The 144,179-nt window shown below is 37.7% G+C and overlaps 1 long non-coding RNA gene and 1 pseudogene across 1 annotated transcript; one reads left to right on the top strand and one right to left on the bottom strand.

The window, feature by feature from the left end:
* The first annotated feature begins 13,538 nt into the window (after positions 1-13,538).
* Positions 13,539-14,580, top strand: LOC101713831 (polyadenylate-binding protein 2 pseudogene; annotated as a pseudogene).
* A 30,907-nt stretch (positions 14,581-45,487) lies between these two features.
* On the bottom strand, positions 45,488-143,430 carry LOC147829721 (uncharacterized). The gene is made up of 3 exons (XR_015448585.1): positions 143,326-143,430; positions 52,918-52,990; positions 45,488-46,094 (listed from the first exon to the last, which is right to left on the bottom strand). It is a non-coding gene; the product is annotated as an uncharacterized LOC147829721 (long non-coding RNA).
* Positions 143,431-144,179: the final 749 nt, after the last annotated feature.

Below are 144,179 nucleotides of genomic sequence, written 5' to 3'. Positions count from 1 at the left end.
CTCAGTGGGAGATGGAACTTTCTCCAAAATAGATTAGATACTAGCCAATAAATCATGCTTAGGTAAACATAAAAGAATGAAAATTACCCATGCACATTACCATATTATAGCACAATAAAACTAGAAATATATGGCAAAAAAAACAAATTATGTAAACACATGGGAATTAAATAATAAACTCTTGAATAATCAATGGATCACAGAAGAAATTAGTTCCCAGGATCAAATAATACCAGTACAGCATACTAGAACTTCTTGGACACAATAAAAGCAGTCTTAAGAGAAAAGTTTATAAGAAAAACAGAGTGAACCCAAATAAATAACCTAATGATGTTCCTTATGGTAATAGAAAAACAAGATCCAAATCCAAAGCTAGTAGAAAGGAAGGAAACTATACAGATCAGAGAAGAAATTAATATAATTCAGATTAAAAAATGCAAAGAATCAATGAACCACACAGTTGGTTCTATGAAAGAATAAACAAAATAGAAAAACCCTTAGCTAATCTTTTTTCCCTCAGATAATCTTATCAATAAAAAAGAAAATATTTAAATCAATGTAATTTTTTAAAAAGGTGAAATAAAAATGGACATAATCAAGATCCAGAAGATTATTAACAACTACTTCACAAATCTGTCCTGCAATAAAATGGAGAATTCAGAAGAAAAGGATAAATTCCTAGATATACATCCTGGTGATTGATTGTCAGCTTGAGTGAGAACACCCAGCTGAATTGAGTCGGCATGGTTCTGGGTATGGAAGATCCACTTTAAAGAGAAGTGCATTCCTCACAGGACTAGAGAAAACAATACTAAAATTTACATGAAACCAAAATAGCAAATGGAATTCTAGGTAACAAGAGCAAAGAGACATTACAATCCCAGATTTCAAGTTGTTACAAAACCACGGTGATAACATCATGGTACTGGCACAAAAACAGTCATGTGGATTAATGTAACAGAACAGAGGATGAAGAAACCTCCAGGAAAAATTAGCTGATTTTGGATAAAGGGGCCAACAACATACATCAGAGGAAATATAAGTTGGAAAAACTGGATATCCACATACTGAAGACCAAATCTAGAACCATATATCTCACCATGTGCTAAACTCAAACCAAAATGGATCAAAGACCTAAATGTTAAAACAGAAACACTTAAATCTGCTGGAAGACAAAGTAGGTAAAATTCTTAAAGACACGGGCATAGGTAAGGAAGTTCTGAAAAGCAAATTAAAACAACACAGAGTCCATCTTACTCCAGAAAGAATGGCTATCATCAAGGAATCAAATAGTAACAAATTCTGATGACAGTGTGGGGGAAAAAGAGCCTTTGTACATTGTTGATGGAAACGTAAACTGGTACTACCATTATGGATATCAATATGGAGAGTCCTCAAAAAACTAAAACTAGAAGTTTCATTTGACCGGGTTATTCTACATGTGGGTATCTTCCTGAATGAGTTAAAGACATTATATTAAAGTGAAATATGTATACTTATGTTTATGCCAGCACAATTCAAAATAGCTACCAGATTTCTCTGAAAGTAAGACCTAACCAGAAAACAATCAGCCTTGAAAACTAGAGATCAAAACTCCAGCCCGAATCATTTTGCCTTACCTACTATTACTGAGTAGCCATCAAGCAAGAGAAGAGTGAGGTATAATCTGTATGACAGCAACCTTCACCACATAACAAACAATGCTTATCTTCTGGTTAGGTCTTATATCCAGGGAAACATAGTAAGTCTTAAAAATAGCCTATGTGTCCATTGTGGATAAAGAAAATGTGGCAGTTATGGAGTACTACTCTGCAATAAGAAAGGATAAATGAGAGTAATTTATCCTGGAAAACATAATGCACCTAGAATGCAACTAGAAAACATAATGTTAAGTGAAGTAAGTCAGACACATGAGATTAAATATCGCATAGTTTCTCTTATATGAGAAACCTAAAATATAAATATAGAGTGAAACAAAGATAGGTAATAAGAAATATAGAGCTAGATCTTTTACAAATAGGAAGGAGACCAAGATATGAAGGGAGAAGAGAAAGGTGGAGGAAAGGGGATGAAAAAAGCATTGCAATATGTTATGTAGATGTACCAATCTCCTATGAGAAATGTAATCATCATATATTGCAAATATGTACTAATTTTTTTTTAAAAGTTGAAAAAAAGACAATACTTTCCATTAAGGTCAAGAAAGGAGAAGAATATCTATTCTCACTACTTTTATTTAACTTTGAATTAAATGTGTTAGACAAAACAATTAGCCAAGTAAATGACATAAATTCATCTCGATTAGAAAGGAAGAAGAAAAACTCCCTATTTATAGATGAAATGATTTTGTATATAGAGAACCCTAAAGTATCTACTAAAAAATTAAAAAACAAAAAAAACCAAAAACAGAAATAATGAATGAGCTCAGCAAGATTGCAGAATACATGATCAGTATACAAGATAAATTGTATAATAGTTGTGAACAAACTGAAAATGAAATTAATTAAAATAATTCAATATAAAATAGTATTAAAAAACTAAGGAATAAGTTTAACCAAAGAAGTAAAAAAATATACTGAAAGCTGTAAAATTATTGAAAAACATCAAAGAAAAGCTAAATAAACAGACATCCCATGTTCATAATCATTCAATGCAAAATCGTGAAACAAGGAGAATGGAAGAACAGCAATTGGACTATGACAATTTTGAAATCCCCCTAGGCAGATGTTGAGGAGACCCTCTCTGGGTTATAGAATATTTCTGGATGGAATCCTATTATGTCTGGTGGCTGAGAACTCTTAGATGCCTTGGAGGCATTTTTCTTCCGGGAGGTTCCCCTTCTTCCTTTTGAAGTGCTACTTCCCACAGGGCACCAGAATAGATTTCCTCTTTGGGAGCCATGTCTTGATCATGGATAATTGATGTTCCAAGCTTATTTGAGGTCACAGTCATCTTTAGAAATATAAAAAAAAACTTGGTCAACATACTTCTTATTTGATTCAAGTCAACAGCATATGGCAATAGTCTATTTCACCTCTCTGTCTCTGTCTCTCTTTGATTAATTGCAATGAATTTGCATAGATTTTGGTCCAGGCCCTTGATCCCTGAGTCACAGGTTTAATAATTCCTCCAAACTTACACAGCTATATAGATTTGTCAACTATTACTCACATTCAAGACTGAATAGACTAAGAAAGATTGAGATCATTCCAAATGAAAAAAAGTCTATGAAATAGAATTTGTAATGATTTTCCCATTTGGTGGAAGAATGACTTATGCAATATACTTTTAAATAATTTTCCCTTTGCTATCTTACCAACTGGTATTTATAAAACAGGGTAGATTTAATGAATACTTTAAGGTTAAAGCCTAAGCTGCTTTGAATCTGGGAAAATTTTAAATTAACTTTATAACTGGAAAATTTTTCTAAACCTTTCTAAACATATCTAAGTTTCTTGCAGTCTTTTAATTAAAAGAAAATACCTAAAGTGGTTCAAAAAGCCCTACCTAGCTGAACTCAACATTTTTGTCTTAGTTTAATGTGGGCATTCTGTATTAGTCAGCTTTCCCATTGCTGAAACACAAACCCAACATCCACAACTTAGAAGAGAGATTTAACTTGGCTCATGGTTTGGGGATTCAGTTCATGCTCAGTTGGCTTTGAGGCAGTAACATCATTGCAGAAGAGTGTGACAGACAAAGCTGCTTAGTTCACGGCGGTTGGGAAGCATAACAGGGGAACAGTGCCAGAGAGGAACAGGCAGAGGACCAAGGCCATTCCTCATCACCTACCCAGACACATCTCTTCTAATCTGCTGAGTATTTTTTAATCCAATGAAGTTGACATATCAGAATTAATGCTCACACTTTCTTATACTTTGTTTTGGCAATAGCTAGCCACAAGTTCTGTGAATTGCAAGCATGGCATGTTCCATCTGAATTAATAGTGTGTACATGCTGGTCCTTCTACCTATACATCTCCAACCTCCAAGCTTAAACTGGTTTCCTCACTAACTCCACTTCCTTGAGATGATTTTTAAGTGTCACATTTTCAATGATGTCTTCTCTCCACTGCCTAGTAGAGTCTATTCTCTTCTATGCCTTCATAATATCCAGTTTTGCCTTTCCAGATTATTCATCCATGTAAATTCTGATTTATTTGTGTGACTATTTTTTCATCATCAACTCTGCAATTAGATTCTAAGCTTCATGAAGAATGAGGTAATTCCTGATTTTATATCCCCCAAACTGAGAAAACTTTCTAACTCTTCATAGGCACTCAAATATCTCTTGAAGTAAAGTGTAAATGTAAGTCTGTCTTAGTTTCTCGTTGTTGCGACATACACCTGACACTCACAAATTAAAGAAGGAAAGGTTTATTTTGGCTCATAGTTTGCAGAGGTTTCAGTTGGCTGGCTCTGAGGCAGGGCAGCATGGCAGGGGTGTGTGGCAGAGGAGGCTTGCTTATGGCATGGCACACAGGAAACAGAAAGAGGAATCAAGGAAGGAGGGCAGGAGATAGACCTTCCAGGTCCACCCCCAGTAACTCAACTCCTCCTACCAAGCTTCACCTCCCCGAATCATATTTAGCTGTAAACTCACCACACAACTGATCCACTGGTGAGTATCATGCCTTCATGATCCAATCACCTCCCAATAGCCCCACTTATGAGAGCATGAGGCTTTCAGGGGACACCTAGATATAAAAAGTAACAAGGTCACATCATAACATAAGAAATGGATTCAGTCCTTCACAGTTTAAATATTTGAGCATCCAGGATTATGGAAATAAAGCAAATCAGATAACTTTAAATTAATAGGTAAGTGATTTAGAATTTTATTTTGTTCTTATTGATTGGCCTACATAAAGGTAAATATCTGGCTTTAGATGCACTTACTTAAATTTACAAATATCCTGATGACTATTCTGCCAATAAATGTTTTACTCACTGACAAAGTATTGTGGTGTTTTGATGACTCAAGTTATTATTTTTCAAAAACTCATTCTTCAAGAATATCACAAAGTAGTAAAGCCTTTTAGTTTTTTAGTTTTGACTTGGATTTTTCAGAAATTTTAGTCTTATTTTTTCTTGTACTTCTTTAAAAATGTATATTTTTCCTTTAAAAAAGACATATGTAACAGTCTTCTGAAAAACAGAACTGCTTGTTAGGAAATCAAATGAAAAGGAAAAGGAAAGAAAGTATTTTTATCAGTCAGCTTTCCCTAACATGTACAATTTAAAGGAGGAGAGATTTTTTTTTATTATTAAATTCTTTTATTGGTACATTGTAGGTATACAACACAATTACATTTCTCATTGGGAATTGTACCTTTACATAATGCATCTTGGTTCTTATTTTTTCCCCATTCCTAGCCCTCCCTTCACCCCCTCCACCCTTCCCTATTTACAAAGACTTTATTTCCATTTTTTCCATTTCTCATCATTTTTCCTTTCCCTTCTTTCCTTTCCTCTGCCCCTCCCACTATCCCTACCCCTTTGCACCTTTTCTTCCTATTTTGCATTATCGATTATTCATTCTAATCATTGGTACATGTTAGGTATACAATATAATGACATTCATCATTGGAAATTTGCACCTTTACATAGTCTCTCTTGGTTCTTGTTTTTCACCCTTGCCCAGCCCTCCCTTCAACCCCTCCATTCCTCCCTATTTACAAAGATTTTGTTCCTATTTTTCCATTTTCTCATATTAATCCCATTCCCTTCTATCTTTTCCCCTAGCCCTCCCACTTCCTTCCCCTTTGCCCCTTTTCTTCCTATTTCACATTACCTATTATACATTTAGTCCTTATTTACACTTTCAGTTTCTCACACTAGAGAAACTATTCAGTATTTACACATGTGTGTCCTATTTATTTCACTTAAGAGTGTGGCCTCAATGTGCATCCACTTAGCTATAAATGTCTCTAATTTCTCATTTTTTATGGCTGAGTAGTACTAAAGGAGGAGAGATTTATTGTGGCTCACAGTTTCAGATGTTTTGGTTCATGGTCATCTGGCTCCAAAGCAGAAACATCACGGCAGAAGGGTACGGCAGAGGAAAGTTGCCTACCATTGCATCCAGGAAACAGAGAGCAGGGTAAAACCTGGAAAGGAAGGCCTAGAGATCAGATATAATTACCAACATCATGCCCCCATGACTCATCCACACATACTTAGATGTGTGCTTTGCCAATCTCCTTAAATTATTCAGTCTGACAGTCAAGGTTAAACATCAGAGCATTTAAAGAAAAGTTTAGTACAGCTGTAATATCCATAAATTGGAAGCCAAAATCCTTATTGCTGACTCTTGAAAAATCTAATTTAATCTACCCCAAAAATTACAAGTAGCATTTTATTTTTTATTTTTGTCAACCACTTTTTGGACAATAACCTGCTCACTTTATTGTAGATAGTTGACATAAGATTTCATGAAAAAACTTGATAGAGAAGGCCTATTCCTGTTTGCCAGCTCAACAGTAAGCATCAATAGGCCAGCCAAAGCCCCTAGGTGGGAAAGAATCATAAATCAAGTCTTTGAGTTCAAATGAGAAAAGGTATGTGACAGCATCCTCCAGGTGTCGAAGCATAATTGGCACTCAGATCTGTTCACTCACTTCCTTATTAGTTAAGGAGGTGGCTGAAGCAAATGTATCTCCTGACGTAGAACTACAGCTGGATGCCCCCTGAAGACTTATGCACAGCTCCACCCAGCCATATTCTAAGCCAGGGCTTCATTCCCATCACTACACACTCTACTTCCACATCATATTCATTGGATGCATATGCGTACAATAATATATTTTCATCAATCATCCCTAAATAAAATACTAAACTTTAGTTTTGGGAGACACATCCCCAAAAGTAAACTTTGAGAGAAACATTATTTAAGAAATGTGTATGCTTAATTGTCAGTGTAAACCTTGCCCTAGGTCACTAGCTGTCTTGGTCAAATGGCAGGGAGGACCTGAGATCTAACTATTTCAGTCCTCTAATAAAAAAGATAATAAAATGAATGTTTGGTGAGAAAAATGCTTTTATGGAAACTTGTGTAATCCAAACTTTTTGGTGGTGGTTTTAACATCAGATTTTACAACAGGGTAGTTAAATAGTTGGCTGAATCTTTTAAAGGACTGAGGAATTTAATAGCAGAAAGTATACTCTTTGTAGTTCAGTCAGCTCAGAGAACTGGCAGGTTCAAGTTACCGAGCTGTAGTACTTATGTATTTCTTTATTTGTGTAGTGCTTTACTCTGAAATTTTCTGTATTTTAGACAACAGATGAGGCAAGTGTTATTGTCAGAAAGAGGAGTTGTTTTCCAAGAGAGGAATATGTTAGTCTCCAGTCCTGGGGACCATGGCTAGGTCATTTGAAGTGGTATATTTAAGATAGAAGCTTAAACATCATCTGCAAACAAAATTACCTGGGAACAGAATGAAGCTTATCCTTAAGCCTCAAATCCATAACCCTGGTTATCTAATATCAAAACAGATTGAGCTTCTTGACAACAACCATTTCTTAATGAATGAGCATTTCCAAGGGCTACTTTCTTAGTCCCTACCAGGATCTTCTGGATAATAGGATGGGGAGGCTTAAAGGATGTTTTACTATACTGCCCTCAGAAAAGGGTAAGCATAAAACAATCTAGATAGAAACTCAATATCTACAACTTAGTATCTGAGGGAGTTAGTTCTAGATACCAAAATTATGAATGATCAAATCTGTATAGTATCTGAAATGCTATCATATTTGCATATAATTCATGTACTCCTCTCATGCACTTTAAATCATCTCTAGCTCTCTTATGATACTGAACACAATATAAAGGACAGCGCTTTTTAAAAAGTATTTTCCACCAATGTGAAACCTGTAAATATGAAAGGTGGGAAGGAGCTATTTTTCTGTCCGCTCTCTTGTTTCAGTAAATTGCTGCACACAAAGAATTACTGTTTGAAGCCCTGTGGATTAAGTTGTTCCAGAAAAGAAAGAATGACATAACATCAGTTTCAGACACAATGTAACTTTCTACTTTGAGGCAAGTAGAAGTTATGTTTTAAATTAATTATCCCAAAGGTTTTACTCTTAGATAAGTAGAATTTATACTTTTATAAGTATAAAGTGGAAGGATCTATCTTTTCTTGTTCCTTTGTAATTTTGCTCCTCAAAATGTTTTGTTCAAAAATCAACATTTTCAATAATTTAATGTAAAAACTCTAGAAACCATAGGCTACACCTTCTTCAGAGTTGTTTTATATTGTTCGGTGTTATTTTTTATTTGTTTAGTGATTGTACTGACCTAAACCATAAAGTTTGTATTCTTTGTTGTGTGTGGACATTTAAATCTATGCTTGGTTAGCTTGGTACTCAGGAATTGACTAAACTGGTATTTTCTTTCTTTCTGAAACTGGTTAGTATCCCAGGCTGTCTTAGTTACTTTTCTCATGGCTGAGACAAAATACTCTGCATCCAAAGTTAAAGGAGGAAAGATTTATTTGGCTTGCAGTTCTTAGAGGTTTCAGTCCATAATTAGCTGGCTCCAGGCCAGTGCAGCACAGCAAAGGAGCAACACAGAGGATAAACAGTCCATGGCAAAGCAGGGCAAACTGAAAGCAGCAAGCAGCAAACAAGCAACAAACAATGACTCACAACCAGGGTGGGGCAGCCTTAATCCTAGAATCACACCATAAATCAATCCCAGCATCACATCCTTGATCCCAACAGCACACATCCTAGATCCAGTCACCTCTGAAAAGCCTCACCTGTGACCACGAGGCTTTGGGGGTACATTTAGATACAGGCACAACCTATAACACAGTCTTTGCTGAGAAACATGGTATGATATGTTAGTTTTTAATTATCATTCAATTCAAAATATTTTCTAACATTGTAATTTCTTCTTTAACCCCTGAATTATTTAGATTTACTTAATTCCAAATATTGAGGATTTTTTGCAATACCTTATTATTTCTAATTTAATTCCATCTGGCTCATATAATCAAAATATTTTCATCTCTTGATATTTATTGTGAGCTATTTACAGCCTACCCTGTGAATATTTGTGAATATTCCATGTGCATTGAAAAGAATGGTTTTCATTGCAATTTTGGTGTGTAAAGCTCTGTAAGAGCAAATTCAATATACTGAATTGTCAGTTTTGGCTTTGCCACTTGTTCTATCAGTTACTGAGAATAGAGTGCTAAAATCTACAACTATGACTATTGATTTGAATATTTTCCTTTTAGTTGTGTCACTTTTCACTTCTTGAATTTACTACCATAACATACTGTATATATATATATATATATATATATATATATATATCTTAGCAAATTTCTCCTTTTATCCTAAATTTCCCTCTATCTTTTTGCCTTGAAGTCTGCTTTATCTAACATTAATATGGCCCATTCAACTTTATTAGGCTTAGTGACATTCTAGCGTATCTTCTATTTGCATTTGCCTTTCAACTTATCCATGGCTCCATATTTGAAATTTGCCTCTTGTCAACAAATTCTAGTTTGGTCTTCCTTTCTCATTCATTTGCTCAATATCTGCTTTCACTTATAAGCACTCAGGATATTTATACTTAATGTAGTAATTGATGAAGCTGGAGGAGTTAAGCCTTTCTATTTATTTCCCATTGGTGCCTTCTGTTTTACCCTTTCTGTTTTTGTTTGTAGTTTTTTATTCTTTTCCTATCTTCTTTTGAGTAAAGTAGATAATTTCCAGTTTTAATTTGAAATTTCTGCATAACTTCCATAGATATACCAGTTAGGTAGTATGGATATCATAGAATCAATTTAGAATGAATATTGTATATTTCAGACTTTATTTTTTTATTTTATTTTATTTTATTTTTTTGGTACCGGGGATCGAACTCGGGCCCTTGCGTTTATGCAGCAGGCAGCGAAACCACTGAGCTAAACCCCTGGCCCCAGACTTTATTCTTTTTGAAATTTATTTTATTGGTACATTTCAGATATAAATTGTGATAACACTCATCATAGAAAATTTGTACCAGTGTATGATATACCTTCATTCTTTTTTTTCCCCATTCCCCTTCCCTCCCTGCCTTCAACCTCTTCTCCTCCTTATTTACAAAAACTTAAGTGAAGTAAATTGGACACGTATGTATAAATACCACATTTTCTGGTGTGAGAAACCGAAAAGGTAAATAAGGACCAAACTGTATAAAAGATATTGTGAAATAAGAAGAAAATGTTCAAATGGGAAGGGAAACTAGGGAGAGGGAAGGGGGAAGGAAAGGAAGGGAAAAGAAAAAAAGAGAATAAAAGGAAAAATTAGAAACAAAGTTTTTGTAAACACTTTATATTTTTAACTTTTTTAACCTTAGTTCACACCGGACACTTTCAACAGTTTGCTTTCTGTTCTTATTTCATTAATAAAACATATTTACAACAGTATAGTTCTATGTATTCATTCCTCATTCCTTGAGAATAGTTAACTTCTTTTACTTCTCTCTATATTAAAATTCTCACAGTCTATGTCTAATTTTATCTGCAAGTTATTAAGAAAATTTTTTTAAATGGCATTTTATGTTTTCCTACTTGTGTATATTTTCCAATGCTTTCAACTCTAGACAGAGCCAGTTTCTAATCTAATGTAATCTCCCTTTGGCCTGAAAGACAATTTAGCATCTCTTACATAGCAAGTCTGCCTACAGTAAATTTTGCTTTAACTTATATAAAAATCTCATTTACTGGGACTATATGTGTGTGTGGTGTTTGTACATTTGTTTGTTTGGTTTTGTTTTTTTGGTGCTGGAAATTGAACACGGGGCCCCATGGATGCTAAACATATTCTTACCATTGAGCTGTATCCTTACCCAATTTTCCTCTTTTTTTGAAGTGTATTTTTCTGGGTATGTATATAATTTTAAGTCAATGATTATTTTCTTTCAATGTAGTAATAAATTATAATAATATCTTCCAGCCTCCATTGTTCTTAGTCAATGGCTATTCTTGTCATTGTCCCTTGTGGAGAGAGTGTTCTAGCCTTAATCCCTATTATTTTCTAGGTTTTCTCTTAATTTGATTTTCAGCAATTTGAGTGAGAGTCTAGGTAGTATTCTTTTTATATTTATTGAACTTGTCAAATTCACAAGTTTTAAGTCATTTTTTCTTTACATATTTTTCATTTATTTTTTCTCCCCAAATAACTCTCCTCTCCCCCAAGTTCTCTAACCACATGTAAATCAAATTATACTGTCTGCTTTGTTGAGACTTGTTCATTTATCTTTATTTTTTCTGATTGCGGATCAAATAATTTGTATTGCTTTGCTTTAAAGTTTACTGTGTATTTTTCTCCATCTCCCATGTATTAAGTGCACTCAGTATTTTTTTCTTTTATTTTACAGTGTTTCTAGAACATTTATGTATTTCTGTTTATATATTCCATTTTTTTCTCTCTTAGGATTCTCTATTTGTTAATACTCTGAAATCAAATTTTTTTCTTTACTTCTTTCAATGTATTTGTTTTTATTTCTTTGGACATACTTCCCTGTTCTCTATTTGGCATGGATCATGATTTCTTTGATGAAATAATAACTGGCATTCTAAATAATATGAGCATTGAAAATACCTAGTATAGACTCTAGATTCCACTAGCTCCTTCTGGAGGGCATGCATTTTTGCCCAGGTACACAGGCAAGTGGATGACGCTGCACGTGTAGGCTTTCAAAGAAGCATTAACTTATTAGGACTAGTCATTGGATTGTATCCATTAGGGCTTGCTTGTAGGCTTTATTAGAAGGAGAGCTAGATTAAATTTTATTCTGGAGCATGCCTTTTATACTAAAGCACAGATTTTCTGGCGATTCATCTGGATGTCAAATTACTAATGAATTATTAAGGAGATATTTCTGTTTTGTTAGCGCTGCAGCTCTCACATCCTTTGGCGCGACTGCTCCCTCTGCATTATGTGACTGCCGATAGCTGCTGTTATCTCAGCCCGAAGTCAGATGCTCTGTTTGAGCCCTGGGTGGACTCAGCTTCAAGTGTGTAGCAGACACACAGAGATTCCACTACACACACCTCTGGGCCTGCCTCTCCATACAGCTCCTTCTTTTTGCTGCTGTTGACTCTTCCGGTCGACACTTCCGCTGTCCAGAATTCTTATTTCTTCCTCCTCAACTTAGAAAACTACTAAAGTTCAGCCCAGAACCTATTCTCTGTCAGGACATTATCCCCAAGTAAAGAGCAAAGCAGTATGTACAGGCCTCTAGCAGGTGACCCTTTCCTCAGTGGTGCAGTCTTTTACAGTGCCTGAAAATAGCTGCACCTAAAATGAATGATACGCAAAAAACTGCAACACAAAATAAGTCAAGGACCTTTATGATACTGAAATTTCTCTTTCAATTAATATGATAAATATTAATTCTAAGTATTCTGAAAACTTAATGATATATATTTTAATCCCAGAGCAATCAGTAAAATTGTTAGAAAAAACATTTTAAAATACACAATAGATAAATTAAAAAAGAAGATTTTTAAATGTTCAAATATCATAAAATAAGAAATGAAAAAGTTAAGAGGGGAAGAAAAGCAGGAAATAAACACAAAAAAGTAATAAAAGCAAATACCTACATTCAAATATATCACTGGTTACATTAAATGTAAATAGTCTAAACACACTAATCAAAAACGGGATTGTCAGATGATTTAAAAAATAACACTGCTACATATTCTCTATAAGAAACTCACTTAATATAATGTTTTAAGTACATTAAAATAAAAGAATTGAAAGCACAGTTAAATATAGCCCATGCAAACACAAATCAGAAGCTTGACGTGGCTATGTCAATATTAGAGTATATTCAAGAGCAAAGAATTTTAACAAGGATCAAGAGGGACACTGCATATTAATAAAAAATCAACCCACCAAGAAAACATAAAAAATTTAAATGCATATACACATAGCATCAGATCTTCAAAAAATACATGAAGCAAAATCTGAAAGAAGAAACATAAATCCTTAATTAATACTGGAGACTTCAACGCTTACTAATATGTAGAGCTAGAAGAAAGAAAATCAGCAAGAATATCAAACAAGTGAACGAACAACACTGAAATAAAATGAGTTCTAACTGATGTTGATAGAAATTTCTAATCAATAACAGAATATGCATTCTTTTCTGTGAACACAAAACATATCCCAGATTGACCATATCCTGGGTTTTAATTAGAAATTAATCACAGAAATATAAAAGAAAAATTTCTAAACACTTGGAAATTAAACAGTATACCTACATAATTTATGAGTCAGACAGAAAGGTTTAGGAGAAAATTTAAAAATGTTTTTAAGTGGGAAAAGAGAAAATCTCACTCATGAAAATTTGTAGAATATGGGCGGCAGCGGCAGCAGGGGATGCGGGTGGTTGGGGCTCCGGGCCGCGGCTGAGGCGCCATCCTGTTCCCGGGGCTGGTGGGGAGGCCGGGGAGGGGACCCAGGGGGCGCAGTGGACTACGGGAACGTGGTGGAGTCTGAGGAACTGGAGCCTGGGGAGCTCCTGGCCCTGGGCTTGGCTCGGGAGCCGCTGGTAGCCAAGAGGAGGAGGAAGAGCCGGGGCTTGTGGAGAATGACCCAGGGGACGGCACCACTGAGGACCCGGAGCTGGAAGCGATCAAAGCTCGAGTCAGGGAGAATGGAGGAAGAAGCTGAGAAGCTAAAAGAGCTGCAGAACGAGGTAGAGAAGCAGATGAATATGAGTCCACCTCCAGGCAATGCTGGTCCAGTGATCATTCTATCGAAGAGAGAATGGAGGCTGATGCTCGTTCCATCTATGTTGGCAATGTGGACTATGGTGCAACAGCAGAAGAGCTAGAAGCTCACTTTCATGGCTGTGGTTCAGTCAACCGTGTCACCATACTTTGTGACAAATTTAGTGGCCATCCCAAAGGGTTTGCGTATATAGAGTTATCAGACAAAAGAGTCAGTGAGGACTTCCCTGGCCTTAGGCGAGTCCCTATTTAGAGGAAGACAAATCAAGGTGATCCCGAAACGAACCGATAGACCAGGCATCAGCACAACAGACCGAGGCTTCCCGCGTGCACACTATCGTGCCTGCTGTCGTGCCCGGACCACCAACTACAGTAGTTCCCGCTCTCGATTCTACAGTGGTTTAAACAGCAGGCCCCGCCCTGAGGTCGTGTCTACAGGGGCCGGGCTAGAGCGACATCATGGTATTCCCCTTACTAAAAAAAGTGTGTATTAGGAGGAGAGAGAGGGGAAAAAGGAAAGAAGGAAAAAAAATAAAAGAAAAAAAAAAGAAAAACAGAAGATGACCTTGATGGAAAAAAAATTTTTTTTTAAAAAAGATACACTGTGGAAGGGGGGAGAAACCCATAACTAACTGCTGAGGAGGGACCTGCTTTGGGGAGTAGGGGAAGGCCCAGGGAGTGGGGTAGGGGGCTGCTCATTCACTCTGGGGATTCGCCATGGACACTTCTCAACTGTGCAAGCTGCTGCCCATGTTTCCCTGCCCTGCTTCACCCCTTTGAGGGCTGCTCAAGGGTAGGTGGGCATGGGTGATAGGAGGGGTTTTGTTTACCCAGGGCTCTGGAAGGACACCAAACTGTTCTGGTTGTTACCTTCCCTCCATCTTCTCCCTGCCTTTCACAGTCCCCTCCTGCCTGCTCCTGTCCTGCCAGGCCACCTACCCCAACCGACTTTCGGCTCCCTACCCTCCAGATTGCCTGGTGATCTATTTTGTTTCCTTTTGTGTTTCTTTTTCTGTTTTGAGTCTTTCTTTGCAGGTTTCTGTAGCCTGAAGATCTCCGTTCCGCTCCCAGTGGCTCCAGTGTAAATTCCCCTTCTCCCTGGGGAAAATGCACTACCTTGTTTTGGGGGGGGGGGGGGGGTTTCAGTTTTTTGTTTTGTTGTGTTTTTTTTCTTTGCCTTTTTTTCCCTTTTATTTGGAGGGAATGGGAGGAAGTGGGAACAGGGAGGTAGGAGGTGGATTTTGTTTATTTTTTTAGCTCATTTCCAGGGGTGGGAAATATTTTTTTTTAAATATGTGTCATGAATGAAGTTGTTTTTGAAAATAAAATAAATTAAAAAAGGAAAATTTGTAGACTAAAACAGTGCTTAGATGGATATGATAATACTAGCAGCTATTATTAGAAAAATGAAAAATGGTCTTAAATTAATAATTGAAGTTTTACCTTAACACTCTAAAAACTGAAGTGAAAATTCACACAAAGGAAGCAGAAGGAAGGAAATGGTAGAACAAATAATGTAAAAGATAAATGTTAATTTAAGAGAAAGGAACCACAATAAAGAAGAAGATATAATATTGAAATAATGACAGCCTCCAGAAAACAAAATCAATGCATAAATGTAAAATAAATACTAAAAACCATAACTCAAGAAATCTTTCATGAAATTAAAAAAAACATTTAAGGTACATAATGAGAGAACACACTACATATTTAACAGTATTTACTCAGAATGACTGAAATGAAAAGTCTAATAAAATGATTACATGTTGAAACACAGCCACTTTTCTTTAAAAACTTAAACATTAAATTACTATGTTTTTCATTAAGAATGTAGGAAAACAGAGGGAAAAGGGTAGAGTAATAAAAGAAATAAAAGTAGGTTATCTATTGACAACAGTTAAAAAAAGCAAGAATTATAAAAGAAGAAAAGTAGATTATTTAACTATTGACTGCAAAATTAATGTCACAATAAAATGATATATGGCTAAGAAATGCAAAGAAAAAAATGTGAACCAAAATTCTACATCTAACAAATCTATACCTTTAAGCATACAGAATTAGACAATCTGTTGTTAAATTTCAAAAACTGAAAGAATTTTTTTTTTCCCCATGAGTTCTTTCTAAGGAATAAACAAGAAAGCAGCCTTAGAGAGCCAAAGTGACTCAGGTATTATCAGCATAAGGATTGGTGAAAAGATAAACATGTCATTTCAGATGCCCAGTTTTGGATTGGGTCTTTAAATTTAGGAGGTCTGATCTTTTTAAGTTCTTTACAGATTCGAGATAGTAGACCTTTGTCTGAGGAAGAGCAGGTGAAGATTTTTTCCCACATTGTGGGTTGTCTCTTCACACTGCTGGTGGTTTCTCTTGCTGTGCAGAAGCCTTTTAATAAGAAGAGACCCCATTTGTTGATTGTTTGTGCTAGTTCACGGGCAACTGAGGTTTTGTTCATAAAATCTTTTCCTACACTGATGTCTTCAAGGGTTCTACCTAACCTCTGTTCCAACCGGTTCAGAGTTTCTATTTTAATATTTAGATCTTTAATCCATTTTGATTTTGGTTTAGTGCATGGTGAGAGATACAGGTCTAGTTTTAATCTTTGTCAAGTTGAAGCCCAATTTTTCCAGTACCATTTATTAAAGAGGCTATCTTTCCTCCAGTGAGGGTGTTTGGCTCCTTTATCGAAGATGAGATGGCTGAGTGTGTCTGGCATTGTTTCTGCATCTTCTAATCTGTTCCACTAGTCCTCAAGTCTGTTTCTTTGCCGGTACCATGCTTTTTTTTATGACAGTATCTTTGTAGTAGAGTTGCAGGTTGGGGATTGTGATACCCCCTGCCACGTCTCTGTTACCTAGAATTGCTTTTGCTATTCTGGGCCTCTTCTTGCTCCAAATGAATTTTTGGATTGCTTTCTCAAGGTCTATGAAGTATGCTGCTAGGATCTCAATTGGAATTGCATTAAATCTATATAGCAGTTTTGGAAGTATGGCCATTTTCACTCTATTAATCCTTCCTACCCAGGAGCAGGGGATGTCTGTCCATTTTCTGATATCATCTTCAATCTCTCTTTTCAGAGTGCCATAGTTTTCAGAGGAGAGGTCTTTGATTTCTTTCGTTAGGATGATTCCTAGGTATTTCAGTTTTTTGGATGCTATTGTGAAAGGAATTATTTGCCCTATTTCTCTCTCAGTGAGTCTGTCATTGGTGTAGAGGAAAGCTATTGAATTTGTGTATTGACCTTGTAACCAGTTACTTGACTGAATTTGGTTATGAAGTCTAGAAGACTTTTGGTGGAGTTCTTGGGGTCTTCTATATAGAGTATCATGTCATCTGCAAATAATGACAATTTGACTTCTTCATTACCTATCTTTATTCCTTTTATTTCTTTCTCTTGTCTAATTGCCATGGCTAATGTTTCCAGAACTATACTGAACAAGAGTGGTGATAGTGGACATCCCTGTCTTGTTCTTGATTTTAGTGTGAAGGATTTCAGTTTTTGACCATTTAGTATGATATCGGCTGTTGGTTTTTCATAGATGGCTTCTCTCAGTTTGAGGTAGAGACCATCTATTCCAATTTTTTGTAGAGTTTTTATCATAAATGCATGTTGGATTTTGTCAAATGCTTTTTCTGCGTCTATGGAAATAATCATATGGTTTTTGTCCTTGGCTCTATTGATATAGTGTATTACATTGATTGATTTTCGTGTATTGAACCATCCCTGCATCCCTGGGATGAATCCCACTTGATCAGGGTGTATGATCTTCTTGATGATCTTCTGCATTCTGTTTGCCATTATCTTATTAAGGATTTTTGCATCTATGTTCATTAGTGAGATTGGCCTATAGTTCTCTTTTTTCAGTTGGGTCTTTCTCTGCTTTGGGGATCAAGGTGATGCTTGCTTCCAGGAATGAATTTGGGAGTATTGCTTCCCTTTCAATTTCATTGAAGAGTTTAAACAGTAGTGGCAGCAGTTCCTCTCTAAATGTCTTGTAGAATTCAGCAGTGAAGCCATCAGGGCCCTGGATTTTCTTAGTTGATAAATTTTTTATTACGTTTTCAATTTCATTGGTTGATACTGGGTTGTTCAGAATTTTGAGGTCTTCTTCGTTCAACTTTGATAATTCATATGTGTCTAGCAATCTGTCCATTTCTTCTGTGTTGTCCATCTTATTGGCGTATAGGTTCTGGAAGTAGGTATTGATGATCCTCTGGATTTCTGCGGGGTCTGTTGTAATTTCACCCTTTTCATTCCTAATTGCATGGATTTGGGCCTTTTCTTTCCTTTTTCTGGCAAGGTTGGCTAAAGGTTTGTCAATTTTGTTGATTCTTTCGAAGAACCAACTCTTGGCCTCATTGATTTTTTTGTATCACTCTCTTAGTCTCTATTGCATTGATTTCTCCTCTGATCTTTATAATTTCCTCCCTTGTATGAGTTTAGGGGTTGTCCTGCTCTTCTTTTTCTAGAAGCTTGAGGTTCAGCATCAGGTTGTTTAATTGGGCTCATTCTGTTTTCCTAATATGCGTATTCACTGCTATGAATTTCCCTCATAAGACTGCTTTCATTGTGTCCCATAGATTCCGATATGTTGTATTGTCATTGTCATTTAATTGAAGGAACTGTCTGATTTCTTCTTTAATTTCCTCTATGACCCATTGGTTATTCAGAAGTGTGCTGTTCAATTTCCATGTGTTTATGAAATTTTTTCAGTTTCTTTTGCTATGGATCTCCAATTTCATTGCACTATGGTCTGATAATATACAGGGGATAACTTCAATTCCTTTGCACTTACTTAAACATGTTCTATGTGTGAGTATGTGGTCTATTTTGGAGAATGACCCATGTGCAGCTGAGAAGAATGTGTATTCTGATTTTGTGGTGTGGAAGACTCTGTAAACATCTGTTAAGTTCATTTGTTCAAGAGTTTGATTGAGTTCTTGTATTTCATTAATTATTTTTAGTCTAGTTGATCTATCTATTTGTGACAGTGGGGTGTTGAGGTTCCCCCACTACAATTGTATTAGTGCATATATGACTTTTCATGTCCATTAGTATTTGTTTTATATAGTTGGGTGCACTAGTGTTTGGTGCATAGATATTTATGATTGTCATCTCTTCCTCTTGGATTGTTCCCTTTACAAGGATGTAGTGTCCTTATTTGTCTCTCTTAATCAGTGTTGCTTTGAAATCGACTTGATCTGCCAAGAGGATAGCTACTTCTGCTTTTTTTCAGGTTCCTGTCTCATGGAGTATTGTTTTCCACCCTTTAACTTTCAGTCTATGAGTTTCCTTTTGAATTAAGTGTGTTTCTTGTATGCAGCATATTGTTAGATTTTGCTTCTTGACCCATTCTGCCAGTCTATTTCTTTTGATTGATGAATTGAGACCATTAACATTGATGGTTATAACTGAAACATTTTTACTTGTCATTGCCATGACTTTTTCTTTTTGTTGGGTTCTCTCCCTTTACATTTAGTTTCTTGTCATGCCAGATGGGTTCATTCTGCTTTGCTTCCTGGGGTTGTGATCCTCAATGTCTGTTCCTAGGATATTGTGTAAAATTCTTTGGAGTGATGGTTTGGTATTCACAAAGTTCCTAAGGTGCTCTTTGTCATGAAAGTATCTTATTTCTCCATCCATTTTGAAAGATAGTTTTGCAGGGTACATCAATCTGGGTTGGAGGCTGTTTTCTTTTAGGGCTTGGAATATGTCACTCCAAGCTCTTCTTGCCTTGATGGTTTGTGTTGAGAATTCTGCTGTGATTCTGATGGGCTTTCCTTTGTATGTGATTTGTTTCTTTTCTCTGACTGCTTGGAGAACTTTGTTCTTCTGTTGTGTTTCTGGAATCTTAACAATTATATGCCTATGTGTAGATTTTTTTGATCAAGGCTATTTGGAGTCCTATATGCTTCACTTATCTGTATGTCAACCTCTTTTCCCATGCTTGGGAAGTTTTGTGCCATTATTTCTGTGAAGAGATTTTTTAATGTCACCTCCACTCTCTCCTGTTTCTTCATTGAGCCCAATCAGTCTTATGTTATTCTTCTTTGCATCATCTAGCAGCTGCTGGACTGATTTCTCATGTTCCCTCATGATTTTGAAGCAATTTTTCTTTTCCTGGTCACTAATTGCAATCTTATCTTCTATATCTGAAATTCTGTCCTCACATTGGCTCATTCTGCTGTGTAGACTTTCAGTGGAGTTTTTCATGTCCTGGAAATCTATTTGCATCTGTTTTATGGATTCCATTTGTTTCTTATGTTGGGATTCCATCATGTTCCTCAGCTCCTCTCTAGATTTATTAATCATGTCTTGCACTAGGGGCACAATTTCTCCTGTTATCTGAGAAATTATTTCTGATTTCATTTTTTCCAGATCCCCTTTTGTTGCCAGTTTAGTGGGTCTAGGTGGTTGAGTATCAGAGTGTTCCATGTTATTTCCCTTTGGGGTTGCTGTAGGTGATCTGGAAGTCTGGTTTTGAGACTTATTTATGTGTTTTCTCATTTCAGTTGGGGGGCGGTGGTGCTGTTGGCACCTGCATGGATTACCTCCTCTCGGCTGGGTGAGGTGGGCCAGGGGCCAGGAGCAGCAGTCGGGATGGTGACCGAAAAGCCCTTTCCTGTGGGCTGGGAGCAGCGGCAGGGATGTTGGCCTGGAAGCCCCTTCCTCTGGGCCAGAAGCAGTGGGATGGTGGCTCAGAAGCTCCTCCCTCTGGGCAGGGAGCAGTGGGAAAGGTGGTGACCCAAAAGCCCTTTCCTCTGGTCTGGGAACAGCTGGAGGGATGGTGACCGGGCAGCCCCTTCCTCTGGACCAGGAGCATTTGGATGAAGGCTCAGAAGCCCCTACATCTGGGCTAGGAACAGCGGGACTCAGTACCTTGGTCTGGTGGTCTGGTGTCCTCTGCGTCTTTGTAGTATGGAACCAGGTGGCTGCTTGTCTGCAGCGGGGTGATTCAGTGTTTTCCTCTAGACTCAGGACCTAGATAGGGCGTGCACAGACCTTCCTGTGTGCCGCAGGCTGATTTGGCGTATTCTGCGTGACTGGGTACCTCGGTAGGGCATGTGCAGACCTGTCTGTCTGCAGTGGGCTGATTTGGGGTGTTCTGTGCTACTCAGGACCTCAGTAGGGCGTGCACAGACCTGCCTGTCTGCAGCGGGGTGATTAGGCATCTTCCGCTTGACTCCTCATTATGGAATATTACAACTCCATCTATCACCTTCTGTGTCCTTAAAACTTATTGTTCTCAGTATCAAAAAACATGGTAACATGAACTACAAATGAGTTTTTAAAAACCTGTACTCTTAAGTTTAATTGTAAATGTTGGTATAAATCTATCATATATATATTTTTTCTAGTTTTAGCTATGCAAGAGTTCTGGAGACAATGACCAATGCAGTGACAGAGAACATCCTTTGTGCCCAAATCTTAGTCTTGAAATATTCTTTCCTACCCAAAGAAATCAGCTAATAAATGAAAAATAAAATGATAGTTAGACTTTTGCCATTTTACAACCACAATGAGTTAACAGATCTAAGTATTAAGTATCAGATTTATCAATATAAAAAAGAGATGGAGAGATCATGTCCTTCCCGATACAAGAACCCAGTACCACTTAAAGTCTTGCACAGGAATCAGGTTGATTCAGTCTTTGAGTCCAGGAGACAACATGTAGGACCTGCACAGGGCATAGGGCACACAGAACTGTAGCAGGCAAGGGCAAGAGAATGAATAAGCTACACAACTGGTCCAACAGGCTAGGTCCTTCAACAGATAAACCGTAGAGCAAGATTACTGAACAGGCAACCTGTAAGTGCAAGAAATGTAAAAGGCATATTTTTGATGAACAAGACTAAACTATTTGGTCTAGGGATGAGCACATGGATAGGAAAACTAAAGTAAAACAAGAAAGAAGCCAAAACAAAAATCAAGATAGGAGTAACTTAGTGGGTGACTTAGTCACTTTTTTTCACTGGGACAAAATATCCAATACTAGCAACTTAATGGAAGAGAGATTTATTCTGGCTCATGGTTACAGTTCATGGTTGGCCATCTACAAGACAAAAACAAATGGCAGAGGGCTAAAATGGAGGAAATCTGCATATGTCATCATGGCCTGGAAGCAGAGTAAGAAAGAAGGAGCTGAGAAGGGGCACATATCCTTCCAGGTCACATCCCCAATGACCCGCCTCTCCCAACCAGACCCTATCTCCTAACAGCACCCTCAGTCATGAACTCATCAGTGATGCCACTGCTGAGTTCAACACCCCATTTTCCAATCACCTTCTAGATGCCCCACCTCTGAATACATGAGTGGGGGGAGGGGGCATTCCAGATCTAAACTATAACAGTGGGGAACATGGAGGGGCTTGAGATTAAGGATTTTGTGTTAAGTGGTAAAGTTGCATTTCTATAGTCAGTGATTATTAGGGTGTTCAGCTCACAAAAACTCATTCTGCTATATATTTGTTACTTGGTTTTCAATAAAAATAAGCAAAAATAGCATCATGTTTTCTATTATGAATTTTATCAATTATGGATTACTGTGAAGATTTTCCTAAGATTTTATAAATATTTACCTATATATTCTTCAGCACACTTTAAATGAGTAATTTCATATTTAAATTATTAATCTAACCAAGAATTTATTTCTAGTGGATGATGTGATGTAAGGGTTTTATTTTACTATTCTTTTACTATCCATGAATATTTTCAAATTTGTTTTGACTATTGAAAAGGTAATGTATTCACATAGTGAAAAAAACACAAATGAGACATAAAAGAAAGGGAACCCTTCATCTCATTCAGGATTCCATCTCTCTACCAAAGGCAATGCCATTAATATTTCTTGTGTCATTATGTTGTGTATCTGTAGTAAGTAATTGTGTTTGATGCCAACATCTTTAATAATTTTACCTTGCAGAAGCCATCCCTCAAATTTTATAACTATTTCATTAAAAATTGAACAATAAACCATTATGTGGTCCAAAATTCCTTCAATGAGAAGCTTGGTTAAAAGTTGTTTTTGTTGTTGTTGTTGTTGTTGTTGTTGTTGTTGCTGCTGCTGCTGCTGCTGTTTCCTATATGACATCTATTTTGGGAAATATTTTGCCCATGATATTCAAGGGGATCAAAACCCATTCACATGCTTCCCTGTACTTACTTTCCTCCTGTCCATGGTGAAGCCTAAATACAGCCCATCAATCATGAAATTGGCTGAACATACTGATATTCATTTTCGTTCCACTAGGACTGTCAAACTGGTAACATTAAAGCTCAGGCTGCTTGGTGTCATTTTGTGGCCACATTGAGAGACCCTGTCTGACAAAGACAACAAAGAGCAGAGCACAGAAAGTATTTTACAAAAGTTGATGGAGCCCGGGCTCCAGCTGAATCTGAAGCTAGATGTGCTTCTGTCCTTCTATTTTACAAACCCAATGAATTCCATTTGCTTAAACAAGCTTGATCTTGATTCTTCTCTTTTGCCTCTCAAATTTTTGATTATCATAGAAATTAATTTGCACTCTACAAAAATGAATATGATCAAATATACTCTCAGCAATGAAGTTCAGTGCACTGATTTGTGTGCTGAAGACACAGGCTGCACACAGGAAAAAATAAAGTTTACTCTCTGCTTCTTGAGCTTTTGTTGCCTATGGGGAGGAGAATCTTGCTGATTTTTCTAAGAGTACATGATATTATTAGAATATACATCTTTGATACGGCATATATATATTGGAACAGGAACCCAATTCATAGCAAAGTCAATAGTACCAAGGTTATCAATGTCTCAAATCATTAGGCCTCAGAAATTTCACAGGGGCCCCAGAGCTTTCAGACAAAAAACATCAATCATCCATGCAGTAATGCCAGATTAATTCACACATTCAAAAGCATCTAGTCATGACAAAGTTCTGCCTTTGGAGGATGACTTGTTTGAAGCTCATCCTCCAGCAAGGCTTATTGAGATCAATAAACGTCCCAAAGCACTGAGGACTCACTTGTCTCTTTTATGTTTTCCTTTACATAATGACAAAAATAAATCTAGGGGCATTTGGAGCAGTTGTTCCTACATAGAAACAGCCTTTGGGGCCCACTGGGTAAATGCCTTAAATAGGTAAGCTTTGAATTAAATGGAATTTTCCTGTTCAGAAGAGGAAATAATATACATTTTAAGGCTGAAGTGCAAAAAGTAAGAATCAGGGAAAAAAATCAATTGAACCTTTAAAAAAATGCTAGGCCAAAAATATCTCAGATCATGGAAGCACTGTCATTTCTATCAATGCAGCATGAAGTGTCTTTTCTTTCTTAAAATTATGCAACTAAGAATTTCCATTCCCCAGTCAAAATGCAAAATCCATCAAGCGATTATTTGAAAAAAGTTGTCATTTAACTGAAGGGATCACTTGACTGAACCAGACTCATACTTCTCTGTGTTTGCACATGTGTGTGTTTGCATGCAGGTGTTTGCAGATCAAGACTCTGAAGGTAATTTGTAAAACCTTCAAAAGTTTACAGAAATCTTTGAAACATCCAGTACATTTTTCTTTTATTTTGGAGTAGTTTAGAGGCCTACTTCTCTTTATCCACATCATATTTTTCCTTTCGCACAGATATATCAAGTATTTTTCCCTTAAAGGAAATGAAATACATTTTTTGAGAACTCCAGTCTGTTCACAGTAGTTCACAGGACCAGGAGTAGAAATATGAACTCCTGGAAGTGGGTCTCTCTGCAAAGTATTAAGGAATGATTTCCTCATTTCCTTTTAACCTTAAGCCCTATGCCATAAATTTAATTTTTTGTAATAAGGTCAAAAGGGTGACACGTTAATTGAAGTCCACAAAAATAATCTACAGCCACTGAAAAATCAGTGTGTTTGCAAAATTCCAACTGAGTCAGCCCAGGAATTGATGTTCAGGCGTACAAATCCCAGCACCTTCAGCTCAGTTTTGCTGAGATTCCAGTGTGTAGATCTTACAAGTGCTGAGGAAAAAAGTTGACTCAGACAAACTTGTGGTGGGAATAATCCAGTCACTGTTGTGAATCTTTCAAGGGATTATGTCTTTAAGTCGTTTAGACTTCGAGCTCCATTCTCTAAACTGAAGGGACATCTTTTTGGTTCAAACTCTACTAGTCTTTCATTGTATAAAAAGAAGTATCTGAAATCTTATAGAAGACACACACTATGTGAGAAATATGTTAGCTATCACAACTTCCCCTAAATTTGGATAAAACTGCAAATAAAGGGAAGGGATTTTTGGTTTGTTTGATTTGGAGACTTGGAGAGTTTTATTTGACAAGGTGTTGTTGTTGTTTAGACCTTTGAGTTTTCTGAAGTCCCAACCCCTGCCTGACCCGTGACTGGCAGTGTGCCTCAGAGACTTGCTCATTACGCACTGTGAATAGCAACGTCCTCTGGCTCTTGCAATCAGTGTCCATCAGTTAGAGAACCATGCAGAGGTAATGGCTGATGAATTACATTTTATGATGCAAATGGCCCTGAGAGGAATTGTGTCCTCTGTATCCCAGGTCCTTTCTCCTTTCTTTTTTTAAAAAAAATCTCATTTTCAATGTCTTGCATGTAACATTTCGAAAGTTATTGTTATTGTTCTGATTCCTTTAGAGAAAAGCCTCATTGTAGGTATAAAGAACTTTGCATGACCAAATCACAAAAGAGGTTTAGTTCTTAAAAGTAACAAAATAAAATGAGTGAAACTTTTTATTTATTTATTATTTAGTTTAGTTCCATTTTAGGAAGGAAAATACAAAAGATTTCATTAGATTACACGGTCCCAAAATCTTTAAGGAAAATAGGTTTTTGAAGTCAGTTCACTAAAATGAACATTTTACTTTATTAAAAGCTTATCATGATATCACCTACCACTATTATATATAAGAAACAATTTCTTGTAAGCCTATCAGATGTAAGGGAAATTGATTAACTGAAAATATACAGGGGAGAATGTTATAGTAGAATGATTTCTTTTTTGCTTAAAATACATGAAGAAAAGATTTTCCATTTATTTTTTCAAATTATTTTGATGCTATTGATTCTTGATAAGAACAGATACCTTTTTACGAGGTAAAGTTCATATACAGAAAACACATCTGGCTGAGGATCATTCCTGTAAGTTCTTCCAAAGTTTGTGCATCACAAGGCAGTTTGTGATACCACTTAACGCCAAGCATTTTAATTATTTAAAAATTCTCAGTATCAACTCAAAAGAGTCCTTTTCTCTCGGTTTCTGTCTGTCTGCTTCTAGCACCATTTTATCTTTCAGTCCGTCATTCTCTTTCCCTCTTTTTTTGTCATATTGTTAGTGTATTGGAAACAATTGGTAGATTCCTTTTTCTGAAGTCGTCTGTCTTTATCATCTTAAAAATACATTTGTGAATAACACATCATTAGTAAACTGTTTTCTTCATGATCTCACTTTCTCATTTTTCAATAAACTGAACTTTTATCAATTTTAAGCACCTTTTAATTATGGTAAAATAGGCCACCTTAAAATTTAAAAAGATCTTGCCACTAGCATTTTGACTACTTCAGAAGCTAAGTTTTACCCTCTGCCACCCATACTTTTCCAGAATTTGTTACACAATAGTTATTTCTCTCCATTCTCTCTTTTATCCATAGACAATAGTCTGGTCTTAATTTGTGGTAACTGAGGTTTTCTGAGTATGGTAAAATACAATGTGCTGTTTCCCCCAAGACTCTCTTGTCTCTTACCTGATGTATGATTTCAAAATCTAACACTTCCCAAGACTAACTACAAATCTCCATATCTTCTTAGGACATGGTCCAGCTAATATAGGATTAAGCTTTGATAATATCCACCAGTTTTACAATTAGAAATTGTTTTCTCTGATTTTACTGTCAGTACTATGAGCTAATCCTATCCCAAATTTTCCATAGTTTAGATTCAAAAGGCTAGCAAAGACTAATCCTCACTATACACTTCCAATGTATTAGAAATTGGAGAGCATATACATGACATCAAATAAAGCCATCTGGTGCCAGACTGGCATTACCGCACGGAGACGGTAACTGTGCATGTCACCTAACCTCTGGATTCTGACTCCCAATACCCTCACAAGCTGGCTTCTGGAGGACCGTGTCTGCCTTTCTTCTGCATTTGACTCTTCGTGTGAATCCAGTTTATTTTTAATTTTTCTTAAAATATTGAACTATTTATATTGTCTTTGGGGAGCTTCTTTTATTTCAGAAGGCAGAATTTAACTTTTTAGCCCTACAAATTCCAAATATTAGATACCTAAAATTTTTCTCTGTAAGTATCTTTAACTAAGTATACATATAACAAAGGAAAACAGCAAGTATTACACAGCTTCTTATGTTTTTGGTCCCTAGCACAGTACATTATACACAGTAGGCAATGATACTGTTTGACTAATTTTAAATCAAGGATGTTACTTTTCCTTCATTACTGGCTTCTTCTAGTGGCAGGGCACAGGCCAACAGCCAAAACAGCTCTGTACAGAGGGATGGAGGTTCCCAATTACATAATGTAATAGCAAAAACATTTGAAGGATCCCTCTCCTGCCTTTTTTTGTTTCATTATGCTTGCATGGCTTGGTTTCTTTTAAGATCTACTTTCATGAAACCCCTCCTGAAAGGCACAGATGAACTGGAAAGAGAAAGAGAGTCTTGCTACTTGTCTTCTACCATTTACCTGCCAGCCATCATCAGTATCTGAAAGTCTGGGTATTATTGTGTCTAATAAAGAAATGAGATGTTATTTCAAACAGATTTACGTTGAGTCATCCTCTAGATGGACAAGAAACATACTGAGTAACATGAATACCCTAGATCGGTAGGTGTGGAGATGTTTGAGGAGAAGGAAGAGTGAAGAGCTGCACCAAGAAGGTGAGAAAAGAACAACACAAAGAAGAAAGTTTATAAAATTTTAGCCAGGAGGGAAGAGGACAGAAAAAGAAAAGATTTCCAGACAAGACCCAATCTGGTTTGTGTAATAGAGCTCAAAGCAGCCAAAGATCTCACAAAAGTGGAGAGATCCAAAGTAATAAAACCTAGAAGGATGAAGTCTCAGATGGCTTCAGAGAACTCATTTGTAAATAAATCCAGTGCATCTAGATCCAGTCATTTCCTATATTTCCCCTCTCAAAGACTAGGACATGACAGAAATGTCCAGATGATATAAACCAAGTTCTGAATGAGAAGCAATCTTAGATATTGAGCTGAGCAATGCAGGACTCTAAGTAGGCATAATATCTACAGTTTTTCTCTCTTAATGTGAATTAAATATGAGTTAAGGCAGTGTAGGTATAAAAAATAGTCTATGCTCTGTAAATGGAAAGTGAAGTGTGAAATGGATGAATCAAGAGGTTTTCAAGAGTTTGAAAGTCTACACCATTATTTCACAGTCTAAAAATAAATCTCTCCTTTTTATGCCTTGGGTTTTGCAACAAAAGCTGTAGTAATCTTCCTAGCCAACCTGGATTAAGTGATCAGATTAACCACTTGAATACCAGGAATAGTGCAGAGGTGCATCTTGATGTGAGCTGAAGATAAGAATGAAAAGTCCGACACATAAGTGAACTGAATGAAACAGGATGAGGCGGGTCTGTATTAGGCAGGCTGTGGCTGTGAGATCACATGAGGACACCAGATTCAGGAAAGGGAAGTTCCACAAAAAAGTTCCCTGAAATAGCTCTCATAGAACAAGGTTATATTCTGATTATAAATACTTGAACTCTGTAACTGATTTTGTTGTGTGAGAACAAGTGCTTTTTATCTATGGCACAATTTTGAGAAGATAAATTTTTACCCCCATCAAACCCAGAGCCAAAGGGAAGTAAAACAAGATTCACCCCAACTATTTCCTCAACAAACAGCACGTCTATTGTATGTGTCTTCTTTTACTAGCTCTGAATGGAATTTCACCTTTTGGCATTAAATGAATGTGCTTTTTTTCCCACTGTCTCCACTGGTTTAATATTTACCTCAAGATATGAATACTAAGCTTTGATTGTGAAATAAACAGAACATCAATGTAGACTGATCCAGAAAGAAGACAATTCCTAGATAGTCTATATATTTAAAAAGCTCATTTGACAATTACTCAAATTGTTTGATCTAATGATGGACAGATGAGAATATGTGGACAGCATATTCTTGGAGAGGTTGGTATAATTCTATTACCCTGACATTTTCAATTCAGCCTTACAGATTACTCTTTTAGGTTTTATTGCTTTGGCTTCTGTTGCCAGTAATTGGAAAGGGCCAGGAAAGGCTGTATTTATGTACATTATGTCCAAAATGAATTTCCTGTGATAGCAGATCTCAGAAAAAGGCTATTTTTGGGAAAGCAGAAGGGTTCAGTGTACTTTGTGAGAACAGAATTGTCACAAATGTTATAAATCATGTCCCTGGAAATTCATAATCTATCAACTTCTATAGTTAAAAAGAGTAAGAATCTTACCGCAAACAAAGGATCATGGGCTATATTTCTAGAAAAAATATATTGAGTACATAGAAAAGTTTCTCAATATTTTTCATGACACCATACAGTTCCCTTTCAGTATTTATATCTGGATTGGGGCAGAAATTTGTGCATTTCTTCTGTAAAATTGTCTGGAAAAAATTAAATCTTCCTGTTGCACTTAGCCAGAATACTGACATATTTCCTATTCGGACTACATCCTCACTCCTGAGAAGCTGCAGGACCTCTAAGCTAGTCAAAGAAAACAAAAGTAAAACTAAATATCTCACTGTTCTCCTCTTCCAAACCTCAAAAACTCAAATGAGGTCCTCGTAATTCATAATAGAATCCACCCCAACTTCCAGTAGTGGACAAGCATAGACTGTCCTCTCCAAATGTGAGCAGTCAGACAGTCACCAGACAGAAAGTAACTGAAATGGGTTTAAATCTAAAACATCTTATTAAATTCTCCTTGGAAAAAAAATCTCTAATTTATCTACAATTTATCAAAAGGATACCACATCTCTGATGTTAAAACAAGTTATCTTGGTGTGGCTATAGTCTCATGTGGCACTTATCAAATATCCCATGTAAATCCCATGCTGGGGCCCATGACCAGCCTGGCCAGTGAACAGGACCAACATGCTCAAGTACAGAAGAAAATCAACGTTCTGGGTTCTCTCTTCATCCTCTGCAGCCACCCTGGAAGTCACATGTTAGGACAGTTAAACCACAAAATTGAAGCAATCTTGAAAATCTAAATCATCTCTTGAATACACCAGGCTTTGCTTGAGCAAAATATAAAATTTAAGCCACTGAAATACTGAAGTTTGTGTAACAGCATCATAATTTAGGCATGACAATAAAACAGGTCTTAAATATTATTTATATATTTTATAATATCTATAATTACCAAAATACAGAACATAACAACATAACAAAAAGAGTAATCAGAGAAAGAATTAAAAACTTTCTTGAGGCCAAAATATTCAATAATGTGTAGGTAGAAGTAACAGATGCATAGTAGCCCATATTCCAAATCATTTATTTTTTCTAATTGTAAAGACACAACAGATGGATGGGAATCCAAACTAAAACAGACTGCCTAAAAGGGGGGAAAAGTGGCTTGGCATGAAAACTCTCTTCTCCAATACTAAGCAGAATAATATCTTGTGTTTTGCTTTGCTTTTCTGTACTGGGGATTGAACACAGGACCTTGCGCTTGCCAGGCAGGTGCAGCAACTCTGCGCTACGTGGCTGGCCCTAATATCTAGTGTTGTGAGAAAAAAGAAAGTATGACTAAGAACTTTATCAATACCCTAACTATAATTTGTATGACAACAATAAAATAATCTCAGACATACAACATGTGTTAAATGAAAAAACTTTAGACAATGTAAATTTAGCAACTTTGTTTGAGCAAAGAATAACACGTGAATTGGGCAAGACACAGAAAAGTCAGAGAGCTCTGTATCACAGCATTGTGGGCAGCAAGTTTTCACAGGCTGATGTGAAATTAAGACAAAGAAAATATATCAAGTTGGAAAGAGTGAAAAGACTCTAGTTAAAGAACAGTTGTGGTTTCTGATTAGTTGAAGTCTCTAGTCTTATTTTGTGATTTATGTTGGAATTCAGTTTGCAGACATAGGAGTTTAAGGGCAAGGACCTGCCCAGCATAACGGCCTCACAACTGAAGAAAATTTTTTTACACAAAACACACAGTGCATAGTTTTTATCTTGCCTGAAAACTTTTTGACATGTAAGAGTACTAGGGTTCAAATATGTTCCCTATTCATTCAGTGTGCAATAATCCTGTAGCCAAGCATGATAGTGATGCCTGTAATCCCAACACTGGGAAGCTGAGGCAGGAGAATTGCAAGTCCAAGCACAGCCTGGGCAACTTAGTGGGACCCTGTCTCAAAATAAAGAATAAAAAGGTCTGGAAGTGTAGCTCAGTGGGTTTAATCCACAGTGCCACAAAATTAATTCATTAATTAATAACCATTATGAAGCTAAAATGAATTTTCGCTATTACTATATCTCCAGTGCCTTCCATAAATACTTGCCTTATGTTAAATGTTCAGTAGATATTTGCTTAATTAAATATCAAGGTGATTAAAATTATTGAGAAAACATTGAAACTAAAACTCTACAGATACAACAGTATAAAAGAAGTGATGATGAGCAACAAAATCAGTAAAATCGTTACATCTTCAAAAGGGGATGTCTTAGTTACTTTTCTCTCTCATTGCTGAGACAAAATACCAGACACCAAAGATAAAGAAGGCCACAGTTTGTAGAAATTTCAGTCCATAATTGGCTGACTCCAAGGCAGGATGGCACATGGCAGAGGGGAAACAGTTCATGGTGGCTGAAGACAGCAAAAGCAAGGAGGGAACATTGGCATCATCTTTCTTCCCCTTTTATCTTATGCAGACTACAGGGCTTAGGGTGGTGCCAAACCAATCAGTGTGCTAGTTTAGTAATCTCACACTCTTAATCCCAACATCACACACTTTAGATTTAGCCACCTCTGAAAAAGCCACCTACGCCCACATGTGGCTTTGGGAAGACATCTAGACCCGAACCATAACAGGATATATGATTATAAAATTATGCATATCTATCCTTTTAAAAAATGAAGATCAAATTATGTTATTCCAAGATAAACAATAGCTGAAGGGTCTATATATGCCTTACAAAAAATACTAAAGCGTTTTTTTTAAGGACAAAATAAAAAGACACTAGACAGTAACTCAAAGTCATATAATGAAATAAAGAATTTGTTAAAGATAACTATATGGGTAATATGAAAATAAAAAAATTGAATATAAGTAAATTGAAAATAAATAAGTTGATTTATTAACTTGTAACTCCTCTTTTTGTTTCTTATATATTTAAAAGACAAAGACTTTCAATAGAATATTCAGAGGATTAATTAACATGACCAAGAGAGAGCTATTCCAGGAAAGTTAGTTCAGTGGAGAAAGGGTAGTTCAATAAAGAGAATAAATTGATGGAAAGCATCACATTACTATAACAAAGAAAAGAATTTCAAAACTGATGTAGCAAAAGCATTTAACAAAATCCAACACTTTCATGACAAAAAAAAATGTTTAGAAATCTAGGAATTGAAGAGAACTTCCACAACATGAGAAAGAGTATTTATAAAAGCTCATCACCAGCATCACACTCAATGAAAGACTAAAGTCTTTTCCCTTAAAATGAAGAACAAAAAAATGTTGTCTACTTTCACCACTGCTATTCAACATTGTACTGGAAGTTCTTACCAGAACAATTAAGCAAGAAAAAGAATTATAGAAGTCATCCAAATTAGAAATTAAGAAAAACTATCTCTATTCTCAGATATGATCTCATATAGAGAAAATCCAGAAAAATTCACACACACACACACACACACACACACACACACACACACACTGTAAGAGCTAATAATAAAATTCAGTAAAATTTCAAGCTACAGAATCAACCACAAAAGTAACTTCTGTTTCTATAGACTAGCAATGAACAACACAAAGAGGAAATTAAGAAAACAATCTATAGTAGCATCCAATAGAATAAAATTTTTTAGATTAATTTAACCAATGAAATAAAAGATTTATACAGAGAACTATAAAATGTTGCTGAAAAAAGCAGACAAGACTAAATAAATGGAATGATATCATAAATACATAGATTAAAAGACTAAACACTGTTAAGATGGCAAAACAATCGACAGTTTAAATGAAAACTCTGTCAGCATTCCAGTGGCTTGAGATGGTGTGGAAAAGACAATCTTCAAATTGATAAATTATTGCAAAAGGCCCTGAATATCCAAAATTGTCTTGAAAAATAGCAAAGCTGAACAATTCACACTTCCCAGTTTCACAACTTACTACAAACCTTACAGCAATCAAATAACTGAATACTATGCAGCCTTAAAATTGAAAGAAATTCTGTTGATCATGACAACATAGATGAAGTTTGAAGACACTACTTGGAGGAAAAATAAGCCAGGCATAGAAATACAAATACTGTGTGATCTTATTTATATGTAGCATTTAAAAAGTTAACCTCATAAAAACAGAAGAGAGCAGTTACCAGAGGTTGGGAGTGAGAATAAGAGATAAGAAAAGGGAAGATGTTAGTCAAGTTTAAATTAGACTGGAAGAATAAGTTTTAGTGATTTCAAGCATTATATGGTGAGCACAATTAATAAAAACTTATATTTCAAAATTGCCAAAAGAATTAATCTCTTAGACTCTCATCACAAAAAATGATAAGCTAGTGAGATGATGGATATGTTAATTAGGTTGATCAGATCTTTCTGCAATGTATACATAAATCAAAACATTACATTGTACCCCCAAATATACACAATTATTTGTCAATTAAAAGTAAATTAATAAACATTAATAATTTTTAAATATGATATTAGCATAAAGATAGACATATATACCGATGGAATAGAATTCAGAACCCTGAAATAGTCTCATACAGCTATAGCGAACTGATTTTTGACAAGGATGTTGAGATTACTCAAAGGAGAAAGAACAGTTTCTTCAGCAAATGATGTTAGGACAAGTGGACATCCACATGTAAAGGAATGAAATTAGATTCCATTCTTGAATGGTTTCACAACACATACAAAAATTCATTCAAAATGCAGTAATAATCCATTTATAAGGACTAAAACCATCAGACTCTTAGATGAAAATATAAGTATAAATCGTCACAATTTTGGATTTGGTAATAGATTCTTAAACAAGGTAACAAAAGCATAAGTAGCAAAACAAAAACATAAATTTATCACAGTTCAAAACTTCTGTACAAAAATGAAAAGACAACTCATAAAATGAAAGAGATACTTACAAAACATATCTGATAAAAATCTAATATCCAAAATTCATAAAGAATTCTTATAATACAACAGCAAAATGCCTAACAACCCAATTAAAAATTGGTTAAATGACTTAAATAGGTATTTATCCACAGAAGATATATCAAAAATTACATGAAAATATGTTCAAGGCCATTAGTTACTAAGGAGAAGAAAATAAAAGTTATAATAAGGTGTCCCTAGAATGCACAATACATGGAGGTACCATATCCCTAGATGGCTATAACAAAACAAAACAAAAATGGAAAATAGTAAGTTTTGGTTTAGTTGTGGAAATTGTAACCCTCATGGATTGCTGTGTGAATATAAAATAGTACAGTCACTGTAGAAAAAGTTTGGAAGTTCTCTAAAAATTTAAAAATAAATTATCTTGTAATCCAATAATTTCACTCCTTTTCCTATGTATAGAACAAAAAGAATTTAAAATAAGTGCTTAAGCAAATATGTGTACTACAGTGTTCATAGCATCACTATTCACAATAATAGAAAATAGTAAAAAGTTGGAAAGCCAAATGTTCATCAATACATAAATAGAAACCCAAATTACAGCATAGTGATCCCTTGGTACCCGTGGAGTACTGATTCCAAGACATCTCTCCTCCCAATACCAAACTCTACAGATGCTAAAGCCCCATATATAAAATTGCATAATATTTGTATATAACTTGAGTATATCCTGCTGTATACTTTAAGTCCTCTATAGATTATTATAATACATAATACAATGTAAATGCTAAGTAAATTATTGTTGTAGTATGTTGCTTAGGAAATAATTACAAGAAAAAGTCAATATGTATTCAAGGCAGATGTAATTTATTATTACTATTTTCTATCTGTGGTTGGTTAAATCCATACCTGCAGATATAGATGGCCAACTATATATACATACAATGGGATATTACTTGACTCCATAAAGGAATAAAATACAGATGCATTATACAACATGGGTGAATCTCAAAAACATTGTGCTATGTGAAAAAACTTCAGATACAAAAGGTCAAAGATGGTACAAAAAGTCAGATGTTTGGATTCCATTCAAATGAAATATCTAGTATAGGTGAATCCATAGAAATGTAAGTCAGATTGGTGCCTGGAGTGAGGGAAGGAGTAGGGGAAGATCTTGGAGCAGGAGAAGGAAAAGTGAGGATTAATCATTTAAGAAGTATGGATTTTATTTTAGGATATGAAAATATTTTGGAACTAAATAGTGGTGATGGTTGCATAATATTGCGAATGTATTGTCACTCACTTGTTCTCACTAAAATAATTAAGTTTATGTCCTGTGAATTACCCTTCAATCAAACAAAAATGCAGCAAAATTCTCTGTCAATCAGGATGACTTCAAACTATAATTCATGTCTTCCATAAACTCTCAAAGGTTCCTCACCATTTTTACTACGTATCTTCAGAGCTGATTCCTGGGGTCACAGGGATGTCAAGGCTAAAGCATGGTGAGGGATTAAAATGAATCTGCCATGTCTCAAGTATGAATGCTAATGAAATAAAGCATTTATTGAGCAATTTTTTTCCTCCTTGGGACATGTGGAAAAACACAAATGTACCCTCAGAGTTCCTTATTTACTTTTTTTTTTTTTTTAACTCAGGGGAACGTTCTTATTATATTCAGTTTGAAGAGACAAAACTAACAACAAAGAAAAATAAGAAGAGACTGACCGGGACAGGCTCCTTTCTAAACTACCTCAGCCCATCTCAGTGGTTTAGGCAATCCTCAATCCTGTCGTTGAGTGGCAGAGAATTGGATACTAAAAGGATGAGGAAAAACATAAAACAAAATATTTTTTCTCAACTAATGATGTCATTCTTCCTTGAAATCCTGCCTTTGCAGAACAAAGATAAATAAACAACCTGCGGGAGGGGATGATATAAAATGCATAGTTGAAAGCCAAAAGTATCCTTTTTCCTCCAAAAGCCAGGGCTCTCCATTTGGAATAAAATGTTTTTCTTAAAACTTTCGATAATTACAAATGTAAAGAAGAGCTTTTTTTTCACAGTGGGGCTTCTTATCTGCACTGACCTATAGCTCCTTCAGAAGGGGGCCCCGATTCTCAGGATTTCAGAAAAGAATGCGTTAACAAGAGGGTGGGAGTGGGCGAGAGGAAGCTGAAATGTGTGCAGATGGTTTAACATGCAAATGTCCACACTTTCTTTTAGGTGGAGGATCAAGGTTTGGCTATTTTCAACTTCTTTTCCACTCCCCCTCTCTTCCCATCCCAGTCTAGTTTCAAGAGGATTGTAGATGTGACAAGGGCTTTGTGTAGGGAATTCAGGCGCATGAAAGGGCCAAGGAGACCCAGTTGAGGGAACAAACTTTTGGGGGTCAGTGGGGTCACTTTAGAATAAATGTGTGGCATTGTTGGTATTAAGGACATGCTCTCAGCAGGGCGTCCTGAGCTGGGCACACAACTCCCAGGCCTGTTTATTCAACACTGAAATACCTAAGGACGGGACTTGGGGAGAAAAGGGAAACTACGTCTGCAAAGGCCTGCACCTTCCAGCATCAGAACATTCCCTAGAAGCACAAAGACCTGCTTTTTTTCTAATTATAGAGAAGAAAGTGCCTGTTCATAACCCAAAATTAATTGATTAATTAACGAATGCGTTAAAAAGAAGAGCTTCTCCTAGCATTCTTATTTCTTTCTCTCTCACTCTTACTTTTTCCCCCCTCCACTCATGGACAATCCAGGTCATTGAAAGCCTAAGATAGAAACAGTTTCTTAACAGTGTTTGAAAACAGCCTTTGTTTCCATGGAAGTGGCACAGGCCCTCTGTGGTTTCCTTCCAGAAAACATTTGCCTACGTCAGAGGCATTTTTTGGGGGGTGAGAATTAAATGAGAGAAAGTGTTTAACACAGTCTGAGTACATAGTTAGAGCTCAATAAATATTAGTTATGGTTAGTATGTATTGCTCTTATGTTACTCAGTCATGAAGGGGTCAGGAAGAAAGATGGGAGGCTGTAGGAAGAGGCTGTCCCAGAGGAGGGGGAATCAAATTAGAGGGGAAGGGGAGGGGGTCACTGAGGTCACTGTCAGTGATGTCATCCTTTGGGCAATTGAAAGGTAGAGAGGGGATATTTCCAAAATCAGAGTTAAAGAGAAGCTCAAAAGATGAAAAAAAGGAATGAATTTACCTATAGATGCTCCCGTTCTGAATTTTTAAAAAATCCAGTGAATCTGCCTGGATCTGGCTTAGGGCAACAAGACCAGAATACACAAAACATTAAAGAATGCAAGTGTTAAATGATGTCTTATAGACTGCCAGAACTTTTGGACACCAGTGAAGGAGACAGACAAGATTAATATGCAAAATCCACTTTGAAACATGGAAAAAGAAAATAAAGACATCATGTGAATGGTTCAATAAGAGGAGAAATGAGCATTGGTTGGCACAGTCAGGAGGTCCTCCTGAGATGATGTCTTGTAATAGAAAAAATTGGGAAGGGAGACAATGGTGTGAGGTCATGGTAGAGTTAGAGTGTTTGAGTTTGCAAAAGAAAGGTTTCAGGAAGCGAATTTAGGAGTAAAGTACAGAATGGCTGGGCATGTGAAGAATGTACCAGCAGGGAGATCAGCTAAAAACCTAAGGCCATAATCTAAATATTAGGTGGAGGTCATGATATGGTGTGTGTGTTTATGGACTCGAGAAATTACAGAATTGGTGATGAAAGAGAAAAAACTCAGTGAAAGTTCAAGAAAAAATACCACAAATGACAGACTAAGAGCTATTGATTACTTGCTGTTTCTCTTAGTCTCCCCCCCCCCACACCTAGCAATCCAGATGGGAAGATTGCGTCTCCTGGGTTCAAGTGCTCAGAGACCTGTGTAAGGGATCTAGAAGCATGTTTGGAAAGTCACACTGAGAGAGCAACCTAAATGTCCACCAATAGGGGACTGCTAAGTAAGAGTGGAAGCACATACTGGATTGTGTGAACTACAGCAAGGGTGAGGCTAAACAGGGCTGGGAAACTGTGGCCTTGAGCCTGGTTTGTTTCTGCACATAAAGTTTTTTAGCACTTAAAAGAAAACAAAAAACATGGAGAGTAACTGGAAATGGAAGATACAGAAAAAGGAAAACGGGATAACTTTATTATTGTCATAGCAAATTTCAGAGTAGGAGTATCATTGGAAGGATTATGGAATTTTGGAAACGTTTCTCTATCAAAGGTAAAGATAGTTTTAATTAAACTCATGTGGATTCAGAGGTGATAAATATTGGATAAGTAGTATTGTACAGAACAGGGATCTATTATATTGGAGGAGGAAAATCTTACAAGGTTTGAGTGGTAGGAATACAGTGAACTATTGGTACCGAAAGGGAGCATAGGACAGGTTATTAATAAGACTTCTTGGAAAAAGCAAAATAAATGTTTTCACCCAATCGTGTGATCCTTGGACTGAGATGACCCAAGAAGACTTGTAGTTGAATATTTTTCCTTGGTTTTCTGCCTACTGACTGCTATGCTTGCAGTACTCTGCCATATTCCTTCGTCATGGCTCCCCCTTAAGATGATGGGAAGAGCCACATGCCAAATGTGAAAAGGAATCACAAGAGCAATGAGAGCCCAGCTGGTTTCATCTTGCAGAGAGATTTGAGGGAGGACAAGTTTGTAGCACAAATTAAAGATGAAATTGTGAGGGAGTGAAATTGAAATTTTGTGTATAGAAAGGAATAAACTGGCCCTGCTTGTCCAAATGTATAATGCAGTTTTCAGTCTTGTTATATTACCATTGACTCTGGTTATAATAATAAGCTAATATATTTTTTGGAATCCATATAATCTTATCTAATGCCATCACTTCAATAAAAAAAAAACTAGAAAGGAGGGTGAGCAAGTCAACCCAAAGGCCATCATATAGGTAATTGGAAGTACTACAAGGAAGCCTGAGTCAGACCTTAGGTTTAATGCCCCCTGAGGGTAGAAACTGAGTCTCACCATCATTACATCTCACCTAGCACAGTGCCTAGCATGGAGGAGGTGCTAACTAAATGACTGAGAAGAAATTTAAAAGACTTTACCCCAAAATGAACAAGGTAGGAGGGAAGCATGAATCCAGCCTGCCACTTCTGGAACAACTGAAGAAATTTTACTAAATGATAGTTCCCAGATATCCATGTGGCTAAATAAGAACCCAGAGTTACACAACAACTTTTCCCAGCCATAGAAAGACTGGAAAGTGACCATACACATGCCCTTGGTTGGTGAGGTTGAGGTAGGGTACAGAAGTAAGGAGATATACAACATAAGGCCACCTAGAACCTGATGTTGAAAGTGACCATTGTAACCACCTCTGACAATATGCTGCATCAACAAACGAATTCTCACTGTCAATGGATAAATAAATCTTACATCACTTGTGGTGCTTACCTTGAACTAGCCTGCCTGTACTGCCTTCATATTGTTCAACTATTTCACAAATATTGCTTGTATTTCCATGTCCTAGGAATGAGTGTTAGTGATGCAAGACAAATAAGGTCCAAATGCCTATTGAGAAGCAGAAGTACTTAGATAGGCAGTGTGGAATTGCTCTGGTCTCAGGAATCCCAAGAGGCCATGGAGCCAAAGAGCAAGCAGCTGTGCCAGTCATTGTGGCCCCTACCCCTCCTCCCACTGCTGGTAATGTTGGTGGTGATGCCTGATCCACTGTCAGTGTGGTGACAGAGAGCAATACAAAGGGAATAACAGCTCTGGCATGTGTCTCCATCAGAAGAAAGGTGAAGGCAAAAACCCATGGTGCTATAGAGTCCTCTCCCTCTCTCTCTGTCTTTCTTAAAATCCCCCCAACACATGAAGGCTTGGCTGCAAACCCAGAAAGAAAAGCAGCATCCCAATTTGCAGAGTAATCTTCTGCTAACAGTGTAGCTACCAGGGCTCAGCCAAATCGATGTCCATGGTTAATGATGGTACTGCAAGTGAGAGGACACCTCTACTGAATGGGTGTTGACTTTGAACAAAAATCTTTACTCACCTGAAAACCAACCAGAGGGGTGGCCAAGGTAGAGTGTCCCAAATATCACAACATGGAGTGACAACAGGGAAGCAAAGCAGAATGTCAATTCAGGGTTGTAGGTGGAGGTAGAATTTGATGGGAGAGAAATGACATCATCATTGGGGGAAGTTTCGGGGATTTTCCTTCATTATGGAAAGTACATGGGTAGAGAAGTCTCAATGTTTAGATGCAGAAGACTAAGGCCTGTATAGAAAGGAAAAATTGTTCTTTAACACAGGTAAATTGATGGTAGAACCAGGACTAGATCCAGGTCTCTCTCTTCTATGCACCAGTGTTTTCATATAGGTCAGCATGACCTCATGTCCAGGTAGCAATACTCACTTCCAAAGTCTGAAAACTCCTCAGAGGTATGGGTAACTTTCAGTTTTTGCATTAATCATTGGTTACTGAATTTTTATCAAGTAAGGATTGGTTTTTACTCAAGTAGAAGACACGGGTAGATTACTTTCTAAATTCTTTCATGTTTAAGAATGACTAATTACTGCCTCCATTCTTGAACAATTTAGCTGTATTAAATATTGTTGGACCATGCCTCCTTAGACTTGTAGACATTGCTCCATTTTCTTACAGTAGTGAATGCTATTTGTGGAGAAACCTGAGTACTACTTGATATTTTTTTCCTAGATACATTTTTTCTAGTTTTTCTTCTTTAGCATTGAGTTTTATTAGCATAATTTGAATATGTCTAGTGTTAACTGCATATGTCATTTTTTTTCCTAAAAGTGATTTCTTTAATGTGCAGGTTCAGTTCTTTATTTAATGAAGTTTCTATTTATTTTATTTTTATGTACTTTTTTCTGTTGCTTGAGGTCTTTATTCTGAGAATAACAATGACCCTCCCCAACTTGGGGATCCAGGAAGAATAGTATTACATGGGGGCTTTGTCATCTAAGACTTTGGTGAAGGGTGGGCTGCAGGACAGGGTGAATAATCCACCTGCTTCTTCTGTCACAGGCTGTCCCAAAGTGAAATCTTTTACTGTGAATTTGCATCGAGTGACTGATACCAGAAACGAGTCAAAGAACAGAAGGGCCAGGACTGATGTAAAAACAACAGACGTCACTTTGTAGAAATTCTGCTAAGGATGAGATCATTTTCTGGCAAGTTAAAACAAATATAGACAATGGGGGGTTACAAAATATTTTCTTTTCCATCAATTCTAATAATAAGCTCTCTAAGACAAAGAAGTAATACTGTCATGTTGATCTTATCTACTAGCCTATTACTGTACAAGTGTCCAGCATTGATCTAAACATCCATTCTAAGGGCCTAACATTTGCCAAAAAAAAAACCAGAAGTAGTAAACTTGAACTAAAAAAATAAAGATATGCACTATCTTCTATCTCCATGAAGACTGCATAGCCATTTTAAATACCATGCACTTTAATCTGAATCAGTGTTTTTGTATAAGTAATGGTGAAGCTCTAGTGACCCCTTAAGATTCTTCAGTTTCAGAAAGTCCTAAAAAGTCATTGCTCATAGAGAGAGAGACATTCTGGTGGATCTGGGGAATGCAGAACAGAGGAAGGGTACAGAGTACTAGATGTGCACCAAGTCTTCATTTGCACTGTGGCTTTACCATCTGAATGGCCTTGAACATGTACCATAAACATCTCTGAGTCTTCATGGTCTTACCTGAAGAACTGGAAACTAATAACTCAGAGAGTAACTGTGAGAATTAGGTTGAGCAAGAATGTAACAGACATCTGGTCAATGGTATCTATTATTATTTATGAACTTGAAATACCCACTTCTGTCACCTTCAGCTTATCCAGAGCCTCCAATGCTATCTTTGTCACTTAGTGTGGAATTGGGAAGGGGAGGGCAGTAATCTTCATGACTGAAGAGTTATGTGTACTACAATTTCTTCCCACTTGACCCTCCCAAACTGCTCCTGACACCCAGTTTAGCTACATCAATTGTACCACAAGTGTAAGATATAAAGCAGAGAAAACAGAGTTACTCATTCTACCAAATGATAGAAGGTTGCTTTCTTTTAAGAGACATGGAGGGGACTTTTTAAACTTTTCTTCCCAGAGAATTTAATTACTTCAATGAGTACATACCTCATTACACATCTTGGAGGTCTCATGAGGCTGATTCAGTAAGCTGCCTTCACTCCGCCCTTTAAAACCAATTTCCAGATTTCAACATCTCCAAAGTCCAGCTCCTTGTTCACAATTTGCTTACTCTTTAGAGGTGACTTTGCCCAGAAAGGGCTTTATAATAGAGCACACCTTGGCAAGGGGGTCATTGAGCTCTGAGGGTGTCAGCCAAGGCAGGCGACCTGTGCTCATTAGGCACCCAGACAGCATTATCCCCATGTTCAAGAGGAGGCTGATGAAGCTCACAGACATCTAGCCTTAGGTTAGAACCAATTGCAACTTGAAGCTTGCTTCAAAAACTTCCTAGAGTCATTGCTTATAGAGAGGGAAATTCTCGTGGTTCATAGTAGGTGTGGGTGCAGGATGGTGTCCTCCACTGGCCACAAAGATGTTCAGTTCCTTCTTGCATTCATCACTTTTCCATCACCAAGACAAAATATCCCCAACACTGACAACTTAAAGGAACTCATTTTGGCTCAGAGTTTCAGAGGGTCCATTCTATGGTTGGCTGGCTCAAAAGCAAAAAGGACATGATGGAAAGGCATGATGAAAGAAAGCTGTCTAATCCATGGCAGCCAGGAAGCAGAGAGAGAAGGGAGGAGCTGGGAAAAAAATGTACCATTCCAGATCACACCCACAGTGACTCACCTCAAACCAAGTCCTACTTCTTAGCAGCATATGGAGCTACTGAACCATCAGTATATGAATCCACTGATGAATACAGCACTCCTATCATTCAATCACCTTCCAAATAAATGACACATTCAGGGGACATTTTAGATTTAAACCATATCACCTCTAAAGAGAAAGAAACTTGCATGCTGTGTTCCAAGATTAAGGAAAGGCCCCCAAAGCCCAGACTGTCATTTCCCTGTAGTTTTTCTTGGATATCTGTCATGATTCAGGGATTGTCCAGCAGAATGGGGATGAGAGGATTAATGCCCAAGCCAGAACCATGTTGTTTGGACTTTTAGCCTCCAAACTGTGAGATAAAATAAACCTCTTTTCCTTATAAGCTTGGCCAGCCTCCAGCATTTTGTTAAAGCAATAAACACAGGCTCAAGCAAAGGACAAAGAAATGAATGAGAATCAGAAAAGCAAAGGGGCTACTAGCATTAGAACCAACCTACACTTTAGTTTCAAATTTAATGCAGATGTCTGCATTTTTGTGTCACCAAACCTTCTTAAAAGATCTTCATAAATAGATATACTTGCTGCAATAGATTTTCAGTGGTGACCTGGGTCCCCTGCAGTGCTGGCTACAGAACAGTTTTCTAATCACAAGTGGAAATGGGTGGCTTGGGGGGAGGGGGATAGTTAGCAGCTGGGGTTTGGATCCTGTTCTTCTCTTAATTGGGGTATCTTGGTCAAGGCCTTTGCCTCCTTGGGCATTAATCTTCTCATCTGTTGTGATCAGTGTGTACTATATAATCTCTAGAGTCCCTAACAAGAGTTTGGATTTGTATAATTCATTCATATCACATCTGGCCCAAATTCATACTGCCTGTGTTAAAGAACATTAAGCACGTTTGATATTTTTTACATATACAAGTTTATAAATAGCTCAGAAAGCCACGTGTCCATCTATGAATTGTGATGGATGAAATAGGTAAATATGCCAGAATTAACAACTTCCCATATATAATTAATTCCAAGCATCTGTGTGTAGGAAAAGCCTTAGTTTCCTCTTGCAGTCCCCAAATCCCCACCATCCCAAATCCAGGCAGACGTTCTCATTTTCACAATTCCCAGAAACTGCAAAGTGGAGAGAAAATGGGTTTGCGCATTCTGTTAACTGGCAGCCTGAATATGTATAAAATAATGAAACTCCTGAACCCATTAGGGAAGTTTCAGACTATTGCTGAGCCTTAGGCGCCCTCTACTGGTAGACCTCACAGAGAGCCACCAAAAGCAGGTTTTTATTCTGGGACGCTTGCTTCCTAAGGTCACCTAGAATGCAGGTGTGTGTCTTCAGGGATTTCCTAATAGAAAACAAGTTCAAAAAAGGCCAAATTTCCTTCAAGAGAAATCTTTTCATGCCTCTCGGAGGATATATTAAAAATTTTATAATAGAGGTGAGCACAGAGCACCCTGAAATCAGAGATGAAAAATGTTTATAGAAGTTTTTCAGGTGGAACGTTAACATCTATTTAAAAGTAAAATATGATTAGAATTTAAGAATATGGATTTTAAACACTGTGGAGTTTGGGATAGTATGGAAGAAAAGAAGTGTGGAATTCCCATGATAAAAGTGGGAGTCATTTTAGTGATTCAGGGAACATGTATGCGATGAAGTCTTTGCCACCTGCTTTTTGTCTGTGAACTAAGCCTGAAACCTGGAATTGAGCAGTAAATGATAGCATAGAATTCAGAGTGACATCTAGCTTTGAATTTCAGTTATTTCCTCACTGGAGAAGTTATTAAGGTCCCTACTTTACTTTATATGACAATAAAATTCAGTCTCCCTCTATGAGCATCTTTGTACCTATCCCATAGAGCACAGAAGACATGTAAAAATATTAGAATAAGTTAAAGAATTTATCTTTTCATTTTTCATTTATATTTATTGAGTGGCCACTCATCGGAACTCTGGATGGAGTGCTTAGAACAGTAAATTAGACATAAATTCTGTTCTCAAAAAGCAAAAAGTCCAGGAGAAAGAAAAAATATACTCAGACACATAGCTGTGCAAAGGCAGAAAGGTGTCAGTGATGAGAGAGATACATAAAATTAATGGGAATTCCAAAACAGAAATGACTCCCAGTTCTGAGGAATCAGGAAAAATTTCTCTATCAGTATTATACCATTCCTATGATTTCTGAACTTGTCCAAGCACCTGTCCTTGACCACCAGAAAAAATAAAATTCAATGATTTAAAAATTTTGTTACATAGTTTGGGAATGTTAATAATAATGACATTTTAATATATGACAATTATCAACTTCCAGAGGAGGGGAAGAACATTATATAAGAAAGAAAATAAATTCATAGTACAAACATTACTTGACTCAGTAATCAAAAATATAATAACATAAATGCAAACTATTGAATTACTCAGAAAGTATGATTTTACTACACTGGGAGCAGAAAAAAAGAATGTAAATGCATGTGAATGTAGAAGAGAGTTGAATGTTTTCAATAAAGGTTAACAATGTCTAAAATTATGATGTTAATAAGTATAATAACATAAACATATTACTTGGTAATATGGAAGTTTAAACTTGAAAAATCAGCTAAAAATGGATATGGCAGTAAGGTTTAGAGAAAGGGTAGGACTTGGAAATGTTGATTATATCATGGCTGCTTAACTTTTAAGGCATGTAAATGTATTTAATTAAGTGAATTTTTAATGATAAAGAACAGGTAATAGTGTAGTGAATATTTTATTCATTCCTTGAGTTGGTTTCTTGTTGGTTGGTGGACAGTGTTCTATCTATCCAGCTTCTCCTAATGGTTATTCCAAAAATGTACATTCATTTGTCTCAGAACATTTTATTCTTTTAAACATGTGGAACAGCTTATGTTTTCTTTGATAACATTATTCCTTAGATGAAATCAATCGGTCCAGATTTGGGATGGAAGGAGACAAAAACGGAAAGAAATAATGTCACACAAAGAGGATGAAAAACAAGAATCAGTGATGTTAAAGTGATGCACTCCCAGCCTGAAATGGCATCTGAGTATCAACCGCAGTGTCTCAAATGTCCTCAGGGGACACGTATGGTGGCACAGTGCGCAGCTTGAACTGTGGTCTTTCCTCTGCCTAGCAGACAGTCTCTGAGATAAATTCCTCCACAGGGAATCTTCAATTGTAAGGCAGGTGGAGTTGGACTGAGAAAAGACCTCACAGGTGGAGAAGAGACCCTGCAAAGGAGAGGGACATGTTAGCAGCAACCCAGGATTCCTGCATACCAAAGCCCCAGGCAGCATATGGAGAATACCAAGACTTCCTTTGAGACACCAAGACTGCAGTTCCCCGCCCTTATCTCCTCCAGCCAACCTCACCTCCTGTCTCTCTAAAATTTATTTGGAGCCCATATCTTCATAAATATTGGCCATGAAGTCATGAAGATGACTCGTCACTGCACGTACATTCTAAGATGAAATGCAGAGAAAAGGGATGTCAGATGTGTGAAATAGAGCAGTAGTGCATGAAAATTTGAATATTACTCCTTGGCAAGTGAAAATAAAAGGGGGAGGAAGAAGAGACATAATTGATGCTGTAAAAGGAATGAAATTCATGTTTTAAGATGCAGATGGAAGGAATAAAAGAAAACATTAAGAGAGACAATGACAGATGTGGAAGAGCAGGAGTGAAGATCAAGGGGAAAAAAGACTAGAATAAGTGAAGCATAAGTAATTATCAAAGGAAAAATATACACATCAGTCCCCAATTCTCCAAAGTTTAAAAAATGACCTATATATACAGCTTGCAACTCTTCGTGTTGTTCTAGGTAAAATAGAATATGTTCATTTAGTTCTGGAATAATGTTTAGATTAAAGAAAACAATATGCCATGAAAGCACTTCAGCAAAAAGAAAAGTTTTACATAGGAAAGAGAAGGGGGAAAAAAAAACAAACTGACTTTTAACTTCCTCTCTTGGCCATTTTGTGTTGCTATAACAGAATACCATGCGCTGGGTTCTGGAGGTTGTGAAGCCCAAAACCAAAGTGCCAGCATCTGACAAGATCCTCTGGCTACATCATCATCCCCCGCTGGAAGGCAGAAGACCAATGGAGCATGACAGCAAGTGAGCAAGAAGGAACCAAATTCACTTTTATAGAAAGCCCACTTCATGAGAGCTAACCTACTCTCAAGAGAATGACATTGATCTTTCAAGATGTCCTGATCACCTCTTCCTCACGCTCTGCTTCCCAACATTGAAGATTACGTTTCCAACACATCAACTCTGGGGGCATATTTACACCACAGCATTCCTCACTAATGCCACACTACACTGTTCCAACACTTACAGAGTTTACAGCAAAAACTAGTGAATACAAGTTTTCTTTTATAAATGGAAGCAATAGAAAGATATTCGTATTAAACAAGAACTCAAACAAGATCCATGGAAAATGACTATTTGAAGAGTGACTCCCACCACCTGGGGAATACTGAAATATAACAGGCTCAAAAGTGGGGAAGTCATTGTATTAAATTTGATGGGGTTCAGCAGTAAATTTAAGTAAACAAGGCCCATATTTATCTAGTTCTTTCTAGGAAAAATGTAAATCTAGTTATAAGGATGAATCTAAAATCAAAACATCTGTTCCTTTAAAAATAATGTAAAATTAATGATTTCATGAAAAAACTGTTTAAAATGTCAGCTAATATTAACAAAGACTAAGAAATGAGAGGAGAGGGAGGACTGTGTACTCAAAAGGTGGTTTCCCTCTCGACTCTGTGAATGTCACAGTGAAGCGATAGAGAGCTTTTGAAACTTGAAAAGGTAAACATTGAAAAAGTAAAAGCAAAGAAAACATGGCCCATAAAACAACAGAAATCACACATGAAACAGCATAAGAGTATTTAAAAAGTGTAAAACTATATGTTAGAACATGAAATAGGCCTTTTGTGTTAATAAATGGTAATGTCAAACACCTCTCTTAGAAGCCAAAACCCTCAAATTATTTTCCCAGTATCCAGCCAAGTATTGTCTATAAGGCGACACCTAAAACAAAGGTATCCAGAATGATAAAAGTAAAATATTGAACAATATTTATCAATCAAAACCAAACAAAGGGAAAGAGAGCAGTAAGCATAAATGACAAACATCAAATTCAAGACAAAAATATTGAGGGCAGCAAAAGTTCACATCTTTGGGTAATGATGTAAACATTTATAAGATGAATGAAATAGCCAAATTTTTTAAAAACTTCTCTCAAGTGATCATGCAGTAATACTTGGAGTTGTCTTGCAAACAAGCAAAAATTAAATGCATATAGAGAAAAAACAACATTAATTTAATAAGTTAACACTGATACCTTTATGAATGAAGAATACACCTTAACATTCAATGAAATACAATTTTTAATTGAATGGTTTGGATCACATACAAAAATCTCAAATTCTGGAAAAACAGTAATGCAGCCTCTTCTCATATCACCTTTCCTGACCAGAGTAGAGTAAAACTAAAAAAATATTAAGCCATGGAAATAGTAATTTTAAAAATATTCAACTAAATAGCTCAGGGTAAAAAATATATACTGCAATTATAAAATATTCATAATATAAATGAACTACTACATATTACTGTCCAATATTTTTAAATATGTCCATTCAGTTTGTGTGACTACTCTAAAATGATCTGTAAGAGATGCATCAACATATTAAGAGTAATTTGGTTTGGGTCATGTTTGTGTACATAAATCCCCTTACAGACATGTATTGCTTTTCTATAAGGAATAGGTATTTCAGAGAAGCCGTTTCAACTTTTTTGAAATTGAAAAACATTTTTGGTGTGCTTTCTGCCTTTCATATAATTTTTTTGAAGTAGAAGACAGAAGTTATCATGGGGAAAGATAAATAAATCCCTCTGCCAGAACAGATTTGGAACAAATACATAATCAATATTCTCCATGAGCCAGTGAACTAATCTAAGCATAATTTGTTAAGACTGAGCAATGTTAAGGGATATGTTCAACTGTATAAATTGTGGATATCTTTCAGGGATGAGATTCACCTAGAATAGGAGAATTCTTTCCCTTAATTTGAATTTAAACTACTCTGTGACTAAAATGTGTGGCCGTTCTCTAACAAGACATATACAGCCATTCCTTGGTGTCTGTAGGGGATTGGTTCTGTAATCCCAATGGATACCAAAATCTGCAGATGCTCAAGTCCCTTTGATAAAATGGTGTTATTATTTGTATATAACCTATGCATATCTTCCTGTGTACATTAAATCATTTTTGCCATTACTTGTGATACCTAGCACAATGTAAAAGGCATGTGAATAATTGTTACATTATACTGTTTAGGGGATTATAACAAGAAAAAAGTCTAAACATATTCAATACAGATGCTCATTTTTCTTTCTGTGGTTGGTTGTATACATGGATGCAGAAACCACAGATGCACGGCACTCACTCTATGTTCTTAGCTTAGCCAGACCATTTGTTCAAATGCCAGCCTCTGGGAGGTCAGGGACCTTGGCCACAGCAGAGCTGTTCAGCTCTGGGACGGGGTAGAGGTAGAAGGATATGTCTCTACTTGTGCCCCCTCCTTGACTGAACTCAGGACCCTGTGCTTGTGAGGCAGGCACAGTGCCACTGAGCTAAATCCCTGGCCCCTTCTTGTGTCCTCTCTGTGACAGTTGAGCAGTGAAGGGAAAATGGTAATTGTAAGGACTACGGAATTGGGTAGGTAGGACTGAACACCACTGAAGCTTTGAAGAGAGAAAACGAGAGGATTAGGATAACAATCATTAATTCAAAACAAAATGTGAAAGCCAGAGGACCTTTGGGCACAAAAGAGACTCATTTTTGTAGTTGGAGGACTGGTCCTTCTGAGGATGAGGCTCAGGACCTATTTGTCAGAGTAGCAGCGCTTTAGAAAAGGTTGGATTCTCAGGCTCAGCAAGTTTTCTACACCAGAGTTGAGGCTTTCATAGAGAAAGATTGAGATGCTGAGTCTTTAGAGAGGACAATTAGCTGGCTGACTTGGGGGAGCCCTGAATTGTCTGGGCCTGTGGAAATGGACTGTTCCTCCTTGTTAAAGGACAGCACTTTCCCCTATTAGTCTGGAGCTGTGCAGGGGCCTCAAGTGAGGGAAGAGGAACTGTTGTACTGAAGTAGACTCATTGGAAATGAACTGAATTTGATGGTGGAGGCCCTGATTAACAGTGGCCCTGTCAGGCTGGTCATGTCATACTGCATGAGAACACTGTCGGAGACTGAGACTGGGCTTACTGTGCTGTGGAAGCTAGACCACAGTAAGTGAATAGGGACATTTGCCCTGAATTAAATTTAAATTTAGTAATAGTTTGATCATGCTCTGATAAGTTAAGGAGAACAAGGATCTCCAAATGCTAAGAAAGGGTTAGAATTAGGGGGTCATCAATGGAAGAGAGCGGTTCTTGTCAAAGTTGAAGTCACATTAGCATCAGTAGCAGCTAAAAGAGAAAGAAGAGAGGGATAGTCACAGGTGTGAAACTTTAGCCACAGTGCCTGCGGCCGCCGAGGGATAAATTCTCTGGGTAGTAAAGGGACTCTGGGAGAGGTACTAATAGCATCTACTACAGTTTACCCATTTACCTCTCAGCTCTGTGTCTTTGGGGTGCTAAATTCTCTCCATCTGAATACAGCTTATTTTGGTTTCTGATTGGTCACAATTTCTGGAAAAAACTTGTAAGAACAGTGTGAATCACACCCCTAGTGTACCTGCAGCCATTGGTGTTGTACTTGATCTCAAGACTTAACCTCATGGTATAATTTCCCTTCTCTACTGCCTATTTAGGTACAACTGGATATCCCAGTGGATCAGCTCCCCACCTGCACCATTTAACAGCAATTCTACTTCCTCATGATGATTAAGCCAAAACTCTTCTCAGTGCACATGGCAACTATATTTTTGGCTGGTAGTCTACTGGCATAAGGAACCCAAGGTGACCACATAATAGTTGTGGCTTTAAATTAAACTCAGTAAAACTCTTACTGTCTCATTTGATGGAAACATAAACCTGCTGGAAGCCAGGACTGGAAATTGATAGACTCAGAGGTAATGCTGGGGATCAAACCCAGGACTTTGGACATGCTAAGTAAACACTTTACCACTGAGCTACCTTTCCAGCTCTATGCATATATTCTTTAAGAAGATCACTGGGAATGATAGTTGAAGAGATTTTTTTGTTTTGTTTTGTTTTTTCACTTCTACTGCTTAGCTCCTAGACCCATATGTTTTATCCATTGGGGACATAGCACCAAAGAAATGCCCATTTTTAGAGAGTATCATCTAAAATTTGATGCCTCAGCTGCACTTTGAAGAAGTCATTCTACTGGTCTATTGTGGAAACTTCTGCATTGTACAGCATGTGGAAGGCATGCCTTCTTTTCCAGCACCCTAGACTGAAGAGATGCTACACAAGACCATCTACTGGAAGATCAAGTCCTCTAAAGTAAGCTTTTAAGTAATCATGCTAGCTAAGGGACTGTGGAAAGAAAAGGAAAACTGTTATTCAGTTGAGATACAGATAGATAGATAGATAGATAGATAGATAGATAGATAGATAGATAGATCAATCCTAGTGAAGATGACTCACTCCTTCCTGAGTAGAAGGGGGCCAGGGTAATGGAATAGCCAACTGTAGCTAGTTGATGGGATGGTTCCATACAAAATGCTTTAATTTTTACTAGTACTTCTATGTTAAGCAGTAGAACTTTAGTGTGGCATATGTCAACACACAACCTCCATTTCTATTATCATAGCAACATAATTCATGGGCTCATTATTAGATAATGGAATGGCTAAGGACAGAAGTAGGCTGCCATTAACTAGCTGCACCAATCTATTCAGTTGAGTATTAGTGCCTCTTCTTTAGCGGTTGATCTATGGTAGGCAAAAATGCTATACAAAGATCTTCACACTCAATTCTATCTCCACATGTTCACTTATACACTTCCCCAGACTTTGTCTCATCTTTCAATTTTTCATCTCCCATACCATTAACCAACTACCTAAGCATTTGCCTTGGCCATGAGTCCATATATATTCTAACCTCCAGTCAATTTTCTCTCCACACAAGATGGCTGGTCAAGAACATCTCCTGGAGCTCTGCCCACTTGAAAGATTTCCCCTCATTTCATTTTTCAGAACTTCCCTTAAGTAGGACCAGAATACAAAAGTTAATTTGCAGTTTACACAAACCTATTGAGCCAACTCCGTTTGTATATTTAGTGCAATTTTTCTCCTCTGCTAGCTTCATGTAGGAAATGATCCATAGATGACAGGTATGAGCTGAGGGAGAGGTATTCGTACAACACAAGGAGGTGGTGTGTGGATCTGTTGTCTGGCCCACCTGTGCTCTTGGACCTTTTCCAGCTCAATACAGAATAGAATATACCACTTCTATCTCACCATGTCCTCTTCAATCTTATGACTTGGTGAATCTGATAATCCCTAGTTTATTATGTGCAGTTTTGACTTCATGGCCAATTGATGTCAAATGTTTAGATATTCTATATCTATGTCTAGCAGACAAATATGTGTGTGTGTGTGTGTGTGTGTGTGTGTGTGTGTGTGTTCCTCTAAGCATTTTCTGCTGCAGATGGTATGGTTTTGTTCAGGAAACAGACTTCATAGGAAATTCTGAGTTTTCTGTTGGGCTTGCTAGAGACTCTGCAAAGCATCCTAAGTGGCGGGGCTGCTTGTGCTGAAGCCTGAATTTGCTTCAGAATCCTTTCATGTAATCAACACTATTATAAATTTAGCATTACCAAACAGTCCAGAGTAGTATTCCCAAGTATGTATGGCTGTGTCTAAAATCTGAAGAGACTATTCACATGCTGAGCTGCTCAGTGGTAGGTAGTTTACAGAGCAGTAACCTGTTGTTCACATGAAAAACAATGACCCATTTTGTTCCAGAACACAGAGTTCCTGAACATTTAAGTAATTTATCAATCTAAATCTTTATAGGGTTTATCTTTCTCCTTCTAGAGTACTACATGTGTCTTACCATATCTCACTTACCCAGTTCAGCTCACATGATGTCAGCAATGTGGGCTAATGTGGTCTTCTACAAAATGTCCGGATGGCCCAGATCCTTTCAGACAATATAGTGACATAGAAAAAGAGAATTAACATATCTCTGGGGTAAGACCATAAATGTACACTGGTATTCAACCCTTATGAATGCAAATTGCTTCTGTCTCCCTATTTGATGGGTTTTGAAAAGAATGCATTTGCCAGATCAATAGCTTCATGCCACTTACCAGAGTATCAAATAAAGACACCACTTCCAGCACAGCAGCTGTAATTGGTTGTACTGTTTGGTTAAGTTTGCAGTAGTACACTATTATTTTCCATGGTCGGTCTGGATTTTTCAGGAGTATTGCCACTGAAGCCCTTAAATCATTGTGAGTGGCACAAATCTACCATTTCCCTAAAGATGTGATCATAGTTCTACATTTTACTATCTCAGCTGGAGGTTGGGAGGGTAGTGATTCAGGGGCTTCCATCTGGCCTTTCTTATTAAATGCCGCTGAGTTTATAGGTTAATGAATCTATAAAGATTTTGCCAATAACTTAGTATGTTCATTTCTAGCACATGTTTAGGACCCAGAAAAATGATCATCAGGTATATTGGATGAAATGATTATGGTGGTGGGACCCGCATCAAGTCTCTATCTGATTCCCTCTATTACAGGCTGCCCTTATATGTTTTGGGTTTCTGGGTTCAGCTTCAACTTGAACCTTGTCCTTTTTTCCCCTGACATGGTATTGTCTGAGTAAATGGTCAATGATCTCTTAAGGAAGAACTGAGGAAATCAGTTCATCTTCTATTGCTGTCACAGAGTACCTGAAATGAGAGATTTATGTAAAATAAGCAGCTTAGTTTAGCTCACAGCTCTGAGAGTCCAAACGCATGGTGTCGTCATCTGCCCAGCTTCTGGGGAGGGCCCATGGGTGTTCACTCATGGTGGAAAGCAGAAAAGCAACCAGGCACATGCAGAGAGAAAACCCATGGGCTAACCTGGCTTTATATCAATCACTTTCACAATATGCCACTCTCACGAGAGCTACATTGATCCCTTCTTAAGGTTGGAAGTCTTATTATCTAATGACCTCTTAAAGGCCCCACTCTCAACACCATTGCATCAAGTAATTCAGCCTCAACATGAGTTTTGATGGGCTCAAACCATATTGAAACCACAGCACATATTTTCCATGGGTTCATACAGTCTTTGCTCTTAGAGATCTGGCTTGTCCTTTAGATAGCCACCAATACTCCCTTAAACAGTCCTGATGCCCTGCACAAGTGCTTGCTTTATCACCTCAGTAAACGGCACGTCCTCCAGGCCCTCTTGAGTAGCACAGCCAGGATAGCCAGTATATTTGCTGGCCTTATGTAGTAGAGCTATTCTAGCTCACTCACTTTTCTGGATTTTTGACCCCTTCCTCTAAATTTGCTATGACAGATTGTTTTATTTAATATGAATCACTGCTTTTGCCAAGCTTCCACACATCGCCCAGGCAGAGTGTTAAAACTTGCTCCCAGCATTTGAAGATTCCACTTTTACCTTATTTAGCTTTGTATTCTTCTTCACTTCACTCCAACACTCTTAAAATTCACTACCAGGCATATCTCCCAGGTCCTGTCAGCAACTTATAGCCAGGTCTGACGGTTCCCTTGGTTTCTGAACCCTTCCTACTTTGAAAAGCTAGCACTTCCTCAGTTGAGTCATACTGAGATTGACTTTGGTCATTGATCTGAATATCAGGATAAGAGCCAGCAGTATATTGTGAGAAGAGTCAGCATTAACTTAATTTTCTCATTTGAGACCTCTACATAGCCTTTAGCAGAAGCATTGTTCTTTAACAGGAGGAGAAGTGCACTTCTACAGGCCCAGAAAATTCAAATCTCTCCAGGACACCTGCTGAAATGTTCCCTCCAAATTCTCAGTGTCCCACTCTTTCTCTGTGAAGACCTTGATTCTGGTGTGGAAGACTTTCTAGGGCAGATAATTCAATCTTTTCCAAAGTTCTTCTACTCTTAAAATTGGTCCTGGCCTTGTCCTGCAAAGGACAAATCCTCCAAATACAAGACATGAGAGTCTCTTTCAATGATAGCAAAAGGTGCTCTGGCTTTCACATTTTGTTTTGAATTATTGATGATCATCATAAATCATTTTCTGTCTTCAAAACTTCAACAATGCTCAAGCTTAGATGCCCAATTTCACAAACCTTATAATTAGAATTTTACTGGTACCATTCAACTGTCCAAAACAGTGTACAAGTGGAAACATAACATTTTACCCACATCCCATCCCAGATGACTACAGGAAGGGATCTTAATAACTGACTATAATACTCCAGGGACTGTCAATTCTCTACCTACTACAATTTGAGCAGTAGGTTCTAAGTGACCCAGCTCCAGAATTCTGCCCTTTGACAGAATGCTCTTCTGATACTAAGTGTCTTAGATCAGGTTTCATAGAAGCAGACCAAAGACAGAGATTCATGTAACCTTATTTTACAGAGGGAGTGTGCTAAACACCTGTGAGTGAGGGAAGGGGATAAGACAGCAGAGGGAGCTAAGAAAAATGTGGTATGCAAATATTATTAATTATTAATATATGAGAAAGAAAATTTTTCCTTTGCCTAAAAATGAAAAATAAATATTAGCCCCTGAAAGACCTCTGTGTACCTTTGCCCCTGTACAAAAGCAGAAGCAGATGATAAATGAAGACCGGTGTGATGGTACAACAAAGCCCAGCATAGTGTAGGTGATGTCAAGCCGTGAATTCTAACTGCATCACTTGCTAACTGTGTCACTTTGGAGAGATTATTTCTCTTTTTGCATCAACTGAAAAATTATGGATGAGAAAGATACCTAGCTCAGAAGATTGCTAGGAAATTTTATTAAATAGCACATGTGAAGGGTTTTCTGGTAAGCCATCAGCAGTGTCATCACTATCATCATCACTATTTTTCAAGTCAGTTTAAAAGTGAAAGAAGTTTTCTTTAAGAAGGAGAAAAAGGTCATAGAAATTAACTCTTCTTCCTAATCCTTTACAAATGCAAAAAAATTTCTAAAGAAGGCAGACAAAGGAAATAGATTTATTGAATATGAATCATGTAATCCGGTGGATGAACTCAATTTGACTGATTTATTTCCATGAAAACCAAGTATCGAATACTCTCAAATTTTTCTGTAATCGAATTTCCACAATCTTGTAAGATATGAGTGTCTGAGTCTTGACTCTGAATTTTGACTGACTTTACATTTGCCTGAGGCTCAAGCTGAGATAACCACCAACATATTCGCTGAGGCAAGCTACCTAGCCAAGTGAAAGGGCGAATTGACACCCACTTACTTTGATTAGTCCAAAACTAAGAAAATGGATGTGGATGTAGTAGAGCAGGAAGGCTACTGGGCAGGAATGCAGTAGATACGGGATCTAGTTTCAACTTAACTACATTGAGGTCTTCTAACATGTGTTATGAGGGAGAATATGTTGGAGGGAGAAGAGAAGAATTTTAAGTACCTGGGATTAAATCCCAGCTCCACTTCTTTGCAGCTACATAAATTTGGAAAAGTATTTAGTTCTTCTGTACTTCAGAGACTTCATTTTGAAAATAACAATAGGAGAATTCTCAACCTTGAGTGTACATTAGTCACCAAAAACATTTCTTTTTCCAGGTTTGCTGACCCCACCATAGATCAATTAAATTAGAATCTCTGGATTGATGTCTGGGGATTTGTCTTTTTAACTCTCCCCAAGTGATTCAGATCCATGGTGAAGGTGGAGAACCACAAATGAGATATAAGTTCCAAGGCTATTTTCATTTCTAAAAATCTCAAGTTATTCTCTTTTAAAAATCAGAATGTAAAGAATAGAACTTCAAAACTCTCCTTTGAGGGTTCATGGTTTATATGAAAGCCCCAACTGGATTCTGTCTTGCTGATATTCTTATTCTAATCAATCAAATTGCCTACGTCATTGTTTTACCTCCAGGTTGCTCAGTCTGAACTGACTTGGTTTCTCTCTGGACAAAAAATTTCTTGTAAAGGGCCAAAAGGCAGGTAAAATGTTTTAGGTAGAAAAAGTATGAGCAGAACAGAAAGCTAAAAATAGCCCAATCTAGTTAATATTTAACACTTTGCATTTTCAGGCAGCAGGTTGAAATCCATCATTGGCTAGGAAAACTAACCATCCTTCTTTAATATTTCAGTCCCTGAAACCACTTAGCAGTAAGAGCAAAGCTGCTTGTTATGAAATGTGTTTAGTCATCGAAGACAAGGCCAAATTTCCACTGTTAGAAACACCAGAGCCATTCTGACTATTAACAGGAACACGAGCCAAAACCATCAAGTTCAGGAGGCTTGTGAAGCTTTGGTACTAAGGACTTCCCTTTTCTTTTCCTTCCCAATCTTACTTGCATTAAAAGGGTTTCCCAGTGCTTATAGATGAATCCCTAATGATGTCTGGACCACACCTTTAGGGCCCTGATGACTGTTGATGGATTTTTGAGAGGCCAAGGACTGGTCTTCATCCTGTGTGTCTAGGACCTTGTTCACTACATGCTGTAATTGATGTCACAGCCTGCTTTTCTCAGTGCTGGCACCTATTTGCTGTCTTCCAAACTTCCTCCTAACACCTAATGCCTGGCCCATGTGTACTTAGATCTATAAGTGGAGCTGAATCACTTAGCTCTTAAACCCTCCTAAGTTGTCCATTTTAAACCAGAAATATGGCAACTCTAGAATTTCATGCTACTTTATATTCTACTTCATCCTGTCTTCTCTCAATGTATAATCAATCTAACAGTCAAACAAATAAATTTTGTCTTTGTCCCTGTTCCAGGCACAAATTCATAAAACTCTTGGAATTTCCTGAGTGATAGGAGTATCTTTTGTTATACATAAAGGACCCCTTTGAATCATAACTGGTTTATGCTAATGAGATAACTCTTGCAAAGGTTCTTGGGGGAGTCTAATAGCTCCGACATCAAGACTGGTCACCAGAAAAACCCAACAACCACAATAATTCAAGGGTTAAGACCATCAGTCCCTCGTTCTTCCTTGGGGGAGAAGATTTGGGGATTGAGCTCAGTCATCAATGGCCAATAATTTAATCAATCATGTCTATGCAATTAAACCTCAGAAAACGCAGCTCAGAATGACAAGGTTTAGGGGAGCTTCCTGGTTGGAACAGCTGTCTCTTTCATCCATAAGGAATTTGTTCCAAGATCTCCAGTAGATGCCTAAAACTGAAGATAGTACTGAACTCTAAGTATACTATCTTTTCTATGCATGCATGCCTACATATGATGAAATTTAGCTTAAAAATTAGGCACAGTAAAAGAGTACCAATAAGTAATAATAAAATAGAACAATTGTAACAAATATAATATAATCACAGTTATCCAAATATGGTCACTGTCTCAGAGTATCTTATACTGTAGTCAATCTTCTTTTGGGGATCATGTGAGCTGATATGTAACCACACTTTGGCCTATCTGGATTGCCAACATCTTCACTACTTTTGTGCTTTGGGGACAGTATTAGATAAAATAAGGATAGCTTAGATACAAGCACTGTGATATTATGCAAGTGTATCTGATAACCAAGATGGCTACTAAGTGATTAAGGGGCAGGGAGATATATAGTGGATACTCGTGACAAAGAGATGATTCATGGTCCCAGGATGAATAGAATAGGATGGTGAGCTGTTCAGAATCTCACTATTTAGAATAACAAGGAATTTAAAACTTATACATTATTTATTTCTTGAATTTTCCATTTAATATTTTTTAACTGAGGTTAATATTTTAGATGCAAGTGACTGAAACTGCAAACTGAAACTGAGATAAAGTGGAAAGACTGTAAATATTTTAAAGTGCTGGGAGGGTGGAGTACAAAGACTGTGAGGAGCTCTGCTCCACCTCTCTATATATACCTTTTGTGCATCTCTTCCGTTTGACTCTTCCTACAGCTGTCTGGGATAGAAGAGTGTGTACCCGGGGACCCCATCTGTGGCTGACATCTGAAGTTGGTACAGTCTTGTGCAGTTGAGCCCTTACCCTATGGGTTCTACACTAACTCTGAATAGTATGAGAATTGAATTGAGCAGTAGGATATTCAGTTGATGTCAGAGAATCAAGAAATTGATGTGCAAGGATACATTTCAATTGTTGTAAAACATACTGAAAAAGGAATCATCCTCTCTCATCGTGTGTGTGTGTGTTTGTGTGTGTGTGTGTGTGTGTGTGTGTTTAAGAAGTGTGAGGGCTGAGTTTTCCCCCCTCACTGCCTTTGGACCCTGAATCACTGCTATGGAGAAACAGGATTACTAGACAGCAGCACACTCTATTTTGGCCATCTAAAAGGAAGCACAGTTTAAGTGTGTTGCTTGATCAAATCGTTGCCCCTGGAATATCTACTTTGTGGGAAACCAATGTGAAAACCAAGTCACTGCCACTATGCCCACATTCTTGGCTTTGAGACAAAGAAAAATTATGCCTTGGAACAATGTCTGGCACGTTGAGGCTGAGGTTAACTGAGCTTGGTTATGCCTTGAGGCTCTGTCGCTGCTTTGATGCCGTGACTCATTTATTGATCTTGGTTCCACCACTTATACCCCAGTATTAAAATCTCACAGAGCATAACCACAAGTAGTTTCCAGCCTTCACCTACAAGACAGACTTGGAAGATCAAATAAGACTTTCTGGTGTCTTTGTACATGGAGAGAAAGATACAGGGATGATATATAGGGAATTCATTGGTATGGCCCATATGTCAACTGGGTGCCCCTTACCCATTAGAAAGAGCATGTGATGGGCTTGAAATGCCCCAAATTCTATGATTCATGAAAGCCGATGGTGCTCCCAGCTTCTTCTTTTTCCCAAGGACTTATATATTCCACTCCTGATCCTACTCTGCACATGCAGACCCAGAAATGAGCTTTAGTTTCTGTACAAGGCAGATGAGCAAGAAAGTGTTTTAAAAGTTTTTCTCCAGTTTAATATTTATCTTAGTCTGTTTCTTGTCACCATAATAAAATACTTGATACAGGCCATTTATGAAGTAAAAACTTTGACTCACAGTTTGGAGAGTCATGTTCAGGATTGGGCAGCCCCCTTGATTTGGGCCTCTGGTAAGGATGGTGATGGCCATGGTGGGAGCATGTGGCCGAGTGAATAGTCACATCTCAAGCCAAGAAGCAGAGTAGAGCAGATAGTTGGGGTCACACAATCTCCTTTAAAAACATGCCCACAATTGACCTAAGGTCCTTCCCAGGGTCCTATATCTTTAAGTTCCACAGTACCACCCAGTGGCTCCCAATGGAGCCTCTCTGAAGACCAAGTGTTTATATATGAAACTTCTTGAGGGGCACTCAAATAATACCTAAGCAGAAATGATGAGGTCATGGGCATTGCATCACTCCCCCCATATCACCCTTATCCTTCCTTTGGTCCTCCTTCTCTCCATCCCACCACTGCCATCTGTTCTCCATACACCTTTCCTCCCAACTTGACCTCAGAGACTATTTATATTATTATCACGTAACCTCAAAAACACTATTCAGTGAATAGGAGAAATTTAGAGAAGCGTGTGCATTGTTCTGAAGTTTATCTTTTTATTTATTTGTTTGATTGTTTGTTTAAATTTTATTAGTACCTGTGTGCAGTACATAATGTTTATATTCCTTGTGGGGAGTAGGTACATTTACATAATACATCTAAATTCTTTTTTATCCTTTTTCCTTCCCTCCCCCTCATCCTTTTCTATACATATTTATAGTACATCTTTACATTTCTGATATGTAGTTGGCATATGTACATGACACATCTTAATTTCTTTTTCATCTACTGTCCATCCTTGTCTCTTTTTTAAAAAATAGATATCATTTATTATTAGAACAATGAAAGACTAAACTATAACTTTTTATTAAAATGATTATCTATCTAAAAGGAGAGAATAGGGTGGAGGATCTAAGGTTTATATGAAATTGTCATGTTTTATAGATGTAACTTTAGAGTCATGTAAATACTTTACATAACTATGCACTTAAAATAAAAAGCATTCCTTAAATATCGAAAGTAAAGTGAGATAAATGAATCACAATATATATGTTGGTGACTTAGCCACTCGATGGGCAGATATTCTAAGGGATTTTTTTTTTATTTGTACATGTTTGCAATACATAATGAATAGATTCATTGTGTGGACTTGGTGTATGTATACAGTGCATATTAATTATTTTTACCTTCCCTTCCCCACTCCTTTACCTTCATCCCTAGGTCTACCTCCTTGTTTTCTATAATCTATTTTTATTTTGCTCTTTAAATCATTTATACTTTGCATTTCTCATATACGAGAAACCATATGATATTTAACCTTCTGTGTCTGATTTATATGACTTAGCATTATAGCCCCAAGGTGCATCCATTTTCCTACAAATGATTCAAATTTATTCTTCTTTATATCTAAATAGTATTCCATTGTATATATATATCATATTTTATTTATCCATTAGGTCATAAGTTGCACTGCTATAAAACAGCAATGTATCACTGTAATATGATGTCTAGCTCTTTCCGGGAAATACCTAAAAAAGATAGAGCTGGGCTGGGGATTTAGCTCAGTGGTTCCCCCACCTGCCTCGCAAGTGCAAGGACTCAAGTTCGATCCCTGGTACAAAAAAAAAACAAAGAAAGAAAAGAAAAGATATAGCTGAGTCGAACAGAATTCTATTTTTATTTATTTATTTATTAGCATTTTTTTTCATCACCAGTGATCGAACTTAGGACCTTGCCCTAGTGAGGCAGGCACATTGCCACTGAGCTAAACCCCTGACCCATCTATTTTTTATTTTTTAAGGAATCTAAATATTGATTTCCACAGTGGTTGCAGTATTTTATATTTCCAGTATCTATATAGAAGTGTTGTTTTTCCTCGCAAACTCATCAGCATTTGTTGCTTTTTGTTTTTAGTTCACAATGAAAGCCTTTCTTTCTGGAATGAGCTGGAATCTCAGTGCTGTTTTGATTTTCATTTCTCTAATGCCCAATGATGTTGAACATTTTTTCACATGCCTATTGGCCATTTGTAGTTTTTCTTCAAGGAAGTGTCTATGTATTTTCATTTCAGTCACCTACTGTTTGATTAGGTCTTTTATTTTCATGGGCCTATTTTTTTTTAGTTCATTATATATTCTAGATATTGGTCTTCTGTCCAAGGGTAGTTGACAAAATGTTTTCACATTAAATATGTTGTCTCTTAACTCTTTTGGCTGTTTCCTTTGCTGTACTTTCTTCCTTTGCTGTACATTCCTTGCTGTATATTTAATATAATCCCATTTGTTGATTGTTGGTGTTATTTCTTGGCTAGTTGGGGTTCTATTCATAAAGTCGTTGACTATGCCTTTGTCTTCAAGGATTTTATCTATTTCATCTTCCAGTAGATTGTTTCCATTTTAATATCTAAGTCTTTGATCTATTTTTATTTTATTTTAATATTGGTTGAAAGATGTGAGTCTAGATTCATTCATTTGGATGTGGATAACCAGTTTTCTGACTATTTGTTAAAGAGGTGGTCTTTCCTCTGATATGCTTTTGTCTCACTTTTCCAAGACTAGATAGCCGAATGTACCTGGGATTCTTTCTGCATGCTCTGTTTTGTTCCCCTGATCCAGATGTTGGTTTCTATGGCAGTACCATGCTATTTTTACCACTGTAGCTTTTTAATATAACTTAAAATCCGTGATAAGATGTATATTGCTTTGTTCTTGTTATATAGGATTGCTTTTGCTTTCTGGGACTCTTACTTCCATATGCTTTTTAAGATTGTTTTTTCTAGTTCTTTGAAGAATGCTATTGGTATTTTGATTGTGAGTGCAATGCCATTTTGACAATATTGGTTCTTCCTCACCAGGAACAGGGGATCTCTTTTCATTTCCTCATCTCCTCATTGACCTCCTTTATTGTAGTATTCTATTTCGTATTATAGAGATCTTTCACTTCTTTGGTTAGGTTAATTATTTAGTATTCAAATTTTTTAAGGTACTGTGAATGGGTATGATTTTCTGATTCCTTTCTTGGTGGGTTCATTGTTGCTGTACAGGAATGCTACTGATTTGGAGGTGTTAATTTTGTATGCTTCTACTTTGCTGAATTTATTAGTTCTAGAGGTCCTCTGGTGGAAATCTTTGGGGTCATTCATGTAAAGGATCATGTTGTCTGCAAATAAGGACAGCTTGACTTCTTGTTTTCCTATATGTATCCCCTTTCCTTCTTTCTCTTGCCTGATTGTTGTGGTTAAAGTTTTGAGTACTATATTGAACAGGAGTGGTGAGAATGGACTCTCTTGTCTTGTTCCTGATTTTAGAGAATAAGCTTTCAGATTTTTCCCATTTAGTATGATGTTGTCAGTGAGTTTGTCATAAATGGCTTTTATTAGTTTGAAATAAAGTCATCCTATATCATCCTATACCTATTTTTAACAGGGTTTTAATCATGCATGAATTTTGGGTTTTGTCAAAGGTTTTTTTTGTGTGTCTATTGAAGCAATCATGTGACTTTTGTCTTTGCTTCTGTTTATGTGACGTATTACATTTACTATTTGTGTATGTTGAACCATCTTTGCATCCTTGAGAAGAGGTTAACTTGGTCATGATGTATGATTGTTTTAATAATTAGTTGTATTCTATTTTCTAGTAACATCGAGGATTTTTGCATCTATATTCACTAAGGAGATTGGCCTGTAGTTTCATTTTAAGTACTTTTCTAGTTTTGGAAACAGGGTGATGCTAGTTGTAGTTGTACTGTGGCTTCTGATTCCCAGAGTAGCTCAGTCTGAAGCAATTAACCCCTTTCCACAATGGCACTTGATTAATCACTCCCCAAATGGCTGGCACTCCATTGGATTTCTTCTCCAACTGTAGCTTTCCATGTGGAAAGAGTCACTCTCAAAGAAAAATCACACGTTGTGTTTGTGATTAACAATAATTGTGTGCTTTTCTTGAGGCTAGCACTTCCAGCCCAGTCCATTCTCCATTCTTTCTCAATGGGACAGAGACTCCTTTCTCTGCTTACCTTGTATTTGTGGAGTCAGGTATCAAGTTCCCCTCTCCAGAAGCTGAGGGTGCCATTTGAGGCTCTTTCTCCTCCTCCTCCCTCTCCTCCTCCTTCAAGTCCTTCTCCTTCTTCTTCTCCTTCTTCTTTCTCTTCCTTTTTCTTCTTTCTCTTCTTCTTTTTGAGATAGGGTCTCTTTTTGTAGCCTAGGCTAGCCATGAACCCACAGAGACGCTCTGCCTCAAACTCCCAAGTGCTGGGGTTACAGGCCTGTACCAGCACATTGGGCTCTGTATTCTTTCTTTGCATTGTCTGATTTCTCCAGTTTTCTGTGATTTCTAGTTTTCCTGTTGTCTTTTTCTTTATTCCCAGAGCTTTTCCACCTTTCTTTTTGCTAAGTTGAGGTTTTCTAGATGCACATTCCAGGTCTTAGAGAACTTGTGATATGCAACTGGGCTTTACTCCTGACTTCTAATTGACTTTAAAAGACAGTAATTTAGGTGTGAAAGTCTCCAGTGATGTCACCTAAGGAAAAGAAACTAGAGAAAAAAAGATTTTTAAGAATTATAGTTTTGACAGTAAAATTTGTATTTATTGTCATACTGGGGGGATTTGTCAAATGTATAGTAATTTTGGTATCTTTGGGAATTGAGGATCTTTGTATAATTGAAAAGACAAACAGACATAAGATTAATAAGAAAAACCACATAATTTTTAATTTAAGTAGAAAGTATGGTTCTAAATTCATGATATATTTTAGCTTAATGAATATTCCCTATTTCTGTCCAATGAAAAGGCCCAGAAACAATGAAAACCCTATTAGCAATGAGCACTCAAATCAAGGACTTTAAATATTGTTCCCATTACAAGATCCTCAGACAAATAGCTGATTTCAGGATAGAGGCAGGAAAAATACAAGATTAGCTAGAAATAACAGGCAACCAAGGACAGCACATAAAGCTAGAAAGTTGTGGTTTAGGTCCCAACAGCTAACAAAAACAGTTTGAAAGATAATATTAGCTGGGATGATTTGAAACATTAAATTCATAAATTCATAACCAAAAAATCAAAACAAACAAATAAAATACAGCCACTTTAGACTCCTTTGGAAGATTCTGGGTGTCATGGCTTATATCTATCTTCTTTAACCTTGGATGTCAGATAATTTATCTCAGCAATGAGAAAAGTAACTAAGACACTAGGTAACAGCCTTGTGTTATGTACAGATATCAACTCCCTGTGATAAATTTAATCATTATGTCCTGCAAACCTATATTAATGTAACCAGGTCCTGCTCTCAGGTCCTTGTTTTGGGGCAATGAAGCACGTCAAATGAAGGCGTCAAAACAGCAAGCAGCACTATTGGGGAATGGCCAAATACGTCATCATTAGAAAGAATAAAAGAGAGGCTCTCTGCTGTTGTGTTCAGATAAGGGTGTTCCGTACAAGGACCATAGATGCTTAGGTCCTTTGGGTTTTTATACAGTCTTTGGCACTGGTGTAGGTGACAGAAAGCAGAAATGCTCCTGGTTGCAGGTAGACCTTTGATGTCTGGAAAGCAAGCTGATTCATTTGGATTTTACTTCCTCCAAGGTCTCTCCCATTTTGTTAAAGAGCTATTGTTTGTCCCTTGCCTTTCACTAGGTCCACATTTGTTATGCTAATTCACTTAGGCCTTGACTTCTTGTTTGCTTTAAATTATCTATTCTGGACCTGTGGCCTATCTGCCTAACTTTTCCTATCCCCTGACTTCACTAATAAAAAATTTTTTTAAAAAAAGCTGAATTAAAATTGCCTATTTCTCAAGAGGAGCATTCAGAGATGTTACAAAATTAGCCCCATCTGTGAAAGATGCATACTGCCTCCCCAGTGTTACAGGAAATAATACCAGAGATGAAATATGGAATATTGTATCTCCCAACCTGTTAACTGTAGGATATGCCAAGTTGTTGTTCTCTAGAAATCAAAGAATGAGTCCTAGGAACAATGGAGGTTAAGAGTAGGAAGGTATTTATTGATAGGAAAGCTCCTGAGGGGCAGGAGGGGTCCCGAGTGGGTAGCCTGGGGAACCCCACTTCACAGAAGAATTTTGTAAGGTAAAACCCACATGGGTACAATTTGGCCCACAGCCATGAACATCCGATAAAGGTACAGGTATAGTCACTTAGGTAATGGTGGTTCAACTGGGAAACAAGTGGAGGATGTGTGGATGGAAAGAACAAAGATTCTCATAGGAAGTGGGGGGTCCAGAGGTCTCTGGTCACCCACAGTGGTAGTTGATATCTATCTAGACTTCATTAGATGCAGGATTTGTTCTTTGAAGAAGTATGTAGATCTGGTCATCTTGTCTTTATCTTGAGGCCTGGTTTTCAGCTGATGTGTCTCTGGTATAGCTGTGGTGTGTTTCACCTTTGTCCTGACCCTCTTGAGGACCTAGCCCTATCTGACTGCCTACAATATTTCTACCTAGCTCATCTATCTATAATACCAGGAAGACACTTGTATATATAAGTTTTGATAAGTTTATTTTAAAACCTTAAATACCTCCTTATGTTGTCATTTACAGAAGTTCATCAGAGAAAACATCTCATTTCACACAGGTTAATTTCCCAGATAACTTCAAGCTTACTCTTTTAAGTATTAAAATTTACTTTGAAATTAAAAGAAAAACATTTACAAATGAGCCTGAAATAATCGAATATTTATGCTCTTTCCAACATTTTTCGTCTGCTACATTGTTTAGTAACTAATATTTGACAGAGACTTTTTATAAATAGAAATATTGTAACTAATAGATGAAGAATGAATGACAAGGTTTGAATGTCACCATTTCATGTCTCCATAATTAGTGGATTTAGAACCAGGATTAGTAAACATTTTCTGCCAAGAATGAGGAACAAATACTTTAGGCACATTGTCTCTGTTTTAACTGGTCAGCTCTGTTGTTGTAGTACAACAGCAACAAAAGAAAGAATGTAAACCAATAGGCAGGGCCATGTTCCAATTAAACTTTGTTTACAAAAACAGGAATTGGCCAGATTTGCTTCTTGGGTTCCCCAACCGTTGATCAAGGTAATGATTATCAATGGCTGATAATATCATTTAAAAAAGGAACATTCTGTACCTCCTAATGGAAGCATATACCACCTCCTATGAAGTAGACTCGAGGGGGAAAATAATAAAACCTGAATCTGAGGTCTCTAAGTCTCTAAATCTCAGTTCTTAGAATTAAGTTTCAAGGAATTAAATAGATATCTGTGTTAGTCTGTTTTGTGTTGCTATAGCAAAATACCCAAGGTTGGGTATTTATAAAGAAAAGAGGCTTTATTTCATTCACAGTTCCAGAAATTCAAAGGTATGGTGCCAAGTTACTGACAAGGACTCCCTTGGCTGTGTCACAGTAGGCCAAAGAAATGAAAATGGAAAAGACTGCATGCAGAAAGGAATAGTGCATAGGGTGGCCCATCTTTATAACAACCCACAGTCATAGTGTCACCAGAGAAAGAACTCTCATGAGACAGCATTAATTCATTTATGAGGTGGTGCCCCTTAGCTTAATGACTTCACAACAGACTATCTTTTAAAAGTTTAACCATCTCAACATTACCATATGGGAGACTAAGCTTCCAGCACATGAATCTTTGGGTGGGTAGAGGAGGAAATCATATCCAAACCACAGAAATATCTAACACCACATGGGTACGTTACATCAAATAAAGATTGTGGTAAATTATTCAGGATAAAAGAGCCAGTGTCCTTAACATATGCTTACAAGGGAAAACAAAGAAGGTTAATTTATAGAGTAAGAGATTTAATAGGCATAACATCCAATTAAACTGCACATAAAAACAATTGTTCTCAAAACTAAATTCTTTTTTTTTTGTATTAAATTCTTTTATTCGTACATTGTAGGTATACAAAACAATTACATTTCTCATTGGGAATTGTACCTTTACATAATGCGTCTTGGTTCTTATTTTTGCCCCATTCCTAGCCCTCCCTTCATGCCCTCCACCCTTCCCTATTTACAAAGACTTTATTTCCATTTTTTCCATTTCTCATCATTTTTCTTTTCCCTTCTTTCCTTTCCCCTGCCCCACCCACTACCCCTACCCCTTTGGACCTTTTCTTCCTATTTTACATCATCGATTATTCATTCTAATCATTGGTACATTTTAGGTATACAATATAATGACATTCATCATTGGAAATTTGCACCTTTACCTAGTCTCCCTTGATTCTTATTTTTCATCCTTGCCCAGACCTCCCTTCAACCCCTCCATTCCTCCCTATTTACAAAGATTTTGTTCCTAGTTTTCCATTTTCTCATATTAATCCCATTCCCTTCTATCTTTCCCCCTAGCCCTCCCACTTCCTTCCCCTTTGCCCCTTTTCTTCCTATTTCACATGACCTATTATACATTTAGTCCTTATTTACACTTTCAGTTTCTCACACCAGAGAAACTATTTGGTATTTACACATGTGTGTCCTATTTATTTCACTTAAGAGTATTGCCTCAATGTGCATCCACTTAGCTATAAATGTCTCTAATTTCTCATTTTTTATGGCTGAGTAGTACTCCATTTTATAAAAAAAACACATTTTCTTTATCCAGTCTCCAGTTGTTGGGCATTTGGGCTGTTTCCATTACAAACTGCACTGCTATGAACATGGGTGAACATATATCACTGTGGTATGATTCTTTTAATTCTTTGGGGAAGATACCCAGAAGGGGAATAGCTGGGTCAAATGGGACTTCCAGTCCTAGTTCTTTGAGGTATCTCCATACTGATTTCCACAGTGCTTGCACCAGTCTACACTCCCACCAGCAGTGGAGCAGGGTTCTTCTTTCCCCACAGCCCCACCAACATTGGTTATTGGTTGATTTCATGATAGCAGCCATTCTTTCTGGAGTGAAGTGGAATCTCAGTGTTGTTTTCATTTGCATCACTCGAATGACCAGTGATGTTGAACATTTTTTCATGTATTTATTTGCTATTTCTACTTCTTTGTCTGAGAAATGTCTGTTCATTTCAGATGCCCATTTTTGGATTGAGTCTTTAAATTCAGGAGGTCTGATCTTTTTAAGTTCTTTATAGATTCGAGATAGTAGACCTTTGTCTGAGGAAGAGCAGGTGAAGATTTTTTCCCACATTGTGGATTGTCTCTTCACACTGCTGGTGGTTTCTCTTGCTGTGCCTTTAAGTAAGAAGAGATCCCATTTGTTGATTGTTTGTGCTAGCTCACAGGCAACTGAGGTTTTGTTCATAAAATCTTTTCCTACACCGATGTCTTCAAGGGTTCTACCTAACCTCTGTTCCAACTGGTTCAGAGTTTCTAATTTAATATTTAGATCTTTAATCCATTTTGATTTTAGTTTAGTGCATGGTGAGAGATACAGGTCCAGTTTTAATCTTTGGCAAGTTGAAGCCCAATTTTTCCAGCACCATTTATTAAAGAGGCTATCTTTCCTTCCAGTGAGGATGTTTAGCTCCTTTGTCAAAGATGAGATGGCTGACTGTGTCTGGCGTTGTTTCTGCATCTTCTAATCTATTCCACTGGTCCTCAAGTCTGTTTCTTTGCCAGTACCATGCTGTTTTTTTCACAGCAGCTTTGTAGTATAGTTGCAGGTTGGGGATTGTGATACCCCCTGCCATGTCTCTGTTACCTAGAATTGCTTTTGCTATTCTGGGTCTCTTCCAGTTCCAAATGAATTTTTGGATTGTTTTCTCGAGGTCCATGAAGTATGCTGCTGGGATCTCAATTGGAATTGCATTAAATCTATATAGCAGTTTGGTAGTATGGCCATTTTCACTATATTAATCCTTCCTACCCAGGAGCAGAGGATGTCTGTCCATTTTCTGATATCATCTTCAATCTCTTTTCAGAGTGCCATAGATTTCAGAGAAGAGGTCTTTGATTTCTTTCATTAGGATGTTTCCTAGGTATTTCAGTTTTTTGGATGCTATTGTGAAAGGAATTATTTGCCCTATTTCTCTCTCAGTGAGTCTGTCATTTGGGTAGAGGAAAGCTATTGATTTTTGTGTGTTGAGCTTGTAACCAGCTACTTGACTGAATTTGGTTATTAAGTCTAGAAGACTTTTGGTGGAGTTCTTGGGGTCTTCTATATAGAGTATCATGTCATCTGCAAATAATGACAATTTGACTTCTTCATTACATATCTTTATTCCTTTTATTTCTTTCTCTTGTCTAATTGCCGTGGCTAATGTTTCCAGAACTATACTGAACAAGAGTGGTGATAGCAGACATCCCTGTCTTGTTCTTGATTTTAGTGTGAAGGATTTCAGTTTTTGACCATTTAGTATGATATTGGCTGTTGGTTTTTCATAGATGGCTTCTCTCAGTTTGAGGTAGAGACCATCTAGTCCAATTTTTTGTAGAGTTTTTATCATAAATGCATGTTGGATTTTGTCAAATGCTTTTTCTGCGTCTATGGAGATAATCATATGGTTTTTGTCCTTGGCTCTATTGATATAGTGTATTACATTAATTGATTTTCGTGTATTGAACCATCCCTGCATCCCTGGGATGAACCCCACTTGATCAGGGTGTATGATCTTCTTGATGATCTTCTGCATTCTGTTTGCCATTATCTTATTAAGGATTTTTGCATCTATGTTCATCAGTAAGATTGGCCTATAGTTCTCTTTTTCCATTGGGTCTTTCTCTGCTTTGGGGATCAAGGTGATGCTTGCTTCCAGGAATGAATTTGGGAGTAATGTTTCCCTTTCAATTTCATTGAAGAGTTTAAACAGTAGTGGCAGCAGTTCCTCTCTAAATGTCTTGTAGAATTCAGCAGTGAAGCCATCAGGGCCCAGGATTTTCTTAGTTGATAAGTTTTCAATTACAGTTTCAATTTCATTGGTTGATATTGGGTTGTTCAGAATTTTGAGGTCTTCTTCGTTCAACTTTGGTAATTCATATGTATCTAGGAATCTGTCCATTTCTTCTGTGTTGTCCATCTTATTGGCATATAGGTTCTGGAAGTAGGTATTGATGATCCTCTGGATTTCTGCTGGGTCTGTTGTAATTTCACCCTTTTCATTCCTAATTGCACGGATTTGGGCCTTTTCTTTCCTTTTTTCTGACATGGTTGGCTAAACGTTTGTCAATTTTGTTGATTCTTTCGAAGACCCAACTCTTGGCTTCATTGATTTTTTTGTATCGTTCTCTTAGTCTCCATTGCATTGATTTCTCCTCTGATCTTTATAATTTCCTCCCTTGTATCGGCTTTGAGGTTGTCCTGCTCTTCTTTTTCTAGAAGCTTGAGGTTGAGCATCAGGTTGTTTAATTGGGCTCGTTCTGTTTTCCTAATATGCGTATTCACTGCTATGAATTTCCCTCATAAGACTGCTTTCATTGTGTCCCATAGATTCTGATATGTTGTATTATCATTGTCATTTAATTGAAGGAACTGATTTCTTCTTTAATTTCCTCTATGACCCATTGGTTATTCAGAAGTGTGTTGTTCAATTTCCACGTGTTTATGAAATTTTTTGTTTCTTTTGCTATGGATCTCCAATTTCATCACACTATAGTCTGATAATACACAGGGGATAATTTCAATTCCTTTGCAATTACTTAAACATGTTCTATGTGTGAGTATGTGGTCTATTTTGGAGAATGACCCATGTGCAGCTGAGAAGAATGTGTATTCTGATTTTGTGGGGTGGAAGACTCTGTAAACATCTGTTAAGTTCATTTGTTCAAGAGTTCGATTGAGTTCTTGTATTTCATTAATTATTTTTAGTCTAGTTGATGTATCTATTTGTGACAGTGGGATGTTGAGGTTCCCCCACTACAATTGTATTAGTGCATATATGACTTTTCATGTCCATTAATATTTGTTTTATATAGTTGGGTGCACTAGTGTTTGCTGCATAGATATTTATGATTGTCATCTCTTCCTCTTGGATTGTTCCCTTTACAAGGATGTAGTGTCCTTCTTTGTCTCTCTTAATCAGTGTTGCTTTGAAATCGACTTGATCTTCCAAGAGGATAGCTACTTCTGCTTTTTTTTGGGTTCCTGTCTCATGGAGTATTGTTTTCTACCCTTTAACTTTCAGTCTATGAGTTTCCTTTTGAATTAAGTGTGTTTCTTGTATGCAGCATATTGTTAGATTTTGCTTCTTGACCCATTCTGCCAGTCTATTTCTTTTGATTGATGAATTGAGACCATTAATGTTGATGGTTATAACTGAAACATATTGACTTGTCATTGCCATGACTTTTTCTTTTTGTTGTGTTCTCTCCCTTTACATTTAGTTTCTTGTCATGCCAGATGGGTTCATTCTGCTTTGCTTCCTGGGGTTGTGATCCTCAATGTCTGTTCCTAGGATATTGTGTCAAATTCTTTGGAGTGCTGGTTTGGTATTCACGAAGTTCTTAAGGTGCTCTTTGTCATGAAAGTATCTTATTTCTCCATCCATTTTGAAAGATAGTTTTGCAGGGTACATCAATCTGGGTTGCAGGCTGTTTTCTTTTAGGTCTTGGAATATGTCACTGCAAGCTATTCTTGCCTTGATGGTTTGTGTTGAGAATTCTGCTGTGATTCTGATGGGCTTTCCTTTGTACGTGATTTGTTTCTTTTCTCTGACTGCTTGGAGAACTTTGTTCTTCTATTGTGTTTCTGGAATGTTAACAATTATATGCCTATGTGTAGATTTTTTTGATCAAGGCTATTTGGAGTCCTATATGCTTCACTTATCTGTATGTCAAGCTCTTTTCCCATGCTTGGGAAGTTTTCTGCCATTATTTCTGTTGAGAGATTTTTTAATGTCATCTCCACTCTCTCCTGTTTCTTCATTGAGCCCAATCAGTCTTATGTTATTCTTCTTTGCATCATCTAGCAGCTGCTGGACTGATTTCTCATGTTCCCTTATAATTTTGAAGCAATTTTTCTTTTCCTGGTCACTAATTGCAATCTTATCTTCTATATCTGAAATTCTGTCCTCACATTGGCTCATTCTGCTGTGTAGACTTTCAGTGGAGTTTTTCATCTCCAGGAAATCTATTTGCATCTGTTTTATGGATTCCATTTGTTTCTTATGTTGGGATTCCATCATGTTCCTCAGCTCCTCTCTAGATTTATTAATCATGTCTTGCACTAGGGGCACAATTTCTCCTGTTATCTGAGAAATTATTTCTGATTTCATTTTTTCCAGATCCCCTTTTGTTGCCAGTTCAGTGGATCCAGGTGGTTGAGTGTCAGAGTGTTCCATCTCATTTCCCTTTGGGGTTGCTGTAGGTGATCTGGAAGTCTGGTTTTGAGACTTATTTACATGTTTTCTCATTTTGACTGGGGCAGGGGGCTGTTAGCACCTGTGCGGATTACCTCCTCTGAGCTGGGTGAGGTGGGACAGAAGCTAGGTGAGGTGGGACAGGGGCCGGGAGCAGTGGTAGGGATGGTGACCCAAAAGCCCTTTCCTGTGGGCTGGGAGCAGCGGGGGGGGGGGGTGTTGATGGCTGGGAAGCCCCTTCCTCTGGAGCAGGAGCAGTAGGATGGCAGCTCAGAAGCCCCTCATTCCGGGCCGGGGGTGGTGAGAGGAATGGTGACTTGGAAACCCCTTCCCCTGGGCCAGGAGCAGCGGGACAGAAGGTGGCCCAAAAGCACTTCCCTCTGGTCTGGGAGCAGTGGGAGTGATGGTGACCAGGAAGTCCCTTCTTCTGGACCAGGAGCAGTGGGACAACGGCTCAGAAGCCCTTACCTCTGGGCCGGGAACAGTGGGACTCAGTACCTTGGTCTGGTGGTCTGGTGTCCTCTGCGTCTTTGTAGCATGGGACCAGGTGGCTGCTTGTCTGCAGCGGGGTGATTCGGTGTCTTCCGCGTGACTCAGGACCTCGGTAGGGCATGCACAGACCTGCCTGTCTGCAGCGGGCTTATTCGGCGTGTTCTGTGCGGCCCAGTACCTCAGTAGGGCATTCAAAACTAAGTTCTTAACTAATGCAGCTCTCTACTCCTAGTCTTAAATTCCAAATACCATTCAGGTTCTTCCTCAGTAATGATCCATCCTCTATAGAAGGCAACTGGAAATATTTTATTCAATTCCTGTAGGAAGAAAAAATTTTCCAGGAGACCTCAAAGAGACCTTATTCTCTTATTTCATTAACATCCCACTGTTCATTTTATTTAACACATATTTCCCTAGTAGGAGGTACAAAAATAGTGTTATAGTTAGACAAAATATAAATATTTTAATATTTAATATTTTTTCTGACAACAAATGAGAACACCAGAAATCATTGGAAAATGCTTTATTTTGTGTATACCATTTGGTAAATTGGTTACTTAATGATTACTTTATCTTTCGCTTTATTTTCTCATAAAATAATCATTGCATGGAGAATACATAATCATTTTTTGTAGGATGCACAATTCAGAGGCTATTAACTCCTTGAAAAATGGTTGTTAATATATACATTTTTCTTGTTTAGATTTATTTCTCACCAGAGAAACATAAAGTATACCAATTAACTATGAATCTTAGTCTGTGATAAACTGAAACATCCACAGCCCTTCTCAAGCTTGAACACATTTCAGTCCCCTGCAGGCCAGAACTAAATTACTGTCTCTGTAATGAAAATAAATTTGCTAATTAGTTCATTTAATCAAATCTGACCAAACTCTGTTCCTGAGCATCAAACACCTGGAAGAAGTCTTAAGAAATTGAATTTGTAAAGTGCTTCACCAGAAGGCAACTTTTTCCACTTTTTGCCAGGGAACAATCAGGTTCCTCTTCAAACCTTCCTAGAAGTATAAGACAGTATAGTCCCTTCAGCCCCAACTGGGATAGATACTAGGCTGAGTACAGCAACTAAATAAAAAGTAGCAAAGCAAAACACCAGGGAAGAGAAATTAAGAGATATAAATGTAATATGTTTCCCATGATCTATGAAAAATAGAACCACAAGAATTGCTTGGCTCTGACCAAAATGTTAGCTAAACTCATTTTCATATTCCCCAGTCTGTGACAGATGGCAGAAATTCCATCACTCCAATTTTAGTACAATATGTATCCCTTTTCTCTAATTGTACATTCATCAAATCAAAATTTTGCTAGTTATTTAGGTTTCTAATTATTTGAATGGTACTGCTAGCATCTCCCCCATATACCTGCTCTTTATATGCTGCCACCTCACCTCAGGTGCAATGACTGCTTTGAGTGAGTTTCAGGTGTATTAGCTCCTACACTCTCAGACAAAACCTGACCTTGAGCAGAAAATAATAAAGAGAGATCAAGCATTAGAAAACAATTGTCTCAATATTCAAACTCCAGCACTGCTGCTGAGATCCTTGGTCACTTGCTAAAAGCCTATGTTCTTATCATGCATAATCTGACCTAACTTTGTTTTTGTGTTTCCCAGAACTTCTACCTGATTTCCTACCTTTCTCTTTCCTGGTTTCTAAACATATTTCCAAAGCTCTAATACCTGAGCTCCATGAATTATTGAGCTTTTTCTTACCTAAAATGTGCCTATTTCTTCTTTCCTAAGCCCATTTTGCAGAACTTGATACTTCTTACTTGTCTGGTGCTCTAGTCCCTACCTGACCTTATATAGCTTAATTGGCTTCTTTGGATTTTACATTTACCTCTCTTTATCTACCTATCAATGATTAAGTACCTAGACAAACTTATTAAGAGATGACTAAACACAGCTATTGTCTCAATAACGCATGATATTGTAAATTAAGCATAACAAGCCAGCATGTTGGAGTAGCTCCTGCTGAATAGACATTGTTTTAAAATAAAACAGGCAAGTTTGGAAGACTTAATATTTTTGTCAGTTAATATGAGCATTTCTTTAACAGGCAGAAAGATTATGGCGAGGTGGCTAAGCAAATGAGCTATTAGCTTGACTAGATGATTGTTAAAAGCCTGTTTTGTAGATTTTGCTATCAATCAGCTCAGTGACTTGGGGGAAGGTTATCTAGTCTCTCTGATTTTTAGCTTTCTTATCAATAAAATGAGGATAAAATTAATACCCACCCCTTTTATCAAAAAACAAATAGATAAATTTGGTCTTTGTCCCCAGTGCCTGGCACAGAGGCCCTAAAATGTTTGGAATTTCCTGGGTTATAGGAGCATCTTTTGATCTAATGAGATGATTCTGAGCAGACCCTTAGATAGCAGCAAGATAGTATAGGGGTTAATCTCCAAAAAGACCAAATCTTTATTAGAAGTTTCAAATTTTCACCTCCCAATCTCTGTTGAAGAGAGAGAAAACAGAGATTGTGTTAATCACCAATGGATGATTATTTAACTTATTCTACCTACATAATGAAACATCCATTAGAGCTCCACAACAGAGTCCAGAGAGCTTCTGGATTGATAAACACCTGGCGGGTATGAGAAGGATGATGCACCCAGAGAGGGCAAGGTAGCTCCATGCTGTTTCCCCTTACCTTGCCCTATGCATCTTTTCCATTTGGCTGTTTCTGAGTTCTATACATAAAAATAAACCAATAACAATAAGTAAAAGTGATTCATTGACATAAACAGAACCTGAGTTCTGTGAACCATTTTAGCAAATCATGAGGAGGAGGTTATGGAAACCCCTAAATTGATCACCTATTGGTCAAAAGTACAGGCTACCTGGGACTTGTCACTGGAATCTGAAGTAGTGTTGTCAGATTTTTTTCACTTTTAATTCATAAGATCTGATGCCATTTCCAGGTAAATTATGATAGAATTGAATTGGAGCACAAGACACACAACTGATGCTGGAGAATTGGAGAAGCAGTGTGGGGAAAGACACTACACATTTGGTGTCAAAATGCTGGGAGTAAAAACAGTTTGTTTCTACCATGTAGAGTTATTGTGGAAATGCAAGCAGATCATATTTGTAAATATTTAAAACAGAGCCTGAGTCTTGGTATTTACTCTGTAAATTGTTATTGTTTCTATTAGCATCATTACTGCTATTATTGAATAATATTGGCTGACAGGCCATTACATAGATCCACGGACCTGACCTGAACATAGATGTGAATCCTTAGCAGCCCCTATCTGCATACAAATTTTCTTTAGGACTTTGGAGTCTTGGTTCGTCATTTACCTATATATTGGAATCACAATATTTCTTAAATTATATGCTTAATTTTTATTAAAATATAATTAAATCATGATCTAAGACAGTAGTCAACAAAATTAAGGAAAATGTTTTCAAGCTGGAACCTCTAGTACATGTATTTCTCTTCAAAAATCTTGTAAACATACCTTGTAAATCCCAACACTTAATAGTAGAAATTCATTTCCAAATTATTTAGACACAAGATGGAAAGAAGTTCTACTGGTTTATTTTCTTATCCAAACAGATCATCTAGCATTTGCTCTGAAGGGAGTGAATTCTATTTACACACCACTATTGAAGGACTTATGCCAACAAGAGCTCCCTAGTCAATGCTTTGGGAGGGTGGATAGGTGGGGTCCCTGGATAAGCCTGGCTACAATTACACTATTTGAAGTCCTGGGCCACAAATAGCTCTCAGCCATTGTTGTGAATGAGTTGGTTTGCTTGGAAAGAAGTGATCTGTAAGTAGCTTATTTGCTTTTGGTTACCTGGGAAGAAGTAAGTAAAGTGGAGAGGACAATAGCATGTCTACCTATTACTCTGACTCCAAGAAGCAGATCTTAGCTCCACAGAGAGAAGATTAACAGACAAGCTGAGATTTTTCAATCTCCAATAAGTCCTGGGGGCAATAGGATACTGCTAAATATTGGATACTGTCTTCTCTCTGCTTATGATCTGCTACTGGTACATTGAGAAAAAATGCAGGAATTCATTGGTATCTTAAGGACTAGGAATTTTGGAAACCTTGGCAGACAACACCCAAATAGAGACCTTGTATATCTGAAGGAAATATAAAGGGTGAAATCCCACTAAGTGGGATTGCTCCAGGAGCAATTTCCATGTACAAATATACTGAAAAAAGACTATTGTGAATATATTCACATCAAGCACTGAAAAGAATTCCCAAATAATTGATTTGGAGGGGGCTTTGATTCCCATGATAAATCAATGACAAACAGTAATACAATCAGATTTACATAGTCATTGGTAACCTATCCCAGTACCTCCTTGATTTTATATTTTTGTCCTCTAGACTAGGACCTAGAGCTGGGTCTTCAGGATGTAGTGGACAGTCTATGGCATGGACAAACATAGAAACATCTGGAGTTCAAGGCTGTGGATACCTGGTAGCTGTTCTTCAGCCATCCAGCTTTCAAAGGGCAAGTTTGTAATCCAGAAGGTCACGAACTCAAATAAAAATACCATTTCTTTTGCTAAGGAGAAATATCAGCAGTGATAAGTTTCTTATGTGCCCATACCAGAGGTTGCAAACTGTCCATAGGTGGATGACCATGAGTTGATTAACCTAGAGTTTTAAAATTTTGAATACAAATATAGTAATCCTCCCTTATCTGAGACTCCTAGTGTATGACTACAATTGAGAATAACCTGCAACTTATATACACATTATTTTTCCTACACATATCTGTGCATGATAAAGTTTATGGCTCAGCCACAGTAAAAGATAATAAATAATAATAAACTAGAACAATATTCTGTAATAAAAATGATGTACATGTTGTCTTTGACATGGGACAAATGTGGGTAGCATACAGTGCAGAAAGAATGCACAAACAGATGATAATGTCCCATGTCCCATGTGAGATGCAACAGAACAGTGCAAGATTTTATCATGTTACACAAAGTAGTGTGAAATTTAAAAAGTGAATGGTTTATTTCTGGAATTTCTGATCTCATTTTTTTAGATCACAGTTGACCACAGGTAACTGAAAACATGAAAAGTAAAACTATGGAGAGGGGAGGATGATGAATGCATCTTTAGATGATGAAGGTGCTCTGTCTTTCACCACAACTCAATCTACTTCTCTTATGCTCAGCCCATCTAAGTGGTTTTAAGTGGTATGTTTGTTTCCTGAAATCTCTCGTACTTTCATAACCTTCTTCTTTCTAGACCCCATGTCACCATCCCAATAATGCAAACATGTTGGTCACGAGAAAGTAGCCCAGTTAGGAGACAGAGCTCCAGACTAATAATCCAAAAAACATTCTCTTAAAGTGTTCATTCTTTTATCTGGAAGGAACCACTCTGAACTTGTGAGTCTCAGTATGTTCAAGGGTGAAGTGAGAGAATCAGACGGGCTGTTCTAGAATGACACCCCTCCTTCTTATTCCTAATGTGGTGTCATCTTAGAGTTTTTGATGAAAGTCAGTGCTCTGTTTAGCAAAATGAAAAAGCACTAGTGCAGGAGTCAGGATCATGGCTCTCAGTGACTGCTTTGTGACTCGTTCACACTTCAGCCTTACAAAAAATGCTTTGCCTCTTTGAATCATAAAAAGAAAATTTTAAAATGAGGGCTCTGTGTTGGATTAACTTCAAAGATCTTTCTGTTTCTTTCTATCACTGATTTATCATTTCTACATATGTAAGGAGAAAATATTTTGCTGATGAAGACCTTTGTGTCTGAAGAGAATTATTGTTACATGACCCTGGTATGAAATTTATTCTATTTACAGATCTTGAACAGCTTCTGCCAGATTTATGCAATTTTTTCTGGCTCAAGATTTTCCATGAAAAATAATTTCCTGTGAGATCTTATGCAATCTATTCAGCATGTCTCAGTCTTGGAATATGAGCTCTCCCACAAAGTGAGGGTAGAACTCTTTGAAATAGGAGCTGTCATGGCCAAATAAAAGGATGGTAACTGCAAAGGAGCAATCCTCTACAATGACCACTGCAGAGAGATGTAGTGAGCAAGTGTTAGTTCTCTTGACACAGTATTTCCAGAATGACCTTGCAGAGCTGCTTGTACCCAGCAGGCAACTGTCCACTACAACTTTTGTGAAGGCCATGTTGGCCTGCTAACAGAGAATTTCAATCCTTCTCTCCTCATCAAAATATCTGGTCCCTGAGTAAATACATACAATTTACAAAGCCCTATTATGACAGCATGATATATAAGAAGCATATCCTACACACCTCCACCTCTGTATTTTAAATCATCCCTAAATTACTTATAATATAGTACCTAATACAATTAAATGCTGTGTACATAGTTGTTATTCTGTATTGTTTAAGGAGCAATGACAAAAGAAAACCCTGCATGTGTTCATCACAGATGTAATTTTAAAAATAATTTTGATCCACAACTTTGGATCTGTGGATGGAGGAACTCACACATATTAAGGGCTGTCTCCACTTAGCTGTGTGGGCCTGTAGCTCCCTTTGTAAAATCAGGTTAAGAAATAGTACATATCTCAAAATGTTGATATGCAAGATGAACTAAAATAATACGTGTGCTTAGTAGAGTGACTGGCCCCGCCTCCTCGGCTCTGTACTCCTGCAGTTCCAAGGTAGTCTGACAGCAAGCAGAGGAGTAATTCGTGGCCAGGCTGCCTACCTGAGTCCTGTGCAGATTCCTAACCCACAGAAACTGTAAGAGGAAAGAATCACTGCTTTTTTTAAGGCTTATGGTAATTTGTTACACAGCAACAAATAACTAGGCGAAACTCCTATTACACAGGAAGAGCTTTCCTTTAATTATTTTTCCCTAGAAGAGAAAAACTCTTGCAGAAGAGCTTGTTGACAGCAGAGCCTATTCTAAAATATACTGTGGGGCTAGGAGTGTGGCTCAGTGGCAGAGTGCTTGTCTAGCATGAATGAGGCACTGAGTTTTCTCCACAGCACTGCAAAAATAACAAGATCAATAATAAAATATAATATATTAATAGAAAATATGAGGTGGAGTAAGGAAAGCTAATGAAGACTGCTATTGAAAAGAGAGTTTGTTGCTCAGAGCTCCAAAGAGCAACATGAGACCATGCAAAGGACATCATACCAGAGGTGGCCAAGGGCAGAAGGAGACAGGGAAGCTATGAACAAGGGCCTTTCTTGTTTGTTTCTGCAGGAAGGCACAGGTGAAGCAGGGTAAGCAGGTAAGTACTGACTAATTTGAATAATTTCAGGCATCTCTGGGCATAAAGTCTGTATCTAGTTGTCTGATACCTGGCCTTCGATTAAGTAGGATAAAGGAATGTGGCCTTGTAGGTGAGGGTCCCATAAAGAAAGTGGTTGGTATGTGGGTCTTGGATTGGTTGGTTTGCCTTTGAAAAGTCGACAGTTGAGTATTATAGAAACTGACTAAATGTAAGAGCGACAGTCTCTTCAGGGTTAACAAGCCCTAGCTGTCAAATATGAGAACACAGAAAATAAAAGAAATGGGTGGTTACAGAGCCTACCCACCATTGTAAAGAAAACTGTCTGGCCCTGATGTTCCTGACTTCCTGCGAGGTTAGAGTCTGGTCATGATATATTTGTGGCCTCTGGGACCTGAGGAGGGAGAGAGCTATAGAAAGGAGAGGGAAAAGGGATGAGGGTGAAGAAGAGATTTTGGTTCTGAGAATAATTTTCTTCCCTGATAAAAGAGAGAGAAACTTGCACAAGAAAAAGCTCTCTCCTCCCCTTTCACTTTGACAATTTTCACATGAGGACTCCAAGCATGGGGCTGTAACATTAGCATGTGACCATGAGAGGACAACTAGGAGAATCACAAGGAAGGCAACCTGAGGCCTCACATCAGTGAGCTCCTGAACAACCCTAGACTCCTACAGTTCAAGTCAAATTTCTTCTTTGGGTGTTTGGCTACTTGCATCTACAAGTGTAACTTCCCTACTGTGTTGGCCAGCAATGAATGGCACCATGAGACAGTTGCTTGCTTCTAATTCCTAGTTTTCTCCTCTAACTGCCATTTGGAAAGGTAGGAGTCTAGTTACCTCCTCACAATTCTAAGAAATGCTTTGAAACTTCCTGGTTGAGAACTGTCAATTTGAAAACATGAGGAAGAACTCTGGTGAGTGTGGGTTCACTTAAGCAGAAAGCAGAGAGACAGATGGAGAGTAGTGAGTCCTAGAGACCCTGTCTGCAACATGAGGCCTCAGGCAAGGACTGCCGGCTGGCATCCACACTAGCGCTCACTGTGCTGGACATGTGGGAACAGAAGGAGATATTTCATGCGGTCCATGGATGCATTGCACACAGTTTAGTGGGAACATGTAGGATGCATATGTACACGCTTCTGGGGGTCCCAGCCACATTCACCAGTGGAATGGGGTGGAGTCCAAGTAACATGAAATAAGAGGGGCAGAAGGAGGATGACTTATGTGTCCTTTTAATTGGTGAAATAAGGATGCAGGATGAATTATTTCAATCTACCAAAAATGGGTGGGACATATGTGGTCTCAACCCTCTAGATTTCGTTGAGTGTATGTTTGCATAGAACATCTGTACTCACATGAATTTATTTAAAGCTTGTATTTCATGTGAAATGAAATATTGTACTTAAGGATACAATCTGTTCAGTGAAAAAAAATGTGTAAAGAAAAAGGGAAATAAAAGCAGAATCAGTTGTTTTTTTTTTTAAAAAAAAAAGAAAAAACATCCACTATGACTAGAATGCCCATGTCTAGATCACTGTCGGAATTCTCCCTGAAGTCTTTTATGATTGTGATGGCTTTATGTGAAGATAGTTGGGCTGATGGGATGTGTTTTTATCACATTCTAGAGGATTTTCTTCCCATCCATACTGTTAAAGCTATTGGCTTATTTCATTCTTATCTCTATATGTATCTTGCTTCCTCCCTCTCTCTAGGATACCTCCAGCATCCCTTCATTCTACACACTTATTTCCAATACATGCCAGACACAAGCACCGGGAATATAGCAACAGATAAAACAGGATTGATTGCCACTGGGAAGCTATGCTTCTGGTCCCCTATGACCAGCTGTTTCTTGCCAATGTGTAGATCAACACAAACACAAAAAGACTATCATAACTACTACTTCAATCCTGATTGCTTTGGTAGTGTCATGCAGCCCAAGCCCCTTACCCCTCTTTATCTAGCAGGTCCTGTTTTTTCTCTTTCTAGTTTTTTCTCATTCTAGTTTTTTCTAGTTCTAGTTTTTTCTCTTTCTAGTTTTTTTCTTTCTGGTTTGACTAGAATGTCCCAGGAATAGAAGAGATCATATGGGACAGAAATTCTACTATACTATGTACTATTGAAAAATTGAACAAGATAAAACTTTTAAGTTTTCTTAACTCCCTTTATCCTATTATACATTATGCATCCTTGCAGTTTTTTTTTTTTTGACATGTGACCTTGGAATTTGTGTAGAGTAAATGTCACCTCAATGATGTGTCATAGACTTCCCAGCAAAGAAATGAAGCAAGACCTTCAGAAGGAAAAAGATCTGAACTATAGGGGGGATGAGGGTAAAGATATGAGATTCAATTGTTTTCACTTCTTTCTCTTCTAGTATGTAGCTTTAAGGGATAAGCAATAGTGTCAAAGAAATATCCCTATAAGCAATGTGACGGCCTCAGGAGAAACCACATACTCTGCTAGTTGCCATATTCAATACAGCAGGACTGTGGCAAAGAGGAGCCTGAGAGTAGGGTATGGGCAGAGGGAGGGCCAGAGGTAATAACTGCCATGTCCCTTCAGAGCCCATGTACTTGTTGTGCAGAACTTCTTATAAGGGCATTACCATGGAAATCAGAGGACCCTGTAAATGGCACAAAGATACAGAGTAGAGGAAGATAGAAGGCCTGCAATGGGACCATCATGGCTTGGGGCAAGGTGATTCAAATGAAGAAGCGGAGAGGTGAACAACTCAGACCAAGTTGTGGAGAGAGGAATAGCTGGAAGCCATCAGGGTCCTTGGCTCAGAAGTTTCAAAGACCAGAGATTATATAGATACTGGGAATGGACTGGGAGTGTATCAGCTACTACACCCACAAAAGACATCTTCATAAAGATGGTGACGCAAAATCAGCTCCAGAACCTGGATGTACTTGGAGACTGACCCCCTCAGTACTGTCACTTCGACCACCACATGCCATCTGGGGAAAGAGTACAAAGAGGAAGAAGAAATCTGAAAGACTGGGAACATTTCTGAAAGACAAAGGCATCCTCCAAGGACTATTTAATGCAGAAGCCACTAAAAAGAGAATAAGTACTGAATGTAAGTCTTGTCTTTTTGCCCTTGCTCTCTGCCTTTAATTGGTGGAATGGATTTGGAATATGTCATAAGATTTTTTTTCTTATCTGAGTAGGATGTTAAATTTCAACCATGTTTCATATAGACAGATGATCCTAGATTTATAATAGATCAGCTTAGATTTTTTAACTATATGATAGTGTGAAAGTATTATGCATTTAATAGAAACCATACTTCACATTTTGAGTGTTGATCTTTTCTGGGGCTAGCACTATGCAATGCCATACTTGAAAAGTGTTGGCAAAGGTTAGTGAGTTGAAGCTCCCATATGATCACCAGGGAAAACAATCAATAATCTAATGTACTGTGTTGTTAACTTACGATATCTAATAGTTTAGGTGTATGAAATGATTTTCACTTGCTATAGGTATACCAAGACATAACTTATCTGAAATCAAGGAGCTTCTGTTATCAGTGATTGTTTATCACAGCCAGACACTCCAAGTGTAGGCCTTGAGCAGCTAGCAGGTATTGCTGAGAGTGTTTGTAAGGGGACAGGCTTTGGGGGGTCACAGTGATAGAATGCTTTAGTCAAGTGAGTCTCTAAAACTGAGCTGATCTGCATTGGGTAACCTGAAAGCAGGGTAGACTACCCATCATCTGTGATTTACCCAGTGTTATGACTTCTACCTAGATGTATACCCAAAGCCTCATGCGTTCAGAGATGGAGAGTTGAGAAGGTGGCTGCATTAGGGTGTGAGACAGAGATTAAGGGTATGAGGCTGGGATTAAGGAGGTAGACAAGGGAAGGCCCACCCTGGGTGTGGCTGGGATCACTCAAAAGGCTGGTAACCTGGATGGGATAAAAGGGAAAAGAAGGTTTTCTGCTGCTTTGTTGCTTGCTGCTTCATTGCTTGCTGCTCCCTGTTTTACCATGAACTGTTTTGCCTCTGCACTGCCTCTGCCATGCCACCCTGCCTTGGAGCCAGCCAACTATGAACCAAAACCTTTACAAAATATGAGCTGAAATAAACCTTTCCTCCTTCAATTTCTTGATGTCCGTTATTTTTGCCTCGGCAATGAGAAAAGTAACTAAGACACCCAGAGATCACTTCTTCTGCTCATTGGGGCTCTAATCCAAGATTGAAGCATTAATAGGGCCCTAAAATTTCAGTGTAATTGCAGTTCAGCCCAGAATCTGTGGCTGGAAATAATAGTAATGACAAATTAACCCCAAGCCTAAATTTCCACATTTGCTCCATATTTTATGTTTTACTAGTCCTTATACAAAAAAAAATCCAAAGTTGTGATTCATAAACACACAGAGTACAAAAGCCAGATGAAATTCATTTACCATTAGGTCAGCATTAGTTATTCACTCTATGGAAAGAATCAGAAATGTATTTGGTTACACCAGACTAGGATAACCAAGTTATTTATTTTAAAGACCTAAAAGAAATGACACCTTCTAGCAGCACTGGAGATCTGGGAAACCAGATTTTTTTGGTAAGAATGAGATGCAGCTTATGCCTTTGGGTGGGCAAGAAAAAGAGCAACTGCAGAATCCATGGTGTAACAATGGAGGGAGGATGTCTTCATCCATTTGTGCCTCTGAAACACAATATCTTTATAAATTTTTATAAAGAACCTAAATTTATCACTCATGGTTCTGGAGCCTGGAAGGTCTAAGATCAAGACACCAGTGGTTCTGTTGCCTGACTCCAAGATGGTGCCTCAAATGCCACTTCCTGTGGAGGTAGAGACATGCTATGTTCTTACATAGCAGAAGGCAGAAGGGCACAAAAAGGGATGAATTCCATCTGTCAATCTCCTTTATAAGTCATATAATCTCATTTGTGGGGCAGAGCTCTCAACCACTCCCAACACTGTTGAACTGGGGATTAAGTTTCAATATGAATTTACAGATGACAAAATTTTTCAAACTATTGTAGGGTGGTTTTGCTTGAAGTAAAGATTTCTGCTTGGAGAAAAAAGGCTGCAGCTGTGGTGGAGTTCCAAAGGAGACCCAGAAAACCACAAAGAGCTACCTGGTAGACAATCAGGGTGAAGATATATGACAGAGTATCTCTTTATACTACCATTTCTCAAGGATGCCTGAAATAAAGCCAAGCCACTCATAGGCATGTGTCCAAGCACCAAAGAAACTTGTTGAGAGGCCAGACTGGTGAGGTAGGAAGGATTCCTCCATAGATCCTTGCTGCTCAAAGCATGGTTTGGAGACCAGCAGCACTGCCATATTACCAGGGATTTTGTTAACACCGAAGAATCTCAATCCTCATCCCAGACTACTGCATCAGCATCTACATATCAACAAGGTCCCCAAGGAATTAGTAAGCACATGAAAATTTGGTGCTCATATGTCAGCTATATGTGGTAACCATCTGGCATGTAAAAAGAAAGAAGTGTGTGAGGGAGACATGTCTATGAGTAAAGCCTACTTACTTTACTTGTGTATATGTGTGTTTGTGTAAATGCTTCATGATTTTAATGTGTAGCTAGGATAACTAGTGGTTCTTAAACATCAGCAAGCATCACAACCCCTTGGAGAGCTTGTCCCAACACTGATTGCTGGGCTCCACCCCACAGACTCTGACAATATCTAACATGTTCCTAAGTGATGCTGAAGATGCTGGCATGAGGACCACACTTTCAGAATCATGGATTTTTTTTTCTAGCAGTGGCAGATTAAACCTAGGGCCTCACACATGCAAGGCAATAACTCTATGACTGAGCAGCATATTTTTTGGGGGGACAAGGTCTTGATAAATTGCCCCGGGTTGGCCTTGAACTTGTGATTTTACTGCCTCACTTCCTAGGCAATGGAGATAACCAATAACAAGTGTGGTTTCCAAAGTTTCCAAACTGGTATTATAACGCTCATTTGGGAATAATTATACATACAAATATTCAGCTCCTCACAACCTACTGAAGCAGAAACTCTGAGGGGAAGCCTTGCAATTGCTTTCAACAAGCCCTCCAGGTGACATTACCAGGTGATATCAACTAAAGTTTTATGAGCACTAAACTGTATTGGGTGTTCAGTTACAAGCTGCAGATGAATCAGCAACTGAAAATGGATGAAAAACTGACTGCATTTTCCAAATGTGTTACAATCTAAGTAAATAGAATCTTCCATTGTACTTGACTTTGCTTAATAACTGAGAACCCTGAGCTCTGGCCAGACCCCAGGATACTTGTCTACTGAAGGTAAAGAGAATAAGAACAATCATTCATATTTTTATATCCAAAGCTATGATTATAAAAATATGTATACAAATAAAATTGTATACACATAATAGACATATATACATATATATATATATATATATATATATATATATATACACACACACACCTACACACATGTACTGGGGTTTAAATTTTCACAATAAGTCACGTCAACCTTAAAGATAATCAGGAAAAGTGTCAGTTTGTATTTAAAGGTGTGACTCTCAGAAATTAAGTAAAGGAAATAATTCTGATTCCTTCAGTATTATCCATTTCCTCATTTCTCCTGCCTACCAGAAACCCAGTATTGCTCAACAGTCCCTTTTCTTTATAACGTAGGGGAAACTTATGAGTGGATTCTAATCATTATTAGCCAATGGCTCTCAACATCAGCATCCTGAGGAATTATTTTTTTAAAAATACTGATGTCAGGTTCCACCTCCAGAGTTTGATTTGACTGGTCTGGGGTGTTCCTCTGTCATTGTGATAATTAAAATTCTTTAGGTAATTCCAGTATCCAGCCAAGGGTCAATCCAATTGTGAAAATCCCATCTTTTTCATCTGTGACTGATTTAAGAGAGACTTGTGGGATTCTGGACAATCAGTCAAACTGTGGTGCTGCTGGGGAAGTTTTTTGTTGCTATGTAGAGGAAATGGTACATGTACTACCTCTGGATGTAGTTGCAACTAAATATGAGCACTGGAGTCACTGAAGCCACCTTGCTGCCATCCTAAGGATTAACCCAACACTTGAAAAAGGACAAAGCCAAGGAAACCACAGAAAAGCAGATCCAGCATCCAGGGCCAAAAGTTCTAACCCTGGTCATTTCACATAACTTGCAGTGCATTGGCTGATAAACCTTATTGTTGATGTTCAGGTGATTTTGAGTTATCTATTACTTGCTTCCAAAACATCCTAGCAGAAGTATGAAGAGATACGGTTGAAGTCACACACTTAAACCATAAAAGATCTTATTCCACCTCCAGGGATCTTTCCACAAAAATCACTGTTCCTCTAGAACCTTGTCTCTCTGTTTTCTCTTAAGAGTGTCTAAAAACTCACTTTACCTAGTAGCTGAGAAAGAATTTCTATCACAGCATCTTAGGAATTGGTTTGTCTTGCTCTTACAAAACTGTTTTTTTTTTTAATTAGTTTTATTGGTACATTTTAGGTGTACAATATAATGACATTCATCATTGGAAATCTGCACCTCTACATAATCTCTCTTGGTTCTTATTTTTTACCCATTTCCCTGCCCTGCCTTCAACCCCCCCATGCCTCCCAAATACAAAGACTTTGCTTCCATTTTTGCATTTTCTCATATTAATTCCATTCCCTTCTTTCCTTTACCCTACCCCTCCCACTTCCTGTTCCCCTTTGCCACTTTTCTAATATGAACTGGGACAAAACTGTTTTGAGATAGTCCACACCAACTTTCTAATCAAAGACATTAAACTGGGGCTCAGGGTGGGGGAAATCACGTACATTTCATTTGTCCAGAACTGAAATTGGCCATATCTCTATTTAAATTGAAAAATAACTAAATCATTTAACAGAATTAATGAGGAGAGAAGATTGTTGTAAGCCAGATGATAATGATGTTCATAGTTTCCTGGATACACAAGAAGGGATGGTTTACTTTGGAAGGATCAAGTAATTAGAAAAGGCTGTGTTAATTTCAGGCTCTCTTAGAAACACCAGGGGGTGAAGTACACCAATGGGTAAAATCAGTAGAAAACAAACACATCGGTGGAGGGAATGAGAGCTATGGAGAAATATAATTGATCTTTCCTAGGAGTAGGAAGGGGGAAAGTCTCAAATAGAGAGGCAATTTGTCAGAGGATGAAGCCAGCTGAGGTAGGTGACATCTTTCTCTCATATGAATAAACTATTGTGTCCCAAGAGACACAAATTGAAGTTAGGATTCTTTTTAAAGATGAGAAATTGATTGTTTAAAAACATGCAAACCACCCACCCAGTGCTGTACTGAATCTATCATCAGGGAAGAGTGTGCCATAAGATAAAATAAAAAGAGTTTATTCATGCAATGAAGAAAATGAACTAACCAAGTAATGTGTGTTTCTATTTTGAATGACAGTGTGGTTAAGTAAAAAAGACAATGGAGCAAATTGTTGATCATTTGACTTGTTCTAATCCAGTAAGGCAGTCAAAAGAATCGTATTAGTCATTAGCCATTTGGTGTACTCATCCGTTTACTATTGCTTTGGTTATTCATTAATCTAGTTCACTGTTTAGGACTGTACAAATACATAACTAAATAGACATCCCATCTTCTCTACATTCCAGTTTTCATCCTATGAGGGAATTGAGTCCAACAAAACCCATAGAGCTATGGTTTATAAATGAGAAATATTTGGTAAAAATGAATACTTCCAACAGGATGGTGATATCACAGATCCAGTTTTAATTGCTATGATTAGCCCATAAAACTAATTTCAAGGTTAAGACCATCCATTAGGCTAAGAAATAATTTATCTAATGAGCCCTTACTTGGGGAAAACAGAAAAGCTACCCCTGATGTCTGGGAGTAGGCTGGATTCTCTAGGTCTGGTTCTTGTCAGGAGCTTGCCTAACAATAACAATAACCCAACTTATTCACCTGCAAGTGTGCTCCTGGAGGTCTCTTCCTGGAGGCTATTCATACTGGATATACAAAAAAATAAAGAAAAAACTCATTCAAAATGCCAAATACTTCTAAATAACTCTTGAGGGCCTTATCAGGGAAAAGCATCTGGATTTGTGAGAGAATGTTTGCTTCCCTGTTGGGTTAAGGTGGAGTGGTTGTCCTTGCTCATTCTTTCTGATCCCATAGCTATCACTGTAGAAATATCTTCTTCTGACCCTACTGCTATCGCTTCACAAATGCTCTACAGTTCAACCAAAACAGTTGATTTGGAACCTATCTCACCAAACACCTTACTGAATTGACTTCTCATTTGCTCAGACCCCAAACTTAAAGAAGCCCTTAGTGTATGTATTATTCATACCCACTAACCCTCAACATCCAACCCTCTACCAAATTCTGTCAGCTCTATCTGGAGAGTGTAACCCATGTTTGACCATTCATCACCACCTTCATTGTTCCCATATGGCTCTCACCTGAAATTTCAATACCTTCTAAATGTTCCTTCCACTTATAGCTTAGTCTGTGTATAGCAGACAAAGTCTTAATGCCTGCCAGGTAATATCAGTTTTCTGCTTCTGAAAGGCTTCTTTTTTTTTCAGATTACGTTTTAAATTTCACTATTAGTTACAGGGTCCTCTATAAACTTGCTACTGGCTCTTCTCTGGAATTTCAAATTCCACAATTTCTCTTCCTGTTCACTATATTCTGGACACACACACACAGCAGACTATTCCTGATGGCACTGTCCCATGTCAGGAATATTCACTTGCTCTTCCCTCAGCCTAAAACCATCTTTTCTCAAGTGTTTGCAAGAATTTCTCATGATTCTTAACCATTTACCTTCTAGTATGTTTGGGGGAAGTGGTAGTGGGATGGATTTTGGGGGGCATTAAGATCAATAAATACTGACTCCGTAATCATAACATCTTTAAGGAACTTAACAACCACCTTTAAGATCATGTCACCCTATCATTTTATCTACACAAGAGGGAGTGAAAGGAAGCTACTGGGTCAAACGCACTTCTAAAGTCACCCAACTAAGTAGTGCCAGATCAGGGTCTATAATTCAACCTCCACTATGAAGTGTTTTCTCCGTGAGCATTCAGCTGGTCAAATTTGCTAAATTATGAAGTAGCATTTTTATTTATTCAAACAAGCCAATTTGATTAGCATTACTTGATATGTTCCTTATTAAAATTTAGAGATGCATATGTTGTTTTTATTTTCTAGACATAAAACTTATTCAACAAGATTTTACTTCCCCTGAAACATTCTGACTTCTTATATATTTATTTAATAAATATTTAAAAAGTAACTGTCTAGAAAGGAGCCTAGATGTTTACACAAATAATAAAATTTTTATGGAGTTAACTAGTAACTTTGGTCTATGTGGGAGCAGCATTAGAATTGGGGACCGATGGGAGAGAAAATGTTCCTCGAGGTATGAAAATAAAGGGAAATTCCAGGGGAAGAAATAACCTGTGTACAGACTGATGACCAAGATCTGACTAGCAGGTAGGTGGAAGAGCCACTCACTTGCACAGAAAATCCTAAATAGGAGCAAAACACAGGTGGAGTGTCCCTCATTTGAAAACTTAATATTCAAAATGCTTCAAAGTTGAAAACTTTGCAGCACCCACAATGCTTAAAAGTTTAGTATTTTGGACTATTTCGTATTTCAAATTTTTGGATTAAGGATGCTCAACTCGTAGTCCTTGCAAATTTCTCAAAAATCTGAAAAACTGAAATCCGGAACACATTTGGTCCCCAGCATCGCAGATAAGGGATACTAAACCTGTCCTAGATCATGTTTCAACAGTTAATAAACAGTCTAGTGATCTGAGCGTGGTGATACATGCCTATAATCCCAGTGCTCGGGAGGCTGAAGCAGAAGGATCACAGTGAATTCAAGGCCAGCCTGGGCAACATATGGTTCATGCCCAGTCTGAACCATATAGCAAGACTCTGTCTAAAAATAAAAATAAACACTCTAGAAACAGGAAGTGGTGAAATCGGGAGCCCATATGCTCCCCTTATGACTTGCCTCAGGGAACTCTAGGAGGTATTTAGATTTCCTAACTATTCTCCTAGCCCACAAATTGCTGTTTTCTTAGACTCCTGGAAATAATTGAAATACTAACTTCAGTATTGTTATGAATTTTAATTTAAATAAACTACTAACACGTTTAAGTGATTTCATTACAAATTACTGAGAATTTGTATTTCTACCTGAAAAACAGAAAAAGGGAAAGGAACTGCTCTCACCCCCATTAGAGCCATTTTCTGTTCCCTGGAGGACATAGATGAGGAGCTAGAGGCCCCTGATTTCTTCATTCAGGCCATTTGGTTGTCCATCTTTCCAGAACACATCTGAATTTATTGCTGACAAGCCCCACACCACACCGGGACATCATCTGTGACCCAGGAGCCTCCCGCTCTCTCTCACTTCAGGAGAAACTAGGGCCTAGGAGCAGGAAAGCCTGAGGCTCTGACCACCCAAACTGTTCCCAGCATTTACCTCCTACCTGTCTCTCTGGCTGTGTTGGGGAAAGGAAATATCTTTTTTTCCCATCTTAGGGAAATTCTGAATCTCCCATAACAAAATACAGTTTAACAAGAGAAAAGCACACAAATTTATTTCATTTAAGGTTTACATGATGGGAGAGCCTTTATAAATGAAGACTCAAAGAATCACAGACACCTGAGTACTTTGTGCCAAGGTGTGATGAGAAATGGATTGTCCTGGGGAAATAGGACTGACAAAGGAGATGTGATCTAATGGTAATAAACTGGGGAATTTAGCAAAGCCTGTTTGTTCAGATTCTTCTCTGTGTCCCTATGTCTTCAGAGGAAGGATGTTTTTTCCCTCCAGGAGGACATCTTTCAAATGAGGGTCTCATTAACTGCTTCAGGGTCAGTGTATGAGCTGCTTTCAGGGAGGAGAATGACAACAAGGTGAGGGGGACCTTCATCCCTCTGCTGTTTTCTCCGTTATCAAGATGCCATGTTTGGGGATAGTATATCCAGAATCCCATTGTTTTCTTCCCTCCATGCTTGTTTTTCACCCAGTTACATGTTGATGGAACCCTCTTCAGTATTACCAAGAAAGGAACAAGACTAATAATTGCTATTTTGCTTTTCCTGGACCCTTGTGACTGTTTTCTCCCTGTGGCTGTGCTTACTGAAGATCACCATCATCTTCCTCTGTTGATTTCTGCCTTCAGAGGGCTCTTTTCTTGGCCCTGGCCTCTTCAGTACATCTTCTATTATGCTGCTGTTACAACAGGCCAGTGCCCTCTTCTGTCTTTGATATGCATGTTTGTCAGCTTTCCATCACTATGACAAATCCCTGAGATAATCAGCTTATAACAAGAAAAGGCTTATTAGGCCTCACAGTTGTGGAGGAGGCTCCAATCCCTGATGGGTTGGCCCTTTTGCTTTTAGGCCTATGGCTGCACAACATGGAAAGAACTGTGGTAGAGCAAAACTGCTCACCTCATTCCTGGGAAGCAAAAGGGATAATGAAGAAGGGATCAGGGTCCCACTATTCCCTTTGAGGGCACACCTTCATTGATCTGAAGGCCTTCTGCTGAGCACCACTTCTTAAAGCATGGGTGTCCACCTTTTTGGCTTATCTGGGCTACTTAGAGTGAAGACAAATTGTCTTGAACCAGACAGGAAATATCTAATGAAGTTATGTATGCAAGTAACAAAACTTCTGTTTTTATATTTTTTCTAACATTAAAAAGGGGGGCAACATAAGATAAAAATAGTAGGATATTTGACCTTGCTTTTTGTATCAATGTCTGGTTCATGGAAGTGGTTGCAATTCTTAGTAAGTTCTCAAGCTGCTCATCAGAAACTTTTGCTATATTTTGCTCTCTATGTGCGTCATCCTTGAAAGTAATTGTTCACAAATGTCTATACTTCCCGAAATGTGATGCCATGAATAAGCCATGATGGTGAAGCAAGGGATATTTTTCCCTGGGAAGATAAATTTTATTGATTCTAGTAAAGGTAAAATTTTTCTTTGAGTGGGATGATTGCAATTCTATTCATTCCAAAAAATAATAAAAAGCAACCATTTATTTATCTAGTATTACTGTACAGAAATTATGTCATAAGCAAAAAACTACTTGATACATTTTCTACTTTCTATATCACAGCTGCTATAAAACCATTTTAACTTATTAAATTATTTTATGAAATAACCCAAGCCCAAGTTTAATCAACAAGAAAATTTACATGTCTGCTTAATAACAGTAAATGTCTTTCTTCACCCACCCAAAAGATTGAAATACTATTATCAGTAATGCTGTGTTTGCTTGCCAAGTCACGCAAGCGGGTGTAACATTTGATACACACAGGTTCTGATTTGACTGAGAGTGTGTCTCAGCAGTGGGAGGTAGAGTTAGCACTGTGCTCTCCCCTACATAGCCATCCATTGTTGCCTATTTAGCCAGCACCACACAAAATATCACTAAAAATCATGGATTAATGTTAAAATGTTACTATCTTGTGGGGCTTCACTCTTAGCTGTCCAGGGCTCCATGTAATGTTTTAAAGGTTCCATCACCACCCAGTAGTATCACCCAGCAGACTAAACCTTTAACACATGGACCTTTAGGAAACAATTATTGAAACCATAGCAATATAATTATTGATACAAACAAAGCTTCATTCCTATATCTTCTCAGTTTACTTCTTGATCTTTCTTACTGCTTCCTTGGGTTTCTACCCAGGCTCTTCCCAGCCTTGGAAGAGAGATGTGTAAGTTGTGAACTTTGGTTTGCAATACAGAAACATGCAGAGGAATCTCATGAGTTCCCAGGCTGCCTGCCTTGGCCAGCTTAGGGTCCTCTGTAAATGTTTTTAAGTCAAAGGAGGACTGGTACCGGGGATCGAACTCGGGTCCTTGTGCTTGCGCAGCAGGCAGCAAAACCACTGAGCTAAATCCCCAGCCCCATGAGCCTCTCTGATTGCTTAATCAACCTGCTTAAAATTACTTGTGAGCTCATTTTCTTTTCCAATTTTGTCAATTTTTTTAAATCAATAGAAATGTGTGATCTTTTGAGCAGACCATAGACGCAGGCCAAATCTAGAGAAAAAGAAAGATTTAAAAAGTTATGTGATTCAGAAGCATTATCTTTCCACTGAACTAGATCTGATATCTCAGTGGCATACACAAGTAGAAAAATTACTGAGGAAAAGGTTGAGATTATTGAGACCATTTCTGGGCTGTTTTAACTTTCCAGACATATGTGGAGATTTTTATATCTAGCTTTCTCTTTGTCTTTCTAGTTTTATAAGATAATACACATAAACATCTAAAATGGTGTCTAACATGTGCTAAGTGGGCAGGAAATGTTAGCTATTAAGGTAGTCTGCACTGCTGTTTAGATGGGGAAGCAGCAACAAGAGAATGTAGGAATACAAGACCCTTTCTTGTGTTTGTTTTATTTCTAGAAGCAGGTAAACATGTGCCCAAGTCTGCTCAACAGGGATGAGTGAGCATCCTATGGAAGTCAGGACTTTGTTCACTGTTGTTTGAATATGATTTCCCCTAAGCACATGGAAGTCTGATCCCCAGTCCAGCAGTGTTGGAGGTGGGGTTTAGTGGGAGGAGTTTGGGTGGTAGAGGCTCCACATCTAGCAGTAGATTAATCCTTTCTCATAGGAACAGATTTGCTCATGCAGAAATGGGTCCTCTTTTTCTTTTTCATGCACTCACTTCTTTTCTGCCACACTGGGATGCAGCTGATAGTGCTCACATGATACAATAGCCAGTCTTAGACTTTCCAGCATCCAGAAAGATGCACTAAAATATAGTGTTACCAAGGACCCTGTCAGAGCCTGAAACTGGACCCTGATCATCTGTATTCATTTACCTGCCCAGCATCAAAACGATAAGAAAAGCACATAAAAAAGAGAAAAATGAATTTATTCACAATTTGGCCAATTGGGAGGGTACCTAGTCCAGTTGCCCTTAACCCCCATGCACAGAAGCACTCCAATATCTGAACAAAAGCCAGGAAATACATATATGTGGCTTTAGCTAGACTTAGCCCCATTAAAGGGCCAAGGAAATGTTGAAGATCTGCTTCTATTGAGACCTCTTTGGCACCAGGGCTGGAGGCAAAAGTTTCATTCTCAGTATCAGGAACCTAGAGAAATCACTTAACTTTAAAAATCCTAAAGATCTGTTTCAGCCTCTTGGTTTCAAAATCTCTTTCTTTAAAAATTACTTAGTCTCGGCTGTTCTATTTTAACAACAGAAAACAAAATAAGCCATTCATCCTTCAGGATCCTTGTGCTCAAGAAGCAATGAGAAGGGTTCTCTTCCCTGAGTTGGCAGTCACAGCCTCTATCTGAAGTATGAAAGGATGACTTCCAATGGTCAGTGAGAAGGAAACTGGGACAAATGAATGAAATTTTAATGTCAGGTTATTAAATAGTTTTTCATCTCCAAGTAGACTTTTGAACTCCTGATCTGCGCTTTCTAGCCATAACAGAAGGCCTCAAAACCCTCCCTTTTTTTTTTTGTCTGACACTTCCCACACTTTCAAGGTTAGGGAAGTGTCTAATTGAAGAATGTAGACAAAATGCTACTATCTAATTGACAGTGTTTTTAATATCAGTGGGATTGTTTATACCTGCATTTTTCATGGAGTTGGTCACTTAATTGCAACTCTTAATGTAAAAGATCACTGCTTCCCTCTCCCTCATCTGTTGCATCTTATTTAGCAGGCAAAATTCATTTCGAAGCACTTGGCCAGACATTGGAATCTGCATAGATGATTAAAAAAAACTAAACTAAATCAGAGATGACATAACAAACATTTGGTACCACTCCAGTTTTCATTTTCTTTCTTATTTGTAGTAAAGAACATGGAGTACTTTGGAGTAAAGGAGGTGGACATAGATTTTGTTTAAGAATTCTGGTGTGGAATGGCTCTGTACAGTATTAGGGGCCTAATACCAATCATAGTCTCTAGGGTAGTCCAGTTTTCTCATACCACTCGTGTGTGTGTGTGTGTGTGTGTGCGTGTGTGTGTGTGTGTGTGTGTGTGTATACCTGCCTTAAGCCAAGAATTTTCCTTAATACATTTCTTAGACATTAGGACTCACCATAGGAGGGATAAGTCTATTTTCCCATTCACATAAAAAGGGTTTCAAGATTGAAGACTCCAGCAACCATGCTACTGAACTTAGAGTAACAGCAAACTGAACACAATCAAGGGAAAAAGGTTGTTGGTCACATTCGGTTTTGCTCAGCTATGTTGGTATTTCGCCTCAGTCAAATTCTAAAATGTTGCATTTCTAGCCATGTCCTGGAACATTTTGCTCAGTTTCATCATTTCTTTTTTTAAAAATCACACTGAGTTCTTATCTCCTCTCCCCCCTTTCCTCTGGACTTGAGCCTCCCCCACCCCATCCCTGGCTGTTGCACTGAGATAAGGCTGCCGTATTTTCCCTGCCATTCCCCGATCATACATTATCATAAAAAAGTGCCAGCATCATCAGCCTACAGCCCCTGATTTATACTCAAAGTTCGGATTATCTATTCTGCTCCAAATCCCTTCAAAAAGCCAACCTGATCAAAGAGAATCACATCCACCAGATAAAATTCGAATATAGCTCCGCGCAATAGAATGACAGGCAGGAAATTTTTTTAAATCTTCAAAATGCTTCAACCTCCCCATTTTGTCAGGGATTGTTCATTATCCACAGAATAGGGCACACTGAGCAACCTGATTGTCCTTCCTGCGACTTTCCTGCTAAGTTCGGTGTAGGGAGCCATTTATGGAATTTGCTCCTGGGGAAAGAGTCATTGTCTACCAGTACTTCCCTGAATGCAGCACATGGCAAAATGTCTGTCTCAGCCCAGAGCAAGATAGAGGAGAAACATCACAGTACATGGATCAGTCTGACTTATCAACCAGTTGCTAACTTTGTCAGTGGGCTACTGGGAGGAAGGCAAGATAGAAAAGTGTTGTCCTCACTATTGGGGGCTATCTCAGGGACTTAAATTTAATACCCTCCAAATCCAATCATTCAGTTCACTCACTCAGCAAATATTTATTGAATGCCTGATGTGGAAGACTATGGTAAACTAAAGTACATCACTGAGGAATTTAATATCTAGAAAGGAAACACATATATGGCTTATTAAGTAAAATCATAGCAAAGATTTCTAGTCCAAGTGGAGAATCTGAGCCCAGTGAATCCAACTCTGCCCTCCGCCCACTTTCCATGCAAATTCCTAGTGAACTGACCAAAGAATTTAACATGGGTTTAGGGGAAGAAAACTACATCCAAATCTAAGCAAGGATTAGATCCACTGCCAAAAACTGAGAAATTCCTGGAAAATATAAAGTAGGTAAGATCTCATTAACATGCATGCACCATACTTGAAAGGATAATATAGTGAAAAAAGAAAGAAAAGAGACTCACCCACAGAAAAATAAAGCTAAGTAAACCACAGAGAAATTCGCTGGAAATAAGAGAGAAAAGCAGAAATCTAATGATATTTCTGACAACACACTGAGGTTGAATATCTGTGTCTGGCTGAGATCCCACCTTAGTGACCTTTGCCACTCTGGGCATGGTGTCATACTAACAAAAGAAAAGTATGATGGAGTTCAAGACATACCCCAAAGTAGGGCACCATGGCATTTGAGAAAACAGGAATAACATGAAGGTTATTCTCATCTTCCCCCACCCTTTTCCCCCAAAACAGGTCATAAAACCTAAGAAGGTCACTCTTTGACTTTGAGATGCCCTCACTACACCCGGAGGAAAAGAGCATCCTTATCTCTGAAGACGCAGGCCTTTCTAATTCCCCCTTTAGTTTATTACCATTAGATCATACTCCATCCACTTCTTCATCAAAATTCATATAAAATACACAAGTATAGCTGTTTATTTGAGTCTGACTTTCCTTGTACAGGCTCCCACGTCACATTCAACTTATATTAAATAAATATATATGGTTTTCTCTTGTTAACCCATCTTTAATGATAGTAATTTCAGTCACACACCCAAGACAGAAAGAAGAGATTTTTTCTTTTCTCTGAAAGAGTAGTTGGTGATACTGGTCCCTCTTTTTCTATCAGCTGTAGATAACTATCGCTACTTCTGGGCTCAGCTTCCTCCTCTCTTACCTCCTCTTACCTCTCCTGAAGAATGACAGAGTAAACCTGCAGAAATCCACATGGTTCCTCCCATGTTTCTCTGGGCTTGAGAGATTCAAACAGCAACAATCCAAACATACTCAGTCCATCCCACCTCCCAGTAAGACCTGTGATGCCTGGGCAAAAATCACCAAAGAAGCAGCATACAGTAGTATTTCAAAAGCCAGAGAGTGACTAAATGCCACAATAGTCCAGTGTTCTCTTTGAAACAGATTTCGTAAAAGAAAAACAGTTAAAAATAATCATAGTTTAAAGAATGAATATTTTCAAGAAGATTTTAGGGAAGATTATATTTCTGAACCAATAACAAGCATACTAATTCTCTTACCTTCCACACTGCAGATAATCAAATGCTATTTTACTCTTGATACATAAATTCAAGTTCAGTTTCAAGGTTCTTTTATTTGAATGTTACCAATACAAAAGTGAAAATGTTCTCTAATTATTTTCTTAAGCCTACTAAACTCTAAAATGCTGTTTTCCAAATCACCAGCTCAGTTTAGAATGGTGGGTGAAAGCTACACCTCTGCCCACTTCTCTCTCATGAATTTCACTGACATTGACCAAATCAGTGACATAAGGAAAACTGAGTGTCTTCACGGGAGTACAAGGAATGATTCTCCCATTAGCTGGAATCCTGTAGTGTTTCAGTGGCAAAACTAAGGGTGAACAATCACTAAAGGGGAAAGGCCAAGCCATCTAATCTTCAAGAAAGACAAAGATAAATGAATTGAAGAAAAAGATAAGAATCCATTTCCAGTAGTAGCATTCAATGACCAAATCTTGAGCTTATGTTGGTTATTTGAAGCTTCACTCAGGTGTGTGAGAACACAGGGTCCTGAAGTGCTACAACCCACATACCTCCTCACATGAGCTGAAGGGACTAAACTGCTAGGTGACCAGTGAGCAGTGGGGTCTCCATGGAGAAGAGGCTGACTCCTGGCATAAAATAATGTTTCCCAAAGGTAGGACCATATACAAGCAATACAATTATAAAATATTTTGATTGAATTAAACAACACAAGACCAGGGGAAGCCGTCAACTAATTCAAGAACTGTTTCCAAACTAATTAAACAATGAATGTATTTATTATCATAATCAGGAAATGAAGACAAAAAAAAAAACAATGTGAAGTTAAAATAAAATATATAAACACAGGGCCGGGGATTTACCTCAGTGGTTTTGCCACCTGCTGCACAAGTGCAAGGACCCAAGTTTGATCTCTGGTACAAAAAAAAAATATACACACACACACACACACATATATATATACACACACAAAAACACAAAACCAATACAGTGAAAAATTGAAAAATAATAAATAGCACAACACTGAACTGATATATTTTGAGATATGAATAAAATGGGTAATTTTGTAATAGAATACAAATTCCAAAAATTATGTAAAATGAGATTACAACTCTAATTATACTGAAGAAAACTTAGAATGTGCTGCAGTGCTGTCTTTCATAACAGCATCAGCTCAATAGCATTCATGGATATATTTTTAAATTCATTTTATTGGTACAGTTTAGGTATACAATATGATGACATTCATCATTGGAAATCTGCACCTTTACATAATCTCTCTTGGTTCTTATTTTTTCCCCATTCCTCTCCCCTCCTTTCAACCCCTCCATCCCTTCTGATTTACAAAGACTTTGTTTCCATGTTTTCATTTTCTCATATTAATTCCATTCCCGTCTTTCCTTTCTCCTACCTCTCTCACTTCCCCTTCCCCTTTGCCCCCTTTTCTTCCTATTTCACATTATCTATTATATCTTTTAGTCCTTATTTACACTTTCAATTTCTCACACTAGAGAAACTATTTGGTATTTATACATGTGTGTCCTATTTATTTCACTTAAGAGTATCATCTCAATGTGCATCCATTTAGCTATAAATGTCTCTAATTTCTCATTTTTTATGGCTGAGTAGTATTCCATTTTATAAAAAAAAAACAAATTTTCTTTATCCAATCTCCAGTTGATGGGTAATTGGGCTGCTTCCAAGTTTTAGATATTACAGGTTGTGCTGCTATGAACATGGGTGCAGATATATCCCTGTGGTATGATTCTTTTAGTTCTTTGGGGAAGATCCCCAGCAGGGGAATAGCTGAGTCAAATGGGACTTGCAGTCCTAGTTCTTTGAGGTATCTCCATACTGATTTCCACAGTGGTTGCACCAGTCTACACTCCCACCAGCAGTGGAGCAGGATTCCTCTTTCCGCACAGCCCTGCCAACATTTGTTATTGGTTGATTTCATGAATAAGAACACATTTCTTTTTTTGGTACTGGGAATTGAACTCAGGACCTTGCACTTGCAAGGCAGGCAGTGGAACCACTGAGCTAAACCCCCGGCCCCAAGGATATATTTTTCTTTAAAAAGTCAGGAACTAGATAATTCATTTAAGTTGTTTACAGAAGATATTATAAAAAAGGAAAAGCCTTGGCTCTCTTCCAGATCTACTATAACTCCAATTTGACAGTTTGTAAAACAGAGAAAGAGAAGCTTTTCCACAGTCTCATCTACAAATACAAATGTAAGCATTCTAAATCAAACAGCCTCAAATTGACTCAGGTATGTACTAGGACAAATATATATCATCATAATCAGGCAAAACTAACTCCAAGATTCTAAGATACTATAATTTGAGTGTGATCCTCAAAATTGATCTGTTGAAACTTAATTACAATTAGTAGGTTGACATCACCATAACAAATATGTGGACTAATCAATTTAAAAGGGGAAAAGATCTGGTTTGGCTCATAGTTTTGGAGATTCAAGTCCATGGTCAACTGGTCAGTCCTGCTGTTTATGTGCCAGGTCAGCATATAATGGTGGGAACACGTGGCAGAGCAAAGCCACTCATTCACCTTTGGTCAGGAGGTAAAAGAGAGAAGAGATGAGAGCCCTAAAATCTCTCCCAGGACTTCCCTCTCTGAACTAAATACCTCCCACTAGGCCCCACTTCTTACTTTCCACCGTCTCCCAATAGCACCAATCTGGGAATCAAGTCTTTAACATATGAGTCTTTGGGGGACATTTCAGATCCAAATATAACAATCAACAAGGTGATAGTATTAATAGAGAGGGCTTTGGTATAAGAGTGAAGCCCTCATGATGTGAATTAATACACTATAAAACATCAAATGGGGACTTGCTATGCTCTTTTCTGTCTTCTGTCTTCTGTCATATGAGGACATAACAACAAGGTGTCATCTTGCAAGCAAAGAGAAATCTCTCACCAGACACTAAATGCTACTTCCTTGATCTTGGACTTCCCACCCTCCAGAACTCTGATTAATAGATTTCTGTTATTTAAAAGTTGCCAGTCCTGGTCAGAAGCCCACCTGAACAACAGCAGTGTGGTACACAGGCCCCACTCAGCCCCTGCCCAGACACCAGCAGCTTGGGCACACAGGCCCCAGCCAAAGGCCCACCTGGAAAACAACTGCACAGGTGCACAGACCCTAGTGAGAGGCCCACTTAGATACCATCAATAAGTGTGCACATGCCCCAGCCAGAATCCCCCCTGGACAAGGGCCCAGTGTGGGGATCCAGAAGTCAATGATTCTGAAACCAGGAACTGGTGCAGTGGTGAGCAGCAGAGAGGCCTCTCTGAGGCTTGTAGAGAATTGAAGGCCACTGGGAGAGCAAAGAGTCACCTCAACAAAGGCACAGTAGCCTGCATTGCTTGAAATGAGAAGACACCTAAACAAACTCAAAACCAGTCTTCCAGATCACCAAAGGCAACTGCAAGGACCAATGAAATGGAACAATATGAAACTCAAACACCTGGACTCCCTGAACTGGCAACAAAAGAGGATCTGGAAAAAATAAAATCAGAAATAATTTCTCAGATAACAAAATAGATTGTGTCAATAGTGAAAAACAGGATTAATAATTCTAGAGCAGACACAGATTAAAAAATAGAGGAGCTGAGGAACATGATGGAATCCCAACATAAGAAACAAATGGAATCCACAAAACAGATGAAAACAGATATCCAGGAGATTAAAAATTCCAATGAAAATTTACACAGCAGAATGAGCCTATGTGAGGACAGACAATCAGATATAGAAGACGGGATTGCCATTAGTGACTAGGAAAAGAGATTTCTTAAAAATAGCAAGGGGTCATGAGAAACCAATCCAGCAGCTGGTAGATGATGCAAAGAAGAAGAACATAAGATTGATCGGAGTCAATGAAGAAAAAGGAAATACTGTAAATGACATTAAAAAATTGTTCAAAAAAGTAATGGCAGAAAATCTCCCAACCAGGGGAAAAGAATTTGACATACAGATAAGTGAGGCATATAGAACACCAACTAGCCATGATCAAAAAAATCTACACCTAGGCCTAGAATAGTCAAGATTCCAGAAACCCAACAAAAGAACAAAGTACTATAAGCAGTTAGAGAAAAGAAACAAACCACATACAAAGGAAAGCCCATCAGAATCACAGCAGACATCTCAACACAAACCCTCAAGTCAAGAAGAGCCTGCAGTGAAGTATTTCAAGCCCTAAAAGAAAGCAATCTCCAGCCCAGACTGATATACCCTGCAAAACTATCTTTCAATCAATGGAGAAATAAGATACTTTCACAACAAAGAACACCTGAGGAGCTTCATGAATACCAAACCAGCACTCCAAAAAATTTTAAACAATATCCTAAGAAAAGACAATGAGGATTAGAATGCCAGGAAGTCCAACAGAATGAATCCATCAGCACAGGAAACTAAATGCAAAAGGGGAGAATCCAACAACAGGAAAAGGTCATGACAAGGATAAATCAATACATATCAGTTATAACCATCAATGTCAATGGTCTCAATTCACCAATCAAAAGAAATAGATGGACTGGATCAAGAAGCAAGATCCAACAATATGCTACATATAAGAAATGCACTTAATTCAAAAAGAAATTCATAGACTGAAAGTTAAAGGGTAGAAAACAATACTCTATGCAAAAGGAGCCTGACAAAAAGCAGGAGTAGCTATCCTATTTGCAGATAAAATGGATTTCAAACCAAAATTAATTAAGAGAGACAAAGGGCACTACATCCTTGTAAAGGGAACAATCCAACAGGAAAAGATGACAATCACATATATATACCCACAAAATACTAGTGCACCCAACTATATAAAACAAATATTAATGGACATGAAAAATCAAATAAGGACTAAAACAATAGTAGTGAGGGACCTCAATAACCCACTATCACAAATAGAAAGATCAACTAGACAAAAAATCAACAATGAAATCCTAGATCTCAACCAAACTCTTGAAGAAATGGATTTAACAGATGTCTACAGAGTGTTCCACCCCACAAAATTAGAATATGCATTCTTTTTAGCTGCACACGGGTCATTCTCCAAAATAGGCCACATACTTGTTCATAGAACATGTTTAAGTAAATTCAAGGGAATTGAAGTTAACCCCTGTATATTGTCAGATCGTAATGTGACAAAATTGGAGATCAATAGCAAAAGGAACCACAAGAATTTCATAAACACATGGAAATTGAACAACACACTTCTGAACAACCAATGGATCACAGAGGAAATTAAAGAAGAAATTAGACAGTTTCTACAATTAAATGACAATGCCAATACAATATATCAGAATTTATGGGATACAATGAAAGCAGTCTTATGAGAGAAATTCATAGCAGTAAATGCTCATATTAGAAAAACAAAGAGAGCTCGAATAAACAACCTAATGGTGAATCTCAAGTTTCTAGAAAAAAAGAGCAGGACTAACTCAAACCTCATACAAGGGAGAAAATTATAAAGATCAGAGCAGAAATTAATGCAGTGGCAGCTAAGAGAACGATACAAAAAATCGTTCTGAAAAAATATCTGAAAACAACAGATATTTCTCAGACAAAGAAGTAGAAATAGCAAATAAATATATGAAAAAATGTTCAGCATCACTGGTCGTTCAAGAGATACAAATCAAAACAACACTGAGATTTCACCTCACCCCAGAAAGAATGGCTGCTATCAAGAAATCAATAAATAACAAATGCTGGCAGGGTTGTGGGGGAAAAAGGAACCCTCCTCCACTGTTGGTGGGAGTGTAGATTGGTGCAACCACTGTGGAAATCAGTATGGAGATACCTTAAAAAGCTATGAATAGAGGTCCCATTTGGCCCAGCTATTTCCCTGCTAGGTATCTTCTCAAAAGAATTAAAAGAATCATACCACAGTGATATATGTGCACCCACGTTTTTAGTGGCACAGCTTGTAATAGCTAAAACTTGGAAACAACCCATCAACTGGAGAGTGTATAAAGAAGATGTGTGTGTTTTTTAACGGAGTACTACTCACCCATAAAGAATGAGAAACTAGAGACATTTATAGCTAAATGGATGCACATTGAGGCCATACTCTTAAATGATATAAATAGGACACACATGTAAAAACTGAATAGTTTCTCTGGTGTGAGAAAGTGGAAGTGTAATTAAGAATCAAAATGTATAATAGATAATGTGAAATAGGAAGAGAAGGTCCAAAGGGGAAGGGGAATGGTAGGGGTAGGGGAAATGAAATAAGAGAAAGGAAAAAATTTGAGAAATGGAAAAAAGTCTTTGTAAATAGGGAGGGGTGGAGGGGTTGAAGGGAGGGCAAGGGAATGGGGAATAAAATAAGAACAAAGATATATCATGTAAAGGTACAAATTCCCAATGATAAATGTCATCATAGTGTATACGTAAAATGTAGCAATAAACAATGAATAAAAAATGTTACCAGTCTCAGGTATTTTGTTACAGTAGCCCAGTTAACTAAGATAGAAATTTATCAGGGATTCAGTAATATGAACCATCCCATTACTAAAGGGAAGAAGGGTGTATTCCATCTATACAGAGGCTGAAGCACATTGATAAGATGCAAAATCTATTTGCAATAGAACAAAACAAAACTCTTAATAAACTTGATATGATTGAGAATATATGAAACTACATATGCTGAGATCATCCTTGCTGGTGAGACCCTGGATGTCTTTCCAGTAAGTCAAGAGATAACACTTGCCTGCTATCACCTCTATTTTATCAGTTTGAGAGTGAAAGTACAAACAGACAAGAAAGTAAATAAAATTTGGAGTAAAAATTCACATTATCTGGTAATAATCATTTCTTTCTGTGGAATTAAACACTTAATTTAAAGGAAATCTATCTCAAATCTTTTCAGCATTAACTTGTATCATGAATCACTTACTAAAAAGGTCAGTTATTTGAGAGAAATTGATAAAGGTACCTGAGAAAGAGAATACTAAAGAAAGCATAGAAGATTGTAGCCATATTCATTCGCAGAATCTGTCACTCTAGATTTTTCAAAATAGAAACAAATTTTTCCTCCTCTTATTCAAGGCTGTCATTCAACTGCCACCTTACTAGACATTCCATATTGCTACATTTAAAATAGCATCCTCCAGGGATGGTTCAATATATGAAAATCAATTAATGTAATACACTATATCAATAGAGCCAAGGACAAAAACCATATGATTATCTCCATAGATGCAGAAAAAGCATTTGACAAAATCCAACATGCATTTATGATAAAAACCCTACAAAAAATTGGAATAGATGGTCTCTACCTCAAACTGATAGAAGCCATCTATGAAAAACCAACAGCCAATATCATACTAAATGGTCAAAAACTGAAATCCTTCACACTAAAATCAGGAACAAGACAAGAGTGTCCACTATCACCACTCTTGTTCAATATAGTTCTGGAAACATTAGCCATGGCAATTAGACAAGAGAAAGAAATAAAAAGAATAAAGATAGGAAATGAAGAAGTCAAATTGTCATTATTTGCAGATGACATGATACTCTATATAGAAGACCCAAAGAACTCCACCAAAAGTCTTCTAGACTTAATAAGCAAATTCAGTCGAGTAGCTGGTTACAAGGTCAACACACAAAAATCAATAGCTTTCCTCTACCCAAATGACAGACTCACTGAGAGAAAAATAGGGCAAATAATTCCTTTCACAATAGCATCCAGAAAACTGAAATACCTAGGAATCATCCTAACAAAAGAAATCAAAGACCTCTTCTCCAAAAACTATGGCACTCTGACAAGAGAGATTGAAGATGATATCAGAAAATGGACAGACATCCCCTGCTCCTGGGTAGGAAGGATTAATATAGTGAAAATGGCCATACTTCCAAAACTGCTATATAGATTTAATGCAATTCCAATTGAGATCCCAGCAGCATACTTCATAGACCTCGAGAAAACAATCCAAAAATTCATTTGGAACAAGAAGAGACCCAGAATAGCAAAAGCAATTCTAGGTAACAGAGACATGGCAGGGGGTATCACAATCCCCAACCTGCAACTATACTACAAAGCTACTGTGATAAAAACAGCATGGTACTGGCAAAGAAACAGACTTGAGGACCAGTGGAACAGATTAGAAGATGCAGAAACAACGCCAGACACACTCAGCCATCTCATCTTTGACAAAGGAGCCAAACACCCTCACTGGAGGAAAGATAGCCTCTTTAATAAATGGTGCTGGAAAAATTGGGCTTCAACTTGCCAAAGATTAAAACTAGACCTATATCTCTCACCATGCACTAAACTAAAATCAAAATGGATTAAAGATCTAAATATTAAATTAGAAACTCTGAACCAGTTGGAACAGAGGTTAGGTAGAACCCTTGAAGACATCGGTGTAGTAAAAGATTTTATGAACAAAACCTCAGTTGCCCATGAACTAGCACAAACAATCAAAAAATGGGATCTCTTCTTATTTAAAGGCTTCTGCACAGCAAGAGAAACCACCAGCAGTGTGAAGAGACAATCCACAATGTGGGAAAAAATCTTCACCTGCTCTTCCTCAGACAAAGGTCTACTATCTCGAATCTGTAAAGAACTTAAAAAGATCAGACCTCCTAAATTTAAAGACTCAATCCAAAAATGGGCATCTGAAATGAACAGACATTTCTCAGACAAAGAAGTAGAAATAGCAAATAAATACATGAAAAAATGTTCAACATCACTGGTCATTCGAGAGATGCAAATGAAAACAACAATGAGATTCCACTTCACTCCAGAAAGAATGGCTGCTATCATGAAATCAACCAATAACAAATGCTGGCGGGGCTGTGGGGAAAGAGGAACCCTGTTCCACTGCTGGTGGGAGTGTAGACTGGTGCAAGCACTGTGGAAATCAGTATGGAGATACTTCAAAGAACTAGGACTGGAAGTCCCATTTGACCCTGCTATTCCACTGCTGAGGATCTTCCCCAAAGAATTAAAAGAATCATACCACAGTGATATATGTGCACCCATGTTCATAGCAGTGCAGTTTTGTAATAGCTAAAACTTGGAAACAGCCCAAATGCCCACCAACTGGAGACTGGATAAAGAAAATGTGGGTTTTTAATAAAATGGAGTGCTACTCAGCCATAAAAAATGAGAAATTAGAGACATTTATAGCTAAATGGATGCACATTGAGGGAATACTCTTAAGTGAAATAAATAGGACACACGTGTAAATACCGAATAGTTTCTCTGGTGTGAGAAACTGAAAATGTAAATAAGGACTAAATGTATAATAGGTAATGTGAAATAGGAAGAAAAGGGGCACAGGGGAAGGAAGTGGGAGGGCTAGGGGAAAGGATAGAAGGGAATGGGATTAATATGAGAAAATGGAAAAATAAGAACAAAATCTTTGTAAATAGGGAGGGATGGTGGGGTTGAAGGGAGGGCTGGGCAAGGGTGAAAAATAAGAACCAAGAGAGACTATGTAAAGGTGCAAATTTCCAATGATTATGTTGTATACCTAAAATGTACCAATGATTAGAATGAATAATCGATAATGTAAAATAGGAAGAAAAGGTCCAAAGGGGTAGGGGTAGTGGGAGGGGCAGGGGAAAGGAAAGAAGGGAAAGAAAAAATGATGAGAAATGGAAAAAATGGAAATAAAGTCTTTGTAAATAGGGAAGGGTGGAGGGCGTGAAGGGAGGGCTAGGAATGGGGAGAAAATAAGAACCAAGATGCATTATGTAAAGGTACAGTTCCCAATGAGAAATGTAATTGTGTTGTATACCTACAATGTACCAGTAAAAGAATTTAATACAAAAAATTAAAAAATAAATAAAATAAAATAGCATCCTCCACCTCCAGTACTTTCTACCCTCCTGTCCTACTTTATTTTCTTGCATAACAAATATCATTACTTGACACAAACATACAATTTCTTTTTATTCATTAGTTGTACTGTCCAACATACCTTGGTCGATCGCCACCCCATACTAGACTGAATCTCCATCGAGATTATGAGAAAGCAAGCCCTGAGCTACCTGAGATAAAATGGTCTCAGGCCAAGGAAACAGCAAATAAAGGTCTCTGAGGTGGAACAATGCCAACAGGGATTGAGGAAATCTGGGGCATTGGTGCAACTAGAACAGAGTGATCCAGAAAGAGATTTGTGAGCAGTGAGGTCCACAGAGGTAGCCAGCAGCAAGTTCATGGAAGATCTTGTAATCAATGGTGAGAAAGATTTAGAACTTAATCTAAGTATAATGGGAAGATTTTGGGGAGCCAAGACGTGACATTACTAGCAGGCATTAACACTCTGCCTTCTGTACAAAGACCAGGAAAGATAGGAAGAATATTTAGAAGATTATTGAAATAATTCAAGTAAAAACTATATGGTAACATTGGAAGTAGTGCGAAGTGGCCAAATTTGGAGTGTACTCTCTACAGAGCTGGTAGAATTTGCTAATGGGTTGTATGCTGAAATACACAAATACACACATACACACACACACATACACACACAGTCAAGTACTACATACTGATGAACTCCATATATCACACTGGTTCCACAAGTTTATACTGGACCTGTAAAACTTCTATCACTTAGTGATGTCATAGGTATCAAAAGTTCATAGTGATGGTGGTGTAAACAAACCCACTGTGTGGCTGGTCATACAAAAGTATACCACATGCAATCACTTACAGTACATAATATGTGACAGTGATAGCAAACAACTATGTTACTGGTTTATGCTATACTTCTTTTCATTATTTTAGAGTATTTAAATTTACCAAAAAAATGGTTTATTATAAAACAATGTGACTTCAACAGCAGCCTCATGCATCTCATCACTGCCTTTCTTGATCACCTCATGATGCCACCCCCTGCGATTGATCTAGGAGTCCACTCTATTATGCTCACACAATGAGAAAATTACCTAATGATGTGTTTCTTAGAATGTACCCCATCATTAAGTGATGTATGACTGGAGAGAGAGAGAGAGAGAGAGAGAGAGACAGGAGACAGAGAGAGATCAAAGATGTCTGTACATTTGGAATGTAAGAAACTGATGTATCATGCCATTTTCTTAAATTTGAAATGAGAAAATGAAAGTGCATATTTTTCTTTTGTTTTTGTTTGGGAGCAGGTAAGCAGGCAAGATTGAGGTTTGAGGCATGTCTAGCTTGACATGTCTGTGATAATCCTAGTGAAGTTGTATGTAAGACAATTGGATACACCAGTCTCAAGTTGAGGGAAGAGGTTAACATAGAGCAGACACAAATGTCATTGTTCTCAGGTAATAGGTTAGAAGAAATGAAGTCCCCCGGGAAGGAATATGACCGGTGAAGAATCCCAAGAACTAAGTCTTGAAACACTGTCCCCTTTAAATAAGGAAGAGGAGGCAGCAGCATCAAAGAATACTGAAAATAAAGGACTACAGACATCCTGGAAGCCAAGGAAAGTGCTTATCCCAGTGCAGCAGAAACTGATTAACTACACTGAAGACTGTGAGCACATTAGTAAGATGAAGACAGAAAAATGGCCATGGCATTTAGCAATGTAAATATCAGCAGTAGCCTTACAAAAGAAATTTAGTGGAGTGGTCTAAGTGGAGTGGATTCCAGAGAGACCCGGAGCGGGGGGCGTGGATACCGCAACCACACAAAACTTCACAAAGGAGTGTGGCTCGTGCTGTAGGGAAACAGGACAGTGGCTGGGGAAGTCTGTCTGGTTCAGGGAGGCTTTTATAAAATGAGAGCTATGTAGAGTGTTTTTATTTGCTAAAAGGAATAAGCCAATAGATGGGAAAATAATAATTCAGGAAAAGGAAAGGGAAAGGTGGGAGAAGCAAAGCTCTGAAGCAGGCAAGAGGACCTGAAAGTCAGTTCATAGGAGAAGGAGAAAACCTTTGATCAGAAAACAGTTCATCCATCAGAAATGAGGGTGGGGCGTATGGGTGGAAGTGCAGGTGTCTTGGCAAAGTGGGCAGTGGAAATGCGTAGGCATCTTGTTTGGTTGTTTCTCTACCCTAAGAAAAAGGAGGAAATAAAGGCTTGGGAGGGAAAAGTGAAATGCTACTTTGGAGGTTGGGATCTAGAATAGAAATGTAGGGGCCTTGACCTATTTGGTCTTTATGGTTCATTCTTTAAAAAGCACTGAGCTGGCACTGGGTCTCCAGCTGCATTGGTTTGCATAGGAGAAGGTATGACATCATTTCTTCTTAAACGAAGGTTTCATGTGTATATTGTTTTTATTTTAGAAATGTCATAAGAGAGGAAAGAGGTTAGGGAGCATGTCCAAGTCCTACACAGTCAGTTGATGGTAGAACTTGGCTTTTCAATCTTCAGTTTGTGCTTTGCATAACACTTAAATACCGTAGAATTGTTGCTTATATATGCTTTTTATTTTTATTTCATTTATTTTACTATTTTAATGGATCTCCTTTTTTAAACTGAGGGAATAGAGAGCAGAATCTGGTCCTTCAGAGTAATGATAGTTTCTGCATCATTACCATCACTTTCAACTTTCTTTTGGATTGCTTCATGTAGGGCAATTATAATATATAGTATAAGCAAAAAAGAGCCTAACCACCATTTATAGTATTACTCTAAATTCCAAGTTCCAAATGACTGGCTCTGAAATAAACTGTTGGCATTAATTTCATGGGTAGCAGATCTCTATATATGGAAATCCAGTTAAACACTAGTAGTACCCACTATACTACATCATAGTTCTGGCTCCTTTCCAGATAATTATCTGCATCCATTCCAGTAAGTATGTGTCTTTCCACATCCCTGAGTAGTCCAGACAAATCTGGGGCCCAGATACCTGAGACTGTTTAAGATTCCTCTTTATGGCTCACTTGTAGTCAGAAAAAACTCATTCACTAAGCAGTCCTGAATAATCAATATTAATTCAAGTGCCATTAAGTATGTTTCATTAAACTTTGTTTTTTTTCATTTTGAAACACACACATGTCTATCCCTATCTGTATCTATATATAGATATAGATATATTCCAATATAGATATATAGATTAAATGCACACAAAAATTACATATCTATATGTGTACTTTTTGTCTCACGAGTGCCAAAAGTATTCAGCTCGGTCATGGTTTAGGATAAAGATGCTGCTGCTGCTTCTAAGTACTAAAATTGATTTTTAATTATAAAAATAACTTCTGCTTGATATAGTGGCACCTGTAATCTCACCCCTTGGAGGTCAAAGCAGGACAATCATGAATTTGATCCCAGCCTTTACTAGAGTGAGACCCTGCCTCAAACAAAAAACAAAAAACAGGGGCCAGGGATTTAGCTCAGTGGTGCCGTTTCCTGCCTCACAAGAGCAAGGTCCTGAGTTTGATCCTCTGAAAACAACAACAACAAAAATCCCTTGAACTTCTGAGTAAATATACAGAATAGATCACAGGGTTTGTGATAAAAACATACAGGATAACATAAGTTTTCAGATACAATGCTGACAATAAAGGAGTATTTTAGGCAAGGATATATATTTCTTACTTCCTTTCAGAGTGAAACTTTCACACTCACATGGCTTCCCAACCTCATCAGGTAAGTTCAGTATGAGCAATGAGCCACCAGAAAGTCTTCATAAAATGAAATAAACAGCACATCCCTCAATGGCACCCTTGTCATAACCTTTCAGTTTAACTATGACAGACAGATTTATTTCCCCTCTTATCTAGTATCAACAGAAACAATTAAGAAGCTACAGACTTAAAAGATAAAGGGTAGAGCTGGGGTGACAAGGAAAAGTTTAGATGAAAAGACTGCTTGGTTACACTTTGACTCTGAGGAGACAACACTCCCTATTTCATCCACAGGAGTTCACTCTCTGCAGCAGTACCTGTGACAGTCTTTAGAAATGGTTTTAGGAGAAAAAAACTCCTTAAAATTAGGTTTTACACCATCTACAATACATAAAATACAAAAAGCAGCATTCCTCATTACATATTTGTAAGTTCACATTTATATCATGTATAAATGAAAGAATGAAGCTATTTTGATAAATAGAAATATTTAAAATCAGAGATTAAGGTTGAGGACTACAGTCACATATGAGCTTTTGCAACCAATTCCCTATCATATTTTAATTGGTTATGTAGAAAAACACAAGTACCACATTTTTTCTTGTAAGTGGTTGCCAAACAAAGTCAGTCTCAATGTAGAATAGTTATTACTAAAGGTTCGGAAGGGTATGTGTGGAGAAGAATAGATGAAAAGAAGTTGGATTTGCTCTGTGCACACAGTACGGATGCATACAAATATCTTTACACTGAACTCCATTAATATGCACAATTCATACATGTTAATAAAAAATAAAATATTTTTAAAGGGACTTTATAACTCCAATAGAATGCCCTTTAGGAAATTTACATTTCAAAAAAGTAAGAATTTTTTAAATCTCCAAAAACTATATTAATTAGTCGTAGGTTGCCCTATTGTTAGTTTATTTTTGACATTTTGGACCAACTATCTCAAGACAATCTTCAAAGAATCAGATCCAGAGGGCTGAATGAGAAGCAATGGAAGATAAACCAGTAAAAATAATTAAAATTTACTCACATTTTTAATTTTTTTAGAAAAAGTACAACAGTTAAATGAAAAGCACCTAAAACATACACCCACAAAAAATCAGGGAGGTAATATTGCTGTTGACCTGCCGTCCACAATTGATTTGAGAGTATCAATGAACACATGCAGCATGAGACCTTCATGATATGTGTGTTCCCTATTTTTTGCAATCTTACCCCAGAGGCCATGTGTGAGATTGATTCTTTTGCCCCAGGCTCAATCTCAAACACAATTTATCTTGTCAAAACACACCTACATCCATTCACATATTGTGCTCGCTTCGGCAGCACATATACTACGTGCATTCACATATAGTCAGTAAGACAATAGGAATTTTCCCATTAGTTTGAAAATAACTAAATCATTAAGAAGTGAATCCCAAGTCATACACTTGGAAAACAGGCTCCATATAGTACAGTTGGGAGAGCCTCTTGCACAAGGATTTTGGCAATAGAGTTAATACTCCAAAGCCAGAATCATCTCAGGTGCTCGAAGCAGATGCTCCTCCAGTCCTGGATTAATAAAGGTTTCTTTTCTCCTCACCACTCTGTCCACTGCCTTAGCTGTGTCACTACTAGAAAAACACATCAATCAAAGACACACCAGAAACCAGGTGAGAAGACAAATGCACTTGACCAACCAACACACAACATTTCCTAATCACAAGAAGAAAAGAAAAAGAAAAAAAAAGAAAGAAAATGTCTTAAGCAAGGTACTCAGATAAAAGTTAGCTTTATAAAAAAAAATTTGATGAAATCAAAACCAGAATCTAAGCTGTCTCCTATCCTAATCTAATGCCAACACAATAATTTTCGATGGGCAAAACTACCAGAGGTTGTATCTGCAGTTTGTCACCATGTTAACTGGAACATCCTCCTTGTCTCAGTTTGGATTTTCCCCAAAACAAAACTTGAGACAAGGTAATCACATGGTAAGCGATGCCAACAGGCAAGAATGAGAGAGCAGGAAGACTGATGCACAGAAGAAGAAAAACAAGACAAAATGAGATAGAGTGGGCAAGGGGAACTAATTGAGCCAGGACTCCATGAGACATATACTTAATTTTTCTAGAACATCTCATCAGCAGGATGGCAACTAGAACATTTGTGGGTCAGCTTCTGTCTGCCATGATGGAAAGCTAGCTGCCATCGGGATTATTTGCTTATGTGCATTCTCACTGCACCTGCCCAAATCTACCAAGCTCTAATGCATAAGAGACAGCATTAGGGCGGAAAAGGAAAGACCCTCCTCAGTGCACTTGAGATAGCAAATTTGAGCTTGTATGGAACTGAAGCTTGGCTGAAAGAGAGGTGGCCCATAGAGCTGTGCAGGGGGTGTCAGATGTGCCTGTTACCACACCTAAGTCTACTTATGCTCTAGAGAGCACAGGAGAACATCAATTGGGCTCCCCATCATAAGTCAGTTATTGGCCTTGAAGCCTGTTTTATTCTCGATGCCTTCTGACAGAGTCATTCATAACTTAGTTCTGTTTTGAGTGTTAGCTATGTACCTGGAACTGTTTATTTGAGATGTAGCAGTGAGAAAAATAGACAAATCTTTATCATCATGGAAAATGACAAACAAAGAAACAAATATGAAATATATACTTTGTCATATGGTGATAAGTACCAGGGAGAGAAATAAAACAGAAAGGGGGTCATGGGGAACTTTAAGATAGTCCAGGATGGCAGGAAGATGACTGGTATCTCATCAAAGTTGAATCTATTTAACTCAGCAAATGACCCCCATCTGACTGCTTCTCAAAAACCAATAAGCAACTTTATAGAAAAGTATAACTCTTTCTATATTGTCTCATTTAAAGATATTGACTTATGTTCAAGCAGATTCTGCCCACAGGAATTGACACAACTCTGAGTATGAATCCAAGGTGCAGATTCTCCAAAGAGAGCCAAGAGGTCAAACAAATCCCTGCATCTTCAGCCAGCTGAGCCTTTTCTGCATTTTTCAAATTAAAGATTTCAGTTATTTGTACAGTATTTTGGTATCAAAGGCCATACTACAAAAATAAAAAATAACGCTCTCATATATTAATCAATTATTTGTAAACACTGAGCTTTCACTGCGTGCTCAGGTCAAGCCTAGTTACTGGTTTCATGTTCTCATGAAAGTCACAATTCAGATGTAGCAACATGACACACAATTGTAAAACAAAAGTAAATAATACAAAAAGAGCAATGTTAAAAGTAAATACCAAAAAGAAAAAAGGATGAATGAAAGCATATTGTGCAACAAAGGATTCCCCAAAGAGCTGCATTATGAGAAGGATCTGAAAGGACAAGAAATTTTCAGCATAAACAGGCGGATGATCACATATTCTGCTATGGGGGGCAGTGGACTGAACCTCAGAGAGATGGAGAACAGGCAGGACAGCTGCCCCATTGAGACAGCTTCTCCTGGGGAAGTTGCATAAATTGGGTAAGGTTGAGTTTTGCTAGGTCCTGAGAAGTTCTATCAGTCCATAAAGTAGTACGCAACAGGCACTGTGCCTAGATCTAAGAGCACTGCTGTGATACGGGATCAACACTTGCTGCCAAGGAAGAGGGGCTGATGATGGAGAAAAGATATGGCATATGTGTGGGCAAGAGGCAGCAAGGAGTCTGAATGGGCCATTCTGGTACATTCTGTACAGATGGAGCTGCCAGTGTGGCAGTGGCGAGAGGAAAAGTGCATATTAATCATTTTATATGAAAAAGAATTCAACTGAATTTGGTAACTAACAATACATGGGGATTGAAAGAAAGATGTACATTGACCAGAATTAAAGTTTTTACATTTGAGGAAAATATTGGTACAATCAAAAGAAAAATGAAAAATATGGAGACAGTATGTGTTTTGTGAAGAGGCCTGAAATTGTTTCTAGAATCACTCAGAAGAAAATGAGCACATGTTCCTTTGAAATTGTACTTCTGGAAAGCTAACATTTGTGGCAGATATTAAGATGGATACCTAAAGCAAATTATCAAACATTTTCACAATGATTAAGGAAGTTAGTAGTTGTTTTTCCATTTTACAGATGAGGAACCTTGTGACTGAAAAAAAAATTTAGTCAGTATCATTCAGCTAGAAAAGGGGAGGCTAGGATTCTATACTAAGTCCATTTAACTGAAAAACCTGCACTCTCTAAGAACTACTACTAGTAGGTAGGTTTAAAAAAACACTAATTTTATTTGTATTTTTAGTGTTTGTATTTGTAATTTATTAATTTATATTTGTATTTTTCTGCAAATCATAGTAACGCACATGACTTGTAAAAAATTCAAAGATACGAGATAAGGTATAGAAAAGCTCCAATAAACTTACCTCCCAAGAAAAATATCATGAACAGTCTTTTACGTACTGCATTACTATAAATTGAATTCTCAATTCAATGTAGTTTTAAAAGAAGGCTTATCACCTTAATACCACTTCTTGCTTCTTTTTATAGTAGATCATTCGTGATCGAGAAATGGTGCCATTTATCATATTCATGGAATAACCTGAGGTATGTCAAATAATTTCACTTCTTTATGAGGGGAAAAGGACTCCCTCCAAGCTCTCTTCCTTTGGATAATCTAACTCTCCAGGTTTAACTTATTTCTACTAATTTTCATATATGCAGTCTTCAAGACAAAGTAATAGCCTCATAGACTCTGACTTGTCTAGTCCTCGTGGAGGGTCATTTCTTTACTAATATTTGACATAACCTAAATTTTTATAGATTTTCATGATCAACTTTTTTAATTACTATCCAACCTATACCATCAGACTTTCAATCTCAGAAAAGCAGATTGAGATCCAGAATTCCAGATGGGAGAAATGTGTCAACATGAATAAGGTGAATGTCAAATAATACTGTTGTTGTTTTAGAGATGAACACAGTCTGCTAAGACAATATGGCAGCAAGGCTGGGGAAGGCTGTATGGTTCATTCAACCCATAGTTGATGCCATTTACAGGCGGTATAGCAGTAAATACAACAGACAATCCTGGAAAGATTCATCTTAATTTTCATGGGTGAGACCAAATAGCGAGTTAAAAAGCAAGATAACTTCAGATGGTGATAATACAATGAGGAAACAGCTGAGAAAAAGGAATGTGTCAGGGAGACTTTTTGGAAACAGTGATCAAAAATAGCTCCTTTGAACTGAGTCTCAGAAGACATGAAAAAGCTTGGTCTTCTCACCTACCACCTACTCACTTGATCAATCTCTATCACAATTTAACCTGAGTTGTTTTCCGTCCCTACAAGAGTGCAGTTGAAATTTGCTAGATAAAATCATATTTTCAGAATACCTGGCTTTTCCTTAAATGCGTGAATACAAACATCAAAGAGAAACCCAAGGCTCCCTAGAAATACTACTCCAAAGATTGTTAATGCTAATTCAGCTCCTCAAGAGATTAGCAGATAATAGTGGCCAACACAGATGGCTGAAAGACTTTAATAAAAACATCATTCTCAGAGGTGTGAGCAGATTTAAGGGAAGTAGACAGGGATGTTAAGATACCCAGAGATGAGCAAGAGTGGGAAACTTTCTCTTCCTTCCATCTGAAGGGGCAAGAAGAGAAGGAAGCAGTGTTACTGAGTCTCTGGGGATGCAGGAACCATAGACAAACCCATCTGGCAAGAGCATTTTGGAGAGACTGAGCCATTGGCATGGAGGAAGCAGGAAAGAAAAATCTAGATGACTCTCTCTCCTGCCACCAATCTGCTGCTGGTCCCTTCCATTTGCAAATTCCACCAGGATCCAACCAGTAGGGAAGTTAAGGTGATGCAGTCAGTAAGAGTCAGTCTTTTAGGGCACAGAGCAGAGCAAAGGATAGAGGTGGGCATAAGGACGCAAACAGAGATTAAGGAACATTACATTCTTAGGCACAGATTTCATGCCTTCATCTTTCACCTCAAAAACCAACATCCATGGTACTTGGGAAATCAGTTGAATAAATTCTTATAAATGCACACATAAATTTACCATATAACTCACTGATCTTATTCCTTAGCATTTAGCTAGGAAAGATGAAAATTTATGTTCACACAAAACTTGTATAGGAATGCTTAGAGTGGTTTACTTAGAATGCTTCTAAACTGGAAATAGTCCAACTCCATACAATGATATACCACTCAGCAATAAAAATGAATGAGCTACCGATATATGTGAAATGGAGATGAATTGTAATTGTATCATGTTAAGTAAAAGGAGCCAGCCTCAAAAAGGCTACATACTACAGGTGTGACTGAACAATATAGTGAATGCTGCTGCCAAGTACCACCCAAAGTGAAAGACAGGGAAATTTAATACAAGAAGCAGCACATCCAACCTTGTAACTATGTGTAACAAGTTTCAATTTGTTCAGTTCAGTTGGTTGTAAGCTATGATTAAGAGTTGTATTTTAAAATGTTCAATAAATCATGAATCACAAACAATAACTGACATGAAATTTGGTCACTTTCACTGGTATTTCACAATTGTGCAGCTTCAGATTCCAGCTTTTTAAGAAATGTCATCTAGGGAGATGAAATTTTGGTCTATGGTTATGATTCTGAGACCAAGGTCCTTAGTTCTCAATGGAAATAACTGTTCTATGGGAATAAAAAGCACACCAGTCAAGATCCAACATTAAAGTGATATTGATTGTGGTTTTCTTAGCTTGATGGAATTATACAAGCTGAGTTTGTAAACAGGGCCACTACACTGAACTCTGAATATTATAAGCATTTCAGTGTTTAAGAAACCATGTGTGTAGAAAATGCCCTGCAAAATGAGTGGAGCTTCATCCTCCATCACGATGATATTCTGTGTCACACTTTGTTTCTGGTATGGGAATTTCTGTCAAATAAAAACATTATGGTCTGTCCTAATCTACTTTATTCACTGGATCTGGCACCATGCAACTTCTGGATGCCATGAATGGCTGAGCATGGTGGTGCATGCTTGTAATACCAGCACTCCGGAGGAGGTTGAGGTAGCAGGATCACTGCGACTTTGAGGCCAGCCTGGGATATATAGTGAGCTCAAGGCTAGCCTAGACTATATAGTGAGACCCTATATTTAAAAAAATATCATGAATTGATCAGGACATTGAGGTAGCCATGACAGCGCAACTAAAGGCATTCATGAAAGAGGACTCCCAGAACTGCTTCAGAAAGAGGCCAAAACAATAGGATATGTGTGCTTAGAGTGAGGGGAAACATTCTGAGGGGGATTAATAGTAATGTGTCTCTTACTGTAATAATTTTTTTTTAAATTAATGTTAATCCTTTCAGTCTTGGCTCCTTCCCTGAGCTCCCAAGCTCAGTCTCTTTCTGTCAGATCATTTCTTTGTCAGCACACAAAGTAATCTCCATCCCACCCCAATTTCTGCCCCATAACTCTGCTTCTTCACAAAATATCTTAAATATCTACTCAAAGCCTTCTCTACTTCCTCACATCTAATCCAGTATATTATATGATTCTGCAAAATCTCAAATGTAAAGAAAATGATAAAATAACAAACTCCATATTTTCAATACCTAGACTTAACAGATGTTAACACTTAGCTATATTTGCTTAAGATCTTTATCTTTTCAAAGAAATAAAACATTACCTATATAATGGAATCCCCCTTTGGCCTCCTTCCCAATCCTATTATCCCTTTATTCCCTATAGGTGACCTTTATTCTGAATCCAATATTCATCATTCCAATAAATGTGTGTATATTTTTATATCTTATTGATTTGCATGTGTTCATAAATGATACATGGCACTGTGTAGTATGTATCAAAACTTCTATATGATTAATATCTTACCATACTTTGCCATTTGCATCTTTAGTTGATTCTTGCATGCCTTTCCTTCTTTGTTCTTTCTGCCTTGCTTGAATATTCTCTTCTGTAATTCTTTCCAAAAAACTCCATGAGTATAATTGTGTCCAAAAATGTCTATATTGTCCACACATTTTCTTCTGAATAAAAAACCACATTTTCAAGTTGTTCATTAAATATATTATTAAATTGTCTCTCCATATCCAGTGTTGTCAATAATACATGGGATTTAATTTTAATTGCACTTTAGGTTCTCTCTGAATATGTATGTGTTGTGTGTATTTGGCTCTTTTTCTCACATTTAGAGGTTTTTCTCATTGCTCTTCTGTTCTGAAATTTCATTTGTGAAGATGAAAATCCTTTTTTGTTATCCTACTCTAAATTTGAAGATATCAATCTCTCTTTGATTTGCAAACAGTTATACTGTATTATTGCTTAAGAATTTCTTCCCCTGAATTTTTGCTACTCTTCTAAAACTTCTATTGGAACTTTTGAATCTATTTTTCTCTTTTTTTACTTTCTTGTTACACATTTCATTCCTTTGGCCTCATATCCTGTGAAAATCCTTTAGATCTATTCTCCACTTCTGCTAATTCTGCTTTACAACTGATCTATCAAGCTGGGTTTTTTTTTTAAAAGTTTTGATAATCTAGCCTTTCAATTCCAGAATCTTTATTTCATGCTGTAGTGAATAGAACATTCTCTTGCATTTTTATGAAGACTATGTTACACTTCGCAGCTGTCTTTGGAAGTGTTAGCTGTTCTCAAGTGTGTGATGATCTCCTAGGGTTTGCATGAGCCTTAAGGGCAAATCCCCGATTTCAGACTTTTTAATGGAGGAAATGTTGGGGCCTACTCCATAGTGGGAAGTACCAGTATCTGTTCTTCCACTTGGAGAGGCTATTTGTCCTGAGTGTTACCAACATCTATGCACTGGACACTCCCTCTCCTAGGCACACCTGAGGCAGACTATCCTGCACCCATTGCCTGACTCAAAGTCTTTTGTATCAGGTACATGATGCTGGAGAGTCATCCCACCTGGCCGTTTAATCCTACCCAAATGACAGTCTTGCTTCTGATGTCTACACTTATAGACTCTTGCTTTGGCACATAACTCTTTTTGTGTATTTGGGGAATGTGGCTTTTTTAATCCAAACTGAACTCAGCAACTTTTTCTATCTTTCAGCACTCAACATAATTTAAGCTAAAAAAAAGGCATTGCTTTGGTTTCCAAACTACAATGAATATGTTCCATGTACTTTTTTTTTACAGTGTCTACAAATTAAGGCAGGAAGGGAAGAACTAGACCACGTGCTTATTGTATCATCTTAAATCAGAATTCTATACATTAACTTTAAATGATCCTTTAACAACTGTCCTATTAGAGTTAAAGGCTTTTTTCCTATTGAAATATTTCAGTATTCTTCAGTAATGTGTATCTTCATCTCTTATCTTTAACATCTCTTGGTTTCCACTTCCAGATCTATTTTTAAAAATAGTGTTCATGATAGGTGGCCTACCCAATCTCCTCTTTTTCTAGTAACTTCATCTTCCTCATCAGCTACAGGCAATTAGGGAGTTTCCCAATAGCCACTGTTTTCCTTGCAGTAGTCTGCCTCTGAATGCAGTTGGTTAGGCTCAGGAGAAACATGTGATAGGAGTTGCGTGTGTCAGAATCTCTTTTCCAGAAAGTTGTAAAAGCAATCACACAAAGACCTAACTACAAAATGCAATACAGGAAGTGAAGGACAATGTCAAGGAGCTGTTGAGGTCGAGTTCTGAAGAATGGAGAAGGGGTCTGGGCAGGAGAGAAACAAAGAAGGAGGGCACATAACATGACTGAGAGACTGAGGGAAGGCAGAATGTCCACAGGGTGAGCCCCGGGGAAAGTGCCTTTCTCCTTGTTGCCCTCCTAACTTTCCCTTTTCACTACTACTGTGAATTATCTATGCCCCCAAGCACTTTATAGCTATCAAACTTTTAGATGAAGAAAAAGAGCTGGAGTGAGGGCACATCTTGCAAGACACAGAAGCCACATAAAAAAACTTTGGTTCTCACTCAATGGATAAACGGCAGCATGAAGAACAGGAGCATGCACAGATGTTCACACTAAAAAAGTGCTCTGATCCAATTCAGAGACTGGGAGGAAGTGAGGGGCTGTGACAAGCAGGAAGACCAGTCAGGAGACTCCGTTCAGGGCAGACCACTTATCTTATTCCTGACTTTCGTGAGAAGACCCTTTTGGTACAAAGCCAAATGTGATGGTGTGCTGGTGTGCTGGTGGCTCCACTTCAGACAGTTCTGTTAATTCTGGAAGTGAAGGTCACTTTGTAAACCACTGAGGATTCTTTTAAGTGAGAAATTAAATCAAATTCTGTAAAAAAATCTTTTTGAAATTTTGAAATAATGTTTTTTCTCTTTTGATACTAATATGTTAAAATAGTTTATAAATCTAGGAGAAAAATATATCTGGTCTTGTGGTGTATTTTATTTGCTGATATGAGAGTGTTTTGTGTATATAGGTATATGCATATATACGTGTATATGCATACATATATACACACACTAAGATTGAAAAATACAGTAAATATTTTAAATGTATTACAGTAAAAGACACATTGCTATTAATTCCCCTCAAAATACTCTCCCTCACTATGAACACACTTTGACATCATTGTTGTCATTTTCTGAAGCAGTCCTGAAAGTCCTTTTGTGAATGTTTCTAGTGGCACTGCCATGGCTGTCTTGATGCCCTGAATTGATTCCAAAAGTTTTGCCTCTGGGGAAGAACAAAACGTTGCATCGTGCCAGTTTTGGTAAATGAGGTACACAAAGACACAGCATACTATTTTTACAAGCCTGACTCAATTGAATGACACTCAGCAGCAATCTTCACAGAATTTTTGATCACACCTCATAGAGACATTCACAAAAAAAGACTTCCAAAACAGCTTCAGATAATAGCAAGAATGATGGGACAATTGTGTTGATAGCAAGGGGGAGTGTTTTGAGGAGGACTAGTGACAATGTATCTTTTACTATAATACATCTTTAAATTTTAAACATTCACTCTATATTTGAATTGCACTTTGATCAAAATGTATATTTTATATATTTTTAAATGTATTTTTAAAAAATAATGTCTCACTATGTTGCTTAGGTTGGACTCAAAGCCCTGGGGAAAGGTGATCTTCCAGCCTCAGCCTTCCAAGTAGCTAGAAATGGAGGCATGTACCACTATGCTAGGCTTGTAAATGTATTTATAAGAGAATATGATGTATTGTTTTCTTTTAAGAAGTATTCTCTGTCCAGTTTTGCATTTATTGTAATCCTAGCTCTTTAAAACAGATTCAGTAGTCTTCATTCTTTCTCTCTGCCCAGGAGAAAGTTAAATAGTAAAGACATTTTACTGAGTCTGAAAAGGAATCTATCCTACAAATTGTCTAGACTCAGACCTTTGGTGGGGAAATGGTTCCATGACATTTTGCCAAATTCCCCCTTTGTAATTTATTATTCTTTTCTTTAATAATATTGGTATTTTTTGTAAATTGCCCATTTCATCCAGCTTTTACAAATTAACATAGACTGAGCTATAAGCTTCTTTCTTAATCTCCTCTGTAAACATAAATGCCTTCTCTTTCCTAATTTGCATTTTCCATAGATTAATCCTTCAAGAGCTATTTCTATCTCATTAGTGTTTTGAAAGAAGCCAGTTTTTAGAAATATTTATCAACTATGTGCTTTTCTCTATCTTAAATGTTTTGATTTTGCTTACCTCTTATTTTCAAACATGTTGAGCTGAATATTTATTAACATTCATTTCCTATATCTAATTAAATCATGTAAAGCTATGCATTTACCTGTGATTACTGCCTTAACTATACCTCATAGTTTTATTCGCAGTATATTAAATAGCTCTGTAAAATCTCAAAATGCCTACTGCTTTTCCTTAATATGGTAGGCAGTATTGATTTTGTTACTCTAATTTTTTGATTCCTGATCCCTGAACTTTTGATGTTAAAATACTATAACACTTAAAATACTGTATACGATAAGGCTCTTTACTTTCCTTTGCTCTTTCTTGTCTTCCTTTCTTTGTCTTTCTTTCCCTTTGTTTTCATCACATTACAAAAATTATATCTTTGTACTGACTTCACAGGCTATTGGTTAGAAACCACAATGCCCTCATCTTTCCAGCTCAAAGGCAAAGCATCCCCCATAGAGTAATAGCCAGAAACATACCTTTTTCTCATCAGCTGCTATTAAAGTGCTGAAACCCATGATTTAAATAGGTAACTTTTTTTAGGCTGCAATTCTCAATATTCTTAGAATGACTTGACATCAGGGAAGTAATTGCTATAGTGCAAGATGTTGAAAGGGTGAGTAATAAAACTCAGATGGATTTCTTGGAAGGAAAATCAGTTTATAGTTCAAACATACAGCCAGGGTGGAAACAGAATCAGGGGAAGAAATTGAAACACACAAGTCAAGGGTAATGGTCAGAACAGCTTTGGAATATGGTACTAAAGAAGCAGGTGAACAGGAGTGTCCAGCAAAGCAGGATGCCCAGAGTTGGGCTAGGTTCATTAAGTCTTTTGTTCACCTGCAGCCATTATAAGATTTGAGGTTAAAAAATGTATCCAAATTAAGCCTGTTTGCTTTTTGCATGTTTTCTTCTATTTTCATCATTGCTTGGTAGCTTTTTGGTCTTTAGAATACATCTGTTGAAGCTGGATGAATGCAAGCTATAAAAGTTTCTCGAAGGAACAAGGGGATAGTCACCAGCCATGGGAATAGGCAGCCATATCCCAGAGCCAGAAAACTTTCCATTGGATGGGCTTGTGCTGTTTTGTTGTATTTTACTTTCCATCTTCTTGGTAACTCATCTCAAGGTTGCATCATCCATCAGTCCTCCCATTTTGGTTCATCCATGCTGTTTCTTCAATCATGAGAAGTGTTCCAATTCCTCAGGCTTAATCTTGGTTGACTTTATTACATTATTTACCCAATACAATGTTACACAAGCAGTGTTACGTCTATCACTTCCTAGGCAGAGGCATAAGAAACCATGCAGTCACTGAAGGAGAAGGCTGCTGAGTCCTGTCAACACACAGAGCCATGAAAAATAACAAATTGCTTTATGCCACCAAGTTTTAGGTAGTTTTTATATAGCAATAGATAACCAGAATAATCCCCTATATTTCAACGACCCAGAGAAATGTTCTTCTGAGGAATACATACATATTTTACTCCTTTATACATGTAATGCCTTTTCTCAGGTTAAAGTCAAACCATGCTGAGTGGGAGCAATTATATTATCAATATTCCTGCTTTGATCTATTACGATATTTACTGCTTACAGAGCAATGTCATTTCCAGTTCTTATTAAAGGCTGGGACACCTCATTTTTATTTCTATTAATCATCTCATAGTAATTATGGTGAACCTCCAGGCTCTGATTTTAGTAAACTGCTGAGTTCAGTGTTCAATTGAGTTCTTGTTCAATTCTGCAGATAATTATCAATTGTCTTTTGGGTACTGTGTTAGAGACTGTGGGAATTACAAAATGAATGAGTTCCTGCTCTCAAGGATCCTTTAGTTCAGAAGAGGGGATAAATCAAACATAAAGACAGTGTAATTCAAAGAAGAATGCAGTGTGTAAACATAAGAGGCACAAATAATGTCACAGTAGGGCTCAAAAGAGGGAGGAAATAAGGGAATGAGAATAGGAGAAGGCAGAGAGGAGACAGAGCTGGTTTGGATCCTGAATCTGCTATTGCCTGGGACAAGCTATTCAGACTTCCATATTTATAATACAAGTGGAAACATACTTTACTAACTGATATTTGGGTTTTAATTTTTGAGCAACTATTTTAAGAGATTGTAAGACTTAGATAAAATAAGGAAAAGAACTTAGAGCTTAACCTATAGTACTTTTTACTATGATTGTACAACTTTAAGTCAAGAACAGGAAGATGATGCTTAACTGATAGAAATCAAAAGTCAGGAAAAGAAGCTGATTTGGCAAGGTGGAATGGTAATTTAGGCTTGTACAGATGTAATTGGGTTTAATATGTATTGTCTTATTTTCTCACAAAGACTGCCCTTCACATCCTATCTGCAAAATGAGCTTTAAGAATGCTTACCTCACTCTGGCAAAATTTTGTTATTGTTATTGTTTAGTTTTGTAGGTAGTTTGGGGATGGATAGATTTGAGAAGAGACTGCATTTATTGTTTACTATGCATCATCTCTACTTCCTCTACTATTACTCTACTAAGCTTTTTAAAAAATATGCATTGTTTTATTTTCTCCCTACAACTCCATGGGGTACATATTACTTCTGTCACCCTCAGAATTTGATTAATGAATTGTGAATCATATTAATGATTGTGTCTCTGCCCTTTGTTGTAAACTATAACTGAAGCTCCATATCTGAGAGCCTAACTTAGCATCTGACCTCATAGGTGCTCAACAAATAACTCTTTTTCCTTCATTTCTGTAGCAACCTGCTCTCTCCATGGTTGCTGACCTTATCTAAAAACTAGGATTTAAATTTATTAACCAGTCTCTCCCTCATCAACTCCTTTAGTGTCATGCAGTGGTACCTTGAAGCTTCACTTCTCTGTCATGGGTAATTTCTTCATCTCTGACCACTCAATTTCTTGTACACCCACACCTTCCCCTGCTTCTGCCCAACTTCAGATTCCATAGGCCTTTGCTGCACCGTGGGGTTTAATAATGACAGATATGCATTGGATTTGAGGCTACAGTTAAGTGCTTATTGGGAATTTGGTGGAGGCCCACCCACACATCCATCTCATTTGTAACTTACATCACTGGAATCAGGACTGCTAAAAACAGAAAGATTAAGATCTCCCACCATCCCCTCCAACTAATCTCAAGCACAAGAGAAGAAAACTGCAGAAGGCTCATCTCTGTGAGCTTTTACAACACTAAATTGTAGCTCATCAGAGCCAATTCCTCAAGCCATTTGCTTTAATCTAAACCAGAACTCCTCCTCTCCCCTTTTATGATCCCATTCCTGGGCTTTGTGAAGAGGTTGAGCAATGTGGCCATATGTTATCGTTCTAATGAAAACAATCGGAGACTGTTGATTGTTAAGCACCTAGCCTTATCATCCATTACAGAAAAGCCTTATGAACCAAAAGGCATATGTTTTATTCCTAAATTCCAGAGATAAAAACTCATAGGAAAAGTGAAATAAAACTTCAACTGTATTGGAGTTTTCAAACTGAATTTTATCTCCTCAAAGATTTCTTTAATTAAGTATTTGTCTGGAGTCTGAAATAAATATTCAGCACTGGATGTGCTTGTCTTTGTTTCTCTTTTTGTCCCTGCCATTCTTATAGTTTAACATGAATTCTGAAATTTCAGAATAACTAGTGTAGCTTTAATCAGCTTTATAAATAGTGCGCAGAAATCACTAGGCCCCTAAGTTGCATCCCATGACTAGACTTGAATTGCTCATTATGACAAAACCATTGTGTAGCATTTTTTAAACACCTAGTTATGTTTAGTTTAAAATTGTTTATAAGTGGAAAACAATGTATAAATCATTTAAGGAACATGGTTAGATTAGAAACCAAGTAGATGAATTCTAGAATGATGGTAAACAATTTTACAATGCCAATTTCCAATGGCAGAGATTTGAAAGCAGAACAAATGAGTCTCATGCAAGGAAGCCTCTCAACTGGAAAGAAATCATCAGAGCAAAGCCATTTTCACTGCCTACTTCTGTGGCCTCTAGCCCTCTATCCACCCAGATAAAGAGACATTTGGGAAAGAAAACTTACATGGAAAATAATTTGAGCATCAATATACTATTTTGTTTTGCTTGTTATTTTAATGGAGAGTGTGCCGTGTTTGAATCAGCATTCCTTCAAATGAGTTCCACAGAGCACGAGTATAATGCGATCATCTGTGGGAGGGAAAATTGGGGGGCAATCCAGTTTAAAATGTTTGAAATACTGGAATGCTACATTCTTTACCCGATCTTATAGTTCCCGCCCCCATTCACATTATAGGGGCTTTTAAAAGCCTTTCAGTAGAGAAAACTCACATTGATTTAACTCACCTTCTCACAAAACTCATTAACTGAGGAAAATTTTGATCTTGTAAAGTCTACTAGGATTTTTCTGGAGGTAGTGAGTGTTCTACCAGGCATACTGAGAACGACATCTGCCTTTCCAGTGAGCTATGCCTAGAGAGAGGTTAGAGACTCGGTCCATGCTCCATAGTCAGGCACATCTTCATCCTGCAGCAGTTATTTTATTTTCAGGAGTATCTTAGGGAGATGGGCATATGCAAGCACTTAACAAATATTCATTTATTGGGATAATACTCAAATTTTAAAAACTATTTAATGACTCAGACTACTCACTGGCCCCAGCCAGGTTGCTCCATTCTTCACAACATATGTAAACTGTGTTTAAATTGATGCCTGTTATTTGCTAAAAAGGACCTCAGTCCCCAAATCTCTGAGACACTAGCATTCTCCACTAACTCATTGCGAGATTGAAGTGTTAGAAATCTTATCACAGAGCTAGAGGATTATCAGTGCAGGCCTTGACCATGCTTAGACTTGGCATCTTCACACATTTGGATCAATGTGTGCACCCTTCTTGACCCCTCTCATTGAATAATGGGGAAACAGCACATGCTGACTTCAGGTCTTGTTATTTATAATTCTGTGAGGCTGAGCAAATTACATACTCTGAGCTTCAATTTCTTTATCTGCATAGAGGGGGTGTAAAAATAGAACCTACCTCAAAGAGTTATGATGAGGGGGGAGATGAAGACCATCTGGAGAGAGCTAAGAACAGTGCCTGGAATCCACTCTCAAACAATTTTAGATGATGATGGCTATGGTGAGAGTGATGACTCTTACTCTGCCTAGGGATGTCATGAAATCAGATATACCAGGTGGACTCTGAGACCTAGCTAGAATATTATCCAAAAAAGCTGTGTAGGTTTCTACCTAATATCACATAGCATTTCAAAAATCTCTACCCCTCCAATTAACAAGGACTACAGAATACATGAAGGTTCAGGGAAAAGATAGAACCAAGGGAATGCAGAGTAATCCTCCTAGGATTTCTAAGTTATCTGGGATAAGAAAGTCAGAAACTCTGGCTCAGAAACCAGAATTTGACCCCAGTTCTGAAGTATGCTCAGTGGTACCTCCTGAGTCTCCCCTCAGTTTTACTGGTCAACAGTAAGGCTGGTTTGAGATAGCTTTGGGATGATGGGCATAAAGGATAATGGTGCAATGCGCTTGAAAGGAGGGATAAAGAAGCTATTAATCCAGAGACCTGGAGACTGAGCTTTCCCTTAACTGGTCACCATTCTCCAGTAGATCTGTAAGGGAGATATATACTGTGTTGCGTAATGACAGACACACTCTGAGAAATTCCTTATTAGGCAATTTTATCACGGTACAAACATCCTAAAGTGAAAATCTAGATGGCATGGGTCAATTCCTCTGTATGGACTCTTGATGCAATCAAGAGAAAGTAAACTTGGGTCTGGTGAGGCTCTAGTGGTATCTAATGCAGTACTGTTTTATGCTAAGCTTTTCTAAGCAGAAAAATTACACTATAAAATAACAATAAAATATATAGTATAGTAAATGCTCAAACTTTTAATATAGTTATTTATCTTCATTATCAAATATTATGCACTGTTCATAACTGTATGTACTATGCTTTCATACAACTGGCAATGTAGTAGGTTTGTTTACACCTGCATCACCACAAACACATGAATAATGTGCTGCAGTGTGACATTCCCAAGGCTACCATGTTACTGGATGATAGGAATTTTTCAACTCAATTATAATCTTATGGGATCACTGTCCCATATGCTCCTCATTACTGGCTTTTTGTTGTTACTCAGAAGCTAGATGTACATAGTTACTTCTCAGTGTCCACAGAGGGTGATTGAGAACCACTAGCAGATACCAAAATCTGCAGATGCTCAAGTCCCTTTTATTAAATGGTGTGGCCTTTACATATAACCCATCCACATCCTTCTATATACTTTAAATCACCCCTAGATGATGAAATATTATGATTCATAATACCTAATATAATGTAAGTGCTATTTAAATATTTATTGCACTGCATTATTTAGGGAGCAATGAAAAAATTCTGCACATGTTCAGTACAAATGCAGTTGTTAAAAAATATCTTCTATCTGTGATTGGCTGAATCCAAAGGATGGAAACCATACGTACAGAGGCACAACTGTACACAGGAAAACAGCTACTAGCTTGGCTCTGACCCAGACCCCTGTGAGGAACCAAGCGGACTTTATTGGCTCCCTTGAACAGAGTCTTCAGGTAAATAACATCACTGTGAGGTGCCAACCAGGAAAAGAGGCACTGCCCACTTCACCACAAAGCCCATAGACCATCCAGCTGCTCCCCGGGAGGAAGGGCATGCCTCACTGGAAGCCAGAGTATGAGAGACTGAGAGTAGGCAAGAGAGAGCCAGAGACTGGTGCCAGGCCCGGAGTAGAGTCACCCAAAGGACCATTTCTGGAACGGATGGGGAGAGGGCCAAGTGACTTCCAGTCTCCACTTAGGTGCACATATTAGAGAAGGAAGAACATCAAAAGAAGAAAAAGTGAGAAATAGGACTAGGCCTTTTCTGGGAGCAGCAAGTTCTGACATTTCTTCATTTCCTCAAGAAATTTATATTGAATACCAGAATCAGTTCTAGGCTCTGCAACCATAATGGTTAATACAAAAGTTCCCTAAAAGTCTTCAGAGCTGACATTCTGGTGGGCAGGGAATACCACAATAAACAGACTATGTAAATTATATAGTGTGTGACATGTCATGTGTTGCATGTAAATTATATTTTATGTTAGAGGGGGCACACATTTAGAAAAAAAACATGGTAAGGTAATATTGGAAAATACAGTTAGCATTTCTGTGTTTATACAGTTCTGGGGATAAGATCCAGGGCTGTGCTTACTAGGCAAGCACTTCACCACTGAGCTACACCCCTAGATCCTTCAACTGGCAATTTTTAATAGGATAGTAGCATAGACCTTACTGAAAAGGTGACAGCTGAGCAAAGATATGAAGGACATGTAGATTTGGGGAAGAATGTTCCAGGCACAAAGAACAGAAAAGGCAAAAGCTTCAGGTCAGGAACACCCCTGCTGGCTATAGGGAGGCCGATTATATAGGACATGGACTAAAGAGAGGTTGGCTGAGTAGGGAAGGGCAGAGAAACAAGGCAGCTCCCTTAGCTCCAGTGAACCTTCCTGGTCCTGCCCAATCCACAGCAGTTCTCCAGGGTGGAGATAAGGGGCAGGTGTCAGGGAGCTGGGGAGAGGAGCCACAAGGCCTTGTGGGGTCCAGAAGCAGAGATGAGGACAAGGAAACTTTCCGCGAAGCAGCAGAATCCTTGCCTCTGACCCTCATGGATATGGGCATTTGAGTTTTTGTGTACTTTGTGAGGTTGAAACCAGAGTCCAACTGTGAGTGGGACAGGCTATCAAGAGTGCTGTGTATGAAAGTCACTGACCCCAGACGACAAATCTTTGCTTTGCTGTGGCTAGTTGCAACATTTTGCTCTCCCCATGAGTTAGGCAACACAAGCTCCTGCTTAAAATCTGAGAATGTTTAAAACCCCTTCCCTGGACATTTGATTCAATGATTCTAAGATAAAACCCAAGAGTCCTCATTTTTAAAAAATATTTTTAATTAATTTCATTGGTACATTTTAGCCATACAATATAAGGACATTCATCATTGGAAATTTGCACCTTTACATAATCTCTCTTGGTTCTTATTTTTCCCCCTTCCCCTGCCCTCTCTTCAACCCCTCCACCCCTCCCTATTTACAAAGACTTTGTTTCCATTTTTTCATTTTATGAAGGGAATGGAATTAATATGAGTCTTCATTTTTTAAAAAAATCCACTAGGGAATTTCATGTGCCTCCAGGCAAGGAGTTGTGTGTCACACCCCCTGGTGGGCTGTGGAGGACCCCAAGAAAATCATTTCTAGCCTGCCACCAGCTTAGAGTGGGTCATGTCTCTTCCTTCAGTAAAAGGGTTTGACCCTGAGTACAGAGGAATTTTATATATTCTAGAAGATCCAAGGACTTTGCCTTTTATTTCCTTGGCTCTAAATAATTCCCATACGCAGGATATTCAAATACATATTATATTTTCCTGTGGTTCACCCTTTGTATTTTAACTCACAAAATTTCTTTGCAGCCCTTGTTTATTATTTGGGTGACGATATGTTTCTCAACACTTAGACATAAGTTTTCCACAGCCATTACAACCATAAAATACTACCGCTACTAAAATCAAAATGGATCAAAGATCTAAATATTGAAACAGAAATACTAAATCTGGTGGAAGAAAGAATACATAGAACTTTTGAAGACATAGGCATAGGCAAAGACTTTATGAACAATCGTATGGGAAATATTATAAGAAACTCAACAACTGGGACCTCATCTTGTAGATAATGTGAAATAGGAAGAAAAGGTCCGAAAAGAAGAAGTGGAAGTGGGGAGACAGGCGAAAGGAAAGAAGGGAAAGAAAAAAATATTAGAAAAGGAAAAAATAGAAACAAAGTCTTTGTAAATAGGGAGGGGTGGAGGGGTTTGAAGGGAGGGCAGGGGAATAAGGAAAAAAGTAACAAACGATATGTCATGTAAAGATACAAATTCCCAATGATGAATGTATACCTAAGGTACAAATTCCCAATGACAAATATTGTATACCTAAAATGTACCAATAAACTTAGTGAATTTTTAAAAAAGCTTTTGCACAGCAAAACAAATCACCAACAGTGCAAAGAGAAAACCAACAGAGTGGGGAAAAATTTTTACCAGTTGTTCCTAAGACAAAAGACTGATATCTAGAATATATAAAGAACTGAAAAAAATCAAACCCCTCAAATTTAAGGACCCAATAAAAATTGGGCATCTGGGCTGACTAAGTTCTCAGATAAAGAAGTACAAATGGCAAATAAATATATGAAAAAATGTTCAGCATCACTAGACATCTGAGAGATGCAAATTAAAACAATGCTGACATTGCATCTCACTCCAGAAAGAATGGCTGCTATCATGAAATCAACCAAATGTTGGCAGAGCTATGGGGAAAAAGGAACCCTGCTCCACTGCTGGTGGGAATGTAGACTGGTACAACCACTGTGAAAATTAGTATGATATTCTTTTAAAAACTAGGTCTAGATAATCCATTTGACCCAGTTATCCCCCTTCTCAGTATCTTCCCAAAAGAATTAAAAGCATCATACCACAGTGACATATGAACACCTGTGCTCATAGCAGCAGAGTTTGTAATAGCTAAATCTAGGAAATAACCCAAATGACCATCAACCCATAAATGGAGATGCATCTAGAGATCATACTCTTAAGTGAAATAAATTGGACACATGTAAATATCACATTGTTTCTCTGGTGTGAGATACTGAATGTGTATAAAAGGACCAAAATATATAATAATGTGAAATAGGAAGAAAAAGTTCAAATGTGGAGGGGCCCTAGGGAAAGGGGAGGGGAAAAAGAAGAAAGGGAAAGGGGAAAAAAAGAGAAAAGAAAGATAAAATAGAAACAAAGCTTTTGTAAATAAAGAGGGGAAGGAAGATGGAAGAGAAGGGAAGGGAATGGGAAAAAATGTGAATTAAGATATATCATGTACAAATACAAATTCCATATGATGAATGTGATATAGATATAAAACCAATAAACTTAATTAAAAATAAAAAATATTGCTGCTAATAGCATACAGTCTAGGTTTTCCAGGCTCTCAGAAAATAGCAAAGTTTCCACCGACAGAAATTATAGATGGAAAGAAAGAGGGAAAGGAGCCTTCTGATCCTGCATGTGAACTGAGCAATGGTAGTGGGTGGGATTTATGACCTATGAGTGAAGGCCGTGGGCGCCCATAGGGCCAAGAGTGAGGTCATCAAGAACAAGTGTGTGGCTCCCCAGCAGGTGTTTGCAAAGGAGGCTTTCAGCCTATGTTCCACTGCTACCTGGAGCAGAGCGGTGCAGCTGTGGAGCAGAGGAATTCTCAGTAAATAGTGTTAGATCAACACAAATGTTGTCTTCAAGGAAACTGCTAAGACTTAAAGTCATCATCATGTGATTAGGAAATGTATTTCAGGGAATAGCATGAATTCAAGTGTGCAAAGTCTGAGGTGTGAGAACTTTATGGAAACAGGGAGAATTCTTCAAACTACAAAGAACAGATTTCTTTAAAAGTGTGGTCTTGTTGCTGTTGCCTTCTTTGTGGTTAGGTTATGGGTGTGGGAAAGAATATAAAAGTTTAAAGGACTGCTTGTGTGAGTAAGCACTTTATTTCTATACCAAACACCTGAGATAATTAACTTATAAAGAGAAAAAAGGTGTGTTTTGGCTTCAGAGGTTTCAGTTCATGATCACTGGCCCTGTTATGTTGTGCCTGTGGTGAGGCAGCACATGATAGCAGAAGATCATGGTGAAGCGGTGAAGTAAAACTGCTTACCTCCACCTCTTAGCCAAGGAGATGCAGAAGGAGGAGGAAGACAGAGAGAGAGAGAGAGAGAGAGACTGGGTTTTCACTCTTCCTTTCAAGGGCATGTCCCCAGTAACACTAGGAATTCCCTTTAGGCCAGTGATGGCAAACCTATGGCACTATCAGCACACAAGCCAAGTGTATGAGTTGTTTTTTCTAAACTAAAACCTCAGAATTTGGGTTTAATTGCATTATTGGCACTTGGCAATAAATAAGTGGGTTTTCAGTTGCAGTTTGGGCACTTGGTCTCTAAAAGGTTCACTGTCATTGCTCTCAGCCCTACCTGTTAGTTTCCATCACCTCTCAACATGGTCCAGCTGGAGACCAAGGCTTTAACACACTGTCACTTGGGGGACAGTCCAGTCCCAAACTATAGCAGAATCCCATCCAAGAACAGAGCTATGGTTCCCATGTGATTTACTCTGCCTGACCCATCTTTGAGCCATCAGTTCTCTCACTCTAGGGCTGAAGTTTCTGGGGAGGAGGCTAACCCCTCACCTCTGCTCCAGGCTTAGACATACAGCCTGCTATGCAACCAAAATCCTCCATGCATATTTAGAGAATCACTGGAAATGGTATACTCTCTATTTGAGGCTTGCTGAGCCAATGGGAATGGAAGCTCAAGTTACCTGGCTGGGTCCACCTTTTGTACCATGTAATAAAAGCCAACTCAAGGATACTAAAGGCAACAGATAAAGAGAGAGAGCAACCCAGTCATGACAGCATGTCCTGGTCCTGGCTATGCCTGAAGATTCACCTATGAATCTATTTCACCTATGAAATTCCCTTCTTTGTATAAGACCTTGTTTGTGAACAGAAAATGCATCAAGTCTCCAATAGATAAAAATGGCCAAGTAATTCATTAAAAATAATGCACCTGTGAGTTTTTGAAAGCAATCAGGAAATCTAGGGTGGGGCTCTGTGGCATATCTAACTAATCACTTATATTTGAATGCATCAGGTATTCTCATCTATAAAACCAGAGGGCAGACCAAGGTTAATTCTCAGTTCTTGAACTTCATTATCTTACTATAAAGTTGATGATCTTACAAACAAGCACCATCTTGAAGTTCATATAATTTTTTCTCTAAATATAGTTGCCTAATTATACTGCTCACTTTAACTTTGTTCATGTATAGAAGCAGGTATTTAAAAAAAACCCTTGACCTCATAAGTCTTAGTAACATTATTTTTTAAATCTATAGTTAATTCTAATTCCTGATAGCCAGTAAGAGAAAAAAGAGGATGCTTCCACTGGAATGTCCCTGAAAACAATGTCATCTAAGAGGAGATGGAATGTATTTGGCGATGGTCAAGTGAGCTCCCTCCATCCTATGCCTAAATTTAGAACCTCCTCATCCTTAGACTCCAATCAAACCTTCATTCTTCATGTATGTTTCAGCCAAGTTGGAACAAGAATTCCCTGCAGACAAATACAGAACAGCCAGGAAAACTCTTGGCTGCAGAAAAAGATATCTTGTCTGTCTACAGCTTACGAAGGATTAGAGCCTGCATGTTCCTTCATCCACTGTTTCTAACCCTAGAATCCTAAAAATACATCTGTATTGGATTAGTGGCAGCTAAATATCTGAAACCTAATACAATTACTCAGATAGGAATTGTTTGTAGGTAGTTTTAAAAATGAAGATGCCCTAACATTGTGCCCCTTGTAATTAGACAGCTAGAGACAAACGGCCTAGATTTTTATTTTAATAACAAAAATTAATTTCTTGATGCCTCTTACTACCCTCACAGGAGGAACTCAACAAGCCTGTAGACCAGCAATAAATGTGGATGTACCTCCCTGAATTGGCCTTCTTCCACCTATAAATCAGGGCTAACAACATTTGCCACGTTTCTACTCTAAGCTCTAAATGGGGATAGAACTGAAGGTCAGAGAGTAAATTGCTGTACAAATGCAATACATTGATTTGTGAGACTTTTAGATTTGTTTAGGGGAGGGGAGAAAAGAGTTAATTCAATTTTGTCCTAAATGTTTTCTTTCTCTTCCAGGTTGTTCATTGTAAGTTCTGATAGCTGTAAGGCAAAAATTTGGTGGCACTAAAAAATCCACCAGAAACCTAAAGTAAGGAGTTGCTGAACCCAGGGAACTTATGTCTGATGATTGACTGTATAACAAAAACACATGAGGTTGAAGTATTTATTTTCTGCTGATTTTTGGTTTGGTGATGACTGTGTGTCACTACCTATAGACTTCTATGAAGTGGCCTCTTTCCCATGTAATAGCTCCCTCACTTTACGTCCTTGTACCCACACATGCTAAAGCTTTTGGTTATCCCTGGCCTACTACTATCATTTGTTGGTGCATTAGTCAACTTTCCCATCATTGGGACACAATATGACTATAGCTTAAACTCTTTGGGGACATTTGGACCACCACAGGTAGGCCAACACATATTAATAACATCAATAATTATTGTGAACCACAACCCTACCATGTGGAAATTCAAAAGAGCTACCATTAATATTTTCCCCACTATCTTAATTAAGTCATAAATGAATCTCTTACAGTCATCTGTATCAATAATTAGCATTGTCAAAGACAGTTTGTCTTAATCCTATGTAATTTGATTCTCAAAACCTCTGTGAACACACACATACAAATACTGAACATCTCTAATTCAAAGTTGATTCTGTATCTTAGGGTTTTCTGTGACACTGCTCACCTGTTTCCTACAACCTACAAACACCGAAAAGCAAATATTCTGTTCATTTCTAATCTTCTCAAACTTTACATTAGGCAATCTTTCTGAGGATCCCCCAGTTGGTCTAGGCTTCATCCTTTTCCCAGAAAGGTTGTGAGAATTGATTTCAGGTGTCCACTTGATTGAATCATAGGATGCTCAGATATCTTGTTAAATATTATTTCTAGGTGTAAGTCTAAGAAAGTTTCCTGGAAAGATTAGTTTTTGAATCAGCAGCCTGAGTAAAGCAGGTTGTGCTCCCCGGGTGAATGGCTTTACCCAAACCACTGAGGGGCCGATTAGAAGGAAAGATAGAGACAGAGAGACTTCACCAAAGATAGAGACAGAGAATTCACTGGCTGTTTGCCTGTCTGAGCAGGGATATCTATGGACCCTTGGTTCTCAGAATTTCAAACTTAGATTAGAATCAAAGCCATTGACTCTCCTGGCCTCAGGCTGGGGCACACTGTGAGACTTCTATGCCTTCATAATCATACTAGCCAATAAATCTCCTTTAAATACACACACACACACACACACACACACACACACACACAGGGAGAAAGAGAGAGAGAGAGAGAGAGATGTTCAACTTCCAATGGGGCTATGTCCCAATTAAATCTACCATAAGCTGAAAATATTGTAGTCAAAATACATTTAATACAACTAACCTACCTAATCTTTACACTGCAGAGTTATGTTTTCTCCCCCTCATGATTGCACGGTTGACTGAGAGCTGTGGTTTACTGTCACTGCCCAGCATCATAGGACAATATGATGCTGTGTACTGCTCGTCTGGGAAAAGATCAAAATTCAAAATTCTGAAAATATGTAACTTTTGCACCATCATTGCAAAGTTGAAAAATCATTCTCATAACATTCTAAGTTGAAATATATATATATTTATTATAATTATATATATATATATATAATCTTTTGATTGGTTCTGGTTCTCTGAAGAATTCTAATACAAAGACCATACTTGCATCAGGACTCAAAGGACCTGAGGTGGGTGGCAGTACGGACTGTGGCACTGCACTCTAGGTGGCTGCACAGGAAGCATTGGAGTGTTGGGGCAAGAAAAGAGATGAGTGAGGCTGAAGAAAAGAGATAAATTAACAGGAGATCAGTGGCCCTAGGCCCAGGGTCCATCAAAATTGCCTATGTGTGCTTGGCATCAAGATTTGATGCAAAACAATGCATGCAGATAATGTCTTGTTATAAAACATGAAATCTGGATAGATTTCTTCTTAGGGGCCAGAAAATCACATGGCTCCCAGGAGCTGTGGTCTGTGAAAGAATAGGATGAGAAAGGGTGAGGAAAGCTGCCTGCAGAGATGCACCAGAATCTGGATAAGCCCTGAGAGTTTTAGCCTTGGATTCCTATACTTAAACATCTTTCCTACATCAACACAGTATTTTGTTTGTTTCCCTTAGCTTTGTTAGCTCCATTTTTATAGAACCAACTGAGCTACACTGCGGAATCATCCCAGAGGAAGATTTAAAAATACTGATGCCTTAGTCTTAACCATCCTACCCCCAGATTTTTATTGATTGTTCTTGGATGTGGCTTTGGAAATATGAGTTTTTAATAGTTTCTCTCAGGTGACTCCAGGAAAAGTTGAGAATCACTGTGTTAGAAAATGTTAGTCAGGGTCACTTGTACTCAGGGAAGGTTTCTTTGCCTTTGTGTGTGTGTGTGTGTGTGTGTGTGTGTGTGTGTGTGTGTGTGTGTTGGGAGGGGGTCAGAACAGGAATCATAACCTATAAGCAAGATATAGTAACAAAGGAATCAAAACCATAGCAGAAATATAACACAGTCACATGCCACAAAATGGTGTTTCAGTCAATAATGGATCAGGTATACAATAGTGGTCCTGTAAGATTATAATATAGCCTACATGTGTGTATAGTAGGCTTTACCATCTAGGTTTGGGTAAGCACATTCTACAATGTTCAGACACAACAAAATCAACCTAAAGATGCAGTTCTCAGAACACATCCTGAAGTCCTGTAGCTAAATAGTACATGACTGTACCTGAAGAGCTCTAATGAGGTTCTTTCCCATCTGGACACATTGTTTTCTTTTGAGCAGTGGTTCTCAAACTCTAACACATCACCTGGAGGGCTTGTGCTTGTTGCAATACCAACAGCTGGGCTCCACCCCAGGAGCTTCCAGTTCTGTCAGCTGGGTGGGGCCCTAGAATGTTCATTCCTTACAAATTCCCAGGCCATACCCATGCTGCTGGTTCAAGGACCACACTTTGAGGGGCGTTACTCTGGAGAAAGTTTCTGTCCTTTCATTGCTCTGTCTTCCTTGTTCTCTGGCAAGAAGAAAGCTGTTTCTTTATAGCCCCATGAGGAGCCTTCCTACTCAGTGACCACACACAAGGAAATATCAATAATTTCTGGCCAGAAAGGGCAACAAAATATTATCTATTCCCTACCAGGTGCTAAGGCTACTCAGACCCCTGAGGCCAAGCAAACACTTACTGGGAACTTGGATTTTACATGGCTGTCATTAAGCTTGGAACCTACACAGCAAGGAACGCCCATATGTCAGCAGGAACATTTCTTCTTATGATCACAAATCATTTCCAGTCCTGAAGAAAACCCGGGAGACATGTGGGAAGAAAACTTACCAAGTCCACATCTATTGTCTCAGTCCATCCCCAAAATCAAATTGAAAAGAAAACCGTGGAAATAGTTTGGCTTCTAACTACTCATTTTTGCACTCCTCTATGCAATAAATGGATTTTTCTTATATTTCCTATTTTCAATATTTGCAAAGAAACAGCCCCTTGAGAGTTAAGTGGAATATTTAGAGATGATTCAAACACTTGTATGAATATCTGAGTAGGCAATCTTTTTTCTTTTCTCACAACCACAAGCATCTCATCATTCACATTCAATGATTGCCTTTTCCTTTATACTTTAAAATGTACTTTACAGATGGAAAAGTCAGTACTTCTAATTTTCCTCTACCTCAGTGGAAGAAAGTATGGTAGCCTGAACACAGGTATGAATTCCACTGGGCTCCTCCTCAGTCACCTCCTTACTAACACTCAGCTTAGCCATGTGGATACTCCAGCATTATGAAACGCCAAGATCTGTTTGCATCACATGCCCATACAGAAGCTCTGGGACACCAGCAGCCTGGTTCTAAAAGCTATGACTTGCAAATGACTGGCTACATTCCTAGCTCACTAGAACCCCAGATGCAGATTTGCCAAGTGCCTAGCATAGTGAGCACGGGACAAGATGAGACCCGATTTTCCCAACCACCACTTGAATTGGCAGTAGTAGGCATGATGAATTATCCCAGGATAACTCAAATTCTACCCTGTAGAACATGGATTCCATGAATGTTAGCTATCACTGGAAGGAAAAGAAAGAGAAACACTGAATTACAGAAAATGGGTCATACCAGTTTATTTCAGGAGTCCCCAGAACTTATAATACACTAATATGCATGGTGAGGTTTCAAGAAAAGGGAGTTTATTTGACCATAGGAAATGATTTGGTCATAGGAAAAAAGTGGAGGAGCTTCCCTTGGGATATTTCCATACAGTTGCTTTGGGAAACAATAGATTAGGCAATGTCTAGTCTCTCCTCACATAAATTCTACATTTAAAGTCCCAAGTCCCTACCACATAGGGGAATGAATCTTAACCAAAAAGATGCAGAGTTGAGGTCTCAGCCAATCGTAGTGTCATGTACCTGTGATCTAAGAAGCAAACCACTGTGAAGCCTTTTTAATACTTCTTTTCCTCTCTCTCCAACTCCTTACTAGGGTAAGAAAGTAATTCTGATTCAAAAAGAAAACCAAGAGAGGACTTTAAAATAACAAGCTCCAACTTTTATAGGCACATTTTAAACATTTTCTTTCATTGCTTTACTTATAAAATATTTGGGTCAGAATATTCTTACCAAGACTATTTTGCCTAGAGATCCTTACAAGAGGGAAAGGCATCTTGGTGGAAATCACTTCTTCTTAAAGAACTGTAGCTATTAAATATGTTAAAAGGTATTCAAATACAAAGTCCAGAACCTAGTTATCTCCCTCTTCTAACCTCTCTTATCTGCCTCTTGTGCTATAGTAACACAAGATCTAGCTTGACATCTGACTAAATCCACCAGTATGAGATGTTTTTGCTATTAGTGGTGTTGTGGTCTAGCATTATAAATGTATTAGTGTTCCAAGACTTTATTGAATTACATTATACTATATTAACTATATAATATTACTATTACTATACTATATTACTATTATGTTTTATGATTTAACAATATAGTTATATAATTTAACATTCCCAATAATATTATACATATGAAGTAAGCATTGTCAGTATTACCGCTTTGTAAATAAAAAGGCCACATTTGAAGGAAGTGAAAGAATTATCTCAACTCATACAATTTATAAAGGCCAGAGAGCCAGAACTTGGACCAAGCTCGATTTGAAACGAAAGTATATTCTTCACATCCACCTGATTCTCTGCTTACAGGAATAAGATTGCGATGAGGAGTTCAATCCCTGGTATAAAAAAAAGATTGCGATGAGGAAAAAATTAAATGGTTAAGCTAATTTCTTAAGTATAACCTCAAAATGGTTTTTGAACATGATCTATTATTAAAAACTGGAAAAAATGGATTTTCATGACACCAGAACCGCAGTTAACAGACAAGAATAGTTTGTAAGGAGGAGGGCCAGCATTTTCATGATGTGCACATGATTATATCTCACTGCTAAAAGCATTTACACCAAATAAATAAACAGATCTATAGATGAAACCTCACACACTGGGGCTATAACTCCTCAAGCGTTTACTTTTAAAGACTTACTCAAACTCTCATAGTCAAGGGATTAGATTTTTTAAAGCCTCTAGATTAATGGAGATACAAGAGAATGTAACAATTAGCAAAATGCAATTAATCTTCAGGTATTGTTTTTAAGGCACACTTATTTGTACCAATTAACTTCACTGTTCTATTTTTAAAATTTTTCTCCCTCTCCGGATTCCAACCTTCTTTTAAGATTTTAGTCTGAGCAATCTTTACTGCCTTATTTCTAGTTAAGATTACAATAATTTGTCACTGGTGTGCAGACACTTTCTTAACTATTCCTGTGTTAGAAATAAAAGAACAGTATTGCTCAGGAGGTTATCTCTAGGGCCCTGCAAAGCCAAGCACTATAAAATGGTTAGACATTAAAGATGCGAAGAAAACTCATAAAACAACACATAAAATTGTGTCTTACCTTGCCATTTATATGGAAAGATGGTGCAGTTCAATCTTTCAAGCCAAAGACTATTTTAGAATTAAAGTTTCAATCAGAACAGGAATGGAGAGAGGTTTCACTGTTTCTCTTTGACCCATTTTTGGTTGTAAAACTGCCAAAGTAAAAATCATGTGTTTCCTTGGCTTTCCCACTGGCCTTTTGATCTCTCTCTCCTCCTTCTCTGACATATGCATGTGCACATGCACATTCTAGCTCATGTGACTTCAGGAAAAGACTTTTCTAAATCAGACCCCACCTCTTGGAGAAACACCTTTCATTTATTTGTTTAGGCCTATTAATGAAAAAACTTAGAAAATGTAGCTCTGTTCTTACACCCTGGAAGAGCCGTTGGCCCAACCATTTGAGGAGTTGATTCTTTGTGTGTGTGTGTGTGTGTGTGTGTGAGTGTGAGTGTGTGTGTGTGTGTGTGTTCTGGTGGGAGACAAGGTCTCACTATGTATTTCAGGCTCACCTTGAACTCACTATGTAGCCCAGGCTGGCCTTGAACTCATACTTCCTGCCTCTGTCTCTCAAGTGCTGGGATTTCAAATATGCCTGGCAGATTGATCTTTAACTGAATTTCACTGGTAATATAAGAGATGGTCATGCCACCCTTCTTGCTGGGAGGGTAGATGTAATTCTGCAGGCAGCAGCTGTTAATGAGTGCCAGAAGAATAGTAAAGGATGGTATCACCAAGCAGGTAAGAAACCAAATCTCAGATATCCTAGATTTCATTACATAGTGTCCAATGAAACTGTGCCAAGAGCCAGATATACCATCTGGAAAGAGCAAATGATGGGAAGAGAATGTCTGCTTCCTATCAAAGTCTATG

This window comes from Heterocephalus glaber, unplaced genomic scaffold, assembly GCF_053883595.1.
Source record: "Heterocephalus glaber isolate CG9 unplaced genomic scaffold, H.glaber_assembly_v1.0 deba00000474, whole genome shotgun sequence".
In the NCBI taxonomy this organism is placed as follows: domain Eukaryota; kingdom Metazoa; phylum Chordata; class Mammalia; order Rodentia; family Bathyergidae; genus Heterocephalus; species Heterocephalus glaber.
Note: the sequence above shows the minus strand (reverse complement) of the source record. Positions and strands in the feature narration are given on the sequence as shown.